Genomic DNA, 144,179 nt, shown 5'->3' on the forward strand with positions numbered 1-144,179 from the left:
TCACGAATGGGTGAACTGCCTCAGACGTCGCCTACGTCACTGCACAGACTTCACTTCTTCTTGCACAGTACCTGTCCTGGAGCACTTTTTGCTCAATAACCGTCGATTCCCTCTCTAGTTCAACACATGAACTAAGGAAGACCTCACAGAGTACTGGCAGACTTCAGGTGACGCGTAAAATCCACGGGACCGGGAAACAACTGTCAAACTGACAGGACCAATCGTTGCACGTCCAACCTCTTTGACGTGTCGTGTCTGACTGATGGCGCCAATGCGGCGTGCTGCCCGGACCCACTTCTTTCGTGACGTCACTTTCGCCACGGGAGGTTTTCATTGGCTCCCTGTGCCACATTGCTGTCGGTGACCAATCCGGTGTCACTGACGTCACACAGTTTTGGCGGGGAAACAGGAGAGCCAGCGCCATCTTGGCTTCCTAAAGGGCCTAAACCACAGGCCAAAACATTATTGTTTCACAAATTTCTCGGCTCTCCAAGAACACTCCACTCTCCCACATATATCAAATTGATGCCTGCGACGTAGAGAACGCTTGGGTAAAGTGGACATGACTCTTACTGCAGGCGTGGGAGAAATATAAGGGGGGGAACACCGTCACAATGTGCAGTCATCACCGTGTGTACATATGCAGTCATCACGTGTGTACATGAGCAGTCATCACCGTGTGTATATGAGCAGTCATCACCGTGTGTACATGTGCAGTCATCACTGTGTGTACATGTGTAGTCATCACCCTGTGTACATGAGCAGTCATCACTGTGTGTACATGTGCAGCTATCACCATGTGCATGTGAGCAGTCATCACTGTGTGTACATGAGCAGTCATCACCCTGTGTACATGTGCAGTCATCACGTGTGTACATGAGCAGTCATCACCCTGTGTATATGTGCAGTCATCACCGTGTGTACATGTGCAGTCATCACCCTGTGTATATGTGCAGTCATCACCGTGTGTACATGTGCAGTAATCACAGTATGTACATAAGCAGTCATCACCCTGTGTACATGAGCAGTCATCACGTGTGTACATGAGCAGTCATCACCCTGTGTATATGTGCAGTCATCACCATGTGTACATGTGCAGTCATCACCCTGTGTACATGTGCAGTCATCACCGTGTGTACATGTGCAGTCATCACGTGTGTACATGAGCAGTCATCACCGTGTGTACATGAGCAGTAATCACCCTGTGTACATGAGCAGTCATCACCGTGTGTACATAAGCAGTCATCACCGTGTGTACATGAGCAGTCATCGCCGTGTGTACTTGAGCAGTCATCACCGTGTGTACATGTGCAGTCATCACCCTGTGTACATGTGCAGTCATCACCGTGTGTACATGTGCAGTCATCACGTGTGTACATGAGCAGTCATCACCGTGTGTACATGAGAAGTCATCACCCTGTGTACATGTGCAGTCATCACCCTGTGTACATGTGCAGTCATCACCCTGTGTACATGTGCAGTCATCACCGTGTGTACATGTGCAGTCATCACGTGTGTACATAAGCAGTCATCACCATGTGTACATGAGAAGTCATCACAGTGACTTCACGGTGATGACATGAGCAGTCATCACCCTGTGTACATGAGCAGTCATCACCGTGTGTACATGAGCGGTCATCACCATGTGTACATGAGCAGTCATCACCGTGTGTACATGAGCAGTCATCACCGTGTGTACATGAGCAGTCATCACCGTGTGTACATGTGCAGTCATCACCCTGTGTACATGTGCAGTCATCACCGTGTGTACATGTGCAGTCATCACGTGTGTACATAAGCAGTCATCACCATGTGTACATGAGAAGTCATCACAGTGACTTCACGGTGATGACATGAGCAGTCATCACCCTGTGTACATGAGCAGTCATCACCGTGTGTACATAAGCAGTCATCACCGTGTGTACATGTGCAGTCATCACTGTGTGTACATGAGCAGTCATCACCCTGTGTACATGTGCAGTCATCACGTGTGTACATGAGCAGTCATCACCCTGTGTATATGTGCAGTCATCACCGTGTGTACATGTGCAGTCATCACCCTGTGTATATGTGCAGTCATCACCGTGTGTACATGTGCAGTAATCACAGTATGTACATAAGCAGTCATCACCCTGTGTACATGAGCAGTCATCACGTGTGTACATGAGCAGTCATCACCCTGTGTATATGTGCAGTCATCACCATGTGTACATGTGCAGTCATCACCCTGTGTACATGTGCAGTCATCACCGTGTGTACATGTGCAGTCATCACGTGTGTACATGAGCAGTCATCACCGTGTGTACATGAGCAGTCATCACCCTGTGTACATGAGCAGTCATCACCGTGTGTACATAAGCAGTCATCACCGTGTGTACATGAGCAGTCATCACCGTGTGTACATGAGCAGTCATCACCGTGTGTACATGTGCAGTCATCACCCTGTGTACATGTGCAGTCATCACCGTGTGTACATGTGCAGTCATCACGTGTGTACATGAGCAGTCATCACCGTGTGTACATGAGAAGTCATCACCCTGTGTACATGTGCAGTCATCACCCTGTGTACATGTGCAGTCATCACCCTGTGTACATGTGCAGTCATCACCGTGTGTACATGTGCAGTCATCACGTGTGTACATAAGCAGTCATCACCATGTGTACATGAGAAGTCATCACAGTGACTTCACGGTGATGACATGAGCAGTCATCACCCTGTGTACATGAGCAGTCATCACCGTGTGTACATGAGCGGTCATCACCATGTGTACATGAGCAGTCATCACCGTGTGTACATGAGCAGTCATCACCGTGTGTACATGTGCAGTCATCACCCTGTGTACATGTGCAGTCATCACCGTGTGTACATGTGCAGTCATCACGTGTGTACATAAGCAGTCATCACCATGTGTACATGAGAAGTCATCACAGTGACTTCACGGTGATGACATGAGCAGTCATCACCCTGTGTACATGAGCAGTCATCACCGTGTGTACATGAGCGGTCATCACCATGTGTACATGAGCAGTCATCACCGTGTGTACATGAGCAGTCATCACCGTGTGTACATGAGCAGTCATCACCGTGTGTACATGAGCATTCATCACCCTGTGTACATGAGCAGTCATCACCGTGTGTACATGAGCATTCATCACCCTGTGTACATGAGCAGTCATCACCGTGTGTACATGAGCGGTCATCACCATGTGTACATGAGCAGTCATCACCCTGTGTACATGAGCAGTCATCACGTGTGTACATGAGCAGTCATCACCGTGTGTACATGAGCAGTCATCACCGTGTGTACATGAGCAGTAATCACCGTGTGTACATGAGCAGTCATCACCGTGTGTACATGAGCAGTCATCACCCTGTGTACATGAGCAGTCATCACCGTGTGCACATGTGCAGTCATCACCCTGTGTACATGTGCAGTCATCACTGTGTGTACATGAGCAGTCATCACCGTGTGTACATGTGCAGTCATCACCCTGTGTATATGAGCAGTCATCACTGTGTGTACATGTGCAGTCATCCCGTGTGTACATGAGCGGTCATCACCATGTGTACATGAGCAGTCATCACCCTGTGTACATGAGCAGTCATCACCAAGTATTCATATGGTATCCCCCTCATTATATGGCAGAGAAGACACAGTTAATTGGTATTTCCCATAAGATAACTAAGTTCATTATTCCTTCTTATGATGCACATATATAGGCTTCAAAATGTTATAAACATTATGTTGGATTTTACGTTCAATTGGTCCGCTGGTGAGCCAGATCACCCCGAACTCTCGGGACTGAAACGCATCGTCACTCGTTACGTTTCTGAGTGACGTAGTTCATTTCTTTTATCCCGACTTGGTGCGCTATTTTTCGTTTTTGATTCCATGGAGAAGGAGAAATTTCCTTTTCCTCATCTGAAAAGATTCTGACGTGCCGTTATTAGCACAATCTTTCTCAAATGACAAGTCTCCTTTTAAATTATTTTTGCGACTCTCCACTATTTCCTTCGAAATGTCATGGAGACGAGAAAATGGTTGTGTGAGTATTGAATACATGAACAATTCCAAAAAAGCTTTAATAATTGCAGAAATTATATACTCTGGGAATTTGTAAGATAATGTAAATACTTTACATTGTACAAACTTAAACGACATAAATATAAGTTTATTTAAAGAGTTTTGCTTCACATCCATTTGTGAACCTGTATAACGTCGGTCTCATTCAACTGTGGTAAAATATTCTCTTAGTGTTTCGATAGTTATTGGTTGTGATATTTTACACTTCAGCAAGTCTTTCCTAAAACGAACATTTGGGATGAGGATTCAAATACGTTGTCTGTTTAATATATACTGTGAACCTAAACGATGCTTATTTCTACTTGGAACTCTTGGGTTCGTCAACAATAATTGATGAACTTATTGGTCTCAATAATAATTGACGAATGTGTTGGAAGTGGTGCAATATATTTAGGGGATATATTTCCAGAATACATTGTCTCTGTAATTTCTCAGCACCTTGCTGTTATCCTACCTGAGCTCATCTCAAACCTGTTCCTAGAAACTCATTTATTTCATGAGAATATACTTGGAAACTATCACATAGGGAACAATATATTTACGGGATATATATAGGCGCTTCCAGAAAGGCACATAAAGGAACTATCATATAAGGAACTGGTGAAACTGCAAGCAAGAGCTGTACTCCTACCTCAGCTAAGTTGAAACTTACTCCTAGTGATCCATTTTTTCATGAGCCTGTTATATGCATCACGACTTTATTCATTAACAACATTAGATAACAATTATATAAGGAACAGGATGGGCCTGTAGCCAACTGTGTGCCAGAGCCTTCATGTGATCAGTTGACCTGATCTCCCGTGTATTAACCTGTTGAGCGACCAAGTTCCAGATGCGAGTCAGCCTAGGAATGAATGATCGCTGATGGAATGATGTTCTTGAGAAAGGCACTTCCAGCATGAGACTATTGAAGATTGAAAGCCTGGTGCTACGGGTGGCAACAACTGGTAGTCCACGGAGTTGGGCCAGGTGCGGAACTTTGAGGATGTTGACCCTTGTACATACCAGTAGGACCATCAACGTTAAGACGGTGTTGCAGGCTCTGACGTTAAGAAAGTTCCCACCAGATTTGGTCAAGACTAGAGATAATCCTTCTTGCCCGTCTCTCCACTTTGTCCAATAGTCTGATGAATGATGGGGGGTGGGGGGGTGTCAGGCGATCCAGGAAAGGAGTGCATACTTTAGATGAGAGCGAACTTGTGCTTCATATAAGGTTTTGCATCCCTTGCTGTCAAGGTGTGAGATGCGCCGTAGAGCTGTAAGTTTCCTGGCTGCCTTTTGAGCTAGGTTAAGCACCTGGCTCTTCATTGTCATTGAAGATTCGAACGTCGTACCCAAGATGCCAATCTCATTTGTGAACTCTAGGGTTTTGCCAACCATATGCAAGCCTGTCCGATTTGCCATGTTAACATCATCGCTTGTGTCTTCTCAGCCGTAAATGTGACCTGCCATCTCCTACCCCAGGCTGAAATCGCTGAAAGTTGGTGATTGATGAATCTTGCAGCAGGTGGCATTTCTTCCTTTCTGCATGTGAAGTTTAGAGTGTCAGCATAGGATTGAGCTTCAGGAATGAAATGCAGTAGATCGTTGAAATAGATATTGCACAGCAGAGGGCCAAGCACACTACCCTACAGATCCCTGGCACCAATTGAGTGGCTTACGGATTCTGCTCCATTGAGGACTTCCCTCAGAGTCCGTTCTTGAAGGTAGTCTTTTATTAACTCTAAGATGGAGCCTGAGATGCCTAGTGCTTGAAGCCTAACTACTAATCCAGAGTGCCGAACCCGTCAAAGGCGGGTTTGCCAAACTGCTGTGTCTAGAACAGCAACACAGCTGATCTTGGACTTATCCAGTGACTGATACCACTTGAGTGGGGAGATTAACAAGAGATCAGCAGCAGATCGGCCTTTTCTAAAACCATACTGTCGATCACATATTAGCCGATGACGGTAAAAAAATTATATAAGTTGCCGAGCGAGTAATGATTCAAGGATTTTACCAGTAATGGAGAGCAGTGACACTGGTCTGTAATTACCAACCACTGAGCGGCTTTTCTTTTTGTGTACTGGAACAATGCCTGGCTTCTTCCATAAGGAGGGCCACATTCCGTGAGCTAATCAGAGTTGGAAGAGCCATGTGAGACGTGGACCCAACAAGTCAGCACAGTTGCGTAGTTTTGGACTGACCTTATCTGGCCCCACTCCTTTGCTTGGGTTTTGCGTTTTAAGGAGATGGGGAACGTCAGCCTGCTGCATAACTACTTCAGTCATCCCAGACACAGTGCTTGGAGCAAGATGTGGAGGCTGTTACAAACCGTACATTAATGCTCGTAACACGTAACAGCGACAAAATATTGTAGTCTAGGGACATTTACTCAAGGTGTGTCACCAGTATAATCCCATGGTTTGTACAGGCAAGAAGTAAAATTGATCACCCCCCTAGGAATAATTAATCACACATAAAAATAAGTGTATTAAAATGATATTTCAGTTAATTATCAGTATTATATATCAATCAACAGATGGGCAATCACATGTAAATAAAAAAAATTGTCTCCACAGACTAACATACTACAACAGAACAAGATAGATATATATAACCTGCCACTTAACTCCCAGATGTGATCCTTCCTGAGTCTAAACAGTTACTGAATAATTTTCTCACGGTGGGAGCCGATCTCGCTTCCTCACAACATGTCGAATGCCAATTTTTAATTAATATAAATTTTACTTAAATGGAGCCATATAATGGGAATAAGGTAATCATTAATTAACTAAATTAAAGAATGATCAGATTTACATGCATAAACAGAGGTAATGTAGTTATTAATATAATAGTTATATATTTATAAAATAAAGAGGAAATTGCTGGCAACTGCCCAACATAGCAGGAAGGTAATGTGTCCCACGGTATTGCCGACTAGATGAACAACTACAACGGTTTCTCACGGTTTTGCCACTAGATGATCAGTACAAAATATAACTTTCTCACGGTAAGGCTGACTAGCTGACAAAGTAGTTTATCTGTAGGTCAGCCTTCTCCTGATTGCTGGTTGCACCAGATCCATCCTTCCAGTTTAGAGGCGGGATTATGTCCTCAGATGAGTATCCCTGTCGATTCTTCACCAGAGACCCCCAGACCTTGGTGCAACCTTTCCAGATACAAGTTTTATTGCACCTGGAAGAAAATTGCATCACTCTCTCATACACACACACACACACACACACACACACACACACACACACACACACACACACACACACACACACACACACACGCACACGCACACGCACACGCACACGCACACACACACACACACACACACACACACACACACACACACACACACACACACACACTTTCTGGAGTGAAAGAACTTTGTAACACAGCATCAACATGGGTTCAGGGATGGTAGGTCCTCCCTCACATGGTTACTTGAATTCTACGACCAGGCAACATAAATAAGGCAAGACACAGAAGGGTGGGCAGACTGCATATTTTTGGATTATCAGAAAGCCTTTGATACAGTACCACACAAGATGCTAGTGAAAAAACTGGAGATGCAGGCTGGAGTGAAAGGGAAGGCACTCCATTGGATTAAGGAGTACCTAAGCAACAGGAGACAACGAGTCAGTGTTAGGGGTGAGGTCTCAGATTGGCGAGACGTTACAAGTGGAGTCCCGCAGGGGTCAGTCCTTGGACCTATACTGTTTCTGATATATGTAAATGATCTCACAGACGTTATAGAATCATTTCTCTCAATGTTTGCCGATGATGCAAAAATTATGAGGAGGATTGAAACAGAGGATAAGAGTAGGAGGCTACAAGATGACCTAGTCAGACTGAGTGAATGGTCCAACAAATGGCTGTTGAAGTTCAACCCGAGTAAATGCAAAGTAATGAAACTAGGCAGTGAAAACAGGGGGCCAGACACAGGATACAGAATAAGAGATGAAGTACTTAATGAAACGGACAGAGAGAAAGATCTAGGAGTTGATATCACACCAAACCTGTCTCCTGAAGCCCACATAAAAAGAATAACGTCTGCGGCATATGCGAGGCTGGCTAACATCAGAACAGCGTTCAGGAACCTGTGTAAGGAATCATTCAGAATCTTGTACACCACATATGTAAGACCAATCCTGGCTTATGCGGCCCCCAGCATGGAGCCCGTACCTTGTCAAGCACAAGACGAAGCTGGAAAAAGTCCAAAGGTATGCTACTAGACTAGTCGCAGAACTAAGAGGCATGAGTTATGAGGAAAGGCTGCGGGAAATGAATTTTACGACACTGGAAGATAGAAGAGTAAGGGGAGACATGATCACAACCTACAAAATCCTCAGGGGAATCGACCGGGTAAACAAGGATAAACTATTCAACACTGGCGGGATGCGAACAAGGGGACACAGGTGGAAACTGAGTACATGAGCCACAGGGACGTTAGAAGGAACTTTTTCAGTGCCAGAGTAGTTAACAGATGGAATGCATTAGGCAGTGATGTGGTGGAGGCTGACTCCATACACAGTTTTAAATGTAGATATGATAGAGCCGAGTAGGCTCAGAAATCTGTACACCAGTTGAGAGCCGGGACCAAAGAGCCAAAGCTCAACCCCTGCAAGCACAACTAGGTGAGTATAACTAGGTGCGTTCACACACACACACACACACACACACAGTGGGAGCCGGTGGCCGAGCGGACGGCACGCTGTACACGTGATCCTGTGGTCCCGGGGGCCAGCAAGAAACGATGGGCAGAGTTTCTTTCACCCTATGCCCCTGTTAACTAGCAGTAAATAGGTACCTATGAGTTAGTCAGCTGTCACGGGCTGCTTCCTGGGGTGTGTGTGGTGTGAAAAAAGGTAGTAGTAGCAAAAGTTGATTGACAGGTGAGAGGCGGGCGGAAATAGCAAACTTCAACCCCCGCAAGCACAACTAGGTGATTACAACTAGGTGAATACACACACACACATACACACACTCACTCACACTGTCTCTCTCTCTCTCTCTCTCTTTCTCTTTGCATATTAATTATAAAACATGGTTGTATTAGTCATCAAAACTTCCACAAAGAATACCTAATATCCGTATCAGCAGCTAAGTCTTTTGGTCTTGAACTGATCTGTTATGTGTCATTCTTTTGTTAAGTCATCATAAAGACTTAACATTAGACACGTTTTCTAAACAAACGAGAGTAGCTTAGACGTCGTTACGGAGAAATGTTCTCAAGACACCGTCTAGAAATGAACAAGTGGCGATGAAACACGACTTCGCACTTTAAAGTAGCCCCCATAATGACGTATTAATATTTTTTGTAAACATATATAGTGCTACATTAAACTAACCCCCTGTGGTTGTAGTACAGTGATATTTAATCGTAATACTAATAATCTTAATGATAAGATTCGTACGAGCCGTGATGAGGATTCAAACGTATGCGGTGCTTCCTCATCACGGCTCCTACCGATTTTCTCATTGACATATCACGTTCGTGTGATTACACTCCGTGAATTTTAATGATATTGATGAATGTAATTGTGAATAATGCGCTTAAAATACTAATACTAAAAGTACTAACAATAGGTAGTAGTACAAAGGGTCTCGTCTAAATGGAAGCAATAAGAGCCGTGGCAACAATAAAACCCCACACAGGATGAGCGGCACGCGGACAAAACAATATCGGCTGAACCAACACCCCGAGGTCAGATAGGCGTTTGAAAATTCATAGTATCTCCGAGGTAAACACAGCTGATGACGCCGGCGAGCTTCACAAACACTGCATTATGGGCATACAATGAGAGTCTTGGTAATTTCCACCCCAGTGTCAACAACATGATGGATGGAGCTGTCGGGTGACTGCGCCGCCAATGTTGCCACGGGCCTCGAAAACCCAATTTTTGTTTATACTCTCTCTCCTGGAACTCTTATGGGTGGTGCCATGAAACCAGGTCATGTGTATCGATACGAATCTATCTATAGATGAGTCTAATTGTCTGTGTCTGTCTGTCTGTTTCTCTGTCTGTCTGTCTGTCTGTCTGTCTGTCTGTCTGTCTGTCTGTCTGTCTGTCTGTCTGTCTGTCTGTCTGTCTGTGTCTCTGTCTGTCTGTCTGTCTGTCTGTCTGTCTGTCTGTCTGTCTGTCTGTCTGTCTGTCTGTCTGTGTCTGTCTGTCTGTCTGTCTGTCTGTCTGTCTGTCTGTCTGTCTGTCTGTCTGTCTGTCTGTCTGTCTGTCTGTCTGTCTCTGTCTGTCTGTCTGTCGTTCTGTATGTCTGTCTGTCTGTCCTAGGTAGAAGATCAGATGCTTGGGTCTAGCCGCACCCAGCTTCAGAGGGGAAATGGTCAGTCGGGCAAAACAGACTCAGTATGGTCGTGGGCGGCCGTAGTTAAATACTTTAAGAAATATTAGTATTTATAGAGACCTCCATGCACTTTTCAGTGTTATTGTGAAAACTTAATAATACATTTTCTGAGAGAAGGGGAAAGTGAGGACCTATGGGAGGGGGATGGAGGAGAGGGGGAAAGGGTGGAGAGAGGAGGGGGGGGGGGGCGATAGACCAGGGTTCTGCTGGGTACCCTTTGTATCCATATCTTTAAGAGAGAATGTCTGTCTGTTTGCCTGTCTGCCTGTCTGTCTAAGGTTGGAGGCCAATCGCTTGGGGAGCTAGCCTCCACAGTTTTGTAGGGTGAACGTTCTGGAGTACTGGACAGTCATAGGCTGGTGAGGGCAGCCAGAATTCCGGAGGGAGCAGAGTGTCACAGTGACAAACTGACTCCCACAATGATTCTGGCACTGGATGCCCTTTACACCTCACTACATATTTTGAAAAGAAACAATTAAAAAGATTGATATATCTTACAATAATATAAAACACAATTCACATATGTCTGGAAAATTAACAGAATGTTTTTCTGCTAATCATACTTTGTCCAAAGCAGCATAAAACACGTAATTTCAATGTAGCCAACTTTCCTCCAAATGGGAAGCCAAAAGGGGGAGATGGGAGAGGAAGAAGGGATGGAAAATGGATGGGGAGAAGGTGAATGGTCTGAGGAACACAACGGACATACTGTAGGCTGATCTAAATCAACCTAACTTTAATGCTATAAGTAATATCAAGAACTACAGAGACAATTATCTTGGCCAAGTGTGAAATGTGTCGTGAAATTACCCAAGAGTTTTATTTTTTAATTATTTTCAGAGGTTAATAATAAATTTGCCGAGAGGAGGGGTAGAAGAGGGAGAGGTTGAGGGAGGGGCGAGGGAGGGGACCAAGGGGGATGATGACGAAGGAGGGGGCAATAGGAGAGAAGAGACCCAGGTGCAACCGGGAACCCCTTCTATATATAAATGTAAATGCGAGCAAGTCTGAATGGTCCCCAGGCATATATGTAACTGAAAACTCCTCACCCCAGAGGTGACTCGAACCCATACTGCCAGGAGCACTATGCAACTGGTGTATAGGAGACCTTAACCACTCGACCATCACGACCATACAAAAGATGATGGTAGCCGAGGCTATTTGCTCATCATCCCGACGGCACTTTGATGGTAATCTTGGGCATAGTTATTTTATCAAATCACCTCATTTCTTGGGGCCACGTGAGCAACACATATGCGAAGAAGCTTCAATGGTCCCCAGGCATATATGTAACTGAAAACTCTACACCCCAGAAGTGACTCGACTCGAAGTGACTGCCATGCACTATGCAACTGGTGTACAGGAGATCTTAACCACACGGCCATCATCTTTTGTACAGTCATGATGGTCGAGTGGTTAAGGTCTCCTGTACACCAGTGTCATAGTGCTCCTGGCAGTATGAGTTCGAGTCACTTCTGGGGTGTGGAGTTTTCAGTTATAAATGGAAATGTCTGTTTGTTCAAGGATGGAGGGAATAAGGGGAGTGGGAAGGAGGAGGAACCGAGGGGAGATGAGAGAGAAAAGGGAGGGAAAAAGAAGGATAGAAAAGAGGAAGGGGACAGGAAAGGAGGGCCGTGGAAGGAGGGGGATAGATTGTGGATTGTTACAGTGGTGATGGTAGTGTGTGGTGTACAATGTTACAGTGGTGAAGGTCGTGTGTGGTGTACAATGTTACAGTGGTGAAGGTCGTGTGTGGTGTACAATGTTACAGTGGTGAAGGTCGTGTGTGGTGTACAATGTTACAGTGGTGAAGGTCGTGTGTGGTGTACAATGTTACAGTGGTGAAGGTCGTGTGTGGTGTACAATGTTACAGTGGTAAAGGTCGTGTGTGGTGTACAATGTTACAGTGGTGAAGGTCGTGTGTGGTGTACAATGTTACAGTGGTGAAGGTCGTGTGTGGTGTACAATGTTACAGTGGTGAAGGTCGTGTGTGGTGTACAATGTTACAGTGGTGAAGGTCGTGTGTGGTGTACAATGTTACAGTGGTGAAGGTCGTGTGTGGTGTACAATGTTACAGTGGGGAAGGCCGTGTGTGGTGTACAATGTTACAGTGGTGAAGGTCGTGTGTGGTGTACAATGTTACAGTGGTGAAGGTCGAGTGTGGTGTACAATGTTACAGTGGCGAAGGTCGTGTGTGGTGAACAATGTTACGTGGTGAAGGTCGAGTGTAGTACAATGTTACAGTGGTGAAGGTCGAGTGTGGTGAACAATGTTACAGTGGTGAAGGTCGTGTGTGGTGAACAATGTTACAGTGGTGAAGGTCGAGTGTGGTGTACAATGTTACAGTGGTGAAGGTCGAGTGTGGTGAACAATGTTACAGTGGTGAAGGTCGTGTGTGGTGAACAATGTTACAGTGGTGAAGGTCGTGTGTAGTACAATGTTACAGTGGTGAAGGTCGAGTGTGGTGAACAATGTTACAGTGGTGAAGGTCGTGTGTGGTGAACAATGTTACAGTGGTGAAGGTCGAGTGTGGTGTACAATGTTACAGTGGTGAAGGTCGAGTGTGGTGAACAATGTTACAGTGGTGAAGGTCGTGTGTGGTGAACAATGTTACAGTGGTGAAGGTCGTGTGTTGTACGATGTTACAGTGGTGAAGGTCGTGTGTGGTGTACAATGTTACAGTGGTGAGGGTCGTGTGTGGTGTACAATGTTACAGTGGTGAAGGTCGTGTGTGGTGAACAATGTTACAGTGGTGAAGGTCGTGTGTGGTGTACAATGTTACAGTGGTGAAGGTCGTGTGTGGTGTACAATGTTACAGTGGTGAGGGTCGTGTGTGGTGAACAATGTTACAGTGGTGAAGGTCGAGTGTAGTACAATTTTAGAGTGGTGAAGATCGTGTGTAGTACAATGTTACAGTGGTGAAAGTCGTGTGTGGTGTACAATGTAACAGTGGTGAAGGTCGTGTGTGGTGTACAATGTTACAGTGGTGAGGGTCGTGTGTGGTGTACAATGTTACAGTGGTGAAGGTCGTGTGTAGTGCAGGTATGGCAGTTTTCCCCCGAGTGCCCCTGTCACTGAAGTTAAGTCTTCAGTGTTAACTAACTACCAGCAGCGTTGTCATGTAAAATATGCCATTGACACGATATATCAAATATGCTTAGATGAATCATGAGCCGCTGGCGATTTACTCATTTATTTACTCGTTATGTATATGTGGATCATGAGTAAAAATGTGTATCTTGATATTCATCATGCAGGCATATTCGGAGAACATATCCGGTTAGGATATGAGGAGCAAACACTTGGATATATCATATAAAAAAACGTTAGGTATATCTTATAGGGAGAGTATATATGTGGACGAGGCTAACCGTTATGGACCACGTTTAAAGAGCAATTATATATATATATATATATATATATATATATATATATATATATATATATATATATATATATATATTGGTGTATACTGGCAGCAGGTTTTCTTTCAAACATGTTTCATTGAATATGACCGCATATTCTGTATTTATTATTTTCTGGTTTAGGGCTTCTATCCCTCTAACTATTTTCTTAGCATCAGGGCTTAATTGAAAAATTAAGCCCTAAAAATTAAGCTTAATTTCAATTAAGCCCTGATGCTAAGAAAATAGTTAGAGGGATAGAAGCCCTAAACCAGAAAATAATAAATACAGAATATGCGGTCATATTCAATGAAATATATATATATATATATATATATATATATATATATATATATATATATATATATATATATATATATATATATATATATATATATATTGGGGGGAAGGGCCCAATCGTCCTCCTCCTTCAGTTTACTGGGTCTATATCTGCGGTAGAGCAAGTCGTTCTCTAGGAAGAACCCAGGAATACTGTCGGGTTGAGTCTCAGCCTGGAAAAACAATGGTGTTAAAGTAAGATCTTCCCTCTGCAACTTACGGAACTCCAACTTGGTCAGATGCGGGGGTAGTTTCTGAGGGTCTTGAGGGACAGCGGTAGCAGTAGAGTCAGCTGGCTGTGGACGTGCGGCTTGTGCACGGGTGGTCACGAGAACCGGAGGAGAAACTTCATCACTCTCTTGAACCTCTGCTGGAACATACGTTAATATAGGGTTAATTGGCACAGAGTTACACACCTGGGGTTTGTCCATGACGATCAGGTTGGTCGGTTGCAGGTCTTCTGCCAAGTCGTTGCCTAGGAGAAGTTGCACTCCAGGCATGGGAAATGGCTTTTCCCTGACGGCGACTTGGACTTCTCCGTTCACGTAGGGACAATCCAGGTGGACTCTGGCGAGAGGGTATGGAGTGGTAGCAGTGAGGTCAGTGATGAAGACAGTTTCTCCGGTGTAGACGATGTTGGGCACAGCCGACTTCAAGATGATCGATTGAAGAGCCGCTGTGTCCCTCAAGATCTTCAATTTGAAACGTCCCTCCGGATTTGAACCGTTGGCAGAGACAGTTCCAGTATACAGGTGGTTACTGAAAAGAGAAAGATCATTAACATTAACACCAACATTCATCACAGGCTTACCGGACTTAGGAGGAGTTGGTTTGGGTTTCTGTGGGTCAGTGGTTCCCTTGTATTGAGACTTACCACACTTGTCTATGGTATGTCCATAGAGTCTACAATACTTGCAGTACAATTGCGAGCCAGCTTGATCGGTGCTCACTTTCTCGTAACTGTACCACGACTTCTTACTGGAGGATGGTTCGGGTGTCAGCCGGTGGATGAGGCTGTAAGTGTCAGCCGACTTAGCACACTTCAGGTAGTCGGTTTCTTCTTTATCTGCTAAGTATAGACGGACAGGAGGCGGCACACGCCTCAAGAATTCTTCAACAAGCATCAGGTTGACGAGTTCTGTAAAAGTAGACATGTGCTGCTTCCAGCCATTTCATAAAATATCTCCGTTTTGTGTTAGCAAACTCGAGGAAGGTAGTGGTACTTGCCTTCAGGTGGTCACGGAATTTCCTTCGATAACTTTCTGTGGAGAGGAGGTAGGCGTCCAACACTGCTTGTTTCAGAGTCTGGTAGTCATTCTCAGACGCCAAAGTACTGAGTGTGACTGCAGCTCTACCTGTAAGATGGACTCTGAGAAGTGTGGCCCATTGGTCGACAGGCCAACTGAGTTGATTAGCAAGGGTTTCAAAGGTGGTAAAAAACACATCAACTTCTGCTTCTACAAAGGATGGCATTAACTTACTTGCATGTGATATATTAAAACTGACGGGAAGATTGGCAGTAGCTTGCTGGCGTTGAGTGAAGTGTGAAGTTTCCAAGGCGATTTCGCGTTGACGACACTCTAGAGCCAGAGTCGCTTGTTGCTTGTCATGTTCGCGTTGCATCTCCAACTCGCGTCGTTTGGTTTCAAGCTGTACTCGTTCCCGCTCCTGGAGTAGTGCAACCTCACGTTCCTGGAGGGCGATTCCACGTTCGTGTTCTTCTCTCCTCAAGGCAGCTTCGCGTTCTTGTTCTTCCCTTCGTATGGCAGCTGCTCGTTCTTGTTGTTCGAGGGCTTCTCTTTGCATGGCAGCTGCTTCCCGTTGCTGCTCGCGTTCAATCTTGGCCAGCTCTACTTTGAGTTTCATCGTTGCCAAATCAATTTTATCTGCAATATAGTAAGTTTCATGAGTTTCAGAGTCTATCTTACCTTGCTCTAAATAGTAATCCAGCAACAGGTTGTGTATGTCATTTTTGTTGGCTTGGTAGGGAACTTCTAGTTGGTACTCATGTGCGAGAGTTTGTAATTCAGTCCTCTTGGCACGACTTAAAGTCCCTATTTCACCTGCTGGATTTGCACGGAAAGCTTGGAGATGAAACATGGTGAAATTAGCAAACAAATGTACAACGAATATACAGTTATAGTGAATGTCAGAAACAGGACAACGTGGCAACTGGTACCTATCCTGTGGGATCTTTAACAATTAAAGTTAAGTACAAGATGTTAAATGATTAATTTAAATCAAGGGCGCAGGAAATCTTGTACCCGGTACTCATGTAAGAGGATAAGAGCAAGAAAATCCTACTAACAAATGAAACAGAGTTTCGAAAACAAATGAAACAGTTAATTGCCTCAAAAGTAAAATTGGTAGTCCAAGGATGTAGGCATACCTTGCAGAGTCTCTATAGGACATACGCAAGTTTTTCCTACTGAAATTAATATGATACTTACAGAATTAGCGAACTTTTGTGCTCTGAAAAAGTAAGCTAATTCCCTACCGTTGTATGTATCATCATCTCTGACTGACGTGTAGGGGTGCGAGGTGTCAACTGGTGACGAGAACTGCTGCTGAGGTCCCAATTCAGCAACTAAAGTTCGAGCTAGAGGAACTATGGCCCTCTTTGTCCTCCTACAGTCAGATTGCAGAAGATTGGGTGCACTTGACCCGGGGCAGACCACAGTACCAGGGTACCAATATGATGATCTGTCAAAAATGAGAAATATCCAAGGGACAAAGATGGTAAACACGAGTAATAACACGGAGGGAGAGATGACCAATTAAGAGTATGACTGAGGCCTACAGTCACCACGTAATCCAAAGTTGTCTCACCTTCACCATATGCTACTCTCGTAATGCACAATACACCGCACCATATAAAAAATGAAATTGAATATGAAAAATAGTAAAGCTACGTTAACAAAGTTAAATACGCTTACCATAAATTACTACATGGCACCAGTACCTGAGCGAGGCTCCTAGGACAGGCCCCCATATAATATGTGATGGTAACGCGTTGGTGTTCGGCTGTTCAAAAGCTAGGGGTATGGCCTCGTCACATATAGAAACAAAAAATAGAAAATCTGGAACTTCGCCTGTGGTAAGGTAATGAGAAGACACACAAAACACAAGTAAATTTAACAATGAAATTTTAATTTCGTTAGAAAAGCAAAACATGAATAAAATGGACATACAAATTGGAACAAAAAATCAATCAATCAAAATAATAAGAATAATCAAATGACAAAATGAAAAGTTACGTTAAGACAAGTGAGTAATAACAAGTGAACAATATACAATCAAATAAGAGGTGCAGGAATATTGGCTTTAAGCTATCACCTCTCTTAGTACACGTAAGCCACAGCTTAGTCTACCAACGAGACGTGTTAACCTGATGAAAGCACTGGATATTCTGAGGACTGAGGTCGTGGTGGCCCCAGACATCAAGTAGTGTGGTGGGTGGAGTGCAGTTGCAACTGGACCCGCAGCCAATCAGCGATGAGCAGGCGACAAGACAGGTAGTTTGGTGGTTCGAGGTGGAGCAGGTGTTCCTGGCTGCATACGTTTTGCGCTTCTGGTAAAACTTGGTGTTGTTGTCGTTGTTGGATATTTCTTTCATATTAGTTGTATAGGGATTTATATCGACGTATTTTGGAGGGAAGAGCAGGCTCAATCTCTTGAAGGAGATTATCGTCACAATATATATATATATATATATATATATATATATATATATATATATATATATATATATATAACTGAAAACTCACACCCCAGAAGTGACTCGAACCCATACTCCCAGAAGCAACGCAACTGGTATGTACAAGACGCCTTAATCCACTTGACCATCACGACCGGACATAATGAGGTGATAGCCGAGGCTATTTGAACCACCCCACCGCCGGCACTCGGATAGTAATCTTGGGCATAGCATTTTACCAAATCACCTCATTCTTTGGGGCACACGTGAGGAACACAAATGCGAACAAGCCTGAATGGTCCCCAGGACAATATGCAACTGAAAACTCACACCCCAGAAGTGACTCGAACCCATACTCCCAGAAGCAACGCAACTGGTATGTACAAGACGCCTTAATCCACTTGACCATCACGACCGGACATAATGAGGTGATAGCCTAGGCTATTTGAACCACCCCACCGCCGGCACTCGGATAGTAATCTTGGGCATAGCATTTTACCAAAACAAGCCTGGGGACCATTCAGGCTTGTTCGCATTTGTGTTCCTCACGTGTGCCCCAAAGAATGAGGTGATTTGGTAAAATGCTATGCCCAAGATTACTATCCGAGTGCCGGCGGTGGGGTGGTTCAAATAGCCTCGGCTATCACCTCATTATGTCCGGTCGTGATGGTCAAGTGGATTAAGGCGTCTTGTACATACCAGTTGCGTTGCTTCTGGGAGTATGGGTTCGAGTCACTTCTGGGGTGTGAGTTTTCAGTTGCATATTGTCCTGGGGACCATTCAGGCTTGTTCGCATTTGTGTTCCTCACGTGTGCCCCAAAGAATGAGGTGATTTGGTAAAATGCTATGCCCAAGATTACTATCCGAGTGCCGGCGGTGGGGTGGTTCAAATAGCCTCGGCTATCACCTCATTATGTCCGGTCGTGATGGTCAAGTGGATTAAGGCGTCTTGTACATACCAGTTGCGTTGCTTCTGGGAGTATGGGTTCGAGTCACTTCTGGGGTGTGAGTTTTCAGTTGCATATTGTCCTGGGGACCATTCAGGCTTGTTCGCATATATATATATATATATATATATATATATATATATATATATATATATATATATATATAAATATATATATATATATATATATATATATATATATATATATATATATATATATAACTGACAATGATGTCACATTGGGGGTCAAACGAGTTTACATGAAGACAAAGTCTTTATTTTCATATGCGAATGCTGAACTGTTTTCGTGGTTCTAGAATGCAAATAAACACCTCACTACATATCTGTAAAATAATCGAACACAGCACCGATTGACGCGCCCATGTGGTCAACATATGTAGTCAGCATATATGGTCATCATATGTGTGTGGTCAACATATATTGTCATCATATGTGTGGTCAACATATGTGTGGTCAACATATATGTGGTCCATATGTGTGTGTGTGGTGAGACGTGACATATCAACACAAAAGTGAGGTCACACCAGTCAAGGAAGCATCGCCAGGCGCCAGACGACTTGTGTTGTTTCTGGTCGTAAATAGATCGTTGATGTCTATTGAAAAACTTCGTCTTATCGTTACGACTGAAGGTTTCGGAGTCATAGGACGGGTAATGGGCGACACTGACTAGTCTGGTTGACAGAGACAATGGACGGCTAATAGACGACATTGACTCTTTTGATGGACAGGTAATGGACGACATTTACTCGTTTGAATGACAATTAATGGACGACATTGACTCGTTTGAATTTAGTTGAAAAAATCCTGTATAGATAATCCATCTGTATCAAAATTGGGATGAAATTTAATTTACGTTTAATCCGTCATAATGTCTTAGTTATGCATAACAACTGAAGATAAAATTGTAAACAAATGAAAGTGGATAAAATAAAGGCAGGAATGAGAAAATCAGGTGGAGCAGTGCGGGGATTCGAACCAACGTTCTGTTGAATACCTGACGCGCGCTAAGCCATACACAGTAAGGCAGAAAGACGGGGAAGGAGGAGGAGGAGGAGGAAGAGGTGAAGGAGGGGATGTTCCACCCTCACCCGGGATGTGGGGAGGGGTGATGTTCCACTCTCACCTCTCACCCAGGGCATGGAGAGGAGTGATGTTTCACTCACCTCTCACCCAGTGCATGGGGAGGAGGGGTGATGTTCCACCCTCACCCAGGACGGAGGAGGGGTAGACAGGCAGCACAGACTTAACAACGTTGTGACAATTTAACAATTGCTGCACATATATAGCATCTGTGATCTTGTTACTAAGTTAATTATCGTTAAATAATCTCTCGGTAACTCGCCAGGACTTGACAGGGAAAACCACCAGTATCTTGTTTTATTTGTGTTTTTAGTTAATACTTCATACGTGTAATTATTTAATGCGTCCTCATGAATTCATCAGAAAGATAAATATAAAAATTAATACTTTGTTGACCAGACCACACACTAGAAGTTGAAGGGACGACGACGTTTCGTCGGACCGAAACGTCGTCGTCCCTTCAACTTCTAGTGTGTGGTCTGGTCAACATACTTCAGCCACGTTATTGTGACCCATCGCCTGCATATTAATTCTTTGTTTTTATTTGTGTGCTTTATGAAATGTAAATTTATATTTGTTGATTTAAAAATATAGAGCAATTTATTGTAATTATAGTATAAATATTAAATGAAAACAATTGAAAATATAAACTCCTATTATTTACTTCCTTAAACCAGAAACCTAAAGTCTTAAGCCAACGATTACACAATTTGAAACTCTAAAATAATTGTTTGCAATGAATTAAACGCACATACTTTCAAGAATCACCGTATAACAAAGACAGTGTGTTAATTAGGAAAGCAAATATTTAAACTACCAATTTCAGATCATAAGAATAATATATTAAATATTGAGATTTATAACATTTATTGTACTTTCTTCACAAATAAGATTCATGTGGTTAAGTTAACTATTCTAATATCTTAAATACTGAACCGTACTAACCTCTCTTGACTGCTTGTCTTTAGTCAGACTTGCACTAATTACTTTAGAGAAACGCCTCGACAACAGGTTGGAAAAGGTGCAAAACTATTTTCTGGCAACAAACGCTCCTGTGTACAGCGGTTCGAGGCCATTAACTACCAGAGTGGCGTCGTGTGAGGAGCCCTGGCGACTACTGAGATCCCACACACTCTGTCGTTGGCGAAGAAATTAAGTAAAAACAATCACATATCGATATAACCAATTTAAACAGTACTCATATTTGAAACATACTTTCCTGTTCCATTGTTATGAGGACAATAAACAACAGAAAAATTAAAATATAATTAAATAAGAAAAAATAGATCTCTAAAACTCACCTCAGAGGTACTGAGAAGCGTATAAAGTCACACTCAATAAAGAACCAAACACATTTACGGGAACGATCCTCTCGCGCTCAGGCGATTCAATACCATTAAAGAAGGGCAAGTGTTGACACTGTGCAGGGAGTTGGACGCCAGTAACCCGCTGAGCCACGCCTCACACAAGCCACAAAGGGTGGCTTACGTTTCTCTTCCCGCCCTCATCATTGTGAAAGACCCATGGGGTAAGTTTCTACCAGGTCAAGCTGTCGCCTGGTTAAGTTGGCGTGCTTCCTTTAGTTTTCTCGACTGTCGGAGAGAGCTACGTGTAAGAAGGTAGTGGTAATGGGATTTCCAGACAATAATATTAGCACTGTGGGGTCGGCTTATTACATTATGCAACTCGAAATTTTTGGTTGTCTGTACTAAGTGTTGTTTCTTGATTGCTTACGCCTCCAACGTACAGAAAATGGCTATTATTTTCTCTTCAAATTTGGTTTGGACATTTATCTCAGAAAGCGTCTTGACATCGCTTTATCTGAAGCTGTGACACATTATTGCATACGTCGACAGCTCTCAGGACGTAATCTCTAAACTGAGGCACAGCTTGAAGGGAATAATAGACATTTTCTATATTTAAGAGCCATAAACAATCACAAAGAACAAATTCCACCATCATAAACTGTTATAGTATGTAATAGCCGACCCAGGGAGTGGTGTCAACCAAGGATGCCCCCACCCTTAAGCTGTGAGGTACAGGCAGACCAGTGAGGGACTCACGCTGTGAGGTACAGGCAGACCAGTGAGAGGCTCACGCTGTGAGGTACAGGCAGACCAGTGAGGGGCTCACGCTGTGAGGTACAGGCAGACCAGTGAGGGGCTCACGCTGTGAGGTACAGGCAGACCAGTGAGGGGCTCACGCTGTGAGGTACAGGCAGACCAGTGAGGGGCTCACGCTGTGAGGTACAGGCAGACCAGTGAGAGGCTCACGCTGTGAGGTACAGGCAGACCAGTGAGGGGCTCACGCTGTGAGGTACAGGCAGACCAGTGAGGGGCTCACGCTGTGAGGTACAGGCAGACCAGTGAGGGGCTCATGCTGTGAGGTACAGGCTGACCAGTGAGGGGCTCACGCTGTGAGGTAGAGACATATGTTATGATCCCAGGTAGCTGAAAAACGAGTCTCCCCTTTGATAATTATTCTATCAGGCCTGACTTGACTAGAAGGTCTAGGAAATATAGAGGTGAAGATACAGATGTAAAATAATTGGTTGGATTTGATAGACAATTTAAGATAATGGGCAGTGAATGAGAAAATAAGTAAATGACTTGATACAAGATTTAGAGAGTTTGGTGGAGTTGTGAGGCTCGCTTGAGAGGAGCTTAAGTCACTTGAGCTGAAGAAATCGTGAGGGGAAGGCGTGCTCCGTTTGAGCCCCTGTTTAATATACCTTCAAGAGGAAGGAAGTGGACAGACGCCTCGACTGAGGAATAAGTTAGGAGGCGTGTCAGCTCAAGTCAGGAACTGCAGAAGGTGTTGAGGGGGCAGTTAAAGCAGTTCTGTGGGTAGCCTGAGGCGCCCTGAGTGTCGCCGCCTCATCGAGGAGCGCCCTGCAGGAGACCTTTTGTTGTTTGTCTGGGGAAGGAGTTGCTGAGAACTTCGAGACCAGCAGAGAGGGAGTAGTTGATGAGACTCCAAGGTTGTGGAAGGTACTGAGCTCTGTGGGAGAGCAGCCATACAGTGAGGAAGAGAACCTCAAGCTGTGAGAACAGGAGTAGTGCAATGAAGTTTCACACGTTTTTGTGATACCAATGGTGAAGCACCATTGTTGCTCAAGGAAGACTTTATGGTGTAGCAGCCAAGAAGAGCTGCGGAGGATCCTGGTAGATAAACTTGGAAGAACCGGATGATGTCAGGGTAGTGAACTTCCAGATGTGGAAGGGAAGTTCTTGTTGGCTAATTGCAGGGTGTTGGTAGAGTATTTGGTCGAATTTAGCGTGCAAGACGCAGTGAGAGGTGGGTGACTGACTGATTACTATTTTTGTGCCAAGAAGTACTTATACTGAAGTATAGAGTTATGACCGTAGTCTGAATTACCCGCGGAGACATACATATGTGTTCTAGTACTGATAGGGTGATTGATTGATTTTTGTTATTATTCAAAGAATATTTATGTTGATGTTTATAGGATTATAACCATAAGCTGAATTGCCTGCAGATATTTATATGTTCCAGAGTTGGTAGGGCCGTATCATATTGCACTGCATGATTTACCCACTTGGTGAGGCTGATAGTGCAACATTGTCTTATAAGACTTGACATACTTGAGGAGCTTGGTAGTATTAGGTGGTGAGTCAGGAGTTGGGATACCACTTGGTAAGCAGATGATAGAGTTCTGATGGTATTGGAGTGTAACCTGACTACAATTGTGTAGAGTGTTGGAGATATATTATTGTACGTGTATATGTCTTCTCGATGTGCCTTGTCCAGTAAATGTATTGTCCATGTGCCTTGTCCAGTAAATGTATTGTCCATGTGCCTTGTCCAGTAAATATATTGTCCATGTGCCTTGTCCAGTAAATGTATTGTCCATGTACCTTGTCCAGTAAATATATTGTCCATGTGCCTTGTCCAGTAAATGCATTCAAATTTGCTGGTGTTTGCCTTTGTCCTAGTGAGGCGTCCTAGAAAATAGGAAAGAGGGAGAGAGAGAAAGATCCAAGAACCAAAGCTGCGGACAGGGGGAGTACGGAGTAATATAAAAGAAAGGGGGATTGAGGAGATCATACCACATAAGGGGAGATTGAGGGGTCACGGCGGCTCGAGTGGGTGTGTGCACGTGACAACGAGGCTAAGTGTTGGAGCCGCATCCCCTAAACGTGTGACGTTGAGCCCCTCTCCAAGTGCCAGAAGCATCCAGGGTGATCTCCTGGTCAAAGTAAGCACTCTACGGAATTTTGGGTTGGTTGTCCAAAAGGAAGGACGAACATCATCAACAACCATCATAATAATAATTGGGGCCTGTGTCCAGGAGAGTGAACTGACACACCCACACCCTGTCCGAGAGTTGATTGGTACACCCCTCGTGAAATAAGTAGGCTGTGTGACCATAGGTCCATATTCTCTCTCTCTCTTGGGAAGACTCATGAGACATGATGGAAAAGGTGCAAGCGTTTGTGGAATCAGGCAAACCTGAAGACTTGGAATGTTGCACCAGGGAACAGTTGAAACAAATTGCGGAAAAATGTGGCATCAGGATGAAGGCATCTAAAGTAGCTGGGATGAAGGATGAGATCCTGAGGCAGTTGAGAGTCAAGAGTGAAGCGGCAGAACAGGGAGCCCAGAAAGGAGCTGAAAGTGGAAAGGAGGATGATGGACAGGATGAAGTGAGATCCCAGGGATCGAGTAGGAGCAATAAGAGTAGCCACAGTAGCAGGAACAGGAGTTTCGAAAGGTTCCAGTTAGAGCTCCAGATGCAGCAACAACGAGAGGACAAGGAGAGACAGTTCCAGTTGGAAAAGATGAAATTAGAACTCCAGATGAAACATGAAGCCGAGAGGGAAAGAGAAAATCAGACTGGAGGTAGAAAAAGAGAAACCCAGAATAAGGGATCTGGAGTTAGATCAGGAGAAGGAAAAAGAAAAAGTCGAAAGGGAAAAAGAGAGAACAAAGCAAATGCAAATAGAAGCAAATAGAACCATGGCTGAGCAAAGGATCGAACACGGGTTACCAGAGAGCACCACCGATGTATCTCACCCACCAGATAATAGGGTTAGGGAGAAGGACATTCCCTTGTTGACCTGACCACACACTAGAAGGTGAAGGGACGACAACGTTTCAGTCCGTCCTGGACCATTCTAAAGTCGATTGTGATGAGGAAGTAGAGACAGGCAATAAATAGGCAAGAGAGAGGTGAGGAGGAAAGTAAGGTGTAGTAGAGAGTATAGATGCCACACCTGTGACAGGTAAAATTTTTTATTTTTTTAAACAGCGCCATCTGTTGCACATAACAGCAATACACGCTATACTAAGTATTTTATGATTCCATTTCAATGTTTCTGTTTGCATTGATAAATTGAATTTTCATAGATTTCGATTTATTTTCATTTTGGTTTAATTTTTTTTTTTGACATTGCGTTGGAATTGAGCTGTGTTGGTTACCATACTGTTCATTTCATGAGTATAGTATATTTTGTTATTTTTTTAATTTTTCATTTTGTTTTTATAACTGTCCACTTAATTTTCAGTGATGGGCACATATGAAAATTTGATGTTTCCATTTTTCTCATGGGAACATCAGATCATCTGGAAACGCATCGGATTAGGGAGTGGGGAATGGTGGTCAGGACGAGAGTGCAGGATGGGGGGAGGACGAAGGAAGGGGGGTAGGACGAGGTGACGAGGGAAGGATGGAACAGTGGGGAGGACATGGGGACAGGAGAGTGTTGCTGTGGCCGGGTACAGCTAGTATATATATATATATATATATATATATATATATATATATATATATATATATATATATATATATATATATATATATATATATATATATATATATATATATATATATATATATATATATATTGTGACGGGAAAGTGTAGAAGTGTAGGTGTTCGGCAGTCGTCCTAATGGCTGGTGTCAATGCCTATCACGTTGTAGAAAAAAAAGATTGCTTGGCTGTTGTCTGTGGTAAAGTAAGGGAAGACACGCAAAACACATAGTATGAACAATGAAACTTTAATTAACTTTAAAAATTATGAACAAAGAGAATCCTTTGGCTATGTACAGTGCAAACAAACAAGTAAAAAAATATAGCATAAAAATTAAGAACAAGGGTGACGTTACACTACAAATAAAATAAAGACAAAAGAATGACTAAATAGGTGCTGAGAATATAGCGCTAGCTGAGAACCTCCACCAATAAACAGAGTGTATATCAGTTGGTTGTTCACAGCTTGAAAGCACAAGGATATTCTGACTTCAATGGCTGGTTCAAGCCCAGACAACGACTTGGTAGAGAGCGCTGAGGTGCAGGTGTGCAGTCGACGGGTCACCAATCAGAAGCAGGCAGGCTGGAATGGTAGTTTGCTGGTTGACGACGGTGGTGAGCCGGCATGGAGGGAGTGAGGAGTGGGGGGAGTTTAGGGTACGTTTGCCTCCTGGTCAAAACGTTTTGTGCTACTGGTAGATGTATCTTGAAGGTAGCATCTTAGTGTTGTATAAATATAAGTAACTTTACGTAGGGAAGAGCAGGCTCAATCTCTCTTGAAAGAGATTACCTTCACAATATATATATATATATATATATATATATATATATATATATATATATATATATATATATATATATATATATATATATATATATATATATTGTGACGGTAACGCGTTGGTGTTCGGCTGTTCAAAGCTAGGGGTATGGCCTCGTCACATAGTATATAAAAAAAAATAGAAAATCTGGAACTTCGTCTGTGGTAAGGTAAGGAGAAGACACACAAAACACAAGTAAATTTTTACAATGGAATTTTAATTACGTTAAATAAATCAAAACATGAATAAAATGGACAAACAAATTCGTATAATAAAATCAATCAAAATAATAAGAATAATTAAATGACACAATGAAAAGTTACGTTAAGACAAGTGAGCAAAATAACAAGAAGTGCAATAGACAAGTAAATGAGAGGTGCGGGAATATCGGCTTTAAGCTGTCACCTCTCTTAGTACACGTACGCCAAAGCTTACGTCTAGCAGGGAGAAGTGTTAACTGTGAGAAAGCACTGAATATTCTGAGGACTGAGGTCGTGGCGGCCCCAGACATCAAGTAGTATGGTGGGCGGAGTGCAATTGCAGCCAGACCGGCGACCAATCAGCGAGGAGCCGGCAGCAAGACGGGTAGTTTGGCGGTTTGAGTCTGAGCAGGTGTCCCTGGCTGCATACGTTTTGCTCTCTGGCAAACCTTGCTGGTGTTGTTGTCGTTGTTGGACATTTCTTCCATAGTAGTTTTATATAGATGTAACGACGTATTTGTGGAGGGAAGAGCAGGCTCAATCTCTTGAAGGAGATTATCGTCACAACTCTCCCCCGAAGCCTGCGGTTCTGGAAGAAGTACGTCGTTATGTGGTGGAGTAATGGATGGAGTCGCTTCTACTTCATAAACTCTGGAGAGGGCATCGGCTATGGTGTTGTCAGAACCCTTGATATAGCGTGTCTCCAGGTTGAATTTCTGCGGTTAGCAAGCCCATAGTAGAAGACGTTGAGATGAGAAGTGGGCGTGCTGCAGGAGGTGTAGGGTGGTGTGGTCCGTGTTGATGGTGGACCGAGCACTTTTCAGGTGTGGAGTGAAGTGCTGGAGCTTCAGGATGAGGAAGAGTAGCTCCTTGCCAATTGTTCCGTAGTTCCTTGTAGCAGTAGTCGCTGACAGGTGTATTCTTCTCGCCTCGTTGCTGCATCACGACACCACCAACGTCGGTACCATTGGCGTCGACATGGAGGATGAAGGGCTTATCTGACGAGGTGAGAGTGGAATTAGAATATGGCAAAGGAGCACGATTATTATCCTGAAAGTATTTGGGAAGATCATTAAGGATTTCGGAATTAGAAAGCGCTGACTCCTTGTCAGTGCTTTCGGGAGGAGAAGCTGGGAAGGTCTCACTGTGGATGTAGGGTTCTGTGAAGGTGGAATAGTTAATTAGGACAGTGGGAGGAGTACCATTATATTGCTTCAGGAGGTTGACGTGGCACAGCTGGGTCTTCCGCCGCCTATCTGGAGTCTCTATTACGTAGTTGTTGTTATTCCTGCACTCTTTGACGCGGTAGGGTCCTGAAAATCTGTTTTGTAAAGGTGAACCTGGGATAGGGAAGTATGCAAGGACGAAGTCTCCCGGCTTGAATTTTCTTACTTTGCTGGTCTGGTCGTAATGAGTCTTCATTCTCTCCTGGGCTTTCAATAGATTATCATGGGCAAAACGGTGGACTCTCTCTAGAATGTGTTGAAGGTTTTGAAGAAACTGGGGCACATTCTGATGCTCACTGAAGGTGGCATCTCGGAGAGAGTCTTTGAAAGCCTTAAGGGGAGTACGGCACTTACGGCCGTAGAGCATCTCATAAGGAGATACTCCTAGGGACTCATTGGGGAGACTTCTGAAAATACACATTATAAGGTCAATCTGCTTATCCCAATCCTTCGAGGTTTCTCTACAAAACTTTTTCAAGAGTGCTTTGATAGTCTGATGACTACGTTCAAGAGAACCCTGTGAAGCAGGATGATAGGGGCTGGACAATACCTGTTTGATGTTGAACTCCTCCAGTGTCCTTTTGAAGAGATCACTGGTGAAGTTGGTACCACAGTCGCTCTGAATCTCCCTGGGAAATCCGTATTGAGTGAAGATCTTCAATAGATGTTTTATAACCGTAGCAGCCGTGATGTTCTTCACTGGAACTGCTATGGGAAATCTGGTGGTAGGACACAGGATGGTTAGGATGTAGGCGTTACCTGAACTGGTCCGAGGTAAAGGACCAACACAGTCTATTATGAGTCTGTGGAAAGGTTCCGCAGGCACCTGTATGGGGATCAGTGGCGCTCTGGGAATGGAGATGTTCGGTTTGCCTGCCATCTGACATGTATGACACTGTTTTACATACTGTTTGACGTTATTTACCATACCTGGCCAGTAGTAGTCTTGACGAATTCCATGGTAAGTCTTGTTGAAGCCGTAGTGGGAGAGCGCTCCGTGGGCCAGGTGTAGAATAGTGGGCCGCAGGCTGGTAGGAATCACAAGTTGTTCGATGTTGGCCCAATCGTCCTCCTCCTTCAGTTTACTGGGTCTATATCTGCGGTAGAGCAAGTCGTTCTCTAGGAAGAACCCAGGAATACTGTCGTTTTGAGTCTCAGCCTGGAAAAACAATGGTGTTAAAGTAAGATCTTCCCTCTGCAACTTACGGAACTCCAACTTGGTCAGATGCGGGGGTAGTTTCTGAGGGTCTTGAGGGACAGCGGTAGCAGTAGAGTCAGCTGGCTGTGGACGTGCGGCTTGTGCACGGGTGGTCACGAGAACCGGAGGAGAAACTTCATCACTCTCTTGAACCTCTGCTGGAACATACTCTAGAATAGGGTTTATTGGCACAGAGGTACACACCTGGGGTTTGTCCATGACGATCAGGTTGGTCGGTTGCAGGTCTTCTGCCAAGTCGTTGCCTAGGAGAAGTTGCACTCCAGGCATGGGAAAAGGCTTTTCCCTGACGGCGACTTGGACTTCTCCGTTCACGTAGGGACAATCCAGGTGGACTCTGGCGAGAGGGTATGGAGTGGTAGCAGTGAGGTCAGTGATGAAGACAGTTTCTCCGGTGTAGGTGATGTTGGGCACAGCCGACTTCAAGATGATCGATTGAAGAGCCGCTGTGTCCCTCAAGATCTTCAATTTGAAACGTCCTTCCGGATTTGAACCGTTGGCAGAGACAGTTCCAGTATACAGGTGGTTACTGAAAAGAGAAAGATCATTAACATAAACACCAACATTCATCACAGGCTTACCGGACTTAGGAGGAGTTGGTTTGGGTTTTTGTTGGTCAGTGGTTCCCTTGTATTGAGACTTACCACACTTGTCTATGGTATGTCCATAGAGTCTACAATACTTGCAGTACAGTTGTGAACCAGCTTGATCGGGGCTCACTTTCTCGTAACTGTACCATGACTTCTTACTGGAGGATGGTTCGGGTGTCAGCCGGTGGATGAGGCTGTAAGTGTCAGCCGACTTAGCACACTTCAGGTAGTCGGTTTCTTCTTTATCTGCTAAGTAGAGGCGGACAGGAGGCGGCACACGTCTCAAGAATTCTTCAACAAGCATCAGGTTGACGAGTTCTGTAAAAGTAGAGACCTGTGCTGCTTCCAGCCATTTCATGAAATATCTCCGTTTCGTGTTAGCAAACTCAAGGAAGGTAGTGGTACTTGCCTTCAGGTGGTCACGGAACTTCCTTCTATAACTTTCAGTAGAGAGGAGGTAGGCGTCCAACACTGCTTGTTTCAGAGTCGGGTAGTCATTCTCAGACGCCAGAGTACTGAGTGTGACTGCAGCTCTACCTTTAAGATGGACTCTGAGAAGTGTGGCCCATTGGTCGACAGGCCAACTGAGTTGATTAGCAAGGGTTTCAAAGGTGGTAAAGAACACATCAACTTCTGCTTCTACAAAGGATGGCATTAACTTACTTGCATGTGATATATTAAAACTGACGGGAAGATTGGCAGTAGCTTGTTGGCGTTGAGTGAAGTGTGAAGTTTCCAAGGCGATTTCTCGTTGACGACACTCTAGAGCCAGAGTCGCTTGTTGCTTGTCATGTTCGCGTTGCATCTCCAACTCGCGTTGTTTGGTTTCAAGCTGTACGCGTTCCCGCTCCTGGAGTGTTTCAAGCTGTACTCGTTCACGTTCACGGAGTAATGCGACCTCACGTTCGTGTTCTTCTCTCCTCAAGGCGGCCTCGCGTTCTTGTTCGTCTCTCAAAGCAGCCTCACGTTCGTGTTCTTCCCTTCTTATGGCAGCTGCTTCTCTTTGCTGCTCGCGTTCAATCTTGGCCAGCTCTAGTTTGAGTTTCATCGTTGCCAAGTCAGTTTTATCTGCAATATAGTAAGTTTCATGAGTTTCAGAGTCTATCTTACCTTGCTCTAAATAGTAATCCAGCAACAGGTTGTGTAGGTCATTTTTGTTGGCTTGGTAGGGAACTTCTAGTTGATACTCATGTGCAAGAGTTTGTAATTCAGTCCTCTTGGCACGACTTAAAGTCCCTATTTCACCTGCTGGATTTGCACGGAAAGCTTGGAGACGAAACATGGTGAAATTAGCAAATAAAGGTACACGAATATTCAATAGTGAATGTCAGAAACAGGACAACGTGGCAACTGGTACCTATCCTGTGGGATCTTTAACAATTAAAGTTAAGTAAAAGATGTTAAATGATTAAATTAAATCAAGGGCGCAGGAAATCTTGTACCCGGTACTCATGTAAGAGGATAAGGGCAAGAAAATCCTACTAACAAATGAAACAGAGTTTCGAAAACAAATGAAACAGTAAATTGCCTCAAAAGTAAAATTGGTAGTCCAAGGATGTAGGCATACCTTGCCAAGTCTCTATAGGACATAAAGCAAGTTTTTCCTACTGAATTTAATATGATACTTACAGAATTAGCGAACTTTTGTGCTCTGAAAAAGTAAGCTAATTCCCTACCGTTGTATGTATCATCATCTCTGACTGATGTGTAGGGGTGCGAGGTGTCAACTGGTGACGAGAACTGCTGCTGAGGTCCCAATTCAGCAACTAAAGTTCGAGCTAGAGGAACTATGGCCCTCTTTGTCCTCCTACAGTCAGATTGCAGAAGATTGGGTACTCTTGACCCGGGGCAGACCACAGTACCAGGGTACCAATATGATGATCTGTCAAAAATGAGAAATATCCAAGGGACAAAGATGGTAAACACGAGTAATGACATGGAGGGAGAGATGACCAATTAAGAGTATGACTGCCGCCTACAGTCACCACGTAATCCAAAGTTGTCTCACCTTCACTATATGTTACTCTCGTAATGCACAATACACCGCACCATATAAAAATGAAATTGAATATGAAAAATAGTAAAAGCTACGTTAACAAAGTTAAATACGCTTACCATTAATTACCACTTGGCACCAGTACCTGAGTGAAGCTCCTAGGACAGGCCCCTATATAATATGTGACGGTAACGCGTTGGTGTTCGGCTGTTCAAAGCTAGGGGTATGGCCTCGTCACATAGTATATAAAAAAAAATAGAAAATCTGGAACTTCGTCTGTGGTAAGGTAAGGAGAAGACACACAAAACACAAGTAAATTTTAACAATGGAATTTTAATTACGTTAAATAAATCAAAACATGAATAAAATGGACAAACAAATTCGTATAATAAAATCAATCAAAATAATAAGAATAATTAAATGATACAATGAAAAATTACGTTAAGACAAGTGAGCAAAATAACAAGAAGTGCAATAGACAAGTAAATGAGAGGTGCGGGAATATCGGCTTTAAGCTATCACCTCTCTTAGTACACGTACGCCAAAGCTTACGTCTAGCAGGGAGAAGTGTTAACTGTGAGAAAGCACTGAATATTCTGAGGACTGAGGTCGTGGCGGCCCCAGACATCAAGTAGTATGGTGGGCGGAGTGCAATTGCAGCCAGACCGGCGACCAATCAGCGAGGAGCCGGCAGCAAGACGGGTAGTTTGGCGGTTTGAGTCTGAGCAGGTGTCCCTGGCTGCATACGTTTTGCTCTCTGGCAAACCTTGCTGGTGTTGTTGTCGTTGTTGGACATTTCTTCCATAGTAGTTTTATATAGATGTAACGACGTATTTGTGGGGGGAAGAGCAGGCTCAATCTCTTGAAGGAGATTATCGTCACAATATATATATATATATATATATATATATATATATATATATATATATATATATATATATATATATATATATATATATATCCAACAGGGTGACCCCCCTTGCTCCTCTCCTTTTCTGCTTAGTCATCAAACAAGTCACAGAGGTCCTGTCCAGCGAGCTTAACATCTGGTTCTTGGATGATGGTACCCTAGCTGGTTCCCAAGACTCCCTCCTGGAGGACATTAGAAAAATCCAGGAGCAAGGTGCAGTTTTAGGCCTCACCCTGAACCCTTCTAAATGTGAAATAATATGTTCCAACCAGGGCATCGTAGAGAGAATAGAGGGTCTTCTGCCAAATATCCATAAAACTAAACCTGAAGACAGCACACTCCTAGGAGCTCCCCTGAGGTTGAAAGCCATCGATGAGGTCCTTGATAAGAAAATCACCGACCTTAAGAGGATGGATGGGAGGATTGAGGATATTGATGCTCATGATGCACTCTACCTCATCACCAGATGTCTGTCCCTCCCCAGGTTAACCTACTTTCTGAGGTGTTCTCCATCTTACAGTAGCCAAAAACTAAGTGAGTATGACCGGTTACTGAAATCAATGCTAGAAAAAGCCCTTAACCTCTCTCTTGATGACCTACAGTGGAAACAAGCCTTTCTTCCCGCAAGACTTGGGGGCCTCGGAGTTCGAACAGCAACGCAAATCGCTGTTCCAGCCTTCCTGTCCTTATCAGCATCCGACGACCTTGTGAATGAAATTCTTCCTGCCCACTTACATCAGCTGGCAGGTGTACATGATCCCAGTTTTACACGCTGTGCCACAGAGTGGGCCTCTCGTGCAGGCCCATCACCTCAACCACCATCCCCAAAAGCCCACAAGCAATCCAGCTAGGATGGCCCCATTGTAGACCAAGTTGCTGCAGAGTGCCTGGGTGCTGCAACAACACAACACGACATTGCTCGCCTCACAGCAGTAGCAGCCCCACATGCAGGGGATTTCCTGTTAGCAACCCCAATGTCGGCAACTGGCACGCGTCTCACACCACACGCCCTCCGAATTGCTGTGGCCCTTCGCCTTGCTGCCCCAATCCACACCAGATAAAGGTGTATTTGCAGCGAGGTGGTGGCTGACAGGTACGGCCACCATGGCCTACTCTGCCAAAGCACAGGGGGATGGCACTCGAGGCACAGTGAAGTTAACGACATCATCAAGAGGAGCCTCACCACAGCTGGATGCCCAGCTGAAAGAGAGCCCCGTTACCTAACGCCCCGTAATTCTGATGCTCTTATTGGTCGCCCGGATGGTATCACAGTGAACCCCTGGAAGAATGGCAAGCAGTTGGTATGGGACTACACGTGTATATCAACCCTGGCTAACACCTACATTAACCTCAGTGTTGCACAACCAGGTGGCGCTGCCACCCACAGGGAAGCAGCCAAATCCCGTAAGTATAGAAAACTGGATCACCACTTCAATTTTGTCCCCATTGCTTCTGAGACACTCGGCGCCTGGGGTAAAAGTGCTACCAGTTTTTTGAAGGAACTGGGTTCTAGGCTCATTGAAACAACAAGGGACCCTAGAGCTGCCAGCTTTCTTTTCCAGCGCCTCAGCGTGGCGATACAGAGGGGAAATGCGCACTGCATCCAGGGTTCCTGCCCGCCATCTGAGGAGCTGGAGGAACTCGACAACCAATGATAACCATCTTTGTAACCTATATGTAACTTCTTTTTTGTAACAAAGTTCAAATAAAGCAAATATATATATATATATATATATATATATATATATATATATATATATATATATATATATATATATATATATATATATATATATATATATATATATATATATATATATATATATAAGAGCCTAGTTGGATGTAGAGTCGCTGTTTACCAACGTACCTGTAGATGAAACAATCGGGATGATAGTGGACAGAGTGTATCGTGATCCGGCTTGTTCTCCTCGTGACATACCCTGCCATATCCAATATATTCACGACTTTAAATTTTCATTATAACTTGTTCTCATACGATGCTACACATTATTCAGATCTGTGGTATATAGTAGTAAAGTCGTCGTCTATGATTTTTAAAACAGATTAGTTAGTCAGTTAATAAGAAAGTCAATGTTTTGTTTATCAGTTTGACTTGCCAGCTTGCTGAAGTGATCGGGGAGCCGCACAGTCATTGTTCAGGAGATAGCCTACTGTAGAATACAATTTTATTGTAGAGAATTTATGCTATTTGATTATTGTTCATTATTTTCTGATTATTTTAATTCACGCCATATAAGTAAAATTCATTTTTGCGGAGGAAAGTTGTTTATAATTAATCTCACTCTGCCTTCTGACGCTCTGATTGTGATAAGATAAAGCCTTGGAGGTGGATTACTAAGAGGAACTGCTATACAAGCATACGAGAATGCCATTCCTGCCCTTTTAAAGGAGCTGAGGCAGAATAGGGTGTACACACACTTGACCCCTAGAACAGGTTAACTGTAAGGATATCATGAAGTTCCAAGAGGTTATCCGAACTCTAGTTTCCCTTCAAAACGCATAAATCTTTCGCCTTTTTTTAGGTTATCTACATTACGGGCTTTTCATGCCTGTGCCAACTCTTGGGTGGCCTAATCTTCTTGAATCATCGGCTATCTACACTACAACCAAGTCAACTGATCCTGGTGAGATGAAGAGCGGTGGGTAGCCAGTTAAATGTTCTTGAGTCAGTCAGGTGGAGATGCGGTTAACAGTAATCTCTTGATTGTGATGAGGTTCACCTAACTCACGTGATGACCCCCTATCCCCATATAACATGTGTAATGTATACAATGTGTAAGCCAGTTACATATTTCAATGTACTGTGACGTTCAATGTTCAATGTATCGTCACTTATTGTGACGATATCGACGTAATCTGCTGAGGGAGATGTGACAATGTCAACGCCACCTGTTGAGGGAGGTGTGACAATGCCAACGCCACCTGTTGAGGGAGGTGTGACAATGTCAACGCCACCTGTTGAGGGAGGTGTGACAATGCCAACGCCACCTGTTGAGGGAGGTGTGACAATGTCAACGCCATCTGTTGAGGGAGGTGTGACAATGCCAACGCCACCTGTTGAGGGAGGTGTGACAATGCCAACGCCACCCACCTGTTGAGGGAGGTGTGACAATGTCAACGCCACCTGTTGAGGGAGGTGTGACAATGTCAACGCCATCTGTTGAGGGAGGTGTGACAATGCCAACGCCACCTGTTGAGGGAGGTGTGACAATGTCAACGCCACCTGTTGAGGGAGGTGTGACAATGTCAACGCCATCTGTTGAGGGAGGTGTGACAATGTCAACGCCATCTGTTGAGGGAGGTTTTTTATTTTTGTTATTATTTTCTACCACAGACGTGGCCACACATTTACAATGCTAAGCAGCACATATACATTTTCATCTGTCCTCCATGGACAGGGTTAGAGATTTGTTAAACATATAGTTCAGGGATTTTTTGAACAATCAACCACAGAAGGTGATTGTAATGCTTTTAAAATGCTAAGCTAACATACTTACGTAAATACATAGATACAGATTTACGTATATCCTACATAACGTGTTCGATGTGTCTTTTACATAGTGTCATTAATGAGCATTTACAAAGGTGAAATGTAATTCTGATCAGCTTCCATATATACTCTATATACATACATATACATACACACACATATACATCCATATACATATATTCATACATATACATACATATATACACACACATTCATACACATACATTTGTCTCTTTCTCTGATAGGGTAAGATAGCTGATAGAGAAACTAGTGTGCAATTAAGCATTTAACCACTGAAGGTTATTAAGATGCTTTTTCAAGCTCAAGTTATATAGTTATATCACATACATACATTGTATAATTGACACATTACATGGTCAATCTTGGGTATAAGTCCAATATATCATCAAGAGTTCCAGTACTCATATAGTAGTTACGGAGTTCAGCATACCTCAGCCCAGGAGGGCGCAAGTCATTCAATATGGGACATTCTACAATATAATGTTCAAGGGAGTGCATGTTTTCTCTTTCACAAAGTTGACACATTGTGTACTCGACATTTGGGTGTTGAGAAAGCTGCCAGATACGTCTATATCCCAGGCGTATTCTGGCCACTATAACATCATATTGCCGAGTTCTTGCTCTATTAGTCCCATATGTGAATGTCTCCTCACGATATCTATCATAATATTTAATGCTACAACTTTCTGGTCTTTGGAAATTTGTTAGGTCGGTGAAATTTTCATTACATATTTGTTTAAGTATTCTCTTTGTCCCTAATAATGAAATATCCATATCAATTTCTACTACTGGTTTTCTACAGGCTGTCTTTGCAAGCATATCAACAGTGTCATGCCTTGAGATGCCAACATGTGATGGTATCCATAGGAATTTAATTTCAAATCTGTTTTCTTTAGCAGCTAAAACATTCATTCGAATATCACTTTTTTTTTTCTTTTTCTTTTTAGCAGGGATAATCCTGCGCGGGCCCTAAGCCTCTGGCTGGCCCACTAAGTGATGCTCGTTTCTGGTTTACCTGGGCGGAGGATGAGTATGTATGACCCGTATGGTCGCTTCAGTAAGATTTTGCCATATGTGTTTAACAACTTCCTCTGCTCTGTCGAATCGAAGGTGAAATCTTAACGGGTTTGTAACTGTGCACTGTGTTAGATAATGTTCCAGTGGTCTGTCGGGCATTTCTCCACAGTGTTGACATTTCCTCTCACCTTCCGGAACCTGTAAGCCTATTTCCCATGCACATGGGTATCCAAGCCTGATGCGATGTAAGTGCACTTCTGTTGTTCTACCGCCCCCTTTCATCAAACTAAGTGGTTCGTAGTTGGTTGAATTCTTGTACCAACCCGCAGATCCTGATGTTGCAACTGCTGCGTCGTGGTCACTGTACAGCCTTCGCATTGCTCTGTTTCGAATCACTTTCTTCATCTGGGAGAGACTCGGTGGTATGGAAATGTCTACATTCCTCCTCTTAGTAGCAAGTTTTGCAGCTTCGTCTGCAATGTCATTACCTAATAGTCCCACTTGACTTGGCACCCAGTTGATAAGCACCCGTCGGCCTTGTCGGTGGAGTGTGTGCATGAATGATAAGACATTGGTGATCAGATGGATGTTATCACATATGTGTTCCTGTTGCAAGGTTTCAATGGCGGTTCTCGAATCTGTATGGACGATAACATGTTGGCGGTGTTCAGCAAGAGCATGTTCCAAAGCCTTTTGAATGGCTAGCATCTCAGTCTGTAAAGTCGAACACCCATTTGAGAGCCTCCAACTATATACAGAGTTTCCTGCTTTAACTGCAGCTCCGGTTTCCTGTCCCTGCTGGTCTACTGACCCATCCGTGAAGTAAGTGAAGCTGTCGGATGCCATGTTTGCTTCTATATGCATCTGTGCAATGTGACGTAGCAGATGAGGATGTGTCTGGGTCTTCTTTCCGTCAAGAGCCATAATCTGAAAGTCTGCTGGCAGAGATTCCCAAGGGGCTTGCATAACAAAGTCTGCATGTATGTCGTCGACACCCCTCTCAGTGACTGTGTTTGCCATATCGAACGTATCGATGGCGTTTATCGCACAATGGGTCCACCTGTTGCTATTGGAGGCTCTTCTGTCCAGAGTTAGTGCTCCAGTGATCAAATCTTTAAGTGAACTGATTCTAGGTCTAGTCAATATCTTGGTCAGCATGCACGCAGCAATCCCCTTTACCCTTATTTCAATCGACGTTAGCTTTGTCTCTAGTCTTAGGTTCAGGATTTTAGTCCATCTGGGAGCACCTGTTATGACTCGCAATGCATCATTTTGAAGAACCTCAACGTTTGGCCAGTGACCAGGAGAAAGAGTGAGTAAGGCAGGTGCTGCATAATCAACCAGGGAACGAACGGCGTGTATGTAAAACATTCTCAACACTCTGTGTCCCGCTCCTAGACGGGGCCCTGTGATTGTTCTCATTATATTTATTCGTGACTTTGCTTTCTCCTTTAGATATTGAATTTGCTTATTGAATGTCATCTTAAAATCAATCCACACTCCGAGATATCGATATTGTGGAACCCACTGAAGGTTAATGTCCTGAATGCGTAGGTGCCTGTCTGGAGCCTTGCCACCGAGTCTCATCGCCTTAGACTTCTGTGCAGATATTTTTAGCCCTAAAACACTGCATTCAGATGTCACTTGATCTAAAGCACCTTGAGCTTTATTTAGAAGTGAAGGACCCGTAACGACTAATGCTAGATCATCAGCATAGCTTAGCAATGTAACCCCTTCTGTAAAGGACATGGTAACAAGGTTTTCCATAAGGATGTTAAAAAGACTAGGACTGAGGACTCCTCCTTGTGGAGTCCCATTCTCGTGCAAGTGGTAGTCCGACACTTGTCCTTGCAACTTTACTCTGGCATACCTGTGACTTAGGTAATCTTGAATCCATGCTAGCATTTTCCCCCTCACACCTTTTTTAACTAAGGTGTGTAGTATTGCTGGCGGGCTTGCAAGTTCAAATGCTTTTTCCAGATCAAGGAAGACCACTATAGCTGGACCCGAGTTAACTGTTCCTAGTAATGTTGCTATGCAGTTGGCAGTACCTACACCTCTAGTGAAGCCAAATATGTGTTAATGAAGGTCTCCAGTCTTCCACAGTAGCCTATTTAAGACCATCCGTTCTGCAGTTTTACTAACGCATGATGTTAAGGAAATGGGTCTGTAATTGCCAGGTTCATTCGGCTAAGGAATCGGTATGATGTCTGCTTTCTTTCAAGAGGGCGGTAGTTTGCCTTGCTGCCAAGACGCATTGATGACGTCCAACATCCCTCGGTCTCCAGCAGGACCTGCATGTGCGATCATTGAGTATGTAATGTTATCAGCACCTGGAGCAGTGTCCTTACCACCTTTTTTGGCTCTGCTAAGTTCCTGTTCGGTGAAGGGACAGTCACATTCGTCATTTATAGCTATGCCCTCATGAATGACTGTCATCCTCTCTTGTTTTAAGTGTTCTTGCTGCCTTCGGACCATTGCAGGAAGCTGATATGAAGCTGTTCTTTCTGCAAATTGGAGAGCAAGTCTCTCAGCCTCCTGCAATGGTTGAATACATGCCTGTGGCCGGGCTGGTCGACCTGATATAGTTTTAATCTGACCCCATATCTTGCCAAGACTACTATGTTCATTTAGAGTTTGACACCACTCAAACCATCTTGCCTCCTTTACTTCTCGAGAAACTCGCCTTGCTTCAGATATCACCGCTCGTAGCAGAGTTCTTCCTTCTGGTGTGGGGTTTCTCTTTAGATGTTTTCTGAAGATATTGACTCTGTGGTTCTGTTCTTTAACGTCATTACTATAGAACCAATAGTTCTTTCGTTTCGTGTTACCTGTGATAATGATTGGAATAGCTTTGTTCGCAGCAGCTGCAACGGCTTCCTGCAGATTGGTCTCGTGTATGTTCAAATCCTCAGGTGGCGTGTACGTTGCATACCATTTTTCAAGTTCTTCCTGGTATACATTCCAATTGGCCTTTCCTAAATTCCACCGAGGCCGCGCAGGAGGTGTAGGAGGTCGTGCCAGGTTGAGTGTCGTGACAATAGCATAGTGGTCACTAGTGATCACCGGGTCTACTTCCCACATCGCCTGTTGCTGGAGTGCTGTGGAGATGAATGTAAGATCAAGGGAACCTCCTAGAATGTGAGTGGGTTCCCCAGTGTTGAGAAGTGTAATTTCAGGTACTTCTCGCAGAGCTGCAGCTAAATGGCGCCCATCTGCATTGGCTGGCCCAGTTGCACCTAACTCTGGATGATGAGCATTAAAATCTCCAGCAAGAATTAAATTTTCCTGCGTGGCCAAGGCAAGCACTGCCTCTGCTTCTAGTTTACGTCTAGGGGGCTTGTAGACGTTGTATATGAGGAGCTCAAAATTAGCCATATTCACTGTAACTGCTAATACCTCTACTCCATCCCCACATGAAACCGAGTCTATTTTCTTGCTGGGTATGGTGTTTCTGACTAGGGTCATTAATCCTCTTAGTCTCCCCTGCTCATACGGGAGAACATAGTGCTGATATCCAGCTAATCTGAAGGATTTCGTGGCTGGGAAAAGAGTTTCTTCCAAAACGATTATATCTGCTTTCGTGCTGATTGCAGCCTCCTGAAGTGTGTTTTTTATTTCCAAGACCTTGTATGTTCCACTGCAGAATTCGTAATGGCCAGACGACGGGTTCGGGTGGTGTTGCTTGTTCTACTAGAACTCCTCCTCGGAATCGACCTCTATATTCTCCGCCTCGCAAGTCGTGTCGCTGCAAATCGGACTGCAATGATAGTTCGTGGTCATCCCCGACGTTGTTGGAATCTGTGCATAACTGTGGTCCATCGCTATGTTGTTGGAAGCGCTGCAGGTCGGACTGCATTGATTGTCCGTGGTCAACCCCGGCATTGTTGGAATCTGTGCAGAACTGTGGTCCATCACTTTGTTGTTGGTATTGCTGCAAGTCGGACTGCATTGATTGCTCGTGGCCGTTTCTTGTGTTGGCGGAACCTGCGCATCTCTGCTGTTCAATACGTCTTTGTTGGCGTTGCTGCAGATCAGACTGCATTGGCTGTTGTTGTCTGTCTCCTGTGTTGGAAGATTCTGTTGATCGTGGGTGGTCACTGCGTCTTGCAGTTGCGTTTGTGAATGTCGATGTTCCGGTGTCTTGACTAGCCGACTGTTGTCGGTAGTCAGTATGTCCAAGTTGCGTTGTTTGTCCTCTTGTGCTCCATCCTGTCGGAGACTGTCTATTTCTCGTGTAACTGTGGTCTGCTGCACGATCTTGTCCATTATCACACAAGTGATGTCTTGAGTCTGTTGTTGTGAGGCGTTCTGCGTCATCTGTAGGCAATTGATAATGGTTTCCGCCATGATCTTCACGATGGTTTGCAGCTGGACCTCGGTAAAACTGTATAGCTGGTGAGTAGATTCCGAAAGTAAGTGTTTTCTGCTAATTTGCACTTGCTGGACTTCTCCAACACTTTCGTGTAATGTCTGATTCGGAATTGACAGATTCGGGAAATTTTGCTCTGTGAGAGCGGGTGGCTGTTGTGGCTGTGCACGAGTGTTCCAGACGTTGGTGTTGGTGGATGTACCGCTGGTCAGTGTGTTGACCCTGGCCTGAGCTGTCTGCACTTTTTGTTTCCGTGCAGAGCAGGTTGTGCTCCAGGCATGATGTTTGCCTCCACAATTTGGACATTTGGCTGTTGTGGTCTGGTTTGCCTTGTGCTTGGCAATACAGTCTTTGGTGGGATGTCTCAGGCTGCACACACCGCACCTCTCCTGTCCTGTGCAGCGTGACTGATGGTGGCCGTATTTCTAACACCTGAAGCAGCGTAGGGGTTCCGGGACGTATGGCCTCTGTCGGTATGTCCCCCAATTTCCAAGACCGAAAGTTTCCGGCACATGTCCCATGACGGTCACCAGAACCTGACGCGTCGCTGCCTTGTCTACTTTTGTGTGGCAACGTTCCGCACTCAGGACTTGCTTGTGTTCTAGCACTGGATCCAGGGGAAAGTCGATTGGGTATCCCAAAAGCACGACTCGTGTGCGTCGTTCTGAAGGGTCCAGCTTTACCAAGCACACAGGTTTCCCCTGCAGGACTCTTACCTTCTCTAAGTAATGTGCAGTCTGTTGGTCTTGAGGTGTCAGTATTATTTCTCCCTTCAGGTTGACTGTAATGGAAAGTTTGAGCTCTGGTTGTTCTTTTTCCATCGCCGTTACTACTCCATATGCTGTAGGAAAGTGGTCGGTCTGCATGATCTTGAATTTCGGAAGAAGTGCAGAGGCTGGCGATGTCTGGTGTGAGACTAGTGGTGTCCTCCCCTGTCCCATACTGCTGTCCTGTGGCTGGGCTGTGGAGAGAGGAACAATGGCCGACATTGGCTGGCGTGAAACCGGTGGTGTCCTCTCCTGACTCATACTGCCGTCCCGCGGCAGCGTTGCGGACAGAGAAGCATTGACTGACACTGGCTGGTGTGTGACTGACGCTGTCCTCTCTAGGTCCATTACGTCCGCTGACTTGCTGGTAGAAGCAAGTGGTAAAGCCTCGATAGCAGTTTTCTTTGGGGCCTGCTGCACATCGGTCCCCCGTCCTTCCTCGTCCGAAAGCTGCTTCCATTCCCTCTTGCGCTGAGCCTTCCCCATGGCTCTCTACACGTAGTGAGAACCGACTCAAACCACCGGAGCAGCAGGCGACACGTCCTCACTGCACGGTAGCTCAGGAGCAACTCCTCCGAATATCACTGACTATTTTCTGTGTTTGGCAAAAATACGGTAATGTCTGTTTGAGTTTTGGTACTTCAATGTAATTGCACACTCCGGTGATATTGCCTCTTAGGGATAATTAGAGTAGAATATATTCCAATTTGATATAAATATTTCGTGTCAGTTAATAAATAAAGTGTATTAATGTATAGGGAGGTGTGAAAACGCCATCTGTTGAGCGTCCCCCCCCCCATCCCTCCGACCCTCATTTTCTGTTCCCCGGTGGAAGGTTGTGACCCAGTTTGATCCCGTTGTAGTTTCTGACTTGCTAATCACATTTTTGTCCGCAGAAATGGTGTGGAGAGTATCTTGGTCAACAGGAATCAGTTCAGCGAGGGCAGTACTTAACTCAAGACGTGTTCCAGCGGGAACAAGCGGCAGAGTCGGTGTAGACAGTGAGCTGTCGGGAGATACTTAGGGAAGTATTGTTGATTGGACCGACGTCCCCGGGATGGCCAGATTGAGTTACGAGACGGAACTACTGGCAGTCTGTTAAGGCTTGTTGTAAGCTTGTGTGGAGTTCTGCCAGTGTGTTGCTGGAGACCTCAGCCAGTGTGTTGTTGGAGACTTCTGCCAGTGTGTTGCTGAAGCCCTCTGCCAGTGTGTTGCTGAAGACTTCTGCCAGTGTGTCGCTGGAGACCTCTGCCAGTGTGTTGCTGAAGACTGTGAGTTTTTTTTTAAATTTGAATAAAATGAAATTGGTATAAGGAATTGAGCTCGGAAAATTTCTAAGAATTTTCTTTATTCTGTAACCTTTATTCCTGTCGTGATATTCAATTAGGTCGCCTGAGGAAGGACTTGCTTAGCTAACACACCAGTGTAGTAAGCAGCTCATTCCTCACTTTGGGACCATGTATGAACAATTGACTAGGCGTGAGCAAACGCCGAGACCCCAATGAAAATTGAAATCCCCCCTCTTAGGTCGCTGACCTTCGCCATTCGCCGAAGCGAATCTAGCGAGTAGGTCACGGGCTCTCACAACAATAATTTATTGTTGTGTGGTGCCGTATATTTGGTCCAAAGCTCAGAATCAGTCTCAATTTTTATTAGTCGAGTGTGAAGAACATTTGCATAACAATAATAATGTGTGGGGGTGGAATGAAAAGACAGTGTTAACCATAACAACTTAGTTTATTCAATAAAGTACTAACTACTACAACAAAACAAAAAGAAATGTCAATGACGTTACTCGAAATCCTTCCTGTGACACTATCAATGACAGCTAGACACCAGCCCCTCGGACTGCATAATGAACTAACTCGAACATAAGCGTGACCACAGAGGAATCAACAAGAAACAAGAACTAACAGCCCTATAATCACAATTACAACAAATGACACAGTAGGTTCTGAAACACGTCTCCAGTAACCTCCTAACTGTTCTACGCCTTAGTGCAGTCTACACCTGCAATGGCGGTTGCAATGCAATCAAATCAGTAGTCTTTCAATGACAACAATAACTAATGGGTTCACTGGCAACTCCAGCACCCTTCCTCTAATTAATCCTTACGTTAACACTCCGTCCCACGGACGATCAACAATCAATAACAATTGATTTACGTTAATAACACAATAACATTTACGTTAATAACAAAATAACATTTACGTTAAATTAATAACTCCTACAACTGTCACTAGTAACGCGGAAATTTCACAACACTCTACCCGTCGAGCACTCAGTGAGAAAATCCCATTAATCCCTGTACTACCAGACAGCTGATTAATCTCTTTACTACTTACGTTAATTTACGTTAATCGGTTACTAATCACTCAGCGATGGTAAACCCTGATTTACAATGTCCAAAGTGCTAAGAGAACGGTAATCACTCGTGATTACCTTTAGAGTAATTAATTACTATCCTCAAGATCAATAATTAAACAATTAAAATACGCAACCTTTCACACTGGCTCAGCAATTTACATTAAGGTATGAATTCCGTCTAAGCCTTCCATACTCAGACCAATTCAGGTGGCTAATAACAGTAATTAGCCCCACGTTTACGTTATTCTAAAATGACGTTACTCTTCCCACGAGTCAATCAAGTGCCGGTACTTCCGGGCAGATAAATAACGACGTTACGTTAATGGAACAACGGAGCCTTCGTGTGAGTCGATCAAACAAGGATCGAGGTTAATTACTTTGACTTTCTGAAACACGTCAATTACCCGGCCCACTGACCGTTAATTACGACAGACAGTACTCTAATTCTTATCTGGCTGATGGCTAGGCTCCTTGAGACTACCGTAGCTGCTTGCAGGAAAGTAAATTAACCCAAACGTATTCTACGTTACTCAAATTGTCAAAGAACAAATTCTCTTAAAGCAATGGGCGTTCCCTTGGTTACGTTATATTAATTGCCTCGCAATCACCTCACTGAATACTGGACTTCGATGTCCTACCAGATAACCAGGAGAATATATGTGTACCCAAGTACTCGTCTACAGCCGAGTTCACCCACGACAATGACAAATCACACTAACAAATCACAGTGATTTACGTTACAATCCGGTTGCAATGACAATACTGCAGAACCTAGTAAAATAACATACATGACATGAACCCTCTAGAACACTGCCCCACAATGACTTTACTGAACTGCAATCACCTACGGTGATGCTCAACACTAGCAACAATCACCATCAAATAACAACCCCTTTGCAATAACACACACGGCAAGTACTCTAATTTCCAAGTATTAGAATACTGCACACACTTACTTACTTACTGTTTTACAAATGACCCCAGTGCTCTCAATAACCCCTAGAACATAGGTCAAAATATTGCAATCACCACACAGTAAATGACACAATAACACTGGGCACCGTGACACTATATATATATATATATATATATATATATATATATATATATATATATATATATATATATATATATATATGTCGTACCTAATAGCCAGAACTCACTTTTCAGCCTACTATTCAAGGCCCGATTTGCCTAATAAGCCAAGTTTTCCTGAATTAATATATTTACTATAATTTTTTTTTTATGAAATGATAAAGCAACCCTTTTCTCTATGTATGAGGTCAATTTTTTTTTATTGGACTTAAAATTAACGTAGATATATGACCGAACCTAACCAACCCTACCTAACCTAACCTAACCTATATTTATAGGTAAGGTTAGGTTAGGTAGCCAAAAAAAGCTAGGTTAGGTTAGGTTAGGTAGGTTAGGTAGACGAAAAAACATTAATTCATGAAAACTTGGCTTATTAGGCAAATCGGGCCTTGAATAGTAGGCTGATAAGTGCGTTCTGGCTATTAGGTACGACATATATATATATATATATATATATATATATATTTATATATAATTACTGCTGACACATGTAACCTACAGCTATCAAACGTTATTGGGAACACTAAGGAGATCTCGCACTCCTAAATCACATGAGTGAGTGATTTATCGATCACGCATGCCGATAAACACTCTAGAGAGTTACGTTACTCGACAGAGCGATGGCGGTCCCTCCTGACAGCCTCGTCACTCCCCAAACTCTACCAAAATTACGTTAATACTGCAACCACAATACATATATATATAAATCACACTTGTCACGGCCCTGGGAACAATACTAGAAATTTAGACCACACTGTGGTATACTCCACAATAATCATTGCCAGGAATCACTGTCGTTACACATATACCTGAGCATTCAGTGTTGGAATTCCACACCTGCAAGACTACACATGGAAATGATATCACTCCGTCCCACGGACGATCAAAAATGATTAATTACCACAATGGAAAAATATAATTATTACATGGACATCCTCTCAGTCCTTGGCTAATCTATGTATACTCTGTTCCTGTGTGTACCCACACACACACACACTCTGTACGTCTGTGTACACCAGACGTAAGTCCCTCTGGACTGACAAGATAAAAATAAGGGCGATTATCTCCTCGTCCACACTCCACTTCCACCTCACAGGTGCTACGTGACAATGTGACGGAACACTTGACCTCGAATTCAAGCTTTTAGAGACTAACTGATCACCAGAAATACACACATAGGTACTTACTCATTCATACTGCCGGCTTACACACCATTAACAAACATCAGGCACCCCGCTACGGGTGGCTGGCTCGCTCACGGAGGTGGCGTAGGCGGCGGTAGTACCTCGCGTGGTATTTTACGTACAATTGGCGCGCACTCGAACCCCTCCCACTCACAACACGGCTCGGTTCGCACCCTCGACCCACCGGTGAAGTGAAGCGTTCGTACCCAGGTGACGCGCACAACGATAGCGTCTCACACAAACATGGGAAATCTGCCTGACACGAATTTCCCCGTTCCCATTGACTGCTACAGAGCACTAGCAAGTCTAATCATCACTGGTATGGGATCTACGAGTCTGTTACTGCTCGTATGCACATTCCCCACGATCCCAGATCACAAGATCTTCTCTACCTACTGTACACAATGTCTTTCTCCCCTCCAAGCGACGACTTCGGCCGGATTCTGTGACGACCGCTGTCGTTGGTGAAGCAGGAAGTGAAGCAGTTGAGTAGTCCAACCACCACGGCGCCCTATGCTCAATTTGGCCGAATTGAGCACAGAGAAGCGTCTTGACATAGTGGCAGCTGGGTTCAGAATGATGCTTACACCGACGATTCCCGCGTCCTCCTCGAAATAACCAATGAGAGGAAGACATACAGCGGCATACTCCTCTCATCCAACCAGCGACGGTGTAGCACAGCCCCTAGGGCAACTCCAAGATGGCCGACCAACATGGCGGCTCAAGATATTTACTAAGATGGCGGCTGTTTCCATCACGACGACTCGAGCGCTAGCACGCGGGAGGCCCACAGCTCACCCACGCCGGCGGCCTAGCTGTTCCCCCGCAAAGTTGTCTCGCTCCAAGCCATACAATAAGATGATGCTATCGGCTCTAGCACTGTCCACAGACATGCTACCCCGGCCAGGGTAACATTTCTGGACTGCTGATGACTGGGGCTCTCACATGAGCCCAAACACTAGATGTTTCGGTTGTTGGTTACCAAACTTAAGTCCGCCCACTTAACAAGTGCACTTAACAAGTGTACTGGCTCCCACAGGCATAAGAGCACTATTGTAAGTGAGCTGGTGAACCCTCTCCTCACAAAGACCCCTGCCAGTGTGTTGCTGGAGACCTCTGCCAGTGTTGCTGGAGACCCCGGCCAGTGTGTTGCTGGAGACCTCTGCCAGTGTTGCTGGAGACCCCGGCCAGTGTGTTGCTGGAGACCTCTGCCAGTGTGTTGCTGAAGACCTCTGCCAGTGTGTTGCTGAAGACCTCTACCAGTGTGTTGCTGAAGACCTCTACCAGTGTGTTGCTGAAGACCTCTACCAGTGTGTTGCTGAAGACCTCTACCAGTGTGTTGCTGAAGACCTCTACCAGTGTGTTGCTGAAGACCTCTACCAGTGTGTTGCTGGAGACCTCAGCCAGTGTGTTGCTGAAGACCTCTGCCAGTGTGTTGCTGAATACCTCTGCCAGTGTGTTGCTGAAGACCTCTACCAGTGTGTTGCTGGAGACCCCTGCCAGTGTGTTGCTGGAGACCTCTGCCAGTGTGTTGCTGAAGACCTCTGCCAGTGTGTTGCTGGAGACCTCAGCAAGTGTGTTGCTGGAGACCCCTGCCAGTGTGTTGCTGGAGACCCCTGCCAGTGTGTTGCTGGAGACCTCAGCCAGTGTGTTGCTGGAGACCTCTGCTGTGTGTTGCTGGAGACCTCTGCCAGTGTGTTGCTGAAGACCTCTGCCAGTGTGTTGCTGGAGACCTCTGCCAGTGTGTTGCTGGAGACCTCTGCCAGTGTGTTGCTGGAGACCCCTGCCAGTGTGTTGCTGGAGACCTCTGCCAGTGTGTTGCTGGAGACCCCTGCCAGTGTGTTGCTGGAGACCTCTGCCAGTGTGTTGCTGGAGACCCCTGCCAGTGTTTTGCTGGAGACCTCAGCCAGTGTGTTGCTGGAGACCTCTGCCAGTGTGTTGCTGGAGACCCCTGCCAGTGTGTTGCTGGAGACCTCTGCCAGTGTGTTGCTGGAGACCTCTGCCAGTGTGTTGCTGGAGACCTCTGCTAGTGTGTTGCTGGAGACCTCTGCCAGTGTGTTGCTGGAACGTAAACGTGGTGTTTGGCACTGTGACGATACTGTGTAGGACTGGCCCATGTTTACCTGAGAAAGGTGAACTCGCTGGTGAGAGGACCATAGAAGACAGACTAAGAGAGGGAGCCATGAGCGGTGTATAATAGAAGACAAAGTGGACTATCCGGGAAAATAAGATTGCGGGTGTTTTACAGTGTTCTGTTCAAAAGTGATACTATCAAAGAGATGTTAAGTACATATATGTATATATATATATATATATATATATATATATATATATATATATATATATATATATATATATATATATGTATATATATATATATATATATATATACATATATATATATATATATATATATATATATATATATATATATATATATATATATATATATATATATATATATATATATATATATATATATATGTCGTACCAAGTAGCCAGAACGCACTTCTCAGCCTACTATGCAAGGTCCGATTTGCCTAATAAGCCAAGTTTTCCTGTATTAATATATTTTCTTTAATTTTTTTCTTATGAAATGATAAAGCTACCCATTTCATAATGTATGAGGTCAATTTTTTTTTATTGGCGTTAAAATTAACGTAGATATATGACCGAACCTAACCAACCCTACCTAACCTAACCTATCTTTATAGGTTAGGTTAGGTTAGGTAGCCGAAAAAGTTAGGTTAGGTTAGGTTAGGTAGGTTAGGTAGCCGAAAAACAATTAATTCATGAAAACTTGGCTTATTAGGCAAATCGGGCCTTGCATAGTAGGCTGAGAAGTGCGTTCTGGCTACTAGGTACGACATATATATATATATATATATATATATATATATATATATATATATATATATATATATATATATATATATATATATATTTAAGAAGTACACTTGGTGAAGGTTTTAATTAGTATGGTTTATCCCTTTTCCTTTCATGGTATATTATTACATCCAGTACCGTCAGTTCTGGATAACTTACCAATGACTGTAGGATCATGTAAGAAGAGGTACTAAGGCCCAATATACAGTGTATGAAGTAAAGAACCCGGTTACTCTCTAAGTGTGGTCGTAATATAATTGTTGCACATGGTGTACAATTATGCACCTCACTTATGTATCATGCATTGCACTGTGAATTGTGTGAGTCAGTTATGTAGTGCACTGTATGAGCTATTTATGAAATGTTAGATGTATTGCATATTATTGTTACCATTGTTGCAAACTGTCTAATATGCCCTGGGAGAGTCATAAATGTAGAGCTTGTGTACTGTGCTTTGAGAGATCAATTTATGTGACTCGCACTGCTTTAACATTTAATCAAATTCTATTGAAAACTAAGGGAGATTCAACTAAACCATTTTAAATATTTTATTAAAACTAAACAGATATACTTATATCTGTATAAAACTTTAGTTTTATATCTGTATAACGGATATAAAACTAAATTTTATATATTTAAGTTTTGTGATCAAGTCAGTGATCAAGTCAGTAATCTGGTCACTTCAATCAAATTTACTATTGAGAAAGTAGGAATGGATCGTTGCATTTCTTGGCCAATAAGCAAGGTACCCTCAGTAGTTAACTTAAGCAAGGTACCCTCACAGGTTATTATAAGCATGTTACCCTCACAGGTTATCTTAAGTATGGTACCTTCACAGGTTATCTTAAGCTTGGTGCTCTCACAATCTTAAGCATTGTCCCTTCACAGGTTACATTAAGCTTGATGCCCTCAAAGGTTATCTTAAGCTTGGTGCCCTCAAAGGTTATCTTAAGCAAGACACCCCTCGCAAGTTATCATAAGCATGTACCCTCACAGGTTATCTTAAGAAAGGTACCCTCACAGGTTATCTTAAGCATGGTATCCTCACAGGTTAAAATTATTATTATTATTATTACTAGCTGTACCCGGCCACGCGTTGCTGTGGCTCAGCAACGCACATGCGTTCCATCCCGTCTCCCAGTCCTCCCCCAATTCACCCCTCCCCCAACACCTCGTCCTCCAAAACATTCCTCACTCTCCCATCCTCTAATCTTCCCAGCCATTCCCCATTCCCCTGTCCCCTTGTCCTCTCCACCATTCCCTCCCTTCCCATCATTTTGTCCTCCCCACCATCCCTCACTCCCCCGTCCCCTCGTTCTTCCTACCATTCCCCCCACCCCCGTCCCCTCGTCCTCTCCACCATCCCCCACTGTCCTGTCCCCTCATCTTAACCATTTCCAACTCCCTCGTCTCCTCGTCCTCCCCACCATTCCCCATTCCCTCGTCTGATTCATTCCCAAATGATATGATGTTCCCATCAGAAAATTGGGAACATAAAATGTTCCCAATTAAAAATTGGGAATATTCATTTAATGTTTTCACATTCAATTCATTTAAAAAATTAAATGAAAAGCAATACAAAAATAAACAATATTCACGAAATGAACGGTATGGTAAACAACAAATCTCAATTCCAGAGCAAAGTCACACAAGATAATTAAATCAATATGAAAATCAAAATCTATGAAAATTATATTTGTCAATGCAATCAGAGACATTGAAATGGAATCGTGTCATATTTAGTATAGCGTGTGTTGCGCTTACATACAAAAGATGACTCTGTTTCTTAAAAGAAAGAGAGAATATTTTTACCTGCCATAGGTGTGGCATCTGTACTTATACTTAAGAAATGAACAGTATGGTAAACAATACAGCTCAATTCCAACACAATGTCACACAAAATAATAAAATAAAAAATAAAATAAATCAAAATCTATGAAAATAAAATTTATCGATGCAATCGGAAATATTGAAATGAAATTCGTGACATTTAGTGTAGCTTGCATGTTGCCATTATGTGCAATAGATGGCGCTGTTTTTCAAAAACGCATGTTTTTACCTGTCACATGGGTGGCATCTATATAATAAGTATATCAAAACATGCGCCTATTCGAATGCAACGTTGTGTCAAAATTTCAAAGCAATCGGTGAAGAACTTTTGGAGATTACAGCGTGTGTTGCTCTTACGTCCAAGAGATGGCGCTGTTTTTAAAAAGAAACAAGTTTTTTTCCTGTCACAGGTGAAGCATGTATACAGTAGATGTATAAAAACACGCGCCTATTCGAATTCAAAGTTGTGTCAAAATTTCAAAGCAATCGGAAAAGAGGTTTCGAAGATTTCCCTTACATGAAAAAAACCTAAAAAAACACAGTTTTTCAAAAAGCATGTTTTTCCCGTCACAGCCGGGATATCTATATAGTATGTGTATAAAAACCCGCTCGGATGGGAATGTAACGTTGTGTGAAAATTTGAAAGCAATCGGAGAAGAAATTTCGGAGATTAGCGATTTTGAACAAATGAACATTTCCATTTTTATTTATATATATTATTATTATTATTATTATTATTATTATTATTATTATTATTATTATTATTATTATTATTTTTATTTGTCTTAATATTATTTTATAGGAGTTCAACCAGTCGTAACAACCGTCACAGATTATTCTGAGCGAGATGACATTGAGTAGTTTACTCCACAGAGACGACACCAGAGGCCGTTTACCCCACGAGACGACACCAGAGGGCCGTTTACCCCACGAGACGACACCAGAGGGACGTTTACCCCACAAGACGACACCAGAGGGCAGTTTACTCCACGAGACGACACCAGAGGGCAGTTTACCCCACAAGACGACACCAGAGGGCAGTTTACTCCACGAGACGACACCAGAGGGCAGTTTACCCCACAAGACGACACCAGAGGGCAGTTTACCCCACAAGACGACACCAGAGGGCAGTTTACTCCACAGAGACGACACCAGAGGGCAGTTTACTCCACGAGACGACACCAGAGGGCAGTTTACTCCACGAGACGACACCAGAGGGCAGTTTACTCCACAGAGACGACACCAGAGGGCAGTTTACTCCACAGAGATGACACCAGAGGGCAGTTTACCCCACGAGACGACACCAGAGGCCGTTTACTCCACGAGACGACACCAGAGGGCAGTTTACCCCACGAGACGACACCAGAGGCCGTTTACTCCACGAGACGACACCAGAGGGCCGTTTACTCCACGAGACGACACCAGAGGGCAGTTTACTCCACGAGACGACACCAGAGGGCAGTTTACCCCACGAGACGACACCAGAGGGCAGTTTACCCCACGAGACGACACCAGAGGGCAGTTTACTCCACAGAGACGACACCAGAGGGCAGTTTACTCCACAGAGACGACACCAGAGGGCAGTTTACCCCACGAGACGACACCAGAGGGCAGTTTACTCCACGAGACGACACCAGAGGGCAGTTTACTCCACGAGACGACACCAGAGGGCAGTTTACTCCACGAGACGACACCAGAGGGCAGTTTACTCCACGAGACGACACCAGAGGGCAGTTTACCCCACGAGACGACACCAGAGGGCAGTTTACTCCACGAGACGACACCAGAGGGCACTTTACTCCACGAGACGACACCAGAGGGCAGTTTACTCCACGAGACGACACCAGAGGGCAGTTTACTCCACAGAGACGACACCAGAGGGCCGTTTACTCCACAGAGATGACACCAGAGGGCAGTTTACTCCACAGAGACGACATCGGAGGACCGTGTAGTCCACGAGACGACACCAGAGGGCAGTTTACTCAACGAGACGACACCAGAGGGCAGTTTACTCCACAGAGATGACACCAGAGGGCAGTTTACTCCACGAGACGACACCAGAGGGCAGTTTACTCCACGAGACGACACCAGAGGGCAGTTTACTCCACGAGACGACACCAGAGGGCAGTTTACTCCACAGAGACGACACCAGAGGGCAGTTTACTCCACAGAGACGACACCAGAGGGCAGTTTACTCCACAGAGACGACACCAGAGGGCAGTTTACTCCACAGAGACGACACCAGAGGGCAGTTTACTCCACAGAGACGACATCGGAGGACCGTGTAGTCCACGAGCACATCAGAGGTTAGGCACACTTACAAGTTATCACACGTTAAGCACGAGTGAGTGAATACACGAGTCATTCTGCAGAATTGAATTAGGTCAAGAGACTCTGAACATAAAGCTCGAAGCCGTTGTATGTGAAAGTGCTGACCAGAGGTTCCTGCTCCACTTAATAATACAGCTCCAGCTTACACTATACATGTGTATCCAGGCAGATTATTATGTATATGTTGCCAAGGCGTCCCCATGTTGCCATGGCGATGCCATGTTGCCAAGGCGTCCGCATGTTGCCAAGGCGTCCCCATGTTGCCATGGCGACGCCATGTTGCCAAGGCGTCCGCATGTTGCCAAGGCGTCCGCATGTTGCCAAGGCGTCCCCATGTTGCCATGGCGACGCCATTCTCGCATGACAGAACTAACAATTTCTGCTGGAATGAAGACTTTTGAAAAGTTGAAGTTAGTGTCAGGTGCGGTAGTGTAGACTTAGTAGCGCAGTATTTAACAACTTAAATCATTATCTCTAAATGACAATAAAATTTATGTTCTGTTCCTTGTAGGAACATACATTATCAATATTTCACTCCTCACCTCACTCCCCCAACACACACAAACACACACACACACACACACACACACACACACACACACACACACACACACACACACGAGTCTGTACACCTGTTGATTGGCGGTTGTGAGGCGGGACCAAAGAGCCAGAGCTCAACCCCCCGCAAGCACAACTAGGTGAGTACAACTAGGTGAGTACAACTAGGTGAGTACACACGCACACAGTCTATAACGCAAAAATTATGAGGAGGATTGAAACTGAGGATGATAGTAGAAGGCTACAAGATGACCTAGACAGACTGAGTGAATGGTCCAACAAATGGCTGTTGAAGATCAACCCGAGTAAATGCAAAGTAATGAAACTAGGCAGTGGAAACAGGAGGCCAGACACAAGATACAGAACAGGAGATGAAGTTCTTAATGAAACGGACAGAAAGAAAGATCTAGGAGTTGATATCACACCAAACCTGTCTCCTGAAGCCCACATAAAGAGAATAACGTCTGCGGCATATGCGAGGCTGGCTAACATCAGAACAGCGTTCAGGAACCTGTGTAAGGAATCATTCAGAATCTTGTAAACCACATATGTAAGACCAATCCTGGAGTATGCGGCCCCAGCATGGAGCCCGTACCTTGTCAAGCACAAGACGAAGCTGGAAAATGTCCAAAGGTATGCCACTTGACTAGTCCCAGAACTAAGAGGCATGAATTACGAGGAAAGGCTGCGGGAAATGCACCTTATGACACTGGAAGACAGAAGAGTAAGGGGAGAAATGATCACAACCTACAAAATCCTCAGAGGAATCGACCGGGTAAACAAGGATAAACTATTCAACACTTTTGGTACGCGAACAAGGGGACACAGGTGGAAACTGAGTACCCACATGAGCCACAGAGACGTTAGAAGGAACTTTTTCAGTGTCAGAGTAGTTAACGGATGGAATGCATTAGGCAGTGATGTGGTGGAGGCTGACTCCATACACAGTTTTAAATGTAGATATGATAGAGCCCAGTAGGCTCAGGAATCTGTACACCAGTTGATTGACAGTTGAGAGGCGGGACCAAAGAGCCAAAGCTCAACCCCCGCAAGCACAAATAGGTGAGTACAAATAGGTGAGTACACACACACACACACCGGACTTACGGGGGCCGGTGGCTGACTGGACAGCACGCTGGACGCGTGATCCTGTGGTCCCGCCTTCGATTCCCGGCGCTGGTGAGAAATCATGGGCAGAGTTTCTTTCACCCTGATGCACCTGTTACCTAGCAGTAAACAGGTACCTGGGAGTTAGTCAGCTCCCAGTTGGGGGTTGCTTTTTTTTTTTTTGGGGGGGGGAAGTAGTTAGTAAACAGTTGATTGACAGTTGAGAGGCGGGCCGAAAGAGCAGAGCTCACCCTCCACAAGCACAACTAGGTGAATACAGCTAGGTGAATACACATCCGAGGGTAAAGAGGCAGGTCCCAGGAGCTATAGCAGCTCGACCCTTCGCACAAGTTCGGACATTACACGGAAATCGTAGTCCTTAATGGCATGGTTCGATTCCCGGCGAGAGAGAAACAAATGGGCAGTTTCCTTCACCTGATGCTGCTGTTGACTTAGCAGTAAACTCTCCTTCGTGACTCTTCTACGAGACTCTCCTACACTTCTCTCCTACACGAGTCTCCAACACTGCAACACGACTCTCCAACACGACTCCCCAACACGACTCTCCAACACGACTCCCCAACACGACTCTCCAACACTCCAACACGACTCTCCAACACGACTCTCTAACACGACTCTCCGTCACGACTCTCCATCACGACTCTCCATCACGACTCTCCAACACGACCCTCCATCACGATTCTCCAACACGACCCTCCATCACGACTCTCCATCACGACTCTCCATCACGACTCTCTAACACGACTCTCCATCACGACTCTCTAACACGACTCTCCATCACGACTCTCCATCACGACTCTCTAACACGACTCTCCATCACGACTCTCCATCACGACTCTCCATCACGACTCTCTAACACGACTCTCCATCACGACTCTCTAACACGACTCTCCATCACGACTCTCCATCACGACTCTCCATCACGACTCTCTAACACGACTCTCCATCACGACTCTCCATCACGACTCTCCATCACGACTCTTCAACACGACTCTCCAACACTCCAACACGACTCTCCAACACGACTCTCCATCACGACTCTCCATCACGACTCCAACACTCCAACACGACTCTCCAACACTCCAACACGACTCTCCATCACGACTCACCATCACGACTCTCCAACACTCAAACACGACTCTCCAACACGACTCTCCAACACTCCAACACGACTCTCCAACACGACTCTCCATCACGACTCTCCATCGCGACTCTCCATCACGACTCTCCAACACGACTCTCCAACACTCCAACACGACTCTCCATCACGACTCTCTAACACTCCATCACGACTCTCCATCACGACTCTCCAACACTCAAACACGACTCTCCAACACTCAAACACGACTCTCCAACACTCCAACACGACTCTCCATTATGACCCTCCATCACGACTCTCTAACACGACTCTCCAACACGACTCTCCAACACGACTCTGCTACACGACTCTCCAACACGACTCTGCTACACGACTCACCAACACGACTCTGCTACACGACTCTCCAAGCCCTAACACGACAAACAGTCCATGTGTGGTGAGAGAGTGAGAGTGAGGTGAGGTGCAATAGTGAGGTGAGGTGTGTGATGAAGAAGTGAAACAATGAGGTAACACGGTGAGTGAGTTCAGGTGATAAGGAAAGAGAGAGATGATATAATGAAGTGAATAAAAAAGGTAAAATAGTTTGTTTTTTTTGTGAGGTGAGATGAAATATGAGGTAAAATGATGAAGCGAGACATGAGGTGAAAGACAAAGATGAGACACGCACCAGAAGTGAGGAAAGACAAAAAAATTCTCAAAGTAGGAAAATATGTAGTGAGAGAGAGAGAGAGCGCCTTTTTGCCCTCATTATCACTTAAGCTTAGTAAGCTGGTAAAACTTTATCAGCTTATCCTGATTACACAAAACTAATAAAACACTGGGACAAATGCCTTTAAAAGTCTATGTTAACATTTTTCCTGACCTTTTCACGTGTATATAAGCACAGAAATATGCAAAATAGTTGTTGTGCCACGATGTTGTGTCGAGTCGTGAAAATGTCGTGTCACGATAAACAGTAAGGCTCGTGAAATTTAACTTTCCCTCGATAATCAATAACCCGCCTGGCCTCATATATCTCAGTGTAAATAGGTCTAGCGTAGAATTGAAATCTAAGTGAAATCCACTAGTTTACTGGGGCGAATTCAACCCGTCCTCTTAAAAATAACGTCGCTTTTCGCTTGTGTGCGCGCTATGGCAGAAAGTGGTCGTAATTTGAAATGAAATCGACTCACAAAAGTGACGTACTGTCCGTACTTTCTATTTGAGTCGTCCTGCTTACTCGGTAAGGTTTGAAGAGGAAACTTTCAAATAACGTTTTTCATAACGTTTTGAAACTTATGAGAATTTCCTGCACACCTAACCTCCCAGAGGACCCTTAACTTACTGTTGTTGAAAAAAAAATCCCAAATTTATTTTCATTTTTTTTCATTTTCGAATTACGTTCACTTTCGGCCATACGGGCAAACGGCCAAAAGCGACGTTATTTTTAAGAGGACAGGTTGATTTTTAAGAGGACAGGTTGGGCGAATTATCAACAGAACACCGCTTTTTATATACACAAATCTCTTATTAGGCCCGATTTGCCTAATAAGCCAAGATTTCATGAATTTATGTTTTTCTAATTTTTTTTCAAATGAAATGATAAAGTTATCCATTTCATTATGTTGAATGAATTTTTTTTAATTTGAGTTAAAACTGACGTAGATATATGACCGAACCTAACCAACCCTACCTAACCTAATCTATCTAAACTACGTGTCATCCTCTAAATCACCCAGAGATCAGTGAAGGTGGCTACAAGCTGACCCCCAGTCAACCGACAGTACGAACACTGTGCAATATATGACTCCACACGCAGTACAGAAAACAATCAGAATAATACTATATTGTTTTAGGTAATAATCAACTCGGGAACATACACAGATGTTCACTACACAAAATATAGTATTATATATATATATATATATATATATATATATATATATATATATATATATATATATATATATATATATATATATATATATATATATATATATATATATATATATATATATATATATATATTAGTATATTTTTTGGTAGCAGTCTTTCCTGTAGACATATATTATTAAATATGACCGAAAAAGTAAGATTAATAATTCTAACACGAATTTTCTCAATCTTTCGTACATTACGCTTCACTGTTGGAGGTAAATCAAAAATTAATTCTCCAAAATTCATTTTTATTTCTAGTCTGACACGACACGGGCGCGTTTCGTAAAACTTATTACATTTTCAAAGACTTTAGTTCACAAATACACAACTTAATAGAACTTACGTATCTCCGATTTTATATCTACATTTGAGTGAGGTGGAAGGGGTGATGTGGCATTAACACAAGACAGAACAAGATGTGGCATTAATAGGGTATTAATTTCATCAACACAAGACAGAACAAGAGTATTAATAGGGTATTAATTTCATCAACACAAGACAGAACACGAAACAATGGATATTGAATAGAAGTGTTTGTAGAAAGCCTATTGGTCCATATTTCTTGATGCTTCTATATTGGAGCGGAGTCTTGAGGTGGGTAGAATATAGTTGTGCAGTAATTGGCTGTTGATTGCTGGTGTTGACTTCTTGATGTGTAGTGCCTCGCAAACGTCAAGCCGCCTGCTATCGCTGTATCTATCGATGATTTCTGTGTTGTTTACTAGGATTTCTCTGGCGATGGTTTGGTTGTGGGAAGAGATTATATGTTTCTTAATGGAGCCCTGTTGCTTATGCATCGGTAAACGCCTAGAAAGAGATGTTGTTGTCTTGCCTATATACTGGGTTTTTTGGAGCTTACAGTCCCCAAGAGGGCATTTGAAGGCATAGACGATGTTAGTCTCTTTTAAAGCGTTCTGTTTTGTGTCTGGAGAGTTTCTCATGAGTAGGCTGGCCGTTTTTCTGGTTTTATAGTAAATTGTCAGTTGTATCCTCTGATTTTTGTCTGTAGGGATAACGTTTCTATTAACAATATCTTTCAGGACCCTTTCCTCCGTTTTATGAGCTGTGGAAAAGAAGTTCCTGTAAAATAGTCTAATAGGGGGTATAGGTGTTGTGTTAGTTGTCTCTTCAGAGGTTGCATGGCTTTTCACTTTCCTTCTTATGATGTCTGCTACAAAACCATTGGAGAAGCCGTTATTGACTAGGACCTGGCTTACCCTACAGAGTTCTTCGTCGACTTGCTTCCATTCTGAGCTGTGGCTGAGAGCACGGTCGACATATGCGTTAACAACACTCCTCTTGTACCTGTCTGGGCAGTCGCTGTTGGCATTTAGGCACATTCCTATGTTCGTTTCCTTAGTGTAGACTGCAGTGTGGAAACCTCCGCCCTTTTCCATGACTGTTACATCTAGAAAGGGCAGCTTCCCATCCTTTTCCATCTCGTAAGTGAAACGCAGCACGGAACTCTGCTCAAATGCCTCCTTCAGCTCCTGCAGATGTCTGACATCAGGTACCTGTGTAAAAATGTCATCAACATACCTGCAGTATATGGCCGGTTTCAAGTTCATGTCGACTAAGACTTTTTGCTCGATGGTACCCATGTAGAAGTTTGCAAACAGAACACCTAGGGGAGAACCCATTACGACCCCATCTACTTGCTTATACATGTGCCCATCCGGGCTCAAGAAGGGTGCCTCTTTAGTACAAGCTTGGAGTAGTTTCCTCAGAATATTTTCTGGTATGTCAAGAGGAGTACAGGCTGGATCACGATACACTCTGTCGGCTATCATTCCGATTGTCTCGTCCACAGGTACGTTGGTAAACAGCGATTCTACGTCCAACGAGGCTCTTATCCCTGTGGCCCGTGTGCCCCGCAGTAAGTCAACAAATTCCTTTGGAGACTTCAGGCTGAAGGCGCAAGGAACATAAGGAGTCAGCAGGCCGTTGAGTCGCTTCGCCAGTCTGTACGTGGGTGTGGGTATCTGGCTAATGATTGGCCGAAGTGGGTTTCCAGGCTTGTGTGTCTTGACATTTCCATACGCATATCCAGGTTTATATTCCCCAATGATCTTTGGCGGGTGGAGTCCGGATTTCTTGGCGTTCACAGTTTCGATCAGTTTGTTGACCTTTGCTTTTAATTCGGCTGTAGTGTCCTTCGTTACCCTTTGGAACTTAGTTTGGTCAGAGAGTATGATGTTCATTTTCGCCAGATATTCGTCTTTTTTAAGAATGACATATATTGGCGACTTGTCACCTCTCCTGACAACTATCTCCTTGTTCTCACGAAGGCTTTTAGCTGCCGCTTTAAGCTCGGGGGACAGTATGGTGCTTCTGTAATTGCCTCGATTCTTTCCTCCTTCTGCAATAAGTTCTGCTTGTAAGGTATCTTTGGTAGTGACCTTCTTTTGTGTCTCGAGGTCGAATATGTCGTCCAACAGAATTTCCAACTCTACTTTCCGGGCCATCTCACTCGGTCTGGACATAACATGACAGTTTATGCCCAGATTTAGGAGAGTGATTTGGTCCTCAGTGAGGTTAATTCCTGCAAGGTCCAGGAAGCCATCTCTTGGTCGTGGAATTGCCATAGGTCCTCCATATAAAGTTGTTAGTTTCTTGATAATCCTTGTTTCAGTGCTGAGGTGATGTTGGTCTGTGAGGATGTCGAGGTGTTGTTCAATGCGGGTACGGATACTTTCGTCGATGTTGCTATTTCTCCACTCGTTTGTAGCATGAAGTAGTTGCGTTTTGTTGTCTTTGATTTCATTCTCTGCCTTGTATATCTGATCACGAATCAGATCCTGGCGATATTTTATCGTGAAGGCTTGATTCCTTGCTGCTGGGTCGTGCGCTTTAATATTAGTATATTTTGGTAGCAGTGTTTCCTGTAGACATATATTATTAAATATGACCGAAAAAAGTAAGATTAATAATTCTAACACGAATTTTCTCAATCTTTCGTACATTTCGTTTCACTGTTGGAGGTAAATAAAAAATCAATTCTCCAAAATTCATTTATATTTCTAGTCTGACGCGACACGAGCGCGTTTCGTAAAACTTATTACATTTTCAAAGACTTTAGTTCACAAATACACAACTGAATAGAACTTACGCATCTCCGATTTTATATCTACATTTGAGTGAGGTGGTAGGGGTGATGTGGCATTAACACAAGACAGAACAAGATGTGGCATTAATAGGGTATTAATTTCATCAACACAAGACAGAACAAGAGTATTAATAGGGTATTAATTTCATCAACACAAGACAGAACACGAAACAATGGATATTGAATAGAAGTGTTTGTAGAAAGCCTATTGGTCCATATTTCTTGATGCTTCTATATTGGAGCGGAGTCTTGAGGTGGGTAGAATATAGGTGTGCAGTAATTGGCTGTTGATTGCTGGTGTTGACTTCTTGATGTGTAGTGCCTCGCAAACGTCAAACCGCCTGCTATCACTGTATCTATCGATGATTTCTGTGTTGTTTACTAGGATTTCTCTGGCGATGGTTTGGTTGTGGGAAGAGATTATATGTTCCTTAATGGAGCCCTGTTGCTTATGCATCGTTAAACGCCTAGAAAGAGATGTTGTTGTCTTGCCTATATACAGGGTTTTTTGGAGCTTACAGTCCCCAAGAGGGCATTTGAAGGCATAGACGACGTTAGTCTCTTTTAAAGCGTTCTGTTTTGTGTCTGGAGAGTTTCTCATGAGTAGGCTGGCCGTTTTTCTGGTTTTATAGTAAATTGTCAGTTGTATCCTCTGATTTTTGTCTGTAGGGATAACGTTTCTATTAACAATATCTTTCAGGACCCTTTCGTCCGTTTTATGAGCTGTGGAAAAGAAGTTCCTGTAAAATAGTCTAATAGGGGGTATAGGTGTTGTGTTAGTTGTCTCTTCAGAGGTTGCATGGCTTTTCACTTTCCTTCTTATGATGTCTTCGACGAAACCATTGGAGAAGCCGTTATTGACTAGGACCTGCCTTACCCTACAGAGTTCTTCATCGACTTGCTTCCATTCTGAGCTGTGGCTGAGAGCACGGTCGACATATGCGTTAACAACACTCCTCTTGTACCTGTCTGGGCAGTCGCTGTTGGCATTTAGGCACATTCCTATGTTCGTTTCCTTAGTGTAGACTGCAGTGTGGAAACCTCCGCCCGTTTCCATGACTGTTACATCTAGAAAGGGCAGCTTCCCATCCTTTTCCATCTCGTAAGAGAAAGGCAGCACGGAACTCTGCTCAAATGCCTCCTTCAGCTCCTGCAGTTGTCTGACATCAGGTACCTGTGTAAAAATGTCGTCAACATACCTGCAGTATATGGCCGGTTTCAAGTTCATGTCGACTAAGACTTTTTGCTCGATGGTACCCATGTAGAAGTTTGCAAACAGAACACCTAGGGGAGAACCCATTACGACCCCATCTACTTGCTTATACATGTGCCCATCCGGGCTCAAGAAGGGTGCCTCTTTAGTACAAGCTTGGAGTAGTTTCCTCAGAATATTTTCTGGTATGTCAAGAGGAGTACAGGCTGGATCACGATACACTCTGTCGGCTATCATTCCGATTGTCTCGTCCACAGGTACGTTGGTAAACAGCGATTCTACGTCCAACGAGGCTCTTATCCCTGTGGCCCGTGTGCCCCGCAGTAAGTCAACAAATTCCTTTGGAGACTTCAGGCTGAAGGCGCAAGGAACATAAGGAGTCAGCAGGCCGTTGAGTCGCTTCGCCAGTCTGTACGTGGGTGTGGGTATCTGGCTAATGATTGGCCGAAGTGGGTTTCCAGGCTTGTGTGTCTTGACATTTCCATACGCATATCCAGGTTTATATTCCCCAATGATCTTTGGCAGGTGGAGTCCGGATTTCTTGGCGTTCACAGTTTCGATCAGTTTGTTGACCTTTGCTTTTAATTCGGCTGTAGTGTCCTTCGTTACCCTTTGGAACTTAGTTTGGTCAGAGAGTATGATGTTCATTTTCGCCAGATATTCGTCTTTTTTAAGAATGACATATATTGGCGACTTGTCACCTCTCCTGACAACTATCTCCTTGTTCTCACGAAGGCTTTTAGCTGCCGCTTTAAGCTCGGGGGACAGTATGGTGCTTCTGTAATTGCCTCGATTCTTTCCTCCTTCTGCAATAAGTTCTGCTTGTAAGGTATCTTTGGTAGTGACCTTCTTTTGTGTCTCGAGGTCGAATATGTCGTCCAACAGAATTTCCAACTCTACTTTCCGGGCCATCTCACTCGGTCTGGACATAACATGACAGTTTATGCCCAGATTTAGGAGAGTGATTTGGTCCTCAGTGAGGTTAATTCCTGCAAGGTCCAGGAAGCCATCTCTTGGTCGTGGAATTGCCATAGGTCCTCCATATAAAGTTGTTAGTTTCTTGATAATCCTTGTTTCAGTGCTGAGGTGATGTTGGTCTGTGAGGATGTCGAGGTGTTGTTCAATGCGGGTACGGATACTTTCGTCGATGTTGCTATTTCTCCACTCGTTTGTAGCATGAAGTAGTTGCGTTTTGGTGTCTTTGATTTCATTCTCTGCCTTGTATATCTGATCACGAATCAGATCCTGGCGATATTTTATCGTGAAGGCTTGATTCCTTGCTGCTGGGTCGTGCGCTTTAATATTAGTATATTTTGGTAGCAGTCTTTCCTGTAGACATATATTATTAAATATGACCGAAAAAGTAAGATTAATAATTCTAACACGAATTTTCTCAATCTTTCGTACATTTCGTTTCACTGTTGGAGGTAAATAAAAAATCAATTCTCCAAAATTCATTTTTATTTCTAGTCTGACGCGACACGAGCGCGTTTCGTAAAACTTATTACATTTTCAAAGACTTTAGTTCACAAATACACAACTGAATAGAACTTACGCATCTCCGATTTTATATCTACATTTGAGTGAGGTGGAAGGGGTGATGTGGCATTAACACAAGACAGAACAAGATGTGGCATTAATAGGGTATTAATTTCATCAACACAAGACAGAACAAGAGTATTAATAGGGTATTAATTTCATCAACACAAGACAGAACAAGAGTATTAATAGGGTATTAATTTCATCAACACAAGACAGAACACGAAACAATGGATATTGAATAGAAGTGTTTGTAGAAAGCCTATTGGTCCATATTTCTTGATGCTTCTATATTGGAGCGGAGTCTTGAGGTGGGTAGAATATAGGTGTGCAGTAATTGGCTGTTGATTGCTGGTGTTAACTTCTTGATGTGTAGTGCCTCGCAAACGTCAAACCGCCTGCTATCACTGTATCTATCGATGATTTCTGTGTTGTTTACTAGGATTTCTCTGGCGATGGTTTGGTTGTGGGAAGAGATTATATGTTCCTTAATGGAGCCCTGTTGCTTATGCATCGTTAAACGCCTAGAAAGAGATGTTGTTGTCTTGCCTATATACTGGGTTTTTTGGAGCTTACAGTCCCCAAGAGGGCATTTGAAGGCATAGACGACGTTAGTCTCTTTTAAAGCGTTCTGTTTTGTGTCTGGAGAGTTTCTCATGAGTAGGCTGGCCGTTTTTCTGGTTTTATAGTAAATTGTCAGTTGTATCCTCTGATTTTTGTCTGTAGGGATAACGTTTCTATTAACAATATCTTTCAGGACCCTTTCCTCCGTTTTATGAGCTGTGGAAAAGAAGTTCCTGTAAAATAGTCTAATAGGGGGTATAGGTGTTGTGTTAGTTGTCTCTTCAGAGGTTGCATGGCTTTTCACTTTCCGTCTTATGATGTCTTCGACGAAACCATTGGAGAAGCCGTTATTGACTAGGACCTGCCTTACCCTACAGAGTTCTTCGTCGACTTGCTTCCATTCTGAGCTGTGGCTGAGAGCACGGTCGACATATGCGTTAACAACACTCCTCTTGTACCTGTCTGGGCAGTCGCTGTTGGCATTTAGGCACATTCCTATGTTCGTTTCCTTAGTGTAGACTGCAGTGTGGAAACCTCCGCCCTTTTCCATGACTGTTACATCTAGAAAGGGCAGCTTCCCATCCTTTTCCATCTCGTAAGTGAAAGGCAGCACGGAACTCTGCTCAAATGCCTCCTTCAGCTCCTGCAGTTGTCTGACATCAGGTACCTGTGTAAAAATGTCGTCAACATACCTGCAGTATATGGCCGGTTTCAAGTTCATGTCGACTAAGACTTTTTGCTCGATGGTACCCATGTAGAAGTTTGCAAACAGAACACCTAGGGGAGAACCCATTACGACCCCATCTACTTGCTTATACATGTGCCCATCCGGGCTCAAGAAGGGTGCCTCTTTAGTACAAGCTTGGAGTAGTTTCCTCAGAATATTTTCTGGTATGTCAAGAGGAGTACAGGCTGGATCACGATACACTCTGTCGGCTATCATTCCGATTGTCTCGTCCACAGGTACGTTGGTAAACAGCGATTCTACGTCCAACGAGGCTCTTATCCCTGTGGCCCGTGTGCCCCGCAGTAAGTCAACAAATTCCTTTGGAGACTTCAGGCTGAAGGCGCAAGGAACATAAGGAGTCAGCAGGCCGTTGAGTCGCTTCGCCAGTCTGTACGTGGGTGTGGGTATCTGGCTAATGATTGGCCGAAGTGGGTTTCCAGGCTTGTGTGTCTTGACATTTCCATACGCATATCCAGGTTTATATTCCCCAATGATCTTTGGCAGGTGGAGTCCGGATTTCTTGGCGTTCACAGTTTCGATCAGTTTGTTGACCTTTGCTTTTAATTCGGCTGTAGTGTCCTTCGTTACCCTTTGGAACTTAGTTTGGTCAGAGAGTATGATGTTCATTTTCGCCAGATATTCGTCTTTTTTAAGAATGACATATATTGGCGACTTGTCACCTCTCCTGACAACTATCTCCTTGTTCTCACGAAGGCTTTTAGCTGCCGCTTTAAGCTCGGGGGACAGTATGGTGCTTCTGTAATTGCCTCGATTCTTTCCTCCTTCTGCAATAAGTTCTGCTTGTAAGGTATCTTTGGTAGTGACCTTCTTTTGTGTCTCGAGGTCGAATATGTCGTCCAACAGAATTTCCAACTCTACTTTCCGGGCCATCTCACTCTGTCTGGACATAACATGACAGTTTATGCCCAGATTTAGGAGAGTGATTTGGTCCTCAGTGAGGTTAATTCCTGCAAGGTCCAGGAAGCCATCTCTTGGTCGTGGAATTGCCATAGGTCCTCCATATAAAGTTGTTAGTTTCTTGATAATCCTTGTTTCAGTGCTGAGGTGATGTTGGTCTGTGAGGATGTCGAGGTGTTGTTCAATGCGGGTACGGATACTTTCGTCGATGTTGCTATTTCTCCACTCGTTTGTAGCATGAAGTAGTTGCGTTTTGTTGTCTTTGATTTCATTCTCTGCCTTGTATATCTGATCACGAATCAGATCCTGGCGATATTTTATCGTGAAGGCTTGATTCCTTGCTGCTGGGTCGTGCGCTTTAATATTAGTATATTTTGGTAGCAGTCTTTCCTGTAGACATATATTATTAAATATGACCGAAAAAGTAAGATTAATAATTCTAACACGAATTTTCTCAATCTTTCGTACATTTCGTTTCACTGTTGGAGGTAAATCAAAAATCAATTCTCCAAAATTCATTTTTATTTCTAGTCTGACGCGACACGAGCGCATTCGTAAAACTTATTACATTTTCAAAGACTTTAGTTCACAAATACACAACTGAATAGAACTTACGCATCTCCGATTTTATATCTACATTTGAGTGAGGTTGAAGGGGTGATGTGGCATTAACACAAGACAGAACAAGATGTGGCATTAATAGGGTATTAATTTCATCAACACAAGACAGAACAAGAGTATTAATAGGGTATTAATTTCATCAACACAAGACAGAACACGAAACAATGGATATTGAATAGAAGTGTTTGTAGAAAGCCTATTGGTCCATATTTCTTGATGCTTCTATATTGGAGCGGAGTCTTGAGGTGGGTAGAATATAGTTGTGCAGTAATTGGCTGTTGATTGCTGGTGTTGACTTCTTGATGTGTAGTGCCTCGCAAACGTCAAGCCGCCTGCTATCGCTGTATCTATCGATGATTTCTGTGTTGTTTACTAGGATTTCTCTGGCGATGGTTTGGTTGTGGGAAGAGATTATATGTTCCTTAATGGAGCCCCGTTGCTTATTCATCGTTAAACGCCTAGAAAGAGATGTTGTTGTCTTGCCTATATACTGGGTTTTTTGGAGCTTACAGTCCCCAAGAGGGCATTTGAAGGCATAGACGACGTTAGTCTCTTTTAAAGCGTTCTGTTTTGTGTCTGGAGAGTTTCTCATGAGAAGGCTGGCCGTTTTTCTGGTTTTATAGTAAATTGTCAGAGCACCGTCGTCAGTGTGCGGATGCACTCGCTAACTTCTGGCCAGTATGTGGGTGTGAAGACCAATATTCGTACCCTGGGGATGCGCCTGCGGTCGGACATTTCCTCATCGGTCCGGCTTTTAGGGTACTTCGTTCGGGTGTAATATGCACGGCAACCACGGACTTGTTTTCGTTGTGGACAGTTGGGCCATCAAGCTGCCGGGTGCACTGTGGATGCGGTTGCCTCTGTGAACATGTTCAAGGAAGAGGATTTCCCGCCGCTCCCTCTGGAGGAGGACTCCGGGGGTGAGAAGGTGAGTGTCCCGTGGATACTGCGCCTCCCCCTGAATCCCCTGTCCTTCCTTCGGTTGTTGAGGACCCTCCTCCGGGTGTTGCCGTGCCGTCGGATGTTCTTCCTGATCCCATTGCTGTCCCCGCTGCTCCGGATGAACTTCCGGGCGATCTCTGTGCGTCGTTGGCGCTCTTCTCTTCCTCGTCCTCTGCTCCTGCGCCTAACCTTGTGCCATCGACTTGTGTTCCGTTTGTGGTGGGTGCTGGGGTGGCGGTGCAGCCGCCTGCTGTGTGCAGTCCGGTTCCACCAGTGGTTGAGGCTCCTGCTGTTCTGTGTCGGGCAGCGGTTCGTCCGTCTGGTAGTGCCCGTGTTTCTGGATGCAGCTCGGATGATGTCCGCCCGGAGCCCAAGCATTCCCGGTGTTCATCTTCTGCCTGGGCTGATGTTGGTGACTTCAGTGACTGTGGGTCTTCGGGTGCTGAGATGGATCCGGGTGCATCGGTGTCTACGGAGTTAGTGGTGGCGAAGGTCCATGTGCCTACTGGTGCTGGTGCCCGTGTGTCGGTCGTGCCTTCTGTTCCTTCGCCTCCAGGGGGCTCTCCGCAGTAGGGGGTGGTGGCTTCCGCCGCCAGGGATGGTATGGATACTGGTCCTGGGCATGGCCAAGTGGTTACCTTACGGAAGGATGCGCGCCGTTCGGTGCCCGTGGCCGTGGGTGCCCCATGTAGTGGTGCCCTTTGTAAAGTGCGCTCCTGTGAGGGTGTGCGTTGGAGACATGGAGGACGTGTTGCCGGCATCTGTCATGCTGCCGGGTCACTGGGCGTTGATTACCGAGTTATTCCTGTCGGATAACCGGACTGCTTTCATGCTGGGCAGGTTCCAGTCATGTGGAGCCGCGTGGCGACTATGCGCCTCGTCAGCACTACCATCTGGTTCCCTCTGTGCGAGTGTTTGTTTCCAGGATTCCGGAGGTTATGGCTTCACCAGTGGATGAGCTAAACCCTAGGCAGTGGTTGCTCTGGGAAGCGTTCAATGTGCGGTTCCTGCGGGCCCGGTTCCCGGGCAAGTATGTCCACTGATTATCTGTTTCTTTGATTATGTAGTGCTGTGTGCCCCCTATGGCTGTACATGTTTGCCCTACTGTGGTTTGTGCTCATGCCTCTCCTTTTCTTTATATGCGAGGCCGGTGTTTAGTTGTGAATGTACTTGTTTACATGTTTATGTTGAAATTGTGCCCTGTGTGGCTTGTGTTTTTTCCTTATGGCTTGTTGTATATGTTGATTTTCTTGTTACATTTTATGTTATTATATTTATGCCTTACCTGTACGTCATGATGCTTATGTTTGTTTGTTTCATGTGTTATTATGATTTGTGCAATTGCTTGCTTGTTTACATTGTTTTCTCTTCTGTTCTGTTTTGTCTTGATGTATGATGTTTTTCTCTTGTAATGCTTGTTGTTTGTACTGTGCTGTCGGTCCTTCTGGCCCATGTTTTTTTTGTTTCTGCTGTGTTATTCTGTTTCTTCGTTTGTTTTATTGTATTTATTATCTTTAACTTGCATGCTTGCATGTAAAAATAAAAAAAAAATAAAAAACTTCACTATCTCCTGGAATGTGAAGGAACCAACGACCTTATAAGAGCAATAAGTGTCCCTGAATTTTGCAGTAACCACTATGAAGTCATCAACACTGCCACTCTTCTGGTCAAAAAAGGTGTCCAGCAGCTGGACACCCTCATAAACACAGTCAAGTAGTGTCCTCCTCCGCAACAGCAGCCTGACGATTAAATGCGACCTCAAAACACTGAAAAGATTTACTGAATAAAAAATTGTACCACATACGGGCTATTGATGCCCGTTCCACCTCTTGGGTGGCTTAATCTTTATCAAACAATCAATCTTTCCTCTTAAACACAAGCTACAGCCCCGCTCCTACGACACGTAAGCCCACTACGGGCTCACCATAGCCCGTGCTACTTCAAACTCTTTGTTCAGAGTAGCTGAATCTTAAGCAACAACATGATGTCAGAGGGTGAGGTGAGATAAAATACGAGGTAAAAATATGAAGGGAGACATGAGGTGAGAGACAAAGATGAGACACGCACCAGAAGTGAGGAAAGAAAAAAAAATACTCAAAATATAAAAATATGTAGTGAGAGAGAGCGCCTCTTGCCCTCATAATCACTTAAGCTTAATAAGCTGGTAAAAATGTATCAGCTTATCCTGATTACACAAAACTAATAACAAACTCCGGGACAAATGCTTTAAAAAGTCTATATTAACATTTTTCAAGACTTTATCAAGCGTATAAAAGCTCTGAAATATGCAAAATAGTTGGGTTTTGCTGTGAATTTCAGCTGAAGGTCTATCAACGGCGAGAGGGTTATTAAGGCCACCACAAGAGCTTACTAACTACCCAGCACTTATACAGTAGTCAAGAACACAGCTGAGCTGTGCAGTAAACTGACTTTACATACACCTAAAAGCAAGGTATACACTTCTTTGTGAACAGGTGACTGAAAAATAGATGTTAGTCAATCCAACAATACAAGAAGAGTTTACTCTGCATTAAAAAAGTCTCCAGAGGCGTTCGTGTAGGCGCAAAAGTAGACAATGCAAGGTCAATATAAGTCAATGCAACAAGAGTTTACTCTGCATTAAAAAAGCCTCAAGAGAAGTTGGTGTAGGCGCAAAAGTAGGCAGCGGTGCGGGTACGATAAGCGTGGTAGTTATAAAAGTGGAGGCCAAGAACAGTTAGCGCGGCCTCAACTTTGGCCACAAGCCCCCGGCGGTGGGCGGTCGTCTTCCTGAATGCAAATTTAATGCAAGTTTTCTAATTTACTCCAGAGGCTCGCGGTGCTGGTTTTACTTTATAAAAGGTATTCACCTAGATGTACTTACCTAGTTGAGCTAGTGGGGGTTGAGCTCTAGCTCTTTCGGCCCGCTACTCGACTGTCAATCAACCTTTCTTTCACACACACACACACACACACACACACACACTGGTCGGGAGAATTGTGTTTGCGGGGGTTGAGCTCTGGATCTTTGGTCCCGCCTCTCAACCGTCAACCACCTGATGTACAGATTCCTGAGCCTACTGGGCTATATCATATCTACATATAAAACTCTGTATGAAGTCAGCCTCCACCACATCACTGCCTAATGGATTCCACCTGTTAACTACTCTGACACTGAAAAAGTTATTTCTGACGTCCCTGTAACTCATTTGGGCACTCAGTTTCCTCCTGTGTCCCCTTGTTCGCGAACCATCCGCTTTAAACAGTTTATCCTTATCTACCCTGTCAATTCCTTTGAGAATTTTGTAGGTAGTGATCATGTCTCCCCTTATTTTTCTGTCTTCCAGTGTCGTGAGGTGCATTTCACGCAGCCCTACCTCGCAACTCATGCCTCTTAGTTCTGGGACAAGTCTAGTGGCATACCTCTGAACTTTTTCCAGCTTCATTTTGTGCTTGACACGGTACGGGCTCCATGCTGGGGCCGCATATTTCAGGATTGGTCTTACATATAAGGTGTAGAAGGATCTGAATTATTCCTTACACAGGCTCCTGAAGGCAGTTCTGATGTTAGCCAGCCTCGCGTATGCCGCAGATGTAATTCTTTTTATGTGGGCTTCAGGAGACAGGTTAGGTGTGATATTAACTCCTAGATCTTTCTTTCCGTCCGTTTCATAAAGTACTTCATATCCTATTCGATATCTTGTGTCTGTCCTCCTGTTTCCACCGCCTAGTTTGCATTTATTTACCTTGCATTTATTCGAGTTGAACTTTAGTAGCCATTTGTTGGACCATTCACTCAGTCTGTCTAGGTCATCTTGTAACCTCCTACTATCTTCCTCTGTTTTAATCCTCGTAATATTTGCATCGTCAGCAAACAATTAGAGGAACGATTCTATACCATTTGGGAGATCCTTTACATATATCAGAATCAGTATATGTCCAAGAACTGGACCCTGCAGGATTCCACTGGTGACGTCTCGCCAATCTGAGACCTCACCCGTCACAGTGACTCTCTGTCTTCTGTGGCTTTGGTACTCCCTTATCCAATGGAGTACCTTCCCTTTCACTCCAGCCTGCACCTCCAGCTTTTTAACTTGCCTTCTGTGTGAAACTGCATCACAGGTTTTCTGGCAATCCAAAAATATGCAGTCTGCCCATCTCTCTCTTGCCTGATTTTTGTTGCCTGGTCGTAGAATTCAATTAATCCTGTGAGGCAGGACTTGCCATCCCCCTGAACCCATGTTGATGCTGTGTTACAAAGTTCCTTCGTTCCAGATGCTCCACTAGCTTTTTTGCACATTCTTCACCATCAACTTGCATGGTATGCAAGTTAGAGAGACTGGCCTGTAGTTCAGTGCCTCTTGTCTATCCCCATTCTTGTATATCACATTAGCCGTCTTCCAAATTTTTGGCAGTTTCCCTGTTACCAGTGATTTGTTATACACTATGGAGAGAGGCAGGCACAGTGCTTCTGCTCCTTCCTTTTGTATCTAAGGGGAGTTTCCATCTGGGCCTATAGCCTTTGTCACCTCACACTCTAGCAAAAGCTTCCTTACATCCCCCACTAGTAATCTCAAACTCTTCTAGTGGTTCCTGGTTAACTATTCCCTCTCTTATCTCTGGAACTTCTCCTTGCTCTTATGTGAAGACCTCCTGGAATTTTTTATTCAGTTCCTCGCACACTTTGTTGTAGTTTGTAGTGAATCTGTCTGACCTATTGCTCAATTTCATTACCTGTTTCTTTACTGTTGTTTTTATCCTGATGTGGTTGTGCAGCAATTTAGGTCGAGTCTTTGCCTTGCTTGCGATGTCGTTGTGATGTTGCTGCTTGCATATTGCACAACACTGCTTCCACACTTCCTTGCGATGTGTGTGTGTTGTAGTTGTACTTTGTGTGTGTGTGTACTCACCTAATTGTGCGTGCGGGGGTTGAGCTGTGGCTCTTTGGTCCTACAGGTTCCTGAGCCTATTGGACTCTATCATATCTACACATGAAACTGTGTATGGAGTTTAGCCTCCACCACATCATTGCCTAATGCATTCCATTTGTCAACCACTTTGACACTAAAAAAGGTCTTTCTAATATCTCTGTAGCTCATTTGGGCACTCAGTTTCCACCTGTGTCCCCTAGTGCGTGTGCCCCAGGTGTTAAATAGCCTGTCTTTATCTACCCTATTAATTCCTTTGAGAATCTTGTATGTGGTGATCATGTCCCCACAAATTCTTCTGTCTTCCAGCAACGTGATGTTTAATTCCCTGTAGTCTCTCCTCGTAGCTCATACCTCTCAGCCCGGGTACTAGTCTGGTGGCAAACCTTTGAACCTTTTCCAATTTAGTCTTATGCTTGACTAGATATGGACTCAATGCTGGGGCTGCATACTCAAAAGATTGGTCTGACAAAGGTGGTAAACAAAGTTCTGAATGATTCTTTACACAAGTTTCTAAATGCTGTTCTTATGTTGGCCAACCTGGCATATGCTGCTGATGTTATCTTCTTGATATGGGCTTCAGGGGACAGGTCTGGCGTGATATCAACCCCTAAGTCTTTCTCTCTCACTGACTTGAAGAATTTCCTCACCCAAATGATATCTTGTATTTTGCCTCCTGCCCCCTTCACCTATCTTCTTTACATTACACTTGCTTGGGTTAAACTCTAACAACCATTTGTTCGACCATTTCTTCAGTTTGTCTAGGTCTTCTTGAAGCCACCTCAAGCAGTCTTGCTCTGTCTTAAACCTTCTCATAATTTTGGCATTGTCAGTAAACATTGAGAGGAATGAGTTTATACCCTCCGGGAGGTCATTTACGTATATCAGCAACAGGATAAGACCAAGTACAGAGCCCTGTGGGACTCCACTGGTGACTTCACGCCAATCTGAGGTCTCACCGCTCACTGTAACTCTGCTTCTTATTGCTTATTGCCATTATCCACTGGCTTATCCAGAGCCAGACTAGGCTCTGTCTCTAAAGAATGTGAAGGGTCTGCGATAGTGATTTTTTACAGATTTTGATGAATATAGAGTTCCAAGAATACGGGCCTGGTGTAGATTGCATAGGAATACTGTCTATGGCTTCTTCAAAGTTCACTGTGGATAGGGTGACATCTAATATATGATTTGATGTTAACATCACATCCATGAAAAAATCATTTGGATTATCAATCTACAGTGTGTTTAGTGGTTTGCTGAAAACAGAGTCGTATTAATTCCTCAGTATTTCGCTCATTTCCTTGTTGTCATCAATGAACGTTCCATCTTCCTTTCGCAGGGGCCCGATATTATAAGTGATTTTTTATCTTGATTTTGCATATGAGAAGAAAATGTTTGGATTTCTCTCTATTTCACTAATAGCCTTTTGCGCTCTTTGCCTCTCCTGGGTTTTATATCATCCTTGTAGCTTTAGTTCAATCGTTTCTATTTCTCTGCCTGGTCTTCGTCGTTCTTGAGATAGTGTGTGATTTTCAAGTTGCTCCGTGATTCGTTTTCTGCGCCTAAAAGAGAGAACACCGTTCCCGTTCCAATCTGCATCTCTTCCTGTTTTTTCTTAGGGATATGCAGTTTGAGTATATTTCTAGCACTACTGAGCTTATTTTTTCCAGGCACTGGTTCAGGTTTGCATTTTCTAGTTTTTCTTCTCAGTTTATTTATGTGAAGTCTTGGTTTATTTGCTCCCAGTTTATCTGTTTATTATTGAAATTGAATTTGCTGAATTCTCCTCTACTGTGACTCGGGTCGGATTTTGCAAATCTATTCCTCATGCTTGGCAGAACTTCAATTAATTTGTGATTTGAGTAACAGGTATTTGTAATCATTATGTTCCTGATCAATTCTTCATTATTATTGAAAATGAAGTCCAGAATGTTTTCCTTTCCAATTGGTTCTACTATTTGCTGGTTTAAAGCAAATCAGTCGCACATTCGTAGCAGGTCATTTGTATGTGACTGTTCATTTAGGCTACTTCCCGGAATTCTCGCAGATATAACTGCATTAGCTAGGGTCTTCCATATTAGGTGCAGTAGGTTGAAGTTCACAAGCAGGATGATGTTTGAGGCTGAATTTTGAGGTTTTCTAAGCAATGTTCTATTTTCATTTGTTGGCCATTAAACTGCTTAGGATATGCCTCCGGTGACTTATATACAAGGACAATAACTACATTTAGGATCCCTATTTTGATTATCAGCACTTCCACCATATCGTTTGTGGTGTTTAGCAGCTCAGTACAGATGAGTGTCTTTGATGTACTGTCTGACCCCACCCTGTAGCCTGTATTTCCTGTCACATTTGGAAAGATTGTACTCCGAACTCCATATTTCACCATTATGGTAGTCCTTTATGTGGGTTTCCGTTAGGGCTGCAAACACTATATTTGCCTCATGTAGTAGGCCAGCTATAAAGTGAACTTAGTTAAATTTGCGTGGTTTTATTTCCTGAATGTTGGAAAATAAAAATTATGTTATCATGTTTGTGGAAGTGCTGGATACTGTACTTTGTGTTAATATCTCAGATTCTGGTAGGGACACTGTATTTGTGTCCTCTCTAGCATTTGACCGAGTTGGTGGTAGAGTCTGGACATTTTTAGCCATTCATCTCCCCTTCCTCTTGCTAAAATCATCCTGGTAAATAGTGATGTGGTTGCTTTCATCGAGGCGGTCTGACGGTTTTATTCGCCTTGTACTTCTTATATGGAACGTTGAACAGCGCTCCCGACCCTGGCGCCTCGATCACGCTCTGGTCTGGCTCCGTGACCGTGCTGGGATCTGGCTCCAAATCTGATTGTACCTGGGTGTCCTGGACAATTTGTCTGAAAATATTCGAGATTTCTGTGCAGGCAATTAGAAGTGATTCTCTGTGCTCTGCTGGGGTTTTATCCAGAATTGCGATCATCTTCAAGACAGTAATATTATCCTTTTTGCTGACCCAGTACACAGAGTGGTCTCTGAGGCCAATTTTTCTAGCATTATTTGTGATGTTGGCACATTTACTATGTATGGCTGATGAACATAGTCGGCACTGTAAGCTCTGCTGGTAATCTACTTCTTTGTTGCATTCTGTGTTCATCTTTACTAAAGGCACTTTTTACTGAATACTTGTGGTCACTGGTGGTGATAAGGCAGTGAACCAGAGGGTGTTGACAAGTGGTGAAGGGTGGGAGGGCGATCCTACACAGCTTACCGTGTACCCAGGTCAAGCTCTGTGGCCACTGTACACAGCGGCCACGATCTGTGTTGCCTCACTATTGCAGTGAATTTTCCACATGGCAGTTTTTCTACCCTTTCAGACCTTTATGTCTGTTGTGTTACTGTTCACTAAAGTCCATGTATACCGAGATGGATACATGTAAACATGGGGTTCCTGACACTACGCTCTCACACGGTCTGGTGCAGGTGGTTATTCTCTATTTTAACACAGTTTGAAGTTCTAGTGACATCACTATTTTCTTCTTTCCTAAATGTAGTTATACACTTTGTGATTCTGTGATCCGTATTCCATCACTAACCTTTTAATGTCATAGTATATTTAGTTTTTTTTGCGGAGCATGCAAACCCACACTGGTGGAGGTCTCCAGCAACACACTGGCAGACTTCCACACAGGCTTATAACAAGCTTTAACAGACGGACAGTACTTCCATCTCCTAACTCAACTTGGCCATCCCGGGGTACATTGGTCCAATGACCAATATTTCGCTATCACAGAAAAATAAGTCTACACTGACTCGGCCACTTGTTCCCATTGGAACACATCTTGAGTTATCAGGATTGCCCTGGGTGAACTGATTTCTGTCGACCAAGATACCACCACATCACTTCAGAGGAGAAAAATGTGGTTATTAAGGAATAAACTACATGGCTGTCAATATGATAACAGCTATCCACTGGGGAACAGAAAAGGGGGACGGGTGCATCCAACAGATGGCGTCAATATCGCCACACCACTTCTAAAAGAATTTTAGTTTCCTGAAAAAAATTTGCATTTTAGGTGCGTGACATGGCATCACCACATTTGCAACTCCTTTAATGTGTACAATACAATACACAATACTGTTGGAGGTGTAGGCTCCATCTGGTTAACCCGATATTCTTCCAACGGAACTGCGTTAAAAAATGTTAAAAGATTATTGTCAGATCTGACCAAAATTGGATATCCATTATTCGTCAAATAGACGTCAAAAGGTTGCACAGCACTCACCAGGTCCACGTTTTTTTCCTCACTGAATAATTCCGTTGACAATCTGTTATGAACTCATCGTAATTGGGTTCTTTTAAACTCTCTGACCCTTCTCAAATCCAGAGATCTCTAACCTTGGTGGAAATGCAGTGTAATGTTTAAGATAAGATAAATGAAATTGCACTTAAAACCATCCCTTATTATTATGTACAACTACCACTATAAACACTCCTCTGGCGAGGTCTTCCATCAAATCACTAGCCCTCACGCTAGCTAGCTTCCACGGTAACGTCTTCAAGCACCACCCCACTAGCCCTCTCGCTAGCACGTTCAAACAGGGAATTCTTCCAGCGCTCCATTAGCACTCTGGCTAGCACGCTCAAACTGAAATCTTCCAGCTCTCTACTAGTCCCCTCGCTAGTATGCTTAACCAATGAACTCTTTCACCGCTCCACTAGCTTCCTCGCTATTACGATCCAGTAGAAGCGTCCCAAGGTCGACCTGTGTACTGCTTCACGGTCTCTGCTTCTCTCCCGTATGCCACTAGTCACAGGTGGCATACCTCCCAGAACAGCAGACTAGAAGATGGGAAACTAATATTAGTGGGAGGGTCAACTATTTTAACTCTGAACCTGGATCACAGATGGCATCGAGGTCTCACACAATCACTTAATTTCTTGGAATAATAAGCCACAGGGGATAATAAGCTCTCTATTTAGTATCATTCTGTGACTAGACTGCCCCTTTGCAGTAATCTGAAGCATCGACGGTTAATATGAATCTGTCAAGGAAATTAGGGGTGGCATGAGAATGGGAGATGATATCAGTATGGCTTTTATGCTCTCAAACGTTATCTGACAGTCCTTGGTCCACATGAACTTTGCTCCCTTCTTCAGGAGATTGGTCAAAGGCACTGCAATAGTTGAGATATTAGGAACGAACTTACGACAGAATCCGGCCATACCCAGGAAACACAGGACCTCCTTGCGTGTTGAAGGGGTCGGGTACTGAACGACTGCTTCTATGTTGCTGTTCTTAGGGGCGATCCATCCTCCACCAACCACATGTCCTAAAATGATGATAGAGGTCTCAACAAATTCCGATTTATGCAGATCGAGTGCTTCCATATGTCGTAAATGATCTTCCCAGTTTGAGTCGTAGATCAACATGTCATCTATGTACACCATGGCATTCTCTACGTCGCATAGTACAATAGTCATCAATTGCTGAAATGTAGAGGCAGCATTTTTCATTCCAAATGGCATCATTTGACTCTCAAAAAGATCTCAGGAGTCACAAAAGCAGAAATATTTTTGGCATGCTCTGTCAGAGGTACCTGCCAATATCCCTTGAAGAGTTCGAACTTCGTGAGGTAGGTGGCCTTATCGATGGTATCAATACACTCTTCTATCCTCTGAAGGGGATATATGTTCACTACTGTGAGCTTTAGCCTATCTGTAGTCTATGCATAAATTATGCTCATTACCAAGCTTGGGTACTAGCAGAATGGGAACTACCACAGACTAATACTTGGATCGATCAGATTATGTTAGTACATGTAGTCTATGTCACGTCTCACCACCTCCTTCTTGCAGGGATTTATTCGGTAGGGATGTTGTTTTATCGGTCTCACGCCCTCCTCAAGGATAACGACGTGCTTCAAAATGGACGCCAGACACCGAGAATCTCTGAAAATAGGCTTATATTGTGTTATTAACTCTATGCAGGATCTCCGTTGCTCCAAAGACACGTGAGTTAACTTGCCAGGTTGTTACGGCCCTATTGGGTCGCAACTGGGGTTCTTCTCTGATGTTATTAGAGTTTGGGTATCCGGCCCCAAGTTAGTAGTGGCTTTCAAGGGGTGCGTTCCGTAACGCAAGTAAATTAAAGGGGAAGGGATACAAATACACAAATAAATATATATATATTAACCACCACCATAAATATATATCCGCCAGTCACCCGCTGGGGCTATAACTACACTTATATACAACAACTTGTCTTCCTCTGAAGACAACAGGATGCTCTACGGTGCTCAAGATGAGTAGCCCTAGTTCTCTTCTCGTGGCCTCACGATGAATCCTTTGATTCTCTGGCGAATCTACCCTGGCCACAGGCCAGCCAAATCACAGTCCCACTGGGTGCACCGTCGTGGAGGCCTTCAACCACAAATCCAGCCTGTAGCTGGCAGGTTCCAATCAGCTCCGCTGCATAGGCCACTCCACGACCGATACTAGAGTTGTGAGCCCTAGGCAGGAGCCTCGTGTGATTCCGCTGATCACCCTCCTCTCTATAGCACCACAGTGGCTAGTCTCTTCCACCAGTCAACCCCTGGTACGATGATTCCTCAACTCTGCCACGTCACATGCAGGCTAGCCGCAGTCTCCGTGGTGTAGTGGTAAGACACTCGCCTGGCGTTCCGCGAGCGCTATATCATGGGTTCATATCCTGGCCGGGGAGGATTTACTGGGCGCAATTCCTTAACTGTAGCCTCTGTTTAACGCAACAGTAAAATGTGTACTTGGATGAAAAAACGATTCTTCGCGGCAGGGGATCGTATTCCAGGGACCATAGGATTAAGGACTTGCCCGAAACGCTACACGTACTAGTGGCTGTACAAGAATGTAACAACTCTTGTATATATCTCAAAAAAAAAAAAAAAAAAAAAAAAAAAAAACACTCTCAGTAGTGTTCGTCCGGGAGCAACTCACAGCTTCTGCAGCAAACACGTGGAGAGACAATGGCTGCCTTGGGTAGACTGATCCAACGTCCAATACAGCAGTCCCAGGTCGACTCTGTAATCAGACACGTCATCAGTACTAGTTACACTCTAGGGCACCTCACTTACCGGCTTAGACAAACGTCCACCAATCCACTCCATAGATGGCGTTGCTGTCTAAGTGCCACCTCACCAGAGGTCAGCAGCGGCTATGTTACGAGCTGATTAAGATGGGAAACCAGCTCCTGTGGCCGGTATATCCCGCCCTCGCTAGATGGTGTCGTCCATTTGGAGGGGGTTTTGGGAGCTGACTCACAGATGGTGTGGACGTCACTGCTCCGTGCTACGACGCTGGGCTCAGGTCCGTAACACAGGTAGATTCAGCAGAAACTCAGAATTCGATATTACCTGCATATCAACGTCCTTCATCACCTCTTGGTTTGGTTCTCCTGAGACCACCATCGTCACGTCGCAAATATCCCGACCTTGGTACAGCTTCATCATGTTGACGTGTACCAACATCTGCCTCTTTTTCCTGTCTTGAGTGCTAAGTATATAGTTAGTAGCATTAACTTTCTTGAGAACAGGGTAATGACTAATATATTTGGTACTCAAGCTTCATGTTAATGTTGGAGAACATACCAGTACTAGGTCTCCTACCTGAAATTCCCTAGGTGCCGCTTTGCCTTCCTATCTCTTCTTGGCAATTACCTGAGAATGTAACAGGTTCTCTCTGGCTAGTTCCGAGAGATGTCCATGCAGTGAACAACCTGCCTTTGTGCATAGATACCAGTCCAGGACATCCATGTTGCTCTCTGTGTCCGCACACTGGCCCTTGATAAACATTAATGGCCCTCTCACTGTGTGACCATACACCATCTTGAATGGAGACAGGCTCAGAGACTCATTCGGCACTGATCTTATGGGAAAAAGGAGGTAAATACAAAAGATACGGAAGAAATATCTGGCTAGGCGATGAAAAACTTTCACAAGCCTGCAGTGTCCATAATATAATCCAGCATGAGCCGTTTCCAACAGCTTGGTCCTTGTGGGAGTATGTCTCCCAAGATCCTCCCACAGCTGACTGGAATGGCTCATTGCAGTGCACAGTGCACCGACTTCGTGCACAAGGTCCTATTTCTGTTAACCCAGGATAGTGACCTGGCATGTTGGGTATCTCCAGAATGCCCACTTAACCAGGAACACTTTCATAAAACGGAGGCCGCCATATGTCCAGGCAGGAAGTAGATACAGGGAGTTAAGCATACTTGCCACCAAAGGGTCAGTGAGTACATTGGCTGCGGCCAGCGTGAGAGTAGAGGGGAGACGCCTGCGAGGCGACAGTGTGACACTGAGGTCAACCTCAACCGGCGCGATGGAAAATAACAGCTATGACGTGGTCGTGACGAGTTCATGACGTCACTCCTGCTACTGATCATAGAACGTTCAATATGATTGGTTCCCGCTCATTTGTTGCAATGCTATTGGTCAAATTGTAACCTTTTGTGTTGGGTGCCCACGAGACACCCTGAGCTTCAAGCAAAAGTATTCACGTGAGGAAGACCTTACCCAGTGGACGTGTAGCTGTTCTGTCTATCGGCCAATAGACTGAACACCGTCTATTCCTCTCCGTCAAGTCAACTCAGCGTCTTTGCAGTATACCACACACTCGCCCAGAATCACGAGTGTGAATATATTGTTCAGAAGCCTAAAGTGACAAATCTCCAGAGCGAAACAGACTGGTATCAGGTAACCCCTGGTGACAAATTCGTTGTGAGTGACTTAGAGTGAACTAAGGCAGTGCCGCCGCCTAAGTAATCTGTGTGTGACTTTACCACAGTGTACCTGTACCACAGCGTGCAGTGTAGTGCATGGTACCATATAACCTGCAGCCGCCATCCGCTGCCGCCCTCACTGTACCACGTGACGTCACCACCCTTACTCACCGCCAGTACCAAGAGTGTGTGCGTGTGTCTGTACGCCCTACTGCGAGTACCCTCCGTGTCTACGAGTGGAACCAGCTGTCAGGCCACCTACGAGTTCTTACATAAATGTGTCTGAGTGCGTGAGTAAGGAAAGGTACCTTATCTGTATGTAAAAGATCTTGTCATTGTTTTATTGTGTCTGTGTTGATCTGAGGTATCAACCACAGTTTTCACCTTCTTATTCCTGTCACAGGTCATAGGTGAATCGACGGTGAATGCGTGGTTATCTGTGTGGTATCACTGCATTTCACTCGTCTGTGAATGTGAGCTTCACATACACCACACATTTAGTTATTGTGTGTGATTATTATTGTGCATGTTATTGCCTGTCCCATTGACAGTGCCATTGTGGTTATTGCATATCATCATTACCGAGTATCCGGTTGGAACTCTTGTGATCTCTTTCCATACCGGCAGTTAGGTTGCCGTGTTAATGATTGGCTGTCAACTGTGTTAAGTTAGGTGTTTCTCCATGAGTGGATACGAGTCGTTTAGCCAGACGTCAAGAGTCTCGCTAATATAACCATAGCCTTGCTGACGCCAATCTAAAGTAAATCAAGCACCCTTTGTATTAGTGGTTAAGTTAGTAAATAAACTACTGTTAAGCTTTATGCGGTGTTTCCGTTGAACCACTTCTGAATACTGTCAACATTACTCAAGCCTTCAGCTCTAGGTGTCTTCAACATCGAGTTGTCTATATTCACTAAACTATAAATGTGATGAGGACCCTAAGAGTCCCTTAAAGTGTTAAATCATTGACGAGATTCTAACGATCAACGTGGAGCAGGACCAGGTGAGGCTAGTCTGAGAAGAGACCCTCAAGGACTCTAACTCGACCTTGCTCCCAGGCCCTGTACGGTTGCTCTCGTATTTTCTGTTCTGCTATTTCCGACAGTTTCGTAAAGCGTCTGCCACATGTACATTGGCGACGTACGCATTGCAGTCGTGAAAGCAAAAAAGAAAACCTCCACAGTCCTGAACACTGAGGGCACGACTACCTGCATACCTACTTCTGGAGTATGGGGTGTTCTTTGCCGATACTTCCTGCACAGTACCTTATCATTCCAGAAGTACTTTTCACCTATCTTCGCACCAGACACAATGGTGTCTGCGAGTGCTTGTATCTGCAGGTCCTTCTCTTGCTCTGTCATCGAGGTTGCTGAAGTCCAGTGATTTGGTTCTGTAGAAGAATCTAGAGAGTTAGATGGAGTACTGTCGGCAACTTGTGGGGTAGGTGTAGGGTTAAACAAGTTATCCAATCCCAACTGAGTCCTTATCTGGGATCTGGTTTGTACAGCTACTACTACTGGCTTTCCCACGTCTTCTACTGCATCAGCAACAACTATCAGATAGTTACTCTCCAAACCAAAAGCTAAGTCATTGGCCAGTATTACCTATATCCATTCAATAGGAAGATAGTCTACTACTGCCAATGTACCATTGAAATGTGGTAATTCTAAATGAACCTCTACTAAAGGGGCAATGTATAAAGTGGAGAAAAATCCACCAAATATGACACTTTTCTTTCCTTCGTAGGCACTTTTTTGAGTAACGCATTCTTAAAAATCAGAGATTGGGCTGCTCCACTATCTCTGAGAATTACTACTGACCTACCACACTGGTCACACGATATATACCCTTTTCGAAGTGTATGGGGCAAACAATCCTGGTTTCTCCCTCCTATTTGTCCACAGGAAAAGGGTTTCCACTGGTGGTGTCACACAACTCACCAGCATAACTGCACTTTGCGGGTGAGTTGCCCGTACCTGCCCTGCTCCTACACTTGGCAGATACGTGTCCTTCCTTCCCGAATGTCCAACAAACAATGTCACTCCTGGGATAACCTGGGGTTTTCTTCACGGCACCATGGGGAACGGTTCTCTCCTCTTGCTTATATTTGGTAAAAGGTTTTGAATAGGTCTTGGAAACCTATCTTATAGAGGGTCTATGGGTTTAAATGTTTTTTTCAGCCATTGTGGCTGCAGCATCCAAAGTCTCTACTTACTGTTCCTCCAAGTATGTTTTCAGATCAACTGTTAATTAAACATTCCTTGAAATCTTCTAACAAAACAAGTTGTTGCAGCTACTCTTTAGTCTCAACCTTCTGAGACGCACACCTTTCATGAAATAACTGCTCTTTAATGCAAGCGAACTCCGTAATGGTGTGCTCTACTGTTTTCTTAAGCTTACGAAACTTCTGCCGATATGCTTCAGGCACCAACTGGTAAGACATTAACAACACCTTCTTGGCAGCGATATAGTCACTCGAGTCATTTACTGACAGTGACACTGTTTACTGACAGTACGCTGTTTGGCCTTCCCAGTCAGCACTGATTGAATCATAATTGCCCAATTGTCCCTCGGCCAGTCCATTGAGACAGCTATTTTCTCGAAGGCAGCAAAGAACTTTTGACAAGCCCTTTTCATTGAATTTAGGCACCATTTTCGTATCCCACACTGGATCGAAACCACTGGCTTCTCTTCTTCCACTTAATCTTAGCACTTCCAATTTGTATTGCCTTTCTTTCTCCTCCCATTCTCTCATGTCTTGTCTTTCTTTCTCTTTCTCCCTTTCTTCTCTGTCTATCCGTTTCAATTCAATTTTACGTTTTATTTCAATTTCCCTCTCTTCTCTTTCTCTACTTTCTTGTCTGTCCATCTCTTCCCTTCCTCTCCTTTCTTCTCTGTCTCTCTCCTTTTCTTCTTTCTCTAGTTATATCTTTTCCATTCGATTTCACGATTTATTTATAATTCTCGCATTTACAGTGTAAATAATCTCACACGTAGTTTACCTGGGTCACTCTCACCATCACATCCTTGGTCTTCCTTGTCAGTGGAATCCATGACACTCGCTATTTTGCTACGAACTCCACTTTCCTGTTTGTCGTCTGGTTTCAAATGTCTGTACACTTTCGAAAAGACCTCGACACGTGAATCTTGTTCTTTCACTTTTAATTTAATGTAGGCGCTTATCAACACTAGCTCCGGTTTCTCGAAAAACTTCAATTTGGAGAGGCAGTTCTCCTGGTTTAAGAACTCACGAACATCGTCCAGCGTATCAATTGTATGTTTCTCTGCCATTGCTCACTCTCTTAATAAACACTGCACTTCGACACAAAAAGGGAATCTGTAAAAGGGGGGGTTGCATTAATCAATTACCCACGGTCCCATCTAACTTACCTGACAAGAAGTCGGATCCCGCTGGGGATGCCAATTATGTTACGGCCTGCTTGAGCCAGTAACCGGGCTTTTTTACTTATCAAAGTGTATAGGGGGCCTAGGTGCCTCTTCTTACACGACCATTGTCATTGATAAGTTATCCCCGAGTCTTTGGTAAGTTATCAAGAACTAGCAACAACACTAAACAAACACTACAAAGTGTTAGGGTATACAACACTAAACAGAACCATCACCAAGTGTACTTCTTAAGTATATATACACATATGCACATGGCATAACACTGCAGGTGTCACTTTACCACAGGACACTATACAACTTCTGCATTCTTCTTTCCCGGCGAGTCCACTTCTATCGTACACAGCTCAAGGTTCCCTCCCTGAGTCTGTCTTCTCTGGTCCTCACGCCGGCGAGTTCACCAGTCTCAGTAAATTATATGCCAGTCCTATACAGTTTTGTCACGGTGCCAAAACAAAACTTCTACTCTCCAGCAACACTGGCAGACTTGAACACAGGTTTATTACAATCTTTAACATTAACAGACAAACTGTACTTCCATCTCGTAACTCAACTTGGCCATCCAATCACAATACAGCAAGTACGTCGGTACAATCACCAATACTTCACTATGTATCGCAGACAAATCACTGTATACACTGACTCGGCTACTTGTTCCCACTAGAGCTTGTCTTGAGTTCAGGACTGGCCTGGGTGAACTGATTTCGACCAAGATATCACCACATCATTTCTGAAGAGATAAATGTGGTTATTAAGAATTAAACTACACAGCTGTCCATAAGATCACAGCTATCCACTGGGAAACAGAAAATGGGGATGGGTGCGCCCAACAGATGGCGTTGACATCGTCACACCTCTCCTGAAAGAATTGGGGTCGGGGCTCTCAATAGATGGTTCGACATTTTCACAAGGAGTCAGTGCTTTAAAAACTAGAAAGGTGGGATTTAAGAGCAAATGCTCTATCCTGCAAGACAATTAAGTGAGTATAAATAGGTGAGTATACACACACACACATACACGGAGGTGTTGTAGCCGAGTGGACAGCGCGCGCGACTCGTAATCCTGTGGCCCGGGTTCGATGATTCAACTACTATGGTTCGATTCCCGGACTAGGCAAAGACAAACGGGCAGAGTTTCTTTCACCCTGATGCTCTATTATCTAGCAGTAAATAAGTACCTGAGAGTTAGACAGCTGTTACGGCTGCTTCCTGGGTGTGTGTTTGTGGAAAAAAATTAGTTAGTTAGTAGTTAGTAACAGTTGATTTATTGACAGTTGAGAGGCGGGCCGAAAGAGCAGAGCTCAACCCCTGCAAGCACAACTTTGCGTATACAACTAGGTGAATACACACAGCCGAGGTGTCTCGCGGCTGCGTGGATAGCGCTTGGGGATCGTAGTCCTAAGGGCCCGGGTTCGATTCCCGGCGGAGGCAGAAACAAACGAGTAGAATTTATTTCACCCTGATTCACCTGTTCACCCAGCAGTTAATAGGTGCCTGGGAGTTAGACAGCTGATACGGGTTGCTTCCTGGGGATGTGCGTGTGCGTGTGGGTTAGATAAATATATGTAGTAGATATAATTGAGGAAAAATTTATTGCTTAGAAAGGCGGGGTCCAAGAGCTAATAGTTCGATTCTGCAGGCACAAATAGTAAATACACAAACACATACGTACATATGTGTGTTTGTATTTTAGTAATATTTCTCTCTCTTTTCTCAGAATCTCTGTTACTTGTTCTTATATTTCTCCCTTACCCCCCCCCCTACTTCCTTCCCTCCCTCTGTACCTCTCTCCGTCCCTCCCTTACTATCTCCCTCCCTCTCTATCTTCCTCCGTCTCTACCTCCTTCCCTCCCTCCCTCCACCCCTACCTCCACCCCTACCTCCCTCCCTCACCCCGTACCTCTCCCTCTCCCTCTTTACCTCCCTAACCCCCTCCTACCTTCCTCTCTCCCTACCTCTTTCCCTTTCTACCTCCCTCACCCCCTACCTCCTTCCTCCTTGTCTCCTTTACTACCTCCCTCACCCCCTACCTACTTCCTCCTTGTCTTCTTTACTACCTCCCTCACTCCCTACCTCCTTCCTCCATCCCTACGTCCCTTCCACTCTACCTCCTTCCTCTCTCCCTCCTTCCTCTCTTCCTTCAATTCTACCTCCCTCCCTCCCTCCCTCCCTCCCTCCCGCTCTTATGAGTCCCTCTTACATTATGTCATAATATCCAATTATGTAAAAAAGTAGAGGATTGGCGCATGATACAAAACAACTCCTGTATCGTATTTCCCGGAGTCAACGAGACTTGAGGTAATTATATGCAACAATTACTGCAAGCGCTGGTAACGGGACACGGGTGAATGTACCCGCAGCACGCAGCACGCAGCACGCAGCACGCAGCACGCAGCGAAGCACCGTGAAGTTCAGTCTTTTGACGCTGGCCTTTGATGAATGTGTGTATTCACCTAGCTAGATTCATCTAGTTGTGCTTGCGGGGGTTGAACTCTGCTCTTTCCGCCCGCCTCTCAACTGTCAATCAATCAACTGTTACTAACTAAAAACTATTTTTTTTTTAAAACACACACACAAGCAGGAAGCAGCCCGTAACAGCTGTCTAACTCCCAGGTACCTATTTAATGCTAAGTAAAAGGCCATCAGGGTGAAGGAAACTGTGCCCATTTGTTTTTCCGGCGGTGCCGGGGATCGAGCCCCGGTTCCTAGGTCCACGAGTCTAGAGTGCTGTTCACTCAGCTACCAGCCCCCCCCCATTACGCACACATCTGTGTGTGTGTGTGTGTGTGTGTGTGTGTGTTTACTAGTTGTGTTTTTACGGGGGTTGAGCTTTGCTCTTTCGGCCCGCCTCTCAACTGTCAATCAACTGTTTACTACTATTTTTTTTTTTTTCCCCACACCACACACACACACACACACACACACCAGGAAGCAGCCCGTGACAGCTGACTAACTCCCAGGTACCTATTTACTGCTAGGTAACAGGGGCATTCAGGGTGAAAGAAACTTTGCCCATTTGTTTCTGCCTCGTGCGGGAATCGAACCCGCGCCACAGAATTACGAATCCTGCGCGCTATCCACCAGGCTACGAGGCCCCCTTAGAGTGTGTGTGTGTGTACTCACCTAGTTGTGTCTGCAGGATCGAGCATTGACTCTTGGATCCCGCCATGTGTGTGTGTGTGTGTGTGTGTGTGTGTGTGTGTGTGTGTGTGTGTGTACTCACCTATATGTGCTTGCAGGATCGAGCATTGACTCTTGGATCCCGCCATGTGTGTGTGTGTGTGTGCGTGTGTGTGTGTGTGTGTGTGTACTCACCTAGTTGTGCTTGCGGGGGTTGAGCTCTGGCTCTTTGGTCCCGCCTCTCAACTGTTAATCAACAGGTGTACAGGATCCTGAGCCTATTGGGCTCTATCATATCTACACTTGAAACTGTGTATGGAGTCAGCCTCCACCACATCACTTCCCAATGCATTCCATTTGTCAACCACTCTGACACTAAAAAAGTTATTTTCTAATATCTCTGTGGCTCATTTGGGCACTCAGTTTCCACCTGTGTCCCCTAGTGCGTGTGCCCCTTGTGTTAAACAGCCAGTCTTTATCAACCCTGTCGATTCCCTTGAGAATCTTGAATGTGGTGATCATGTCCCCCCTAACTCTCTTGTTTTCCAACGAAGTGAGGTTAAATTCCCGCAGTCTCTCCTCATATCTCATACCTCTCAGCTCGGGTACTAGTCTGCTGGCAAACCTTTGAACCATTTCCATTTTAGTCTTATGCTTGACTAGATATGGACTCCATGCTGGAGCCACATACTCCAGGATTGGTCTGATATATGTGGTATATAATGTTCTGAAAGATTCCTTACACAAGTTTCTAAAGGCCGTTCTTATGTTAGCCAACCTGGCATATGCTGCTGCCGTTATCCTCTTGATATGAGCTTCAGGAGACAGGTCAGGCGTGATATCAACCCCCAGGTCTTTCTCTCTCTCTGACTCTTGAAGTATTTCATCTCCCAAGTGATACCTTGTATCTGGTCTCCTGCTTCCTACCCCTACCTTCATTACATTATATTTCCTTGGGTTAAACTCTAACAGCCATTTGTTCGACCATTCCTGCAGCTTGTGTGTGTGTGTGTGTGCATGTGTGTGTGCATGTGTGTGAGTGTGTGTGTGTGTGTGTGTGTGTGTGTGTGTGTGTGTGTGTGTGTGTGTGTGTGTGTGTGTGTGTGTGTGTGTGTGTGTGTGTGTGTGTGTGTGCGTGCTCTCGCCTAGTTGTACTCACCTGGTTGTGCTTGCAGGGATTGAGCTCTGGCTTTTGGTCCCGCCTCTCAACAGTCAATCAACTGATGGACAGATTCCTGAACCTACTGGGCTCTATCATATCTACATTTGAAACTGTGTATGGAGTCAGCCTCCACCACATCACTGCCTAATGCATTCCACCTTTTAACTACTCTGACACTGAAAAAGTTTTTCTAACGTCTTTGTGGCTCATGTGGGTACTCAGTTTCCACCTGTGTCCCCTTGTTTGCGTACCACCCGTGTTAAAGAATTTATCCTTATCTACCCTGTCAAATCCTCTGAGAATTTTGTAGGTAGTGATCATTTCTCCCCTTACTCTTCTGTCTTCCAGTGTCGTGTGGTGCATTTCCCGCAGCCTTTCCTCGTAACCCATGCCTCTTAGTTGTGGAACTAGTCGTGTGGCATACCTCTCAACTTCTTCCAGCTTCGTCTTGTGATTGACATGGTAGTGGCTCCATGCTGGGGCCGCATACTCCAGGATTGGTCTTACATACGTGGTATACAAAGTTCTGAATGATTCCTTACACAGGTTCCTGAAGGCTGTTCTGATGTTAGCCAGCCTCGCATATGCCGCAGATGTAATTCTTTTTCTGTGGGCTTCAGGAGACAGGTATGGTGTGATATCAACTCCTAGATCTTTCTCTCTGTCTGTTTCATGAAGTACTTCATCTCGCATTCTGTATCCTGTGTCAGGCCTCCTGTTTCCACCGCCTAGTTTCATTATCTTGCATTTACTCGGGTTGAACTTTAGTAGCCATTTGCGGAGCATTCATTCAGTCTGTCTAGGTCATCTTGTAGCCTCCTACTATCATCCTCTGTTTTAATCCTCTTCATAATTTTTGCATCATCAGCAAACAATGAGAGGAACGATTCTATGCCCTCTGGGAGATCATTAACGTATGTCAGAAACAGTATAGGTTCATGGACTGACCTCTGCGGGACTCCACTGGTGACATCTTGCCAATCTGAGACCTCACCCTTCACAGTGACTCGTTGTCTTCTGTTACTTAGGTACTCCTTTATTCAAAGGAGTACCTTTCCTTTTACTACTGCCTGCATCTCCAGCTTTTTCACTAGCCTCTTTTGTAGTACTGTGTCAAAAACTTTCTGGCAATCCAAAAATGTGCAATATGCCCACCCCTCTCTTTCTTGCCTGATTTTTGTTGGTTGGTCGCAAAATTCAATTAATCAATCTGTGTGAATTACAGAATTCAATTAAGTCAATTAATCAATGTGTGTGTGTGTATGTGTGTGTGTGTACTCACCTAGTTGTACTCACCTAGTTGTGTCTGCAGGATCGAGCATTGACTCTTGGATCCCGCCTTTCGAGCATCGGTTGTTTATAGCAATGACTCCTGTCCCATTTCCCTATCATAACTGGTTTTAAAATTATGAATAGTATTTGCTTCCACAACCTGTTCCTGAAGTGCATTCCATTTTCCCACTACTCTCACGCTAAAAGAAAACTTCCTAACATCTCTGTGACTCATCTGAGTTTCAAGCTTCCATCCATGTTCCCTCGTTCTGTTACTATTCCGTGTGAACATTTCATCTATGTCCACTCTGTCAATCCCTCTGAGTATTTTATACGTTCCTATCATGTCCCCCCCTCTCCCTTCTTCTTTCCAGTGTCGTAAGGCACAGTTCCCTCAGGCGCTCCTTATATCCCATCCCTCGTAGCTTTGGAACGAGTCTCGTTGCAAACCTCTGAACCTTTTCCAGTTTCATTATATGCTTCTTCAGATGGGGACTCCATGATGAGGCGGCATACTCTATGACTGGCCTCATGTACGCAGTGTAAAGCGCCCTAAATGCCTCCTTACTTAGGTTTCTGAATGATGTTCTAACTTTTGCCAGTGTAGAGTACGCTGCTGTCGTTATCCTATTTATATGTGCCTCAGGAGATAGATTAGGTGTTACGTCCACACCCAGGTCTCTTTCGCGCGTCGTCACAGGTAGGCTGTTTCCCTTCATTGTGTACTGTCCCTTTGGTCTCCTATCTCCTAGTTCCATTTCCATAACTTTACATTTGCTCGTGTTGAATTCCAGTAGCCATTTCTCTGACCATCTCTGCAACCTGTTCAGGTCCTCTTGGAGGATCCTGCAATCCTCATCTGTCACAACTCTTCTCATCAAATTTGCGTCATCCGCAAACATCGACATGTAGGACTCTACGCCTGTAAACATGTCGTTAACATATACAAGAAATAGAATTGGTCCCAGCACCGATCCTTGTGGTACTCCACTTGTTACTGTTCGCCAGTCCGACTTCTCGCCCCTTACCGTAACTCTTTGGCTCCTTCCTGTTAGGTAGTTCCTTATCCATGCTAGGACCTTTCCCCCACCCCCGCCTGCCTCTCGAGCTTGAACAGCAGTCTCATGTGCGGTACTGTATCAAAGGCTTTTTGGCAGTCCAGAAATATGAAGTCTGCCCAACCATCTCTGTCCTGTCTTATCCTCGTTATTTTAACATAGAATTCCAGAAGGTTTGTTAGGCACGATATCCCTGTTCAGAACCCATGTTGATGTTTGTTCACAAACCTAATGTTCTCCATGTGTGCAACCAGTCGTAGCCTAATTATTCTTTCCAGTATTTTACAGGGGATGCTTGTCAGTGATACAGGTCTATAGTTAAGTGCCTCCTCCCTATCGCCTTTCTTGAAGATCGGCACAACATTTGCCGTCTTCCAGCAACTGGGCAATTCTCCTGACATAAGTGACTCATTAAAGATCATTGCCAGAGGCATGCTAAGGGCCTGCGCTGCTTCTTTTAGTATCCACGGTGATACTTTGTCTTTGTCTGAACACACACACTGTGTGTGTGGGTGTGTGTGTGTGTGTGTGTGTGTGTGTGTGTGTGTGTGTGTGTGTGTGTGTGTGTGTGTGTGTGTGTGTGTGTGTGCGTGTGCGTGTGTGCGTGTGTGTATATACTCGCCTATTTGTACTCACCTACTTGTGCTTGCAGGATCGAACATTAACTCTTGGATCCTGTCTTTCTATCCATCGGTTGTTTACATTAATGATTCCTGTCCCATTACCCTATCATATCTAGTGTTAAAATTATGAATAGAGTGTGCTTCCACAACCTGCTCCTTAGGTGCATTCCATTTTTCTACTACTCTCACGCTAAAAGAATACTTCCTAACATCTCTGTGACTCGTCTGAGTTTCCAGCTTCCACCCATATCCCCTCGTTCTGTTAATAGATTAAATGTGTGAACATTTAATCTATTTCCATTTTGTCAATTCCCCAGAGTATTTTATACGTTCCTATCATATCCCTCCTCGCCCTTCTCTTTTCTAGTGTCGTAAGGTTCAGTGCCTTCAGGCGCTCTTCATACCCCATCCCTCGTAGCTCTGGGACGAGTCTCGTTGCAAACCTCTAAACCTTTTCCAGTTTCATTATATGCTTCTTCAGATGGGGACTCCATGATGAGGCGGCATACTCTAAGACTGGCCTTACGTAGGCAGTGTAAAACGTCCTAAAAGCCTCTTCACTTACTTTTCCGAATGATGTTCTATATTTTGGCAGTTTAGAGTACGCTGCTGTCGTTATCCTATATATGTGTGCCTTAGGAGTTAGATTAGGTGTTATGTCCATTCCCAGGTCTTTCTCGAATCGTCATAGGTAGGCAGTTACCCTTTATTGTGTACTGTCCCTTTCGTCTCCTATCATCTGATCCCATTTCTATAACTTTACATTTGCTCTTGTTGAACTCCAGTAGCCATTTCTCTGACCATCTCTGCAACCTGTTCAAGTCCTCTTGGAGGATCCTACAATCCTCATCTGTCACAACTCTTCCCATTAATTTTGCTTCATCCATGAACATTGACATATAGGATTCTTCTCCTGTAAACAGGTCATTTACGTATATTAGAGATAGAATTGGTCCAAGCACCGATCCTTGAGATACTGCACCCGTTACTGTTCGCCAGTCCGACATCTCGCCCCTAACCATTACTCTCTGACTCCTTCCTGTTATATAGTTCCTTACCCTTATTAGGGCCTTTCAGCCCTAGTGTGTGTGTGTGTGTGTGTGTGTGTGTACTCACCTAATGTGGTTGCGGGGGTTGAGCTTTGTCTCTTATGTCCCTCTAAGGTACTAAGTTTCCACCTGTGTCCCCTTGTTCGTGTCCCAGCCGTGCTGAAGAGTTTGTCTTTGTCCACCCTGTAAATTCCCCTGAGAATTTTGTTGGTGGTTATCATGTCTCGCCTAACTCTTCTGTTTTCCAGGGACGCGAGGTTCAGCTCCTTTAGCCTTTCCTCGTAGCTCATACCTCTCAGTTCCGGGACGAGCCTGGTGACATACCGCTGAATCTTCTCGAACTTTGTCGTGTGTTTAACTAGGATTGGACGCCAGGCTGGAGCTGCATATTGCAGGATTGGTCTGACATAAGTGGTATACAGGGTCCTGAACGATACCTTACAAAAGTTTCTAAAGGTAGTTCTTATGTTGGCCAGTCTAGCATATGCCGCTGATGATATCCTTTTGATGTGGGCCTCAGGGGACAGGTTCGGTGTGATATCAACCCCCAGATCTTTCTCTCTATTTGACTCTTGCAGGATTTCACCTCCCAGATGATACCTTGTGTTCAGCCTCAAAACTCCCATCGCCTAATTTCATTACCTTACACTCTCCTGAGTTAAACTTTAGCAGCCATGTAAGCCATATGTGTGTGTGTGTGTGTGTGTGTGTGTGTGTGTGTGTGTGTGTGTGTGTGTGTGTGTGTGTGTGTGTGTGTGTGTGTGTGTGTGTGTGTGTGTGTGTGTACTCACCTAGTTGTGTTTGCGGGGGTTGAGCTCTGGCTATTTGGTCCCGCCGCTCAACCGTCAATCAACAGGTGTACAGATTCCTGAGCCTATTGGGCTCTATCATATCTACACTTGAAACTGTGTATGGAGTCAGCCTCCACCACATCACTTCCTAATGCATTCGATTTTTCAACCACTCTGACACTAAAAAAGTTCTTTCTAATATCTCTGTGGCTCATTTGGGCATTCAGTTTCCACCTGTGTCCCCTTGTGCATGTGCCCCTTGTGTTAAATAGCCTGTCTTTATCTGCCCTATCAATTCTCTTCAGAATCTTGAATGTGGTGATCATGTCCCCCCTAACTCTTCTGTCTTCCAGCGAAGTGAGGTTTAATTCCCGTAGTCTCTCCTCGTAGCTCATACCTCTAAGCTGGGGTACTAGTCTGGTGGCAAACCGTTGAACCTTTTCCAGTTTAGTCTTATCCTTAACTAGATATGGGCTCCATGCTGGGGCTGCATACTCCAGGATTGGCCTGACATATGTGGTATACAAAGTTCTGAATGATTCTTTACACAAGTTTCTGAATGCCGTTCGTATGTTGGCCAGCCTGGCATATGCCGGTGATGTTATCCTCTTGATATGGACCGCAAGAGACAGGTCTGGCGTGATATCAACCCCCAAGTCTTTTTCTTTCTCTGACTCCTGAAGAATTTCCTCTCCCAGATGATACCTTGTATCTGGCCTCCTGCTCCCTACACCTATCTTCATTACATTACATTTGGTTGGATTAAACTCTAGCAACCATTTGTTCGACCATTCCTTCAGCTTGTCTAGATCTTCTTCAAGCCTCAAACAATCCTTTTCTGTCTTAATCCTTCTCATAATTTTGGCATCGTCCGCAAACATTGAGAGAAATGAATCGATACCCTCCGGGAGATCATATACATATATCAGAAACAAGATAGGACCGAGTACAGAGCCCTGTAGGACTCCACTGGTGACTTCACGCCAATCGGAGGTCTCACCCCTCACCGTAACTCTCTGCTTCCTATTGCTTACGTACTCCCTAATCCACTGGAGCACCTTACCAGCTACACCTGCCTGTCTCTCCAGCTTATGTACCAGCCTCTATTGCGGTACTGTGTCAAAGGCTTTCCAACAATCCAAGAAAATGCTGTCCGCCCAGCCCTCTCTTGCTTGCTTAATCTTTGTCACATGGTCATAGAATTCAATTAAGCCAGTCAGGCAAGATTTACCCTCCCTGAACCCATGTTGGCGATTTGTCACGAAGTCCCTTCTCTCCAGATGTGATACCAGGTTTTTTCTCACGATCTTCTCCATCACCTTGCATGGTATACAAGTCAAGGACACTGGCTTGTAGTTCAGTGCCTCTTGCCTGTCGCCTTTTTTGTGAATGTGGTCCGGCATATTGGGACCACATTCACCGTCTTCCATATTTCTGGTAGGTCTCCCGTCTCCAGTGACTTACTATACACTTTGAAGTGTGGCAAGCAAAGTGCCTCTGCACACTCTTTCAATACCCATGGCGAGATCCCGTCTGGACCAACAGCCTTTCTAACATTCAGATCCAGCAGGTGTCTCTTGACCTCCTCTGTGTGTGTGTGTGTGTGTGTGTGTGTGTGTGTGTACTCACCTAGTTGTGTGTGTGTGTGTGTGTGTGTGTGTGTGTGTGTGTGTGTGTGTGTGTGTGTGTGTGTGTGTGTGTGTGTGTGTGTGTGTGTGTGTGTGTGTGTGTGTGTGTTTGTGCGTGTGTGTCCGCACACGTGTGGGTGCGTGTGTATAAAAACATTGCCGCAAGGACAATGGTGTCGCGTGTTATGTTTCATACTAATTAACTCCGTCGATGGTGTAGACGCCGCTTGACTCTTTGTCGTGGATTACTATCCATCAGCGCCGCTCCCTTTTTTGTTACCTAACGTCGCTTGTGTTTCTCTCGCTTCCGAGCTTGGTCTAAAATGGTCCGTACTCCCTTTGTTTACTTTTTAATCAGTGTTATAATTAGTTATTACTCATGTCTCTCAACTTTTCCACCATTAGCATTTTCGTTTCAAATGTTGTTGACTTCTGAAGAATCCAAACAGACGCAGCATAATGAATGATCACACATACAGTAGTATTGTATGATCCTACATACCGTAGTATTGTATGATCCTAAATACAGTATTAGTGTACGATCCTACATACAGTAGAAGTGTTTGATCCTACATACAGTAGAAGTGTATGATCCTACATACAGTAGTTGTGTATGATGCTACAAACAGTAATAGTGTATGATCCTACATACAGTAATAGTGTATGATCCTACATACAGTAATAGTGTATGATCCTACATACAGTAGTAGTGTATGATCCTACATTCAGTAGTAGTGTATGATCCTACATACAGTAGCGTATGATCCTACATACAGTAGTTGTGTATGATTCTACATAAAGTGCCTGCCTATGTAAAGGGTGCCTGACAGCTGAGAGGACAGCACTTCGTATTCGTAGTCCTGAGGTTCCGGGTTCGATCCCCGGTGGAGGCGGAGATAAATGGGCAAAATGTTTCTTTCACTCTGATGCTTCTGTTACCTAGCAGTAAATAGGTTCCTGGGAGTTAGACAGCTGCTACGGGCTGCTTCCTGGGGGGGGGGGGGTGTAACGAAAAGATAGCCAGGTCGAAGACCGGGCCGCGAGGACACGAAGCCCCAAAATCATCTCAAGATAGAAGTAGTACTGTATGATCCTACATTCAGTAGTACTGTATGATCCTACATTCAGTAGTAGTGTATGATCCTACATTCAGTAGCAGTGTATGATCCTACATTCAGTAGCAGTGTATGATCCTACATTCAGTAGTAGTGTATGATCCTACATTCAGTAGTAGTGTATGATCCTACATTCAGTAGTAGTGTATGATCCTACATTCAGTAGCAGTGTATGATCCTACATTCAGTAGTAGTGTATGATCCTACATTCAGTAGCAGTGTATGATCCTACATTCAGTAGCAGTGTATGATCCTACATTCAGTAGTAGTGTATGATCCTACATTCAGTAGCAGTGTATGATCCTACATTCAGTAGTAGTGTATGATCCTACATTCAGTAGCAGTGTATGATCCTACATTCAGTAGTAGTGTATGATCCTACATTCAGTAGCAGTGTATGATCCTACATTCAGTAGTAGTGTATGATCCTACATTCAGTAGTAGTGTATGATCCTACATTCAGTAGCAGTGTATGATCCTATATTCAGTAGTAGTGTATGATCCTACATTCAGTAGTAGTGTATGATCCTACATTCAGTAGTAGTGTATGATCCAACATTCAGTAGCAGTGTATGATCCTACAGTCAGTAGTAGTGTATGATCCTACATTCAGTAGCAGTGTATGATCCTACATTCAGTAGTAGTGTATGATCCTACATTCAGTAGCAGTGTATGATCCTACATTCAGTAGCAGTGTATGATCCTACATTCAGTAGCAGTGTATGATCCTACATTCAGTAGCAGTGTATGATCCTACATTCAGTAGTAGTGTATGATCCTACATTCAGTAGTAGTGTATGATCCTACATTCAGTAGTAGTGTATAATAGTATATACAGTAGTAGTGTATGATCCTACATTCAGTAGCAGTGTATGATCCTACATTCAGTAGCAGTGTATGATCCTACATTCAGTAGCAGTGTATGATCCTACATTCAGTAGTAGTGTATGATCCTACATTCAGTAGCAGTGTATGATCCTACAGTCAGTAGCAGTGTATGATCCTGCATTCAGTAGCAGTGTATGATCCTACATTCTGTAGTAGTGTATGATCCTACATTCAGTAGTAGTGTATGATAGTATATAGAGTAGTACTGTATGATCCTACATTCAGTAGCAGTGTATGATCCTACATTCAGTAGCAGTGTATGATCCTACATTCAGTAGCAGTGTATGATCCTACATTCAGTAGTAGTGTATGATCCTACATTCAGTAGTAGTGTATGATCCTACATTCAGTAGTAGTGTATGGTCCTACATTCAGTAGCAGTGTATGATCCTACATTCAGTAGCAGTGTATGATCCTACATTCAGTAGCAGTGTATGATCCTACATACAGTAGTAGTGTATGCAGTGTAAACTACACTGCACGCTCAAACACGACTGTTTCTCTTTGTAATATTAGAGCCAATGTATAAAAGTCCTTGGCGTTAAACAAAAATATAGATTTTTTTATCATTCACTATGTAGCTGCAAGAGCTTTGTTGCATGATAACCGAACACCATAACAGGACTGTCGTAAGTAATATCATTAGCGATATTGTTAATGTCTAAGACAATAGCTATCACTACAGAGTCACAAAAACTCTTGAACACGAACAATAACAGTAAAATATCTTTGTCCATAAGGTTTACAAAACTTGTCACAAACAGGTTCATAATCTTCTTCTTGCCAGCCATTAGGCAGCTGTAACATTATTTATTTTTGGTTCCTTCTGCATGGATGGGTCCAATGGATGGGGGAGCGCAGGATGGGGCCAATGGATGGGGAAGCGCAGGATGGGGCCAATGGATGGGGGAGCGCAGGATGGGGCCAATGGATGGGGAAGCGCAGGATGGGGCCAATGGATGGGGAAGCGCAGGTACATCCCAGGTACATCTTCCCTTATTATGAGAAATAACATCTCCGCCTCTTCTGACAAGCTGAGGTGTACTAATGTAGTGTATCAATACAAATGCAGCGTTGGAGACTGTGCACTCCTATATATATGCTATATTGGACTGTTACGACCCTGGGTTCCTTAATTGGAAACCAGAGGTCAAATTGAGCTGTAAATAATTACTTTACATTAATTGATAGGAGTTGATCATGTGAGAAGGATAATTAATTAACAATAACATTTATACTCTGGCTCCTCTCACTGCTGATGCGCTTTTGTTCCTATCTTCCTTGCCAGACTTAAGACGAATCTTGTTTATTAAATATAATATTGAACTAATTGTCAGCTATTTTTAGAATGATTAAATGAATGAGTAATGAATGTCTGAGTAAACTTGGGATGATGTCTGCTGTACGATCAGCTGAGTATCCGTCCGGCAGCAATCAGAGTAGGAGGCAGGAGGACTCTGGGTCGCTCTCTCTGGCTGGCTGTGTGGTGGTGGACACAACTCTTCTGTGTGGTTCTGTTTCTTTTCCTCCTCTCTTCCCTTACCTTATTTCATATTTTATTAGATAAGTCCATTCCAAGGTTTGTTTCGTGTTACTAGCTAGGTGTATGTTTTATTTATTTATTTATTTTATTTATTTATATACAAGAAAGTACATTGGGTTTGTGAGAATACATAGCATAGTACAGTATTTACACTCTTGTAAAGCCACTAGTACGTGCAGCGTTTCGGGCAGGAAAGTATTGTGTCTTATGAGTATAAGATTTATAAGTATTTATAAGTATTGTGTAGTCTAAGCCAGTGTTTTGGCATCACTAAATGTACTCCATTGTGACTAGGGTACCACGTGGGGCATAGCTACCCTAGGCTGCCTCAAGCCTTGCAAGTGCCTTTTCAAAGTAGACTTTACCCTAGTTTTGTGAGTGTAAACCTTGAATCCTGCCTAAGTGGACCAAGGTGGTTAACGTAAGGTAGAGTGGTAAATTGTTTTATTGTAGTAATGTATATGGGGGGTTAGTAGAGGGTTCAATAAATAAGTACTAAGAAAGGAGTATCTATTCATCCCGTTGAGAGTGGAATAGGGTATTACCTTAGACTAGACCGTTTACTAGCCAAGCAATTGTTTATTTTCTGGGAATATTCTTTCCTTGGGGGCCGAGGCCTCCCTATTGACACTATTTTAGGAACTCTTTTATTTCGTACTATTGGCCCTCTCAGTTCAACTACATACTTTCCATAACATGGACACACCACGAATACACTGAGTAGACGTCTTACACTTCATTTGGAAGAGGGAAGTATTAAGTCATATCATTCTCAACACCACAACACCATCCTGAATCACCAAGATATAGTGATTACGACAATAATCAAATGTCCCAACGATTGTTAAGTGATCTGGTGTTTCTTCACCCTCCAGATGGTAAATGGTATTTGCATAGAATGGAAAAATATATAAGAAAATTATCAATAGTCGCAATGATGTTGTGCTTAATGGCGCAACACAATATCCCCAACTCCTCAACTTTCTAAAGCGGTGTTCCGAACCCGTGGGTCATACCACTTCCCCCTAGGTCACGACCCCACTACGAGGATATGGTTCCCAACCGGTGAGTTACGACCCCATAATGGGTATGGTTCCCAACTGGTGAGTCACGACCCCATAGTGGGTATGGTTCCCAACCTGTGAGTCACGACCCCATAGTGGGTATGGTTCCCAACCTGTGGGTCACGACCCCATAGTGGGTATGGTTCCCAACCTGTGGGTCACGACCCCATAGTGGGTATGGTTCCCAACCTGTGGGTCACGACCCCATAGTGGGTATGGATCCCAACCTGTGGGTCACGACCCCATAGTGGGTATCGTTCCCAACCTGTGGGTCACGACCCCATAATGGGTATGGTTCCCAACCTGTGGGTCACGACCCCATAGTGGGTATCGTTCCCAACCTGTGGGTCACGACCCCATAGCGGGTATGGTTCCCAATCTGTGGGTCACGACCCCATAGTGGGTATGGTTCCCAACCTGTGGGTCACGACCCCATAGTGGGTATGGTTCCCAACCTGTGGGTCACGACCCCATAGTGGGTATGGATCCCAACCTGTGGGTCACGACCCCATAGTGGGTATCGTTCCCAACCTGTGGGTCACGACCCCATAGTGGGTATGGTTCCCAACCTGTGGGTCACGACCCCATAGTGGGTATCGTTCCCAACCTGTGGGTCACGACCCCATAGCGGGTATGGTTCCCAACTGGTGAGTCACGACCCCTTAGTGGGTATGGTTCCTAACCGGTCGCTCTTAGGTCTTTCTAAGAGTCTTTCATTGATTCTTGACAATTTTTATTGTCTAGCTCATATCTGGTAATTATTATTGTTAGCTAAATTCCCTTACATTTCCTTAGCATTAAACTGTACCTGTCAATCTTTCATCCATTTTGAAAATCTTTGTAAATCGTCTTGTTGCGATTTTTGGGTCTGTGAATTTTTTCCTGCTCTATTTTTGGATCTTTTAAATGTGTGAATATATTTAATTTCAATCCTGTAAAAAAATAATTTCTATAGTTAACGAGAGGTCTCAAAAAAGAGCCCCGGGACACACAACTTAGAACAGGTTCCGTTTAGGACTTCAACTATACTATGCCTCTATGTGGTTTGAAATAACTAAGTTCTGATCTAACTTAGGTCACTCCCTAACTTTCCCCCACCCCGCAGTACCACGAGCATCTAAGTTTTTAAATATATTTTGTGATGTACAATATTAAAGCTCTTGCTAAAGTCAAGATACAGAATATCTCATTCCTTCCCGCTCTCAACAGCTTGCAATATATTGGAAAATAATATTTGTAAATATGTGAAACATGTGCAGATATTAGTAAAGTATGTTATGAACCTTTATTAATATATTTTTTCTTTCAAGATGTAAGCAAATAGCTTTAGGATTATCGACTAAAACAATTATTACAATAGACTTTTTAGAGAAGTCTTAATAAACAACAAAGTTTTTTATACTTTTTTTACAAACATAAAGAAGCAATTTTCTAATTGGACGACAGTTGAAGCCGCGTGATCGGGTCCCTCTTTCTGAAAGTCTTCGCCACATTACCAGCACTCCACGTAACTCGGCTCGATTATATTGATATATTACAAATGTAAACAAAAATAACTTATTATGTTCTGGTTTATCAGTCCTTCAGCATACTGGAAAATAATTAGTGTGCAGACGATGAGTGACAATAACGTGGCTGAAGATATGATGACCAAACCACACACCAGAAGATAAAGAAACGACGACGTTTCGGTCCGTTCTGGACCATTATCACATACGACTTGATAATGGTCCTGGGACCAGATTCACGAAGGTACTTATAAATGTTTTTCTTCTTAGTGCCTTTGTAGCAGCTACGTCGGTATTCAGGTAGGCATACTAAGAAGGAAAATCTTCGTAAGTTTGCTCCGTCGGCTAAGGTTGCTGTCGACCACTCGTAGCCTTACGTAAACTGGATATAACTCAATTTCTCTCTACTACACAACATGGAGGATCGATTTTATTATAAACAAAAGATTTTAGCTGGAGAATTTCGTCAAGAGGAGTCCTTTGTGTTAGTTATATATGCATTCTCTGCTTCAAACTTGCAGTAAATATGTATTTTATGTTATTAAAATTAGTTATATAATAGCAAGATATTATACCAGTAGTTATTAAGTAGATAAACACTAGTGAACATGAAATATGAGAGAAGGTGATGAACCCCCTGCCTAATGGGAGCATTTACTATCACCACGTTCACCTACTAATAAGTATAGATGGGTATGTATATGAATGGGTATTACATATACATATATATGTAATTTATTTTCTTTGGTTTTACTTTGAAATTAAATCTGGGTGAGACATAAAAAAAAATGTGAAGCTCAAATGATGTTAGGTTAGGGTAAAAACTTTAAAAACTTTTCTCATTGAAAATACTTATATGAGAAAATAATATGGTGTTTAACGAAGATAAGTTCCAGCTCATGCGCTATGGAAAAAAATGAAAATATAAAAACGGAAACCATGTACAAAACTCAGGCAAATCATAACAGAGAACGAAAAGGCAATGTAAAGGATCTGGGTGTACTCATGTCGGAAGACCTTAGCTTTAAAGAACACAATAAAGTAGCCGTCACAACTGCAAGAAAAATGACAGGTTGGATAACAAGAACTTTTCACACTAGAGATGCTATACCGATGATGATACTTTTCAAAACGCTAGTGCTCTCTAGAGTGGAGTACTGCTGCACAATGACAGCCCCTTTCAAAGTTGGAGAAATTGCTGATCTCGAGAGCGTGCAGAGATCCTTTACTGCTAGAATCCACTCAGTAAAACATCGAAACTATTGGGACCGACTAAAGAGCCTAAATCTGTACTCCCTTGAGCGCTGGCGGGAGAGATACATAATAATTTACACGTGGAAAATATTAGAGGGGCTGGTCCCAAACCTGCACACAGAAATAACATCACATGAGACCAGAAGACATGGCAGGATGTGCAGAATAACCCCGTTGAAAAGCAGAGGTGCAACAGGTACTCTGAGAGAGAACTCTATCAACATCAGAGGCCCGAGACTGTTCAACACGCTTCCGCTACACATAAGGGACATAACTGGCAGACCCCTCACAGTGTTCAAGAGAGAACTGGATAGGCACCTCCAAAGGATACCTGATCAACCAGGCTATGACTCATACGTCGTGCTGCGAGCAGCCGCGTCCAATAGCCTGGTTAATCAGTTCAGCAACCAGGAGGCCTGGTCGACGACGGGGCGGCGGGGACGCTAAGCCCCGGAAGCACCTCAAGGTAACCTCAAGGTTGAATACTTAAACCTATAATTATGACTATATGGATTATTAGAAAAGAGAGAGGGAAATAGGGGTTCAAGACCTCTTCCTGTTACACAATTTGGGCGTGTGGAACAAGTAATTATCAAAAGAAGGCACCATGCCGAGAAGGTTATGTAGCAGTAAGGCAGTGAGGTGAGGCAGCAACTTATATGAGGAATGCTTATTTTATTTACCTTATAAGCTGAGGCAACTTATTTTATTTGAGGAATGCTCAGCTGATTCCTCTACATTTAACATAGAACAAATATGTGTCCAAGACCTCTTCCTGTTGCACAATTTGGCTGTGTAACAATCGATAAGTAATTATCAAAAGAAGGCACCAAGCTGGGAAGGCTATGTAGCACCATTGAGTGTAACAATAAAGCTAATATTTTTAAACAAATAATGCACCAGTGAGAAACAAATCCTGTCAGCTGTAAAAATATTGATGCAGTTATTTAAATAAAAAAATATAATAAAAAGAAATATTACTGATATTTTTATCCTATCTTTTTGTACTATACAGTATAGTATATCCAATGAAGTGAAAAATTGAGACATAATGCACAATTTAATGAATGATTCAAAAGAAATATGACTTACATATCAACTTGAGATCTTAATGATCCACGGTTAACATGATTTAATAAGGATATTATTGGTAATAATACAAACAATAATTTAAAATCTTTATTACTGATATTTTTGTATTAAGAAGCTTAGGTATACACAGCAATGTGCTGCTACCCTATTCTATATGGAAGATTACACAATGTTGGTAAAAAACTAGCTATAAGTTCATCTAATACTCCCATCTCACAGGATGGTTAGTCATACATGGAATCAGGGGAGAAAATACCAGCCTCAATACAAAAAACAAATCAACTCTGACTAAACAACAACTTCACGATTTTCACAGGATGTAAGCACTGAATCATGGGAACATTATATTATAACTACTCTTTCCAGTTTCTACAAGACTCCTCTCAAACAATGTATTTTTTTAACATGCTGAGGTATACACAGCAATGTGCTGCTTCCCTATTCTGTATGAAGGACCATATAGTCTAGATCAAAAACCAGCTATAAGCTCATGCAACATCTCCACCTCACAGGATGGCCAGTCATACATGGAATCAGGAGAGAACAATATGTAAGGCTGATCTATTAGCCTCCACTAGCAAAATCTGGGTACAGCACAAGAATATCTTCCAATATTCATGAGTGTATGAAGTAATTACAGAGCTCAAAGTACCTCATACCATTTGGTATGAAGTCACTGATAACAGGCAATCACAGATATAGTGTTGGAGAGTATGTCCTCTCAAGTAGGACTGAAAACATGTTTTTTCCACCCAGTGGGTTAAAACCTATGGAACCCGCCTACCTACTGAAGCCGTAAATGCCAAAATCCACCTAGAAAATATAATTAGGACAATTGGCGGGACTTAACAAGCTCGTCGAGGCCACTAGATAGTTAGTGGCCTTTGGGTAAATTTAGGTAAATATATACATAAATAAAAACCATCGCTTCACAAATCTTGAGAGCAACAAGGAATCCTACAGACTATCTCTTAAAATTACGTAGATAAACAAAAAATGTAAAATATTTGTTTACTACAATGTCGGTGCTGACTGTACAAGTTGAAAAAACATAGTTTTACTTCAAAATATACTAATTTTATAAGAAAATTCGACGTAAATAAGTTGCAAGTGCATCAAGGATAAGCTCCGATATGCCAGATAAGCGTTGTGATTGGCTACAGCTGTAAGATGAAAAAGTTACCTTCTCTCTGATTGGCCAAACTAATAGCCTAGTGATATCTAGTGAGACCTAAGTGAATTACTGTCCTGTACTTAAAAATCTTCGTATGTACACTTTTATGAAACGCTCTTTGCCGCATTCTTAGCCGGCACCTAGGAACCTTCGTAGCACATATACTTATGAAGAAATACATGGAGCTTCGTGAATCTAGGTCCTGTGTGTGGTTTGGTCATCAATAATAGTCTGGACCTGGGGACTTGTATAAAAAAAAATCATTTATTTGGTAACTTCCTTAATGGTAACCACTAAACTGGTCAGCTTGTCCTCCTTCCCAGCAACACTAATTTCTTCAAATGCTGGCATAATGATAAGTGTTTTTCTAGTAAATACAGAGAGGAACAATTTATATAAAATACTACACAAGTCTTTGTCATCAACCCCGGGCGTCTTGCTTGAGCATCAGTCTCACGATATCGACCAAGGCTGACATAAACATTTCCAGCTACAAAATGCGGCTACCACGCAGGAAGAAAGTCTCCCTCACCAAAATCATTTATTTAGAAAACTTCTTAGTGATGATGAATGTTTCTCAGGCAGTGGACACGAATTTAGGATTCCAAGCAACGAAGCCTACTCTGGATCTGAGAGTAAAAGTGAGGAATCACCTGCTCATTTCAAGCAGCGTGGGTAGGGGGAGGGGGAAGGGTTGCACTGAACGTTCTCAACCGTGTGGTGGAGCCAGAGATTGTCCGAGGTATCCATGATGTTCGCGGTGTGCGGCTTTTCTTCTTACAAATTACGGCTGAACTGACCGTTTGCCCATATGGCCGAATATGGACGTAATTTGAAAATGAAAAAAAAAAATTGAAAATCAATTTTGGATTTTTTTTTCCAAAACAGTAAGTTAAGGGTCCTCTGGTTGGTTAGGTGGGTAGGCAATTCTCCTTAAGTTTCTAAACGTCATGAAAAATGTTAATTGAAAGTTTCCTTTCCTAACCTTTCCGAGCAAGCTAGAGGACTCAAACGAGAAAACGAGACAGTACATCACTTGCGGGAGCCGATTTCATTTAAAATTACGTCCATTTTTGGCCAAGGCGCGTATACGAGCGAAAAGCGACGTTATTTTTAAGAGGACGGGTTGAGCCAAGGGCATGCAGACATTTGGGGGCCGACACCATGGACGACCTGTATACGACTGTAGTTAGGGTTGTCAACCACATGTGCCTCATCCAGGTGTGAGCAGTTTTGTTGCTGCAAAAGGGAAGGGAATTATCAGATGAAAGCGCCAAGTCATTACGACTATACAGCACTGGGAAGAGGTCAGGATAAGGATTTGGGATGGGCCGGGGGAAAGGAATGGTGCCCAACCACTTGGACGGTCAGGGATTGAACGCCAACCTGCATGAAGCAGGACCGTCAATCTACCGTCCAGCCCAAGTAGTTGGACTTGTTGCTGCTGAGAGCAAAATGGGCAAAATTAATTATTATATGGAGCATTTTAACGAGGCATTGTTAGAATACTTTGTGAAGGAAAAGAAGATGTTGATTGCTGTTGGAAATCCTAGCCCAAGATAATTTAAAATTATAATATTCTAAGGGTCAACTGCATTTGTAATATAAATTATCATAAAGAAATAAAGTAAAACAGTCTATGAAGCACTTAGCATGATTGCAGCATTGTTATTGAGAGAAGATACAGTTAATCGCAGCCTCTCTGACAACAATGGAATGTAATAAGAAAAATCTCGATTTATAGGTTGGTTGCTTCTCTTCAACCTGCAACATTCACCTTGAAGTTTTATGTTGATATGCCTCATAACCAGGTAGCCTAGTTCAAAATTATACACTAGTTCTCCTAAAATAAGAACTGTAAATATCAGTGGTAAAACCAATGTACACTTAGCTGAGCCAAATTTGCAGTAGCTCTCGAGGGAGCGGTCCAGTGAAGATGGAACACATGACCTTCCGATGTACAGGACCGGGGGTCCTGAGATTGTAACAGTGGTCATCTTGATAGCCAAATTTTCTTTGCTTGTATTCATGTGGTTAAGAACTGAAGATAATGCTCCAGTCACATTCATGCCAGTACCAACTCCGTGGCAATCTGCCGATAACGACAGGAAGTCGTATCTTGTTTCCTTAATCAAGCAATTACGTCTGTTGTAGAAAGGAAACGACTAGCTTCTTTGAACAAGAGTTAAGAGGCGTCTGCGCTGTTGAACAAAAACTGCCGTCTTGCCAGAACAAAATGTGGGACAAGTTGTAGAGTTTGGTGAGATGGGGGGGAACCCGCTCTCGCACAAGGCAGTACATATATGACTTATTGCCTATAGTCACTATTTGCCTTATTAACAAGTACATATGTGGCATATTCCAAATTACATTTTGTTTTCAAGGTACAAACTCTTCGTATAGATTTTCTCTACACCAGTTTTAATATTAGGAATTTCTTTCAGTTTTATTAAACAATAGAGATTTTATTCAAAATTTGACAATATCCTGAGTTACTTTACAATTTATTTACATATTTTAGTTTTGTTTTATTATCTTTATAAAACTGTAATATCAATATAGGTATAGGTTAAGTACTAATTGTAATTAAGAAACAATACGATGCTTATCTTAACATACTAAGAAGGTTAGGTTAGCTCGGTGTTTTCAATTCAGCTTTTCAAGGTAAACTCAAATATTCACAATAAATTTGTATGTCACATATGCACTTATTAATAAGCCAAATATTGACTATAAGCAAGTGCGTGAACGGGTTGGAGGGGGAGGTGTCTGGGAGCAGTAGGCTGCCGGCTCGCTGTCCCTCGCAAATGGGTTGCCATTAGATTTAATATAAAACTAATTAATTTAGCCATTGTGGTTCTACTACGCTTTTATTTATTTATCTTTAGAAAGAGCAAAGGCTTTCGTTATTGCTGGTTGTTATTTCGTTATTATAATTCACTGTCTCGGATTGAGGATTGCTCGGAATTTCAATTACAGTGAATTTCCACTAATGTATTAAAATGTCCAGAGGGAATTTCTTGAATTAAATGAATTGCTTTAATAAATTTATTTAACCATCAGGTTTTTAGTATACTTAATACACAATGCACTAGGCAACGTTTCTGGTGTTAAACAATGTCAAAGTTGTACTCAAATATGTTTGATAATTATTTAAAGGCGAGTATTTAACAAACATTTATGTTAAAACCAATACTTCAGCCCCCCAGACAGCATAGTCAGGAAGGCTGTGGCCTCCCAGATCATGCTTTCATACTCCAGCGACCTGTCGATGACTTACTTTTAATAACAATCAAAAATTTATTCGAAACCGTGGAATATTTTTCCAGAGTTGGGGCTCATGGAAAACGAGGATTTGCCTCCACATTCACGTATGCATAGATGGAAGGAGGGACATATTGCTGAACGTTATACATTAGTAACTGTAACATTGATGAAGCATTTTAAGATACATATTACAAAAGATTATTTGAACAAGATTGTCTCACATACTGGCCCCTACGTACAGCAAGTTTATCTTGTTAGGCAGAGTTCTGCCACTCATCAGATGTTCACACTTCACCGGTAATTATATAACAGATAACAGCAATCGACTGTGGAAAGTCGATCGCTGTCCGCTTACGGAGGCGGACAGTCCGTAAGGTTGATGTGGATCAACACAAGGAATATGTACTTCTGATAATGACACATAATTAATTAAGGAGTACTCACTTTGATAAACCGGCTTACATTCAAATACTTCTTTCACACTCAGTAAAACTCTGCCGTTGATTGAAACTCAGGCAACATCACAGACCGCACGTGGTAGATTCCTTTTTCACAGGAACACGTGTTGGGTGCTGTAGCAACAGGACGCTGGGTGTCGAGGGCGGTGTAGGCTCAGAGTCCCAGAGGAGAAAATCGCGTACTCCCACGAGATTTCGTCGGGGAGAGCGCAGTGGGCGACACAGGAGGTGCGGGCACCACGGTAAATGAAATTTAATCTAAGTCACAACAGTTCGTAAATTAACGTTATTCATTCGAATTTTAACTTCGGTCACAGGGAATTTTATATAATAAATTACTACTAACAGTTCACTAAGCGAAATGTTGACGGATCGTTAACGATTGACTGGATGACCACGGATATGATAACTACAGTCCAGTTTCTCTGTTGGTTAACACGCGTAGAGATACTCTTCTAACGTACCACTATCTTCGTCACTATATATGTGCGCGCCGTTGCGGTACCTGACTCTCACACACAGAATTGCTAGGACGTGATTGATATACACTGGGCTAAATGAACTCGTGTTAAGACAGAATATTCCGTAACTTTGGCCGAGGTTACGGGAACACGTCCTCCCAGATCAAAAGCCACTTTCAGAATAATTATCCCAACGCGGAAAACAGCTTGGGGGCCTCCCTCGACACTCTTCCCCCCATGTTCTTCAAGGCGACTAATCAGGCGACAGCATCTTGGAGGCCCAAAGGAGTGCCGCTTACAATAACCTCTTGACCCTTAGTCACGTGACTCAAGTGACGTGACAACCTACCGGCCAATGTTTATACTAGCTAGGGAACGGTTAGGGATCCTGACTCAATGTCACCTCTCGCTGCTTGCTGTCTCTAAACAACTTGAACTTAAAATCTTACTAATGCTGAAATTCCTTCTACAGTAAGGTTACGGCTGACACCACAGCTTTACCGACCAGCCGAGGGCGTCGGTTTTCCATAGACACCAAAAAATTTACGTTCAGCTCCCATACTAAGAAAACTAGAGCGCGTACACACATGATCACCCGCTTGTTAACAAAATGGAGGAGTGCTTTCTTCAATCAAACATGTGTAAGCTTGCGGGAATTTCTATTCCCTCACAATCATTTACCTGACAGACTGACTGTCAAGGACTATACACAACTGTAGGAAACCCAGCCCCCTACCACCTGCAGGAAACCCAGCTCCCCTACCTCCTGCAGGAAACCCAGCTCCCCTACCTCCTGCAGGAAACCCAGCCCCCCTACCTCCTGCAGGAAACCCAGCCCCCTACCTCCTGCAGGAAACCCAGCCCCCCTACCTCCTGCAGGAAACCCAGCCCCCTACCTCCTGCAGGAAACCCAGCTCCCCTACCACCTGCAGGAAACCCAGCTCCCCTACCTCCTGCAGGAAACCCAGCCCCCTACCTCCTGCAGGAAACCCAGCTCCCCTACCTCCTGCAGAAAACCCACCCCCTACCTCCTGCAGGAAACCCAGCCCCCTACCTCCTGCAGGAAACCCAGCCCCCTACCTCCTGCAGGAAACCCAGCTCCCCTACTTCCTGCAGGAAACCCAGCCCCCCTACCTCCTGCAGGAAACCCAGCCCCCTACCTCCTGCAGGAAACCCAGCCCCCTACCTCCTGCAGGAAACCCAGCTCCCCTACTTCCTGCAGGAAACCCAGCCCCCTACCTCCTGCAGGAAACCCAGCTCCCCTACCTCCTGCAGGAAACCCAGCTCCCCTACCTCCTGCAGGAAACCCAGCCCCCTACCTCCTGCAGGAAACCCAGCTCCCCTACCTCCTGCAGAAAACCCAGCCCCCTACCTCCTGCAGGAAACCCAGCCCCCTACCTCCTGCAGGAAACCCAGCCCCCTACCTCCTGCAGGAAACCCAGCCCCCTACCTCCTGCAGGAAACCCAGCTCCCCTACTTCCTGCAGGAAACCCAGCTCCCCTACCTCCTGCAGGAAACCCAGCCCCCCTACCTCCTGCAGGAAACCCAGCCCCCTACCTCCTGCAGGAAACCCAGCCCCCCTACCTCCTGCAGGAAAACCCAGCTCCCCTACCTCCTGCAGGAAACCCAGCCCCCTACCTCCTGCAGGAAACCCAGCTCCCCTACCTCCTGCAGGAAACCCAGCCCCCCTACCTCCTGCAGGAAACCCAGCCCCCTACCTCCTGCAGGAAACCCAGCTCCCTTACCTCCTGCAGGAAACCCAGCCCCCTACCTCCTGCAGGAAACCCAGCCCCCTACCTCCAGCAGGAAACCCAGCTCCCCTACCTCCTGCTGAAAACCCACCCCCTACCTCCTGCAGGAAACCCAGCCCCCTACCTCCTGCAGGAAACCCAGCTCCCCTACCTCCTGCAGGAAACCCAGCCCTCCTACCTCCTGCAGGAAACCCAGCCCCCTACCTCCTGCAGGAAACCCAGCCCCCCTACCTCCTGCAGAAAACCCAGCTCCCCTACCTCCAGCAGGAAACCCAGCCCCCTAACTCCTGCAGGAAACCCAGCTCCCTACATCCTGCAGGAAACCCAGCTCCCCTACCTCCTGCTGAAAACCCACCCCCTACCTCCTGCAGGAAACCCAGCCCCCTACCTCCTGCAGGAAACCCAGCCCCCTACCTCCTGCAGGAAACCCAGCTCCCCTACCTCCTGCAGGAAACCCAGCCCCCCTACCTCCTGCAGGAAACCCAGCCCCCTACCTCCTGCAGGAAACCCAGCCCCCTACCTCCTGCAGGAAACCCAGCTCCCCTACCTCCTGCAGAAAACCCACCCCCTACCTCCTGCAGGAAACCCAGCCCCCTACCTCCTGCAAGAAACCCAGCCCCCTACCTCCTGCAGGAAACCCAGCCCCCTACCTCCTGCAGGAAACCCAGCTCCCCTACTTCCTGCAGGAAACCCAGCTCCCCTACCTCCTGCAGGAAACCCAGCCCCCCTACCTCCTGCAGGAAACCCAGCCCCCTACCTCCTGCAGGAAACCCAGCCCCCCTACCTCCTGCAGAAAACCCAGCTCCCCTACCTCCTGCAGGAAACCCAGCCCCCTACCTCCTGCAGGAAACCCAGCTCCCCTACCTCCTGCAGGAAACCCAGCCCCCCTACCTCCTGCAGGAAACCCAGCCCCCTACCTCCTGCAGGAAACCCAGCCCCCTACCTCCTGCAGGAAACCCAGCTCCCCTACCTCCTGCAGGAAACCCAGCCCCCTACCTCCTGCAGGAAACCCAGCCCCCTACCTCCTGCAGGAAACCCAGCTCCCCTACCTCCTGCTGAAAACACACCCCCTACCTCCTGCAGGAAACCCAGCCCCCTACCTCCTGCAGGAAACCCAGCTCCCCTACCTCCTGCAGGAAACCCAGCCCCCCTACCTCCTGTAGGAAACCCAGCCCCCTACCTCCTGCAGGAAACCCAGCCCCCCTACCTCCTGCAGAAAACCCAGCTCCCCTACCTCCAGCAGGAAACCCAGCCCCCTAACTCCTGCAGGAAACCCAGCTCCCTACATCCTGCAGGAAACCCAGCTCCCCTACCTCCTGCTGAAAACCCACCCCCTACCTCCTGCAGGAAACCCAGCCCCCTACCTCCTGCAGGAAACCCAGCCCCCTACCTCCTGCAGGAAACCCAGCTCCCCTACCTCCTGCAGGAAACCCAGCCCCCCTACCTCCTGCAGGAAACCCAGCCCCCTACCTCCTGCAGGAAACCCAGCTCCCCTACCTCCTGCAGGAAACCCAGCTCCCCTACCTCCTGCAGGAAACCCAGCCCCCTACCTCCTGCAGGAAACCCAGCCCCCCTACCTCCTGCAGGAAACCCAGCCTTTATTTGTGTGGTGTAAGCTGGGACACCGAAGGACAGGTGTGGTGACCACTGCGTCACTGAAGGACAGGTGTGGTGACCGCTGCCTCACCGAAGGACAGGTGTGGTGACCAGTGTGTCACTGAAGGACAGATGTGGTGACCGCTGCGTCACCGAAGGACAGGTGTGGTGACCATTGCGTCACTGAAGGACAGGTGTGGTGACCACTGCGTCACTGAAGGACAGGTGTGGTGACCATTGCGTCACTGAAGGACAGGTGTGGTGACCACTGCGTCACTGAAGGACAGGTGTGGTGACCACTGCGTCACTGAAGGACAGGTGTGGTGACCATTGCGTCACTGAAGGACAGGTGTGGTGACCACTGCGTCACTGAAGGACAGGTGTGGTGACCACTGCGTCACTGAAGGACAGGTGTGGTGACCACTGCGTCACTGAAGGACAGGTGTGGTGACCACTGCGTCACTGAAGGACAGGTGTGGTGACCGCTGCCTCACCGAAGGACAGGTGTGGTGACCAGTGCGTCACTGAAGGACAGGTATGGTGACCGCTGCGTCACCGAAGGACAGGTGTGGGGACCACTGCCCCACCGAAGAACAAGTCCCGTGTTCCTACACCTGCTGGCGGGCCTCGCAGAAACGCTTGGTATGCACTTGATTGTACCTCAGGAATGGTGCCAATGTCGTCACGAATTTCAATTACGCCTGGGAGGTTCCGCTCCGCCACTGACGTCCGCAAAACCGCACGGGAATTAGAGTTAACATTGTTTCATTATAACAGTAAATGCTGGCGGGGAAATGTCATTTGATATGTGCGTTCTGGCGAGATAATGTTTTACACACATTTACATTACAATTTTAATTATGTTTACAATCTAAATTATATTGTAAACAGATTTGTTTCAATAGCATTAGACAAAGGCAGAGATAGGATAATTCAGGATTATGGTCCACCCACAATACGTAAGGGAGATGGTATGAGATGTGGACTCCTAAATTACTGCAACTTGCTCTGTTAAGACAAGTTTGATCTTCAGCAGGGTTTGGTCTGGAGGAGGGATCAGCCCCTCTAACAACTGGTTTTGTAAGGTGGATTTAATGCGCTCACTTGGTCGGCATACGGGGATGGACTCCGAGAGTTACAGCAAGTTACTTTGTGAACAGTTCCTTCCCTTCGTGTCCTCATATCCCAGCTCCTTATCCTCACATCCCAGCTATTTGTCCTCTTCTCTCACCTCCTTGTCCTCACATCCCAACAACTTGTCCTTATATCCCTGCTCCTTGCTCTCATAGTGGTTTTCCCGACCATTATGACCGTCCCCACATACACAACAGTCACCCTGCAGAGTATGGTTGGGCTCCAGTGTTTGGCACCCAACCGTGAGACAACAGATATCCAGATATCCTAATTTATGTATGTAAACATTTAACTAAACAATCAGGAATTTGAGCTTGGAGATGCACATAACCAAGTTCTCACTTAGGCCAGGATGCTCACAGTTAATTAAAATATCTAACTCAGTGAATATATATATATATATATATATATATATATATATATATATATATATATATATATATATATATATATATATATATATATACATATATATATATATATATATATATATATATATATATATATATATGTATATATATATATATATATATATATATATATATATATATATACATATATATATATATATATATATATATATATATATATATATATATATATATATATATATATATATATATATATATATATATATATATATGTCGTACCTAGTAGCCAGAACGCACTTCTCAGCCTACTATGCAAGGTCTGATTTGCCTAATAAGCCAAGTTTTCATGAATTAATGTTTTTTCGACTACCTAACCTACCTAACCTAACCTAACCTAACTTTTTCGGCTACCTAACCTAACCTAACCTATAAAGATAGGTTAGGTTAGGTTAGGAAGGGTTGGTTAGGTTCGGTCATATATCTACGTTAATTTTAACTCCAATAAAAAAAAAATTACCTCATACATAATGAAATGGGTAGCTTTATCATTTCATAAGAAAAAAATTAGAGAAAATATATTAATTCAGGAAAACTTGGCTTATTAGGCAAATCGGGCCTTGCATAGTAGGCAGAGAAGTGCGTTCTGGCTACTAGGTACGACATATGTCTATATATATATATATATATATATATATATATATATATATATATATATATATATATATATATATATATATATATATATATATATAACTGAAAACTCACACCCCAGAAGTGACTCGAACCCATACTCCCACAACTGGTATGTACAGGGACGCCTTAATCCGCTTGACCATCACGACCGGACATAAGGAAGTGATAGCCGAGGCTATTTGAACCACTTCCCCGCCGGCACTCGGATGGTAATCTTGGGCATAGCATTTTATCAAATCACCTCATTCTTTGGGGCACACGTGAGGAACACAAATGCAAACAAGCCTGAATGGTCCCCAGGACTATATACAACTGAAAACTCACACCCCAGAAGTGACTCGAACCCATACTCCCACAACTGGTATGTACAGGGACGCCTTAATCCGCTTGACCATCACGACCGGACATAAGGAAGTGATAGCCGAGGCTATTTGAACCACTTCCCCGCCGGCACTCGGATGGTAATCTTGGGCATAGCATTTTATCAAATCACCTCATTCTTTGGGGCACACGTGAGGAACACAAATGCAAACAAGCCTGAATGGTCCCCAGGACTATATACAACTGAAAACTCACACCCCAGAAGTGACTCGAACCCATACTCCCACAACTGGTATGTACAGGGACGCCTTAATCCGCTTGACCATCACGACCGGACATAAGGAAGTGATAGCCGAGGCTATTTGAACCACTTCCCCGCCGGCACTCGGATGGTAATCTTGGGCATAGCATTTTATCAAATCACCTCATTCTTTGGGGCACACGTGAGGAACACAAATGCAAACAAGCCTGAATGGTCCCCAGGACTATATACAACTGAAAACTCACACCCCAGAAGTGACTCGAACCCATACTCCCACAACTGGTATGTACAGGGACGCCTTAATCCGCTTGACCATCACGACCGGACATAAGGAAGTGATAGCCGAGGCTATTTGAACCACTTCCCCGCCGGCACTCGGATGGTAATCTTGGGCATAGCATTTTATCAAATCACCTCATTCTTTGGGGCACACGTGAGGAACACAAATGCAAACAAGCCTGAATGGTCCCCAGGACTATATACAACTGAAAACTCACACCCCAGAAGTGACTCGAACCCATACTCCCACAACTGGTATGTACAGGGACGCCTTAATCCGCTTGACCATCACGACCGGACATAAGGAAGGGATAGCCGAGGCTATTTGAACCACTTCCCCGCCGGCACTCGGATGGTAATCTTGGGCATAGCATTTTATCAAATCACCTCATTCTTTGGGGCACACGTGAGGAACACAAATGCAAACAAGCCTGAATGGTCCCCAGGACTATATACAACTGAAAACTCACACCCCAGAAGTGACTCGAACCCATACTCCCACAACTGGTATGTACAGGGACGCCTTAATCCGCTTGACCATCACGACCGGACATAAGGAAGTGATAGCCGAGGCTATTTGAACCACTTCCCCGCCGGCACTCGGATGGTAATCTTGGGCATAGCATTTTATCAAATCACCTCATTCTTTGGGGCACACGTGAGGAACACAAATGCAAACAAGCCTGAATGGTCCCCAGGACTATATACAACTGATAAAATGCTATGCCCAAGATTACCATCCGAGTGCCGGCGGGGAAGTGGTTCAAATAGCCTCGGCTATCACTTCCTTATGTCCGGTCGTGATGGTCAAGCGGATTAAGGCGTCCCTGTACATACCAGTTGTGGGAGTATGGGTTCGAGTCACTTCTGGGGTGTGAGTTTTCAGTTGTATATAGTCCTGGGGACCATTCAGGCTTGTTTGCATTTGTGTTCCTCACGTGTGCCCCAAAGAATGAGGTGATTTGATAAAATGCTATGCCCAAGATTACCATCCGAGTGCCGGCGGGGAAGTGGTTCAAATAGCCTCGGCTATCACTTCCTTATGTCCGGTCGTGATGGTCAAGCGGATTAAGGCGTCCCTGTACATACCAGTTGTGGGAGTATGGGTTCGAGTCACTTCTGGGGTGTGAGTTTTCAGTTGTATATAGTCCTGGGGACCATTCAGGCTTGTTTGCATTTGTGTTCCTCACGTGTGCCCCAAAGAATGAGGTGATTTGATAAAATGCTATGCCCAAGATTACCATCCGAGTGCCGGCGGGGAAGTGGTTCAAATAGCCTCGGCTATCACTTCCTTATGTCCGGTCGTGATGGTCAAGCGGATTAAGGCGTCCCTGTACATACCAGTTGTGGGAGTATGGGTTCGAGTCACTTCTGGGGTGTGAGTTTTCAGTTGTATATAGTCCTGGGGACCATTCAGGCTTGTTTGCATTTGTGTTCCTCACGTGTGCCCCAAAGAATGAGGTGATTTGATAAAATGCTATGCCCAAGATTACCATCCGAGTGCCGGCGGGGAAGTGGTTCAAATAGCCTCGGCTATCACTTCCTTATGTCCGGTCGTGATGGTCAAGCGGATTAAGGCGTCCCTGTACATACCAGTTGTGGGAGTATGGGTTCGAGTCACTTCTGGGGTGTGAGTTTTCAGTTGTATATAGTCCTGGGGACCATTCAGGCTTGTTTGCATTTGTGTTCCTCACGTGTGCCCCAAAGAATGAGGTGATTTGATAAAATGCTATGCCCAAGATTACCATCCGAGTGCCGGCGGGGAAGTGGTTCAAATAGCCTCGGCTATCACTTCCTTATGTCCGGTCGTGATGGTCAAGCGGATTAAGGCGTCCCTGTACATACCAGTTGTGGGAGTATGGGTTCGAGTCACTTCTGGGGTGTGAGTTTTCAGTTGTATATAGTCCTGGGGACCATTCAGGCTTGTTTGCATTTGTGTTCCTCACGTGTGCCCCAAAGAATGAGGTGATTTGATAAAATGCTATGCCCAAGATTACCATCCGAGTGCCGGCGGGGAAGTGGTTCAAATAGCCTCGGCTATCACTTCCTTATGTCCGGTCGTGATGGTCAAGCGGATTAAGGCGTCCCTGTACATACCAGTTGTGGGAGTATGGGTTCGAGTCACTTCTGGGGTGTGAGTTTTCAGTTGTATATAGTCCTGGGGACCATTCAGGCTTGTTTGCATATATATATATATATATATATATATATATATATATATATATATATATATATATATATATATATATATATATATATATACAAACAAAATAGAATCTCTGTTTATCTGAAGTTGGAGACTCCACGGTTGCGTTCGGTCTCATACAATTTTTCATTGTGAATAGTGATTGTACAGTGAGAGCCATAGGATGGAGCTGGGTCCAACCCCATGCTCCCTCATTCCATTCCATTCCATTCCAAGTAGGAATCGCTCCTATTAAGACAATCAACGTCTTCTGTGGAGTCTGAAATGTGGGTTTGGATGTCCAGTGAGCATTTTCAACAGGTTTTCAGCTGTTTAAAGCCCACACAGCATAACCACAACGTTCGTATACCTTTTTATATTTGGTAACAATAGTGAAACAAAATTACATTATGTGTACACTGTGTGTTTGTTGGCCCACTTGTAATGAATGTTCTGAGAGGCAAGTAGAGACCAGGAGGCATAGGAGCAAGAGAACTGGATGGAGAAATAAGGAGAGGCAGGCAGAGAGAATGGGATTGAAGGGATATGGAAAGGTGTGATTGAGAACAGGGAAGAGAGAGAATGAGTGTGTGTGTGTACTCAACTAGTTGTACTCACCTAGTTGTGTTTGCGAAGGTTGAGCTCTGGCTCTTTGGTCCCGCCTCTCAACCGTCAATCAACTGATGTACAGATTCCTGAGCCTACTGACCTCTATCATATCTACACTTGAAACTGTGTATGGAGTCTGCCTCCACCACATCACTGCCTAATGCATTCCACCTGTTTACTACTGACACTGAAAAAGTTCTTTCAAACGTCCCTGTGGCTCATCTGGGTACTCAGTCTCCACCTATGTTCCCTTGTTCGCGTACCACCCGTGTTAAAAAGTTTATACTTATCTACACTGTCAGTTCCTCTGAGAATTTTGTAGGTAGTGATCATGTCTCTCCTTACTTTTCTGTCTTCCAGTGTCGTGAGGTGCATCTCACGCAGAATTTCCTCGTGACTCCTGCTTCTTAGTTCTGGGACTTGCCTAGTGGCATACCTCTGAACCTTTTCCAGCTTCGTCTTGTGCTTGACAATGTACGGGCTCCATGCTGGGCCGCATACTCCAGGATTGGTCTTACATTTGCGGTATACAAGATTCTGAAGGATTCCTTACGCAGGTTCCTAATGGCTGTTCTGATGTTAGCCAGCCTCGTGTATGTCGCAGATGTAATTTTTTTATATCGGCTTCAAGAGACAAGTTTGGTGTGATATCAACTCTTAGATCTTTCTCTCTGTCCGTTTCATGAAGTACTTCATCTTCTATTCGGTATCCTGTGTCTGGCCTCCTGATTCCACCACCAAGATTCATTACTTGGCATTTTCTTAGGTTGCACTTTAGTAGTCTTTTCTTGGACCATTCTTTCAGTTGTCCGGGTCTTCTTGAAGCCTCATGCTGTCCTCCTCTATCTCTAATCCTTCTCATAATTTTAGCATCATCAGCAAACATTGAGAGGAATGAGTCTATACCCTCTGGAAGATCATGTACGAATATCAGAAATAGGTTTGGTCCGAGTACAGAATCCTAGGAGACTCCGCTGGTAACTTCACTCCAATCTGAGGTCTCACCCCTCACAGTAACTCTGCTTCCTATTGCTTAGGTACTCCCTTATCCACTGGAACTCCTTACCAGTTTATCTTGTCTGTTTCTCCATCTGATACACCAGCCTCTAATGGGGGTGCTGTGTGAAAAGCTTTCCGACAGTCCAGGAAAATGCAGTCTGCCCACCCTACTCTTTTTTGCTAAGTTTTTGTCACCTGATCGTAGAATTCTATTAAACCAGTGAGGCAAGATTTACCTTCCCTAATCCCATGTTGATGGTGTTTCACGAAGTCCCGTCCCTCCAGACGTGTTACTAGATTTTTTCACGCGATCATCTCCGTCACCTTGCATGGTATATAAGTTAAGGATACTGGCTTGTAGTCTGTCACCCTTTGTGTATATTGGGACTACATTAGCCATCTTCCATATTTCTGGTAAGTCTCCCATCTCCAGTGACCTATTCATAATGGAGAGTGGGAAGCAAAGTACCTCCGTACACTCTTTCAATACCAATGGTGAAATTCCGTCCTGATCAACAGCTTTTCTCACATCGCGATCCAACAATTGCCTCTTAACCTCATCTCTGGTAATTTTTAACCTTTCCAATGCTGCCTGGTTTTCTGTCACCTCTCCTAGCTCAGGGACTTCACTTCGTTCTATTGTGAAAACCTCCTGGAATATCTTGTCGAGTGCTTCACACACTTCTTTGTCATTCTTTGTGTACCTGTCCACAACCGTACTTAGTTTCATCACCTGTTCTTTCATTGTTGTTCTCCTCCTGATGTGACTGTGGAGTAACTTTGGTTCGGTCTTGGCTTTGCTATACTATTTTCAAACTGTCTCTTTCCTTCTCTTCTCACACTAACGTACTAATTTCTGGTTCTCTGGCATTTCTTTCCACTTTCTGGTTTTCTGTTATTTAGGAAGTTCCTCCACACCCTTTTGGTCAGTTCCTTTGCTTCAATACATGCCCTATTAAACCACAGGGTCTTCTTTTGCTTCTCATTTTTTTTGGGGACGGAATAAACCTGTTTACTTCCACTTTTAAATGACATAGTCCATCGTGTCTTGTATGGTCTCAGTTCTGAGTTGTGTCACATGGTATTTCTCTGAGGAATTTTCTCATCTCATAATTTCCCTTTGGGTATGCCAGTCCTTTGTTTTCTAATTTATTTTTTGGGGAAGATTACTGCTAGCTCTACCAAGTACTCAAATATCATTACACACTCATTCCCAAGGGGGAATGAATTTGTAGTGATACTGGAGACCTTGGTAACTCGGGGGAATGTCTTGACCCTACTTGAACAACAGAGGTCGTGAGAGAGGGTCGCACTTTGCTGAACTCTTGGCAAAGGAGGAATCCCTAGTTGTGTGCTCTTTCAAGAGGAGGGAACCAGGCAGGCGTTTATGTGTGAATCCTGAGGACGACTTAAAGTGCTCATGTCAGGACTAGAATAAGTATTGTGAGGGAGTCCTATAGCGATTTTGTGGGCGTCATTGTGAGGACCAGGACCTGAGCGCCCTCGAGATGCAGACTCTGCGGTTTGTTTGGGGAGGAGTTGATGGAAGAACTTCGAGGCCAGGGAAGAAGTTAATGGAGGAAACTTCGAGGCTGGAGAAGTGTATACTGAACTCTGTGGGATGGCAAAACTCCATATTGAGGAGTTGACTGCAAGCAGTGTAAAGGAGCAGTGAAGAGGAGTTTCACGTGTCTCTGTGGAATCAGTGGTGAAGCATCACTGGTGTTTGAAGAGGACTTCACTGTGCAGCAGTTTTGGGAGAACTACAGAAGTGACTTGTTGAATATTTTGGAGGACCTAGAGATATACATAGTTATCTTGAGGTTATATCTTGAGATGATTTCGGGGCTTTAGTGTCCCCGCGGCCCGGTCCTCGACCAGGCCTCCACCCCCAGGAAGCAGCCCGTGACAGCTGACTAACACCCAGGTACCTATTTACTGCTAGGTAACAGGGGCATTCAGGGTGAAAGAAACTTTGCCCATTTGTTTCTGCCTCGTGCGGGAATCGAACCCGCGCCACAGAATTACGAGTCCTGCGCGCTATCCACCAGGCTACGAGGCCCTGATGGTAGTGAGCCTTGAGGAGCAGAGGAGAGGTTTATTGTGGATACACAGGAATGTATAAGGGAAGTGCTTGAGTGCTTATTGGCGTATAAGATGATGTGCAAGTTGAGAGTTTAATTTCTTCTTGTGTTGAGGAATATTTATACAGATGTTTCTGGTGTTTCAGCCACACTCTGAGTTTATATACTTTTAGGGCTGAGTATATAATATTGTTATGATGAGATTTCACCCCCATTTAGTGCGGGAGTAGTAAGTGGTAAGCCAAGAGTTGAGAAGCCACTTGATATGAACAGCTGGTGAAGTCTGGATATGATACTGTATTGCTACCAGGTTGTAGCAGCTTAGGGTGTTGTATGGTAATTTCTATTGTTTTTATAGCATGTATTGTGTATGTTTTTTCGTTTATTAAATGTGTATTGTTAGCTGGCTTTTGCGCTTGTCCTGGTGAGGCTTCCCAGAAAGCAGGAGAGAGAGAGAGAAAGAGAGAGTGAGAGAGAGAGAGAGAGAGAGAGAGAGAGAGAGAGAGAGAGAGAGAGAGAGAGAGAGAGAGAGAGAGAGAGAGAGAGAGAGAGAGAGAGAGAGAGAGAGAGAGAGAGAGAGAGAGAGAGAGAGAGAGAGAGAGAGAGAGAGAGAGAGAGAGAGAGAGAGAGAGAGAGAGAGAGAGAGAGAGAGAGAGTGAGAGAGAGAGAGAGAAAGAGACAGTGAGAGAGAGAGAGAGAGAGAGAGAGAGAGAGAGAGAGAGAGAGAGAGAGAGAGAGAGAGAGAGAGAGAGAGAGAGAGAGAGAGAGAGAGAGAAAGAGAGAGTGAGAGAGAGAGAGAGAGAGAGAGAGAGAGAGAGAGAGAGAGAGAGAGAGAGAGAGAGAGAGAGAGAGAGAGAAAGGATCACAGCTACAGACAGGGTGGCAGAAAATTCTAATTCGTAAAATGGGGATTTAGGAGATCATACCAAACAAGGAGAGAGTGGGGAATCACGGCGGCTCAAGTAGGGTGTGTATACAGGACAACGAGGCCAGTGTTGGAGCCACATCCCTAAACAATTGATTCTGAACACCTCTCCAAGATCAAGAGGCGTACAGAGTGATCTTCTGTGTAAATTGCAAGCACTCCAGTGTTCATTGTTGGTCGACAGACGGTAGAGGGGAGTATGGCTGCCGAGGTCGGTTGTCTGCTCTGGCAGAGAATGGATGGATGACGTTGTATGCCCGTCTGCAAGTAACAGTCTGGTACAACAACCAGAGCTCTCTTTGGAGGTTTAAGTTCCATAAACCCAATCCCTTCAGACCAGAACAGTAGTCACTGAAACCTTCACAGCACTGGATAACCATCTCTTCAATACTCCAGTTTTTCTTATCAGCAGAGCTAATCCACTTCCTCCTCTTCCTACCCTCTCTTTCCTTACTACATAATATTCCTGCAGAAACACTGCATTTGTTATGGTTTTCGTTAGCTTTGTTTCTGTGAGTGCTATTATCTGTGGGTTTTCTTCTTTTGCCCATTCTCTAAGTTCACTTGATTTTATTTAGTCCAATCGATGTTTGTGTAAATATACCTTGAATCTCACTTTTTCCTGTCCATTCTTGTTTCCTATTCTTGGTGATCTTTCTGCTGATGGAGGAAGTCGTTCCAGAGGCGAGGAGATTTGTGAGTTGATTAACAGGGTGTCAAAGGATTGTGAGGTGAGGGGTGGAGGGTCAAGCGAAGTGCGGACAGGGAGGGTATTAGGTGAAGGGGGAGGGGACAAAGTAGAGCATGGGGTGAGGGGAGGGGAGGTGGTACAGGGGAAGGAATGGGGTGAGATGGGAATGGGGACAGGGAAGGTATGGGGTGAGGGGTAAAGAGGGTTGGGAGGGTATTGGGAAAGAGGGAGGGAGGGAGGGTTGAATGGGCATTTTAATGGGGACCGGGGGGTTCAGGGTAAGGAGAGTTTCTATGGGTAGGAGGGTGAGAGTGTGTGTGTGTGTGTGTGTGAGTGTGTGTGTGTGTGTGTGTGTGTGTGTGTGTGTGTGTGTGTGTGTGTGTGTGTGTGTGTGTGTGTGTGTGTGTGTGTGTGTGTGTGTGTGTGTGTGTGTGTGTACTCACCAAGTTGTGCTTGCTGGGGTTGAGCTTTGGCTCTTTTGTCCCGCCTCTCAACCGTCAATCAACAGGTGTACAGGTTCCTGAGCCTATTGGGCTCTATCATATCTACACTTGAAACTGTGTATGGAGTCAGTCTCCACCACATCACTTCCTAATGCATTCCATTTGTCAACCACTCTGACACTAAAAAAATTCTTTTTAATATCTCTGTGTCTCATTTGGGCACTCAGTTTCCACCTGTGTCCCCTAGTGCGTGTGCCCCTTGTGTTAAACAGCCTGTCTTTATCAACCCTGTCGATTCCCTTGAGAATCTTGAATGTGGTGATCATGTCCCCCCTAACTCTTCTGTCTTCCAACGAAGTGAGGTTTAATTCCCGTAGTCTCTCCTCGTAGCTCATACCTCTCAGCTCGGGTATTAGTCTGGTGGCAAACCTTTGAACCTTTTCCAGTTAAGTCTTATGCTTGACTAGATATGGACTCCATGCTGGAGCCGCATACTCCAGGATTAGTCTGACATATGTGGTATATAATGTTCTGAAAGATTCCTTTCACAAGTTTCTAAAGGCCGTTCTTGTGTTAGCCAACCTGGCATATGCTGCTGATGTTATCCTCTTGATATGAGCTTCAGGAGACAGGTCAGGCGTGATATCAACCCCGAAGTCTTTCTCTCTCTCTGACTCTTGGAGCAGCAATTCATCTCCCAAATGATACCTTGTATCTGGTCTCCTGCTTCCTACCCCTATCTTCATTACATTACATTTGCTTGGGTTAAACTCTAACAGCCATTTGTTCGACCATTCCTGCAGCTTGTCCAGGTCTTCTTGAAGCCTCAAGCTGTCCTCCTCTGTGTTAATCCTTCTCATAATTTTGGCGTCGTCAGCAAACATTGAGAGCAATGAGTCTATGCCCTCTGGGAGATCATTTACGTATATCAGAAACAGGATAGGTCCAAGTACAGAGCCCTGTGGGACTCCACTGGTGACTTCACGCCAATCGGAGGTCTCACCCCTCACCGTAACTCTCTGCTTCCTATTGCTTAGATACTCCCTTATCCACTGGAGCACCTTACCAGCTACACCTGCTTGTCTCTCCAGTTTATGTACCAGCCTCTTATGCGGTACTGTGTCAAAGGCTTTCCGACAATCCAAGAAAATGCAGTCCGCCCAGCCCTCTCTTTCTTGCTTAATCTGTGTTACCTGGTCATAGAATTCTATTAAGCCAGTCAGGCAAGATTTACCCTTCTTGAACCCATGTTGTTGATTTGTCAAGAAGTCCCTTCTCTCCAGATGTGCTACCAGGTTTTCTCTCACGATCTTCTCCATCATTTTGCATGGTATACAAGTCAAGGATACTGGCCTGTAGTTCAGTTCCTCTTGCCTGTCGCCCTTTTTGTATATTGGGACCACATTCGCCGTCTTCCCTATTTCTGGTAGGTCTCCCGTCTCCAGTGACCTACTATACACAATGGAGAGTGGCAAGCAAAGTGCCTCTGCACACTCTTTCAGTACCCATGGCGAGATCCCGTCTGGACCAACTGCCTTTCTAACATCCAGGTCCAGCAGGTGTATCTCGACCTCCTCTCTCGTAATTTCAAACTCTTCCAAGGCCGCCTGGTTTACTTCCCTTTCTCCTAGCACAGTGACCTCACCGTGTTCTGTTGTGAAGACCTCTTGGAACCTCTTGTTGAGTTCATCACACACCTCTTTGTCATTCTCTGTATACCTGTTCTCGCCTGTTCTAAGTTTCTCTACCTGTTCTTTCACTGTTGTTTTCCTTATGATGTGACTGTGGAGTAGCTTTAGTTCGGTCTTGGCTTTGTTTGCTATATCATTTTCATAACTTTTCTCTACTTCTCTTCTCACCCTGACATACTCATTCCTGGTTCTCTGGTATCTCTCTCTGCTTTCTGGTGTTCTGTTATTCCAGAAGTTCCTCCACGCCCTTTTGTTCAGTTTCTTTGCTTCCATACATGCCCTATTATACCATGGATTCTTCTTTTGCTTCTCGGATTTTTCCTTTTGGGCCGGGATGTATCTGCTTACTGCCTCCTGACACTTTTGGGTGACATAGTCCATCATATCTTGTACAGACTTAGCTCTGAGGTCTGTGTCCCAAGGTATTTCCCTTAGAAAGCTTCTCATCTCCTCATAATTTCCCTTTCAGTATGCCAGCCTTTTGTTTCCTAGTTCTTTTTTTTTTTTTGGGGGGGGGGGGGGGGGATAATTCCTAGCTCTACCAGGTACTCAAAGTTCAATACACTGTGATCACTCATTCCCAAGGGCGCTTCCATCTTGACTTCCCTTATATCCCACTCATTTAGGGTAAATATCAGATCAAGCATTACTGGTTCATCTTCTCCTCTCATTCTTGTTGGATCCTTGATGTGCCGGCTTAGAAAGTTTCTTGTTGCCACGTCCAGCAGCTTAGCTCTCCATGTTTCTGGTCCTCCATGCGGGTCTCTGTTCTCCCAATCTATCTTCCCATGGTTGAAGTCTCCCATAATTAGTAGTCCAGATCCATTCCTGCTAGCAACAGAAGCTGCTCTCTCTATTATGTTAATGGTGGCCATATTGTTTCTATCATATTCCTGTCTGGGTCTTCTGTCATTTGGTGGCGGATTATATATGACTACGACTACAATTTTTTGCCCTCCAGTTGTTATTGTTCCTATTATGTAGTCACTGAATCCCTCACATCCCTGAACAACCAACTCCTCAAAATCCCAGCCTTTTCTTACTAGCAGAGCTACACCACCCCCACCTCTTCCTTCCCTCTCTTTCCTCATAACATAATAGTCCTGTGGGAACACTGCATTTGTTATTGTGTGCGTTCGTGTGTGTGTGTGTGCGTGCGTGTGCGTGTGTTTGTTATTGCGTGTGCGTGCGTGTGTGCTTGCAAACGTACGTGTGCATGCGTGCGTGCGTGTATGTGTATGCTTGTGTTACGGGGGTCCCGTAAAATGTCAACCGCTACCCAAAATGAGCCGTATACTGAACAAGAATTTGGTAATATTTTACCTCTGTACACCTGAAGAGTTGACCAGAGAGGAGTACCTACCTGTCAGCCTCCCGCTCACACAACCAGGTGAATAATTACGATGGCTGGATGACGAAGTGATCCGCCGTCGACTCCCACGCGGTGATTCACTAATCCAGTAGATTGATGATGGCGGTTCTTCTCTATCTAACACAAATCTCTAGAGTCAGTCACTGTATCGGTGTGTCTGTTGTGTTACAGTTCACCAATTCACTGTACCACTAATCACTTGACCCAATATGTAAAAAAGCCTCGTGGGCCCTCCCACGTGGCCTGTCTGGTGAATTCACTGTTTAACACCAAGTTCTAGTGATAGCACTGTATTTTTCTTTCCTAGTCGTGGCGGTTATACACTTTGTGATACCCCTAGATCTGTGATCTGTCACTGTACCCTTAATTAACCCAAAAATATTGGCGATTATTGTAGCGTGACCCCAGCTACCCTCCCTGCGAGGCTGGCTGAACTGTGTGTGTGTGTACTCACCTAATTGTGCTTGCGGGGGTTGAGCTCTGGCTCTTTGGTCCCGCCTCTCAACCGTCAATCAACTGGTGTACAGATTCCTGAGCCTATTGGGCTCTATCATATCTACATTTGAAACTGTGAATGGAGTCAGCCTCCACCACATCACTTCCTAATGCATTCCATTTGCTAACTACTCTGACACTGAAAAAGTTCTTTCTAACGTCTCTGTGGCTCATTTGGGTACTCAGCTTCCACCTGTGTCCCCTTGTTCGCGTCCCACCAGTGTTGAAAAGTTCGTCCTTGTTTACCCGGTCGATTCCCCTGAGGATTTTGTAGGTTGTGATCATGTCTCCCCTTACTCTTCTGTCTTCCAGTGTCGTGAGGTGCATTTCCCGCAGCCTTTCCTCATAACTCATGCCTCTTAGTTCTGGGACTAGTCTAGTAGCATACCTTTGGACTTTTTCCAGCTTCGTCTTGTGCTTGACAAGGTACGGGCTCCATGCTGGGGCCGCATACTCCAGGATTGGTCTTACATATGTGGTGTACAAGATTCTGAATGATTCCTTACACAGGTTCCTGAACGCCGTTCTGATGTTAGCCAGCCTCGCATATGCCGCAGACGTTATTCTCTTTATGTGGGCTTCAGGAGACAGGTTTGGTGTGATATCAACTCCTAGATCTTTCTCTCTGTCTGTTTCATTAAGTACTTCATCTCCTATTCTGTATCCTGTGCCTGGCCTCCTGTTTCCACTGCCTAGTTTCATTACTTTGCATTTACTCGGGTTGAACTTCAACAGCCATTTGTTGGACCATTCACTCAGTCTATCCAGGTCATCTTGTAGCCTCCTACTATCATCCTCTGTTTCAATCCTCCTCATAATTTTTGCATCGTCGGCAAACATTGAGAGGAACGAATCTATACCCTCTGGGAGATCATTTACATATACCAGAAACAGTATAGGTCCGAGGACTGACCCCTGCGGGACTCCACTTGTGACGTCTCGCCAATCTGAGACTTCACCCCTCACACAGACTCGTTGTCTCCTGTTGCTTAGGTATTCCTCTATCCACCGGAGTACCTTCCCTCTCACTCCAGCCTGCATCTCCAACTTTCGCACTAGCCTCTTGTGTGGCACTGTATCAAAGGCTTTCTGACAATCCAAAAATATGCAGTCTGCCCACCCTTCTCTTTCTTGCCTTATTTTTGTTGCCTGGTCGTAGAATTCAAGTAACCCTGTGAGGCAGGACCTGCCATCCCTGAACCCATGTTGATGCTGTGTTACAAAGTTCCTTCGCTCCAGATGCTCCACTAGTTTTTTTCGCACAATCTTCTCCATCAGCTTGCATGGTATGCAGGTTAGGGACACTGGCCTGTAGTTCAGTGCCTCCTGTCTATCCCCTTTCTTGTATATCGGGACTACGTTAGCTGCTTTCCAAATATCTGGCAGTTCCCCTGTTGCCAGTGATTTGTTATACACTATGGAGAGTGGTAGGCTCAGTTCTCTTGCTCCTTCCTTTAGAACCCAAGGGGAGATTCCATCTGGGCCTATAGCCTTCGTCACGTCCAACTCTAGTAAACACTTCCTTACTTCCCCACTGGTAATCTCAAACTCTTCCAGTGGTTCCTGGTTAGCTATTCCCTCACTTACCTCTGGAATTTCTCCTTGTTCTAAGGTGAAGACCTCCTGGAATTTCTTATTCAATTCCTCACACACTTCCTTGTCATTTGTAGTGAATCCTTCCGCCCCTATCCTTAATCTCATAACCTGTTCCTTTACTGTTGTTTTTCTCCTAATGTGGCTATGCAACAATTTAGGCTGAGTCTTTGCCTTGCTTGCGATGTCATTTTCGTATTGTCTTTCTGCCTCTCTTCTCATCCTGACATATTCATTCCTGGCATTCTGGTATCTTTCTCTGCTCTCCAGTGTCCTGTTATTCCTATAGTTTCTCCATGCCCTTTTACTTTGCTGCTTAGCTAGCCTACATCTTTGATTAAACCATCGGTTTCTCATCTTCATTTCTCTGTTTTCCTTTTGGACTGGGACAAACTTGTTTGCTGCGTCCTTGCACTTCTGCGTGATGTAATCCATCATATCTTGGGCCGTCTTTCCCCTGAGCTCTGTTTCCCATGCTATATCTGTTAGGAATTTTCTTATCCCCTCATAGTTTCCCTTTCGGTATGCTAACCTTTTGGTTTCGGTATCCCTCCTCGAGTTCAATAACCCTTCTTCAATCAAGTACTCAAACACCAGTACACTGTGGTCGCTCATTCCTACTGGGTCCTCAAAACCGATTTCTCTTATGTCGGAGTCGTTCAGAGTGAAGACTAGGTCGAGTCTCGCTGGTTCGTCATTGCCTCTCATCCTTGTGGGTTCTCCGACATGCTGCGTTAAAAAGTTGCTTGTCACCACCTCCAATAGTTTGGCTCTCCACGTATCCTCGCCTCCATGCGGTTCCTTGTTCTCCCAGTCAATCTTTCCGTGATTGAAGTCGCCCATGATGAGCAGGTGGGATCTATTTCTACAGGCAGCAGAGGCTGCCCTCTCAATTATAGTGTTAACTGCCTTGTTGTTGTTTTCATACTCTTGACTGGTCTCCTGTCATTTGGTGGAGGGTTGTATATTACTGCTACTACTATTCTTGGTCCTCCCATTGTTATGGTGCCTGCTATGTAGTCTCTGAACTCCTCACAGCCCGGGATGGCCATCTCCTTAAAACTCCATTCCCTTCTCATGAGTAGGGCCACTCCGCCTCCTCCTCTACCTTCCCTCTCTTTCCTTATTACTGTATACTCCTGGGGAAACACGGCATTCGTTATGTGTGTGTGTGTGTGTGTGTGTGTGTGTGTGTGTGTGTGTGTGTGTGTGTGTGTGTGTGTGTGTGTGTGTGTGTGTGTGAACTCACCTAGTTGTACTCACCTAGTTGTGCTTGCGGGGGTTGAGCTCAGGCTCTTTGGTCCCGCCTCTCAACCGTCAATCAACAGGTGGACAGATTCCTGAGCCTATTGGGCTCTATCATATCTACACTTGAAACTGTGTATGGAGTCAGCCTCCACCACATCACTTCCTAATGCATTCCATTTGTCAACCACTCTGACACTAAAAACGTTCTTTCTAATATCTCTGTGGCTCATTTGGGCGCTCAGTTTCCACCTGTGTCCCCTTGTGCGTGTGCCCCTTGTGTTAAATAGCCTGTCTTTATCTACCCTATCAATTCCCTTGAGAATCTTGAATGTGGTGATCATGTCCCCCCTAACTCTTCTGTATTCCAGGGAAGTGAGGTTTAATTCCCGTAGTCTCTCCTCGTAGCTCATACCTCTCAGCTCGGGTACTAGTCTGGTGGCAAATCTTTGAACCTTTTCCAGTTTAGTCTTATCCTTGACTAGATATGGACTCCATATCTAGCCTTAGCCTTCAAACTTAGCCTTAGGGAATCTTGGGAGATTGGTAGCCTCAGCGCGAGCATACGGCTACACTTATACAAGACTCTAGTCCGGTCGCATCTTGAGTACCTTCCAGTACTACAACACACCTTATAGAAAACTAACACGCAAAAACTACAAGCAGTTCAAAATAAGGCGATAGAAAATTTGCAAACGACTGTTCACATTTCAGGAGCTTCAAGAGTTCTTCAGCCGGTAAACATCGGACTGTAATTGCAAGTCACCACACACCTAATTATAGTGTCCTAATTGTGTTTGCTATGGTTGAGCTTCGTCTCTTTGGTCCCAACTCATGTGGTGTCCACCTTGCTGCCTCAGTCATCAGGTGTGCAAGTTCCTGAGCCTACTGGGCTCTATCATATCTACATTTGAAACTGTGTATGGAGTCATCCTCCACCACATCACTGCCTAATGCATTCCATTTGTTAACTACTCTGGCACTGAACACGCTCGACACGTTAGACGATCTAGTGCTAGCCGGATAAGACGCCCCACGCCCACAGCTGGTGGCACAAGAGCTTGGATCTACTCAGTGACAAGTCCCCATAATACATCATTTCAATTATAGACCAACCACCTTCTTCCCCGCACAAAAAAACACCCATAAACAGAATATCAAAACACATATATAACATCAGTTCACGAAATATATTTTTCACAATAAGAGAAATATTTGATTTTAACAATATTTTTCGTGCTGAATACAAATATATTATTTGATTTTGTATGACACAAAGTTTTAAAGTCACACAAGGGTTAATTGTTAAAAATCCTATATGTACATATATATATATATATATATTGGGACGATGTCAACACCATCTGCTGAGCACAGCCGTCCCCATCTCCTGTTCCCCAGTGGAAGGCTGTGATGTTACTGACACCTGTGTAGTTTCTTGCTTACTATACAACTTTTACTCCTGAATAGTGATGTGGATGGTACCTTGGTCGAGTAACTCTTGGTCGACAAGAGTTAGTTCTCCCAGTGGGAACAAGTGGGCCGAGTCTGTGGAGACTGATTTGTCTGTGATAACCGTTGAAGTATTGGTGACTGAACCGACGTACCCCGCCATGGTCTAGTTGAGTTACTAGATGGAATTAACGTCCGTCTGTCCTCTAAGATTGAGGCTTTGTTATAGGAGGATCCTTTAGGGAAAGCCAGCCAGCGAGTTCCTGGAGACAAGCCAGCGTGTTCCTGGAGAGTAAAAGTGGAGTTTTGATACTGGTAATACTGTGGACTTCTGGCCCATGATTTACTGGGAAAGGTGAACTCGCCGGCGTGAGGTCCATAGAGGAAAGGCTCAGGGGAGGGTATCTTGAGTGGTGTATGATAAAAGACAGAAGTGGACTCGCCGGGATAGAAGATGGCAGAAGTTCTTTTGTAGTATCCTGTGTGAAAGTGACACCTGCAGTGTTATGTGTTGTACATATGTAATGTGTATAAGTTAAGAAGTACACGTGGTTATGATTTAGTTTGGTGTTGTTTACCCCAATTCCCGTTGGATTGACCATTACTGCACAGTTCTTAATAACTTAAGTATGACTGGTGGTTGGATCTGGTAAGAAGAGGCACTAATACCCTACATAAAGTTTGAAATGAAAAGAACACGATTATTGGCTAAGTTGTAAAATATACATATTGCAAATTTTTAACATTAACTGAAGGGTGATTTTTTATGACTTCCTGATATATTGTGTTTGTAAGAGAACCCTCATGGCTGTCCAGCAGCAGTCAGCCGGCACACCATGACCCCGCTTGCCCTGGTACCCTGTTATCTTCCAGCCCGGCCTCCTAAGGTTTCCCAACGTCAAGGAAACGGTCAATTTAAAGTGTCCATTCCTAACCTACCAGTGGACCCAAACCAGAAAATGGGACAGTACGTCACTTTCGCGAACCTCTTCTATTTTCTAATACGAAATTGTCTGGCCTTTTGTAACTCTTACGATCGAAAACCGACGTTCCTTGTAGGAGGACTGGTTGCTTCTCCATGCTCGACCTGTCCTGGAGAAATCTCTCTCTCTGTGTTCGTTGCCGTCAGAGATTTCCGAGAAGAAATCCAAGTTTGCAAATACTAAATAATGATAGTTTTCTGCATTTGTATTGCGCAAAACGTTTTTGGTAGCATTTTACCAAATGGTAACATATTATAGGACGTAAGTAAGGGAGGGAAGGAGGGAGGGAGGAAGGGATGTATGTATGAAAGGTGGAATTCATATATTCATACGTATGTATGAATTCTGGTCAAAAACCCAGCAGTTAACGACCAACATTCTCGGAATATCTAAGCACTGATATACACCAAGCCTTCAGCTGCTTACTACGGCCGAGTTCCTGCCTCTAATTGAAACTTTCAATCTTTTATTAGTAAGAAACTAATGAGCATAGAAAACCACATTTCTCCATTACCTAAACATTTACGACACCACTACACCTAACCCTTCTAAACTGCATCATTGACCTTGGCTCAAAAAACTGTGATGTAATGCTGCTGGGATGTAGATGTTTCAAATGCGGCGTTCATCCAGAAGGAGGACTTTTCCAGTGGAATTTCCTGAGTACACGGTTACTAAGTGGTCTCGCAAGAACACGATCTTTCTTGTTGATGGATGTGGGGTATAGAGGCAGCGGGAGACGTGTGAAGGCCAGGTGGGTAGGTTAGGTGGGTAGGCCAGGTGGGTAGGCCAGGTGGGTAGGCCAGGTGGGTAGGCCAGGTGGGTAGGCCAGGTGGGTAGGTTAGGTGGGTAGGCCAGGTGGGTAGGCCAGGTGGGTAGGCCAGGTGGGTAGGCCAGGTGGGTAGGCCAGGTGGGTAGGCCAGGTGGGTAGGCCAGGTAGGTAGGCCAGGTGGGTAGGCCAGGTGGGTAGGCCAGGTGGGTAGGTGGGTAGGTCAGGTGGGTAGGCCAAGTGGTAGGCCAGTTGGGTAGGCCAGTTGGGTAGGGCAGGTGGGCAGGCTAGGTGGGTAGGCCAGGTGGGTAGGCCAGGTGGGTAGGCAAGGTAGTCAGGCCAGGTGGGTAGGCCAGGTGGGTAGGCCAGGTGGGTAGGCAAGGTAGTCAGGAAAGGTGAGAGATGTGCAGAGTCGGGGGACGGAGGTGCGTGCTGACCACACGAAGCGAGCAACACGAAGCAAGCAGTACGAAGCCATCATCGCAAAGCATGAAAAATACATAAAGCAAGTAGTACGGTGCAAGCATCGCGAAACAACCAGCATGAGGCAAGATTCACGAAGCATCTATCAGGAAGCAAGCAACACAAAGCGAGAATTATAAAGCACGCATAGCGAAACAGGGCTCTCTTGCCTCTCACAATTGCTAGATCACTATAGTGAGAAAAATCTTGGGGTTGATTTCACACAGAACCTGTCCCCAGAAGTCCACATCAAAGGGACATCATCAGCGGCGCATGCTAGGTTGGCCAACATAAGAACTCCTTTTAGAAACTTTTGTAAGGAATCGTTAAGGATCTTGTATACCACTTATGTCAGACCAATCCCGGAGTATGCAGCTCCTGCCTGGAGTCCATACCTAGTTAAACACAAGACAAAATTAGAGGTGATTCCGAGGTACGCCACCAGAATAGTTCCAGAACTGAGAGGGATGAGCTATGAGGAAAGGCTACGGGAGCTAAACCTCACGTCCCTGGAAGACAGAAGAGTAAGGGGAAACATTATAACCACATACAAAATTCTCAGAGGAATTGACAGCGTGGACAAAGACAAACTATTTAGCACGGGTGGAACACGAACAAGGGGACACAGGTGGAAACTTAGTACCCAAATGAGCCACAGACATTAGAAAGATTTTTTCAGTGTCTGAGTAGTTAATAAATGGAATGCATTAGGGAGTGATGTGGTGGAGGCTGACTCAATACACAGTTTCAAATGTAGATTTGATTGAGCCCAATAGTCTCAAGAATCTGTACACCAGTTGATTGGTTGTCGAGAGGCGGGACCAAAGAGCCAAAGCCCAACCCACAAGCACAACTAGGCGAGTGCATGGCCTCAGGTGTCATGAAAGACAAGCAAAACGCGTATGTAATATACACAGACTTTGCAAAAGCCTTCGACAAATGTGACCATGGTATTATTGCGCTGAAAATGCGCTCAAAAGGAATTAGTGGCAAAGTAGGGAGATGGATCTTCAACTTCCTAGCAGACAGAACGCAGAGTGTAATAGTCAGCACAGTAAAGTCCAGATCATCCACCGTGAAAAGCTTAGTCCCTCAAGGTACCGTACTAGCTCCGGTACTTTTGTTCATTCTCATATCAGACATAGACAAGGATACAAACTATAGTACAGTATCATCCTCTGCAGATGACATTAGCAATTTCATGATAGTAGACAATATAAAGTACACAGCAAACTTCCAATTTGATGTTAATCGAGCCTTTCAATAGAGCACAGATAATAATATGATTTTTAATAAAAATAAATTCCAGTTTCTGTGCTATGGAAAACACGGAAACATAAACTCAATGAAAACACGAAAATAAAAATTATTTTTGAAACTCAGTCAAATCCCACAATATAACGAAAGATCAATGTAAAGGATCTGGGAGTAATCATGTCGGAAAACCTTACCTGTGAAGAACACAATAAAGTAAGTGTCACAACTGCAAAAAAAAATGACAGGTTGGATGAAAAAAACTTTCAAATCAGGGATGCCATACGAATGATGATACTTTTCAAGACACTTGTGATCTCTAGGGAATATTGCTACACAATAACAGCTCCATTCAAGGCCGGAGAAATTGCTGAACTGGAGAGCCTGGAAAGATCCTTTAGTGCTAGAAACCACTCAGTAAAACTTCTAAATTATTGGGGCCGATTAAAAGTTCTAAATCTGTATTCTCTAGAGCGCAGGCGAAAGAGATTCATATGCAATAGGTACGCTGAGGGAGAACTCTATCAACATCAGAGGCCCGAGACTGTTCAACACGCTACCGTTACACATATGGGGCATAACTGGCCGACCCCTCACAGTGTTCAAGAGAGAACTTGACAAACACCTCCAACACCAGACGACCAACCAGGAGGCCTGGTCAGAGACCGAGCCGCGAGGACATTGATCCTAGGAACTACCACAAGATAGCCACAAGGAAAGTAAGCATCACGAAACAACAAGCATGAAGCAAGCATCATGACCCAAGCAACACAAGGCAAGCATCATTGAGCAAACAACATACATGAAGCAAGCAACCCGAAGCAAGCAGCACAAAGCAAGCAACAAAAAGCAATCAACAGTCAGGGACAGGAAACGCGTGTGGGCCGCGCTCCTCAAATAAGTAGTCATATCTCTGGACATCAAAGTGATACGGAGGAAAGTCATTGTGTAGTGATAGTACAAAGTGTGACACAACGCATAGGCAATATAAATTTAGTGGCAGTGTTGGATTGTGCTTAGTGGACAACTACAATAGGTATATGACATTGGTGCCACGAGCGTAGAAACTTGGAGCCTAGCAGCGGTGTGGTCAACAACAACTACAGCTTCTGCAGATGCTTCAAACTCACCTAGTGTGTGTTCTGGTGGTTGAGCTGGCCGGTAAGATCCTCTAGTGTCAATTAACGATTTACAGTACTTTTAGTTTAACAAATAGTCTTGGATATCAGCTAAAGAATGTAAAGAATCTTGAAATATACAGCTCATGTGGGTACTACTTCTACTCACCCAAGTGTCATAAGACCACACTGCCAATTTCCCCACCATACACCACCCGCCCCCCCCCCTCCCCCCCCCCCCTCCCCCCCCCCTCCCCCCCCCCCCCCACACACACACACACACACACACACACACACACACACAGGTACACAGAGAATGACAAAGAGGTGTGTGAAGAACTCAACAAAAGGTTCCAGGAGGTCTTTACAATAGAACAGGGAGATGTCGCGGCGCTAGAAGAGGTGGCAGCAAACCAGGTGACCTTGGATAGGTTCGAAATCACAAGAGATGAGGTCAAGAAGCACCTATTGGAGCTGGATGTGAGAAAAGCGGTTGGGCCGGATGGAATCTCGCCATGGGTATTGAAAGAGTGTGCAGGAGCACTTTGCCTACCACTCTCCATAGTGTATAGTAGGTCACTGGAAACGGGGGACCTACCAGAAATATGGAAGACTGCTAATGTAGTACCAATATACAAAAAGGGTGACAGACAAGAGGCACTGAACTACAGGCCAGTGTCCTTAACTTGTATACCATGCAAGGTGATGGAGAAGATTGTGAGAAAAAACCTAGTAACACATCTGGAGAGAAGAGACTTCGTGACAACCCATCAACATGGGTTCAGGGAGGGTAAATCTTGCCTTACAGGATTGATAGAATTCTACGATCAGGTGACAAAGATTAAACAAGAAAGAGAAGGGTGGGCGGACTGCATTTTTGGACTGTCGGAAAGCCTTTGACACAGTACCCCATAAAAGGTTGATGCATAAGCTAGAGAAACAGGCAGGAGTAACTGGTAGGGCGCTCCAGTGGATAAGGGAGTACCTAAACAATAGGAAGCAGAGAGTTACAGTGAGGGGTGAGACCTCAGACTGGCGTAAAGTCACCAGTGGAGTCCCACAGGGCTCTGTACTTGGACCTATCCTGTTTCTGATATACGTAAATGATCTCCCAGAGGGTATAGACTCATTCCTCTCAATGTTTGCTGACGACGCCAAAATTATGAGAAGGATTAAGACAGAGGAGGACAGCTTGAGGCTTCAAGAAGACCTGGACAAGCTGCAGGAATGGTCGAATAAATGGCTGTTAGAGTTTAATCCAAGCAAATGTAATGTAATGAAGATAGGGGTAGGAAGCAGGAGACCAGATACAAGGTATCACTTGGGAGATGAAATACTTCAAGAGTCCGAGAGAGAGAAAGACCTGGGGGTTGATATCACGCCAGACCTGTTCCCTGATGCTCACATCAAGAGGATAACAGCAGCAGCATATGCCAGGTTGGCTAACATAAGAACGGCCTTTAGAAACTTGTGTAAGGAATCTTTCAGAACATTATATACCAAATATGTCAGACCAATCCTGGAGTATGCGGCACCAGCATGGAGTCCATATCTAGTCAAGCATAAGACTAAAATGGAAAAGGTTCAAAGGTTTGCCACCAGACTAGTACCCGAGCTGAGAGGTATGAGCTACGAGGAGAGACTACGAGAATTAAACCTCACTTCGTTGGAAGACAGAAGAGTTAGGGGGGACATGATCACCACATTCAAGATCCTCAAGGGAATTGACAGGGTTGATAAAGACAGGCTGTTTAACACAAGGGGCACACGCACTAGGGGACACAGGTGGAAACTGAGTGCCCAAATGAGCCACAGAGATATTAGAAAGAACTTTTTTAGTGTCAGAGTGGTTGACAAATGGAATGCATTAGGAAGTGATGTGGTGGAGGCTGACTCCATACACAGTTTCAAGTGTAGATATGATAGAGCCCAATAGGCTCAGGAACCTGTACACCTGTTGATTGACAGTTGAGAGGTGGGACCAAAGAGCCAGAGCTCAACCCCCGCAAGGACAACTAGGTGAGTACACACACACACACACAAACACAAATACACACACACACACACACACACACACACACACACACACACACACACACACACACACACACACACACACACACACACACACACACACACACACACACACACACACACACACACACACACACACACACACACACACACACACACACACACACACACAACTGGTCAATTAATTGGTCAATTAATTGACCAGAGAGGGGGTATGTACCCCCTCTCTGGTCAGAGGGTCTATCGATATCGACTTGAGAATGGTCCAGGACGGACCGAAACGTCGTCGTCCTTTCACCTTCTAGTGTGTGGTCTGGTCAACAGAATTAAGCCACGTTATTGTGACTCATCGCCTGCCTTTGATACAATACCGCAAATGAGACTGCTATTTAAACTTGAGAAGCAGGCAGGAGTGAGCGGAAAGACCCTAGCATGGGTAAGGAACTATCTAACAGGAAGGAGCCAGAGAGTTATGTTAAGGGGCGAGAAGTTGGACTAGCGAACAGTAACGAGTGGAGTACGTTAAGGATCGGTGCTGGGACCAATTCCATTTCTAATATAAGTTAACGACATGTTTTCAGGAGTAGAATCCTACATGTCAATGTTCGCGGATGACGCAAAGTTGATGAGAAGAGTTGTGACAGATAAGGATTGTAGGATCCTCCAAGAGGACTTGAACAGGTTGCAGGTTGATAAATGGCTTCTGGAGTTCAACACGTGCAAATGTAAAGTTATGGAAACGGGCCTAGGTGATAGGAGACCAAAAGGACAGTACACAATGAAGCAGAACTGCCTACCTGTGACGACGCGAGAAACAGATGTGGGATTGGACGTAACACCTAATCTAACTCCTGAGGCACATATAAATAGGATAACGTCAGCAGCGTCTCTACACTGGTGAAAGTTAGAGCATCATTCAGAGACCTATGTAAGGAGGCATTTAGGGCGCTTTACACTGCCTATGTTAGGCCAGTCTTAGAGTATGCCACCCCGTCATGGAGTCCCCACATGAAGAAACACATACAGAAACTGGAAAAGATTTAAAAGTTTGCAACGAGACTTATCCCAGCGTTACGAGGGATAGGGTATGAAGGGCACCTGAAGGTACTGAGCCTTACGACACTAGAAAAAAGAAGGGAGAGGGGGAATATGATAGGAACGTATTAAATACTCAGGGGGATTGACAGAATGGACATAGACGAACTGTTCACACGGAATAGTAACAGAACGAGGGGACATGGGTGGAAGCAGGAAACTCAGATGAGCCTCAGAGATACTAGGAAGTTTTCTTTTAGCGTGAGAGAAGTGGAAAAATGGAATGCACTTAAGGAGTAGGTTGTAGAAGCAAATTCTATTCATTATTTTAAAACTAGGTATGATAGGGAAATAGAACCAGAGTCATCGCTGTAAACAACCGATGGCTCGAAAGGCAGGATCCAAGAGTCAGTGCTCGATCCTGCAGACACAAATAGGCGAGTACAAATAGGTGAGTACACACACACAAACACAGGTCAAGCAGGATGGGAGGAAAACAAACCAAAGTTTGTGGAGAGAAATAGGAAGACCCATACATGGAAATTATTGCTCAGGCTTGGAGGGAAATCAGGGAGGAAATGAAGTACATGAAGGAAACTATAAGTAAACTGCAGATGGAACTAAGTGCAGCACAAGAGGAGATAAAAAACCTAAAAACAGGCCCTCCTCAGACTCTGGCCCAAATAACAGGAGATGTAACAATGGCAGGGATCCCTACAATGGGTCCCACCTTTGCCGAAATACTGAAGAGCCCAGGAGCAATGTACAAGGAAGTTGTAATGAAAGCAGTAACCTCACAGGAGGCAGCTAGATGCACATGCCAGCTAATGTAAAGGATAGTGATAGGTGTTAAGGAACAAGAAGGGACAACAAGGAAAGAATGGAGGACTAAGGACAAAGCTTCAGAGTCAGGGATACTAAGGGAGATAGGAATGGGAAGGGGCTGAACGAGACATAGAACAGTTTTTCTGGATTTTCCAGTACAACAAAGACAAATAGAGATTGATCAAGATAGTATTCAGGAACGAGGACACCAAAGAGGACATCCTAGTAAAAAAGAACAAACTGAAAAATGCAAGGAATTACAGAGAGGCATACCTTCAGAGGGACATGACCAGGGACGAGATAATAAGTGCAGCAGATGCAAGGAAAAGGTGCAGGGAGAGGGAAGGGGGCCAGGGATCAGCATTCTTCCCAGCACTCCCAGAGGGGAATGGGGAACCCCAACCCACCAATTCAGGAACCCCAGAAGGGAATGCAACACCCCAGCCCATCACCCCATAGGGCCCTCCTCTCCACCCCCAGCTCAAATCCCTCCTTGCCCCTAAACAATGCCCACCAAATCACCCAAATCCTCCCTCCACACTTACCTCGAGTATCCCCTATCTTCCCATCCACTGGTCTTTTTCCTGCCACAAGCAGGCCCAGGCAAGACCTGAGCCCACCATCCCCAACCCTGTCTCTCCCCAAACCCCTGCTAACTACATCACAGGAGGGCATACCCTCACCCCAAGCAATCCCTGTCCCCAATCCGAAGCACTCTTTGCCCCCCTCCCCCGACACCCTCAGGACTTCTTCCTGTCCCAAGTAGGCCTGGGCAAAACTTAAGCCCTATATTCTCCACCTCCCCCTAAACCCCTGGCAACTTCCCTTCAGGAGGAGGAGCCTACCCAAGAAGAAATGCCCATGGATCAACTTCCTACACTTGTAGGGAGGGAGGGTGAAAATGGATATAGGAAAGTTAGCTTCAAGGTAATGTACTCAAACATCGATGGGATTACCAATAAAACGGGAAGGGTGCAGGAATAAAACCCAGATGTAATAGGGCTCACAGACACAAAATTGTCAGGAATCATAACAGATGCTGTGTTTCCAAAGGACTACTATATAGTAAGGAAAGAAAGAGAAGGGAGAGGAGGTGGAGGAGTGGCTCTGCTGATAAGGAAGGACTGGAGCTTTGATAAGATGGTAATTCCGGCCTGTGACAGATTCAGAGATTACATAACAGGAACTATGGCAATGGGTGGACCTAAGATAATAGTGGCAGTCATTTACAACCTTCCACTAACAGATAGAAGACCCAGACAGAAGTTTGATAGGAATAACATGGCAGCCAATAATATAATAGAGAGAGCAGCTTCAGTTGCCTGCAGGAATGGCTCTAGACTCTTAATCATGGGTGATTTCTACCATGGAAAGATAGACTGGGAGAATGGGGACCCACATGGTGGTGCAGATACATGGAAAGCTAAACTCTTGGAAGTGGCAAGTGACTTTCTGACCAAACATGTCAAGGAACCCACAAGAATGAGAGGCAATGATGAACGAGCTAGACTCGATCTGATATTCACCTTGAATGAAATAAGGGATGTCAAAGTTGAAGACCCCATAGGAATGAGTGACCACAGTGTATTGACATTTGAGTATCTGGTGGAGGCAGGGATAACCTATGCAAGGATGGGATCGGAAGGGAAAAGACTGAATTACCGAATAGGAAAACACGATGAGATGAGGAATTTCCTTAGGGAAATATCATGGGAAACAGAACTCAGAGACAAGAATGTACAGGATATGATGGACTATGTAGAAATGCCAGGAAGCTACAGATAGATTTCTCCCGGTCCAAAAAGAAAAAAACGAAAAGCAACAGAAGAATCCATGGTTCAACCAGGAATGTAAGGTAGCGAGTAAGTGAGTAAAATAACATAAAGAGACTACAGCAATAACAGAACGCCAGAGAGCAGGGACAGATACCAGAGGGCAAGAAATGAGTATCTCAGAGTAAGGAGAGAAGCAGAGATGCAGTATGAAAAAGACATCACGAGTAAAGCTAAGACCTAACCCAAGCTGCTCCATAGCCACATAAGGAGGAAAACAACAGTGAAGGAACAAGTGATGAAACTGAGAAAAGGGGCGAATAGATACATACAGAATGACAAGGAGGTGTGTGAAGAACTCAACAGGAGATTCCAGGAGGTCTTTACAAAATAACAAGGAGAAGCCTCTGCACTAAATGAGGAGGAGGCAAACAAAGCAACTTTGGATTATTTTGACCTCACCAGTGATGAGATCAAAAGGAACCTGTTGGAACTGAATGTGACAAAGCATGTTGGGCCTGACAGAATCTCACTGTTGATGCTAAAAGAAGGTGCAGAAGCACTAAGTGTGCCATTCTCTATGGTGTATAACAAGTCACTAGAAACAGGAGACCTACCGGAAAGCTGGACGACAGCTAATGTAGTCAAAATAAAACAAAAAGGGTGACAGTCAAGAGACACTGAACTACAGGCCAGTTTTCCTAACTTGTAAACCATGCAAGGTGATGGAGAAGATCGTGATGAAAAGGCTCGTAGAGCATCTGGAAGGAAATAGCTTTGTAATACACCACCAGTATGGGTTCAGAGAGGTAAATCGTGCCTCACAGGGTTAAAAGAATTGTATGACCAAGCAACAAAAATTAGGCAAAAAAAGAGAAGGGTGGGCAGACTGCATTTTCTTAGACTGTCAGAAAGTTTTTGACACAGTACCCCATAAAAGGCTGTTACCAAAGTTGGAGCAACAGGCAGGAGTAAAAGGTAAGGTGCTACAGTGGGTAACGGAGTATCTAAGCAACAGGAAACAGCGAGTAACTGTGAGGGAGAGAGGGAGACATCAGAGTGGCGAGATGTCACCAGCGGAGTCCCACAGGGCTCTGTACTTGGACCCATTCTGTTTCTAATATATGTAAACGATCTTCCAGAGGGTATTGACTCATTTCTTTTAATGTTTGCTGATGATGCAAAAATTATCAGAAGAATCAAGACAGAGGATGATGATAGACAGAGACTACAGGACGACCTGGAAAAACTGCAGGAGTGGTCTAGAAAATGGCTACTAAAGCTCAACTCAGGAAAGTGCAAAGTAGTGCAATTAGGCGAAGGGAGCAGAAGGCTGAACACAAGGTATCATCTGGGAGGTGAACTCCTTTGGGATTTGGGGGGGGGGAGGTGATATCACACCGAACCTGTCCCCAGAGGCCCACATCAAAAGGATATCCTCAGCGGCATATCCTAGACTGGCAAACATAAGAATTGCCTTTAGAAACTTTTGTAAGGAATCGTTCAGGACCCTGTATACCACTTATGTCACACCAATCCTGGAATATGCAACTCCAGCTTGGAGTCCATACCTAGTTAAACACAAGACAAAGTAAGAGAAGATTCAACAGGATGCCACCAGGCTCGTCCCGGAACTGAGTGGTATGAGCTACGAGGAAAGGCTAAAGGAGCTGAACCTCATGTCCCTGGAAGACAAAAGAGTAAGGGAAGACACAATAACCACCTATAAAATTCTCAAGGGAATTAACATGGTGGACAAAGGCACACTCTTTAGCACGGGCGGAACACGAACAAG

The 144,179-nt window shown here is 44.4% G+C and overlaps 6 protein-coding genes across 6 annotated transcripts; 4 read left to right on the forward strand and 2 right to left on the reverse strand.

Moving 5' to 3' along the window:
* Nucleotides 1-52,556: 52,556 nt before the first annotated feature.
* On the forward strand, nt 52,557-53,612 carry LOC138350793 (uncharacterized). Its single transcript, XM_069302227.1, has one exon. It carries the CDS (start codon nt 52,557-52,559, stop codon nt 53,610-53,612), a length of 1,056 nt encoding a protein of 351 aa, XP_069158328.1.
* Nucleotides 53,613-54,259: 647 nt separating this feature from the next.
* Nucleotides 54,260-57,273, forward strand: LOC138350794 (putative uncharacterized protein ENSP00000383309). Its single transcript, XM_069302228.1, has 2 exons — nt 54,260-54,461; nt 56,222-57,273. Exons 1-2 carry the CDS (start codon nt 54,260-54,262, stop codon nt 57,271-57,273), a joined length of 1,254 nt encoding a protein of 417 aa, XP_069158329.1.
* Nucleotides 57,274-68,302: 11,029 nt separating this feature from the next.
* LOC138350795 (mucin-21-like) lies at nt 68,303-69,133 on the reverse strand. The gene has a single exon (XM_069302229.1). The coding sequence runs from the start codon at nt 69,131-69,133 to the stop codon at nt 68,303-68,305; it is 831 nt and encodes a 276-aa protein (XP_069158330.1).
* A 24,163-nt stretch (nt 69,134-93,296) lies between these two features.
* On the reverse strand, nt 93,297-93,656 carry LOC138350796 (uncharacterized). Its single transcript, XM_069302230.1, has one exon. It carries the CDS (start codon nt 93,654-93,656, stop codon nt 93,297-93,299), a length of 360 nt encoding a protein of 119 aa, XP_069158331.1.
* A 5,382-nt stretch (nt 93,657-99,038) lies between these two features.
* On the forward strand, nt 99,039-113,307 carry LOC138350797 (uncharacterized). Its single transcript, XM_069302231.1, has 2 exons — nt 99,039-99,093; nt 110,741-113,307. The coding sequence occupies exons 1-2, from the start codon at nt 99,039-99,041 to the stop codon at nt 113,305-113,307; spliced, it is 2,622 nt and encodes an 873-aa protein (XP_069158332.1).
* Nucleotides 113,308-135,211: 21,904 nt separating this feature from the next.
* On the forward strand, nt 135,212-135,613 carry LOC138350798 (uncharacterized). The gene has a single exon (XM_069302232.1). It carries the CDS (start codon nt 135,212-135,214, stop codon nt 135,611-135,613), a length of 402 nt encoding a protein of 133 aa, XP_069158333.1.
* Nucleotides 135,614-144,179: the final 8,566 nt, after the last annotated feature.

This window comes from Procambarus clarkii, chromosome 47 (assembly GCF_040958095.1).
Source record: "Procambarus clarkii isolate CNS0578487 chromosome 47, FALCON_Pclarkii_2.0, whole genome shotgun sequence".
In the NCBI taxonomy this organism is placed as follows: Eukaryota; Metazoa; Arthropoda; class Malacostraca; order Decapoda; family Cambaridae; genus Procambarus; species Procambarus clarkii.

Bases quoted from the DNA above. Each gene is read 5' to 3' on its own strand.
- LOC138350796 (XM_069302230.1), bottom strand. From the start codon at position 93,656: ATGTCGGACTGGCGAACAGTAACGGGTGCAGTATCTCAAGGATCGGTG.
- LOC138350794 (XM_069302228.1), top strand. From the start codon at position 54,260: ATGTTGCCAAGGCGTCCGCATGTTGCCAAGGCGTCCCCATGTTGCCAT. The intron at 54,462-56,221 runs GTGCGGTAGTGT...CTCCTACACGAG, and splicing joins AAAGTTGAAGTTAGTGTCAG to TCTCCAACACTGCAACACGA.
- LOC138350798 (XM_069302232.1), top strand. From the start codon at position 135,212: ATGGCCTCAGGTGTCATGAAAGACAAGCAAAACGCGTATGTAATATAC.
- LOC138350797 (XM_069302231.1), top strand. From the start codon at position 99,039: ATGGGGCCAATGGATGGGGAAGCGCAGGATGGGGCCAATGGATGGGGA. The intron at 99,094-110,740 runs GTACATCCCAGG...TACCTCCTGCAG, and splicing joins CAATGGATGGGGAAGCGCAG to GAAACCCAGCCCCCCTACCT.
- LOC138350795 (XM_069302229.1), bottom strand. From the start codon at position 69,133: ATGCCGGCAACACGTCCTCCATGTCTCCAACGCACACCCTCACAGGAG.
- LOC138350793 (XM_069302227.1), top strand. From the start codon at position 52,557: ATGACATTGAGTAGTTTACTCCACAGAGACGACACCAGAGGCCGTTTA.